Source organism: Apodemus sylvaticus, chromosome 8, assembly GCF_947179515.1.
Source record: "Apodemus sylvaticus chromosome 8, mApoSyl1.1, whole genome shotgun sequence".
In the NCBI taxonomy this organism is placed as follows: Eukaryota; Metazoa; Chordata; class Mammalia; order Rodentia; family Muridae; genus Apodemus; species Apodemus sylvaticus.
In genome coordinates, this window is record NC_067479.1 from 20,645,784 (window position 1) to 20,789,962 (window position 144,179).

The 144,179-nt window shown below is 38.7% G+C and overlaps 1 protein-coding gene across 10 annotated transcripts; it reads left to right on the top strand.

Annotated features, from left to right (window-relative positions):
- Positions 1–3,492: 3,492 nt before the first annotated feature.
- Rbm26 (RNA binding motif protein 26) lies at positions 3,493–72,036 on the top strand. Of its 10 annotated transcripts, none has more exons than XM_052190727.1 (24): positions 3,494–4,021; positions 20,614–20,732; positions 21,363–21,499; positions 26,073–26,161; positions 27,707–27,924; positions 28,784–29,044; positions 29,766–30,005; positions 30,420–30,590; positions 30,918–31,073; positions 34,569–34,680; positions 36,043–36,202; positions 37,215–37,379; positions 37,894–38,025; positions 39,194–39,265; positions 45,895–46,020; positions 46,330–46,404; positions 47,303–47,470; positions 49,222–49,326; positions 53,128–53,328; positions 56,269–56,355; positions 62,977–63,090; positions 64,814–65,981; positions 66,589–66,647; positions 70,050–72,036. In XM_052190727.1, the coding sequence occupies exons 1-22, from the start codon at positions 3,951–3,953 to the stop codon at positions 64,901–64,903; spliced, it is 3,069 nt and encodes a 1,022-aa protein (XP_052046687.1). In that variant the 5' UTR covers positions 3,494–3,950; the 3' UTR covers positions 64,904–65,981; positions 66,589–66,647; positions 70,050–72,036. The 10 variants fall into 10 exon arrangements, with proteins under 10 accessions (XP_052046692.1, XP_052046687.1, XP_052046688.1 ...); XM_052190728.1 differs by having other exon boundaries at positions 66,592–66,647; XM_052190729.1 differs by having other exon boundaries at positions 3,495–4,021; positions 30,933–31,073.
- The last annotated feature ends 72,143 nt before the right edge of the window (positions 72,037–144,179 follow it).

Sequence of the window (144,179 nt, forward strand, 5' to 3'; positions counted from 1 at the left end):
ATAGATTTGAAGAAGGCTGGGTCGGGTATATAAGAGGTGTGGAGGGACGAAAGGGAAGGGAAATGTGTCAATTAAGTTATAATATCAAAAATAAAATGAGAAGAAAGAGAAAAATATATTCTTTATTAATATACCCTTGATACTATAAAAAAAAAATCTGGTATTCTTATGCCAAAGAACAGTTTGCCTGTTTTCTGGTTTTATTTTGAAGTCCTCAAAAGCAAGTGCTGAGCAGGGAGCACAGGTCGTCTCATGACTGTAATTTGCATTTCTGCCGTACTCAAATGCCTTCAAGGGTTTCTCACCATATCCTAGTCCAAGGAAAACTTTGGCCTGTCCCACTTCCAACGCCTTTTTAAAGACCTTGCTTCTGTTTGTATCTGGACCATTCTGCAAGCTGTCCCAGAAGCCTGAACTGCTCTGCTCTGGAGTTTGTTTCACATGGCTAGTTTTTGTAAGGATTCACTTTTCCTAAGCATCTAAAAACTATGTCTTTAAAGAAGCCACTCTCGAGCCTTCCTGCTGCATTGCTGGAGTGGTCTCTGTTCTCCGATGTGCTCCCTGAAGCCTGGGGCTAAAGCTTTGGGGGTCAAAGGTTCTCCTTTAGCCAGGTTTAATTTGAAAAAGCAGCATAGAGAAGAGGTATTAACACAACGGTAAATAAATCAACACGGTGCTGGTGTATCATAGACAAACAGGCCCACTAAAACAGGCCCACATAACCCGATTATGTATAAATGGGAATATAATGTATGGTAAGAATATCTCACACCGTGGAAATGATGGGCTTCTGAGGGACAGGGTGGAGACAAACTCATTCAGCAGCTGGAGATAAAAAGGAGGCTGATTGCTCTAAAACCACAACAGAGAGAGAGAGAGAGAGAGAGAGAGAGAGAGAGAGAGAGAGAGAGAGAGAGAGAGAGAGAGCTGAAAGAACTAGAAGAGGGCCAGGGAGAAGGCTGGGGTGGGGGTGGGGCAGGGCACTGGAAAGACTGCGGAAAGCAAAGACAAGAAAGCACAGAAGGATCCAAGTCCGTAGACAATGCGTCTTTATCGCGGCGGCCCGAACAGATTCTCTTCCTCATGCTTCTTTCCTACCGAGAGTGGAGCAAATGGCCTTTAACATTTTTTTTTTTTTTTTTAGTTTCAGATATTTATGCTAAGTCAAGAATCATAAAAGGGAATGAATTTAAGCCAGCATATTTGGAGATGAGGAAGATTAGAAAACTAAAAGAAAAATTTAACTTCTAGAAACTGAAAGGCTGGTCGAGCCATTGTCTAGGCCGTCAGTGAGGAAATGGAGGGCGAGCAAGCAATGGGGAATGCTATTCTGTGGGAAAGGAGGAGCGCTGACGGTCTAGAAAGACTAATGTTGGAAAATGGCACGTAAAGCACACCAGATACTCAAATGTTCACGCTGGCGTAGACAGCTTCTCTGAGCAGAACCGATGCCTGCAGAAGTCAGATGGCTACCTCTGAAGGATGATTTAAGGAAACCGGAAGTAACGGGTGGTACAGATTGAGGAAGGGAGCTGTTTAGGAGCAGTGACTAACTGTGGACTGCTGACACCAAGCACTGTGCTGTGGAAGGAGGGAGGGAAGTGGGGAGGGAACATTTCCTGGACGGCTTCATTTTGTCTTTCAGAATACAGCTAATCCTTACTACTTATGGATTCTATATATTCATGCGTTTTTCTCACTCTTTAGAATATCTGTAACCCTTGAACCCACTACTTGTGGTGGTTTTACAGCCCGCTGTTGGCCGGATGCCCAACAGTTAAAAAATTCAGGCCCAATGCGGTTTATGTTCTCAGCTGAAGTTGAACAAGGGGATATCTTCATTCTCTCTTTCAGTTCTCCCAAAAGAAACAAATTACCCATTTTGTGGTCCATTTGGTGCCATGTTTTATTTTCTTCATTTATGAGATTTTTTTTCTTGATTTTACTGTTTAAAATGTCTCCATTCTCCATATGCAACAGTGAAGTGCTGTCTATGGTTCCAACATATGAGAAGGCCATGATGTATTTTACAGAGAAAAATACATGAGTATATGGGCTTTGTTCAAACATGTGTTACAGTGCCAATGAACCGGAGTTCACTATTGATTAACAGTGTTGGGTATGGTGCCTTTAAACAGAAACACACGATTCTCAGTAGTATACTATTGATACATTCTATATGTAACCTACAGTTTACCATTTCAATAACTGTATATCAACAACGTTATGGCATTAGATGTATAGTCAAACTGTTCAGCCACCAACATCCTTCTCAAAGCTCCATCACTCCAAACTGAAACTCTGTATCACTGAGACATAATGCCCAAGATCCCCCTCTTTGCCTCCTGGCAACCACTGGATTCTGTCACTGCTGGGACTCTAGCAACTTCTATACATGGAATTCTAAATATTTGTCTTTCCATATCTGCCTTAAATTAAATCACCTTAATCAATTCCCCGATTATTCATTAGCTTGAATCTAATTAACGTCTGACTCATGAAATTGTATTTTAGAGCAAATGTCTAGCTTTGCATTTTATAATCTTTTTAGTTGATGTTTAAAGGACACTCCATTCCAGTATATTGTAAATTCTGTCTCATCAAGGCTTTCTTTATGGTTCACCGACCGTGTCTTTAGACTTTGGTAGTCTCCTAATAATATTATATGATAGAATCAAACTTGTGGGACCACCCATGATATATAGGATGCTGGTTTGAATGCTCTGCTTTGGTACATTGTAGTTTCTTGGAGAACGGTTGACTCTTTTCTAAATAAACAGAATTTAAAATGTAACAAAGCTGGTTTTTTTGTTTCTTTTCTTTCTTTCTTTTTTTCCCAGACAGGGTTTCTCTGTGTAGCCCTGGCTGTCCTGGAACTCACTCTGTAGATCAGGGGCTGGCCTCGAACTCAGAAATCCGCCTGCCTCTGCCTCCCAAGTGCTGGGATTATGCCCGGCTTGTTTCTTTTTTCAAGCTCGCTTGGAACTCGTTAACGTTACTCTGGTTTGGAGGCATCCACAGGTCATTAGACCTTTGCCAAAAAGTCGTGTATTTGGGGTAAGGACACTAATCCTCTGGAGGTCTCAGTGGGTTAGAGTAGATCCGTCTGCGTTTATCCATCGTGCGCACGGGGCAGCACACACACAACATTGTACTGGAGGGCACGGAGACAACTAGGGCAAGTTACACAATGCAGGACACCTGCAAAAACTGCTGGCCGCCGTCTCAGGGAGCTCTTCCATCTTGGCAGGTTCACTCGTGCTGACACGCACAATCCTCTTAGAGGACAAGATCTGGGAGTCAGCGGCCATTCCATGCTTGTGAGATAAGACGGCGCCTGTGCTTATTCACTACAAAAGCCGATGGACAAAACGGGACTAAAGCCTCAACGCTAGCGAGTACAAAACATACCACTGTATCTGCCCCAGCGTACGCTCCGCCGAACTTGCGTTTCTTCCCAGCATGCTCTGGGACGCACCGCGAGACTTCAATTAATTCTCGCGAGATTTATCGGCAGCCATCTTCTTGGGGGTGCTGGAAGCCGGGAAGACCCCCCGAACCGTTCCCATTGAGCTGCCCTTCGTTTTCGCTCTCTTCACTTCTGCTCTGCCGCGTTGCCAACAAGCACCTAATCCCAAAGCTGAGAGAAAAGCCCGTGTCCAAGCGCGTTCGGCTCGCCTTCGGGAGGATTCATTGGGGAGCGGGGCAGGGGGGAGGGCCCGGCAAACGGTTGCCGCCTCAGCCTGGGCCGGGGTCCGCGGACGGGAAGCTCCCGGTACCCGGTGGGCGCGTGGCCTGCGGCGGCCCCCGCCGAGGTGCTCGCCTTCCGCGGCTCGCGGGAGCCCGCCACCGGCACCTCCCACCGCTGCCCACGCGGACGGCGCGCGGAGGAGGGGGCGGCGGCGACCTGGGCGAGCGCAGGAGTGTGACCGGCCTCGGGGCCGCGGTGGATGGTGTCTAAGATGATCATTGAAAACTTCGAGGCACTCAAGTCCTGGCTCAGCAAGACCCTCGAGCCCATGTGAGTCCCCCGGGGAGCTGGGGTGGCGGGGATGGCGGCGGCGGGGGCTCGATGGGCGCACGCACGGATCGGTGGGTGCAGTCTACCCAGAAAGCCTGAGCTGGAGGCCGGAGCGAAGACCCGGGGTCCTAAGGCTCTGTTTTCTCTGTTCTCCCACCTTCCCGTCCAGGTTCAAGACAGCCAAAGCTGGAGCTGTGCTTTATTTTAATCGTTGAACTGATCTTTGAACCGGTGTGTCCTGCTTTTTTTTCCCGTTACGTGTAGACTGCTACTGAACTTCCCCATACACCTGTGTTCTCTGAGGCCCTCCAGATCGCATTCTTGGCTTTTCCCGAGTGCTAGCTTAGCCTCCTGCCCGTAGATTATTTTACAGTGTTTCTTAAACGAAGTGCATGGCTTTTTATTAGGGGTTAGGGAGGTTCGAGTTTATACCTAAGGTTTCACTTACAGTCCCTTAAAGAAAGGCCACGTCTTCCATGTGGTGGCTGGCTCATACGCACCTCTCTTAACTGATTGAAGATGTAACAGGTGCTAGACCCAGTAAACCCCAATCCCCTCTTCACTTACACCCTACTAATTTGAAGAAGGAGGGGGGGGGGAAGCCCAAATCTCTATCCGTATGGAATATTTAGCAGTTTAAGGAGGGATTCATTAGTTTGTGCGACTGTTGAAATGCTGAAATTTTTTAGGAATATTTTATGTATTTAATGCAAAATATACCATAGGTAGTTTTCTGTATCGCCGATTTGCAATAGCAACTTAAAATGCAGTGGCAGACAATTCACTTATTTAATGCATACATTTAAGTTTTTACCGTATACTGTGGGGAGCTTTGGGGCAGGATTTAAACATTCTCCCAGGTTAATAAGCTGCAATAAGATACACGTTCAGTTATGCCCAGTTATGACCTGATAGTCGATGGCCATGTAAACGTGCTTGGATGGCGGCTGCTGCTTCAGTGTTGTTGGTCAGTGAAGCTGTCTGAGCGAGTAATAGTTAATAAAACTTAAAGAGGAGAAAAGGACCCTCTGTGTTTTCAGAATGAAGAGTAGATGAAAGGCCTAGTAGAGGACGTGATGGTGGTTTGTTCAAAAACGAGAAAAATGAGGGAAGAGAAAAGGAAGACATGGAATTAGCCATAGGGTTTTAGGTCGAGGTGAGGAATTAAGAGCTTATTTAACACACACTAGAAAAAGAGGTTATTTAAAGCCAGCCAGGACTGATTTGACGTCAAATAAGGGTGTTGTGTGGAGAGTTAAGGTGTTGAGAGTTAAATGAAGGGACACTCTATTGAAGGCTGAGACTGATTGGGTGATGGTGGAGATGGAGCCACATGCACTTCACAAGTAGGTCTGACAGAACTTCCTGATAGAGTGATGTGGAAGAAAGGAACAGAAAAATCAAGTATGAAGCCTCAAGGTTAGTGTTGACAACTGACAACTGGATGGATGATGTGGAAGGCTGAGGGCAGTCTGGGTAGGGAAGGGATGGCTGTTGACACGCTGTGATGATGATGTGTGAGGTGCTAGTTATTCATCTTAAGTAAAGTTGGATGCTGGAGTCTAGAACTTGGGCCAGGACTAGAGAGATAAAATGTTATGCTAATAGGATTTGAAGCCATGAAATTGTGGGAGGTTTCCTGGGAACAATGTGTAGATAAGGGATGGACAGGATTGAGGTAGGAGGTATGGCAAAAGCAGGGGCTTATTAACCTGGTGAGATTCTACAGACTGATACATGCAATAAGTTCAAAGCTCTTAGATTTGGCAAAGTAGCCAGTCATTGTAGGTCTTAGCAAAGTAGTTGATTAGAGTATTCTCTTTCAGAGATCCGGAGGGTATAGCCTAGTGCTGGTGGCATATGAGACATGCAAGGCCCAGATGAAATCTTCAGTACCTTCCACTTCTAAGTAAACAAAACAAAAAAAAACATTTTTTTTTCTTTCTTTGGATTGGAAAGTCAATGGTAACATGTGTAACAGGTGAGACGGAGAGCCCCAGGGCCTAATGACGACTAGCTTTGAATTGTGCTATAGCAACTCATCTGCAAGTTATATAATACTGGAAAAGTCACTTATGCTTGTGTTTCCATCTGTAAAGTGGGGAAAATAATGAGTGTGTGTGTGTATGTGTGTATGTATTTTTTCCTAGAATACTACCCAGCATGTAATTAGCACATTCAAATCAACTGTACTGCCATTTCATGTTCTTCTCAATAACCTAAAACATATATACTTAGTCTATATGCTTTTAGTTTTTCTTTAATTCAAACAAAGCACATTTATTGTAGCAACTACTCAGATGTCTGATACTTTCCATGATTACAATAAACAGTTATGGCTAGTAGAGTCTACCCAGTGGCCCTTTCTAATGTACATTGTAAAATTTAGCTCCTATTCTTGTTCTTTTAATTTGGATGTGTTCTTTATTATTATTCTAGGTAATGACTTAAAAAAGCTTAGTTATTTACCATCTTTGCTTTTTAATTTTTTTTACATAAAGTTTTTTGCAGTTTTGACATGTAATTAATAAAACACATACCGTCTGATGAAGGAATAAGAAGTAACTTTAGTTAGTTTTTAGCAATTCATGGTAGTGAAGTAGTGCATGATTTTATTTTTATTTTTAGTTTTTTTGACTAATCTGAACTGTGAATGTATTAGCAAACTTTTGAGTACTTCACGTATGCTGTGCTAATCAGTGTGGGAAATACTATTTGGCAAAGGATGAAATAACTTTTCATTTGGTAGGGAAGACAGATGCTGAACAAGTAATTGTAATACTGTATGTGTTAAAGAATTCGAGTATGCTTTGGTAATGCATTATGTGAAGTTAAAGGCTGCTTTGAAATGGCAGCAGTAGACCCAGCTTGGAAGGGTGGAGAAGAGCTTTCTAGCTTAGGAGAACATAGTTCATGAATGTCCTAAAAATGAGATGGGGACACTGGAGAAACTAAAAGAGATTGAAAGAGCAGAGGAAGACTAGCAATGGTTAGGGATGCCAGAGGCGCTGGAGATCACACAGGACTTTGTTGAGGGAAGTTAATCATTTTGTGTGCTGTTGAAGCCATTTGTAGAAGCCAGCAAAGGGTTTAGGGTAGCTGAGTTCTGAGGGGTGCGGAGAGTGAGGTCGGATGGGAAAGACTGGTCGCATTGTCAGCCCCGAGGACACATATGTGCATCTGTTTATTCAATTGTAAGTTCTGTAGTTGTAGCAGAATTCTGTTCATTTTTTTCTACAAATCATTAACCATTTAGGTATTGAAATGTTCTCTCAATGCTTAGAATTGATGTCTTTTGATTTCACCTGTTTGCTTAGTCTTTTACCTATTCATACATTTTTGGTAATGTGAAATTTGGTAATTTTGGTAATGTGAAATCCTAGCCAAAAAACCAGTATTTTGTCATGGTGATTCAACCTTAAATTTTGTTTGTTAGCATATAAAAGTCATGGGTTTTATTATAGTCTTCACATATATTTATGCCATTATACTTTGTTTTTATTCCCCCCTCTCACTGATGGTGGCCTTGACCTCACTCTTCACATATTGCTTTCTCCTCTCCTCTCAATAGTCTTCCTTTCTGTGTTCATGTCTGTTTCATTACTTTCTGCTTTCATCATTTCTCCTCCATAAGATCTCTCACACTATCAGTTTGTCTCTGTCTCATAGGCACAGAACACATTTGCACTTAAGTTCTACCAATGAGAGAAGATGAACAGTTTCTTATTCTGAGTCTGGCCTAGTTCACTAAATACAGTAATCTCCAGTGCCATCTATTTTTGTGTACGTCACGATTTTATACTTTATGACTGATAAGATTCTTCTCTGTAAATGCACCACATTTCTTTATTCATCCAACTGTTGGATATCTAGCTGGTTCTGTTTCTTAGCTGTTTTTAATAGTGAAGCAGTAAGCATACATATACAAATGTTTCTGTATTATGTTGAGTTAAAGTCCTTTTCGGATGTATACTTAAGCTTGGTACCATTAGGCTTTTGAGGAATTTCATACTGACTTTCATAGGGGCTGCACCAATTTATATTTGTACCGCCACTATATAAGACTTATTAATACCTTACATCCAAGCCAGCTTTTGTTTTCTTGATCCTGACCATTCTGCTTGGGGTGAGCCAGAACCTGGAAGCCAATAGTCCATATCAAGCACTTTTCTTACTGCTGTACACGTTATATTTTGAGAGAAAGTCTTTCATTGAACCTGGAGTTCCTTGATTTGGCTAGGTAGCTGGCCAGTGAGCTTTAGGATCTACCTGTCCAGTCCCATCCCTCACGCTCTAACTGCATACTTCTGAGAGAGGCATTTTACTGATCTCTCCAGCCTCCTGAAAGAATTTAACTTGCATTTCTCTGATGGCTAAGGTTATTTATTGGCCATTTGTCTTTCTTTCTTTCTTTCTTTCTTTCTTTCTTTCTTTCTTTCTTTCTTTCTTTCTTTCTTTTTTTGAGAACCATCTATTTATTCATTGGCTTTTTTGTGTGTGTTTGTATGTGTGTGTGTGTGTGTGTGTGTGTGTGTGTGGTGTTGATTTTTGTTGTCCATAGAGATCAGTTATTAATTCCTGTCTGAAGTAAAGTTGGCAAATTATCAAATTATTTTCCTATTCTCTAGGTTTTTTCTTCACTCTGGTTATTGTTTGTTGTTGTTGTTGTGTTTGGGTTTTTTTTGTTGTTTTTTTTTTTCTGTGCCTCTTAATTTCAGGTAAACCCATTTGTCAATTCTTGAGATTATTTCTGGTACTGTTAGAATCCTTTTCAGAAAGTGCATAAATCTTAAGTGTTTGATCTGCTTTCCCAAGGTTTCATTTTTTTTTTTAAATAGATATAGTTTTCTTTACTATTTATTTTTTGTGGGTTTTTTAACCACATGTGGTAATTTAATAAAATCATTTTTTTGATATGAAGGAATTCTTCAAGATACAACCAAATCCTTTAATTTTTTAAGAATTAAAATTGACAGACTAATGTTGAGATTTTGGTGTTTAATTGTAAAGATGGAGATTCTTAGGCTTTGCTTCTGTCGCTGTGCATCACTGTGAAGGTAGGTTACATAGAGGAATGAAAACAAACTTCTTTTTCTCATAAGTCAGTATTCAAATTTCAGTTCTGCCATTCAGTTAGCTTAGTGATCGAGGCAAGCAAACCTTTCTTTAGTAGTATAGTTAGGGATAATTATTTGTTTGCTTGTGTAGCTAGAAGAGAATGAGACATTCAATAGTCTACAGTTGTCCCTCCTTCCTTAACTACCGCTTGATTAGGAGCTTACTTGGCTACTCCTGCAGCCACTAGCGTTTGCATGGGTCGCTGGGCTTCCCACTCCATTTTACTTGATGAGCATTATCTCTGCTGGGGTTGATGACAGTGAGGCACAGACCTCACAGTTATTTAGATTCAAGCCTTATTTATTATACACTAGAGCAGGAGAACTCAACTTGTGGGGTGAGAGAGACCTTTCACAGGGGTTGCTTAAGACCGTTGGACAGCACACATATTTACAATTCGTAATAGTAGGATAATTAGAGTTAGGAAGTACCAATGAAAATAATTTTATGGTGGGGGGTCACAACATGAATAACTGTATTAAAGGGTTGTACCATTAGGAAGGTTGAGAACCACTGTTCCAGAGTCCTGCATGTTCTTAATATGCTTTTACATTGTAGTGTGGATCGTATATTGTTTTCATTATGGTATACATTTCTTTTTAAACTCTTAGACTTTTATTTACAGTAACCCTTTTGAAAAGGAACAAGGTTCTAAAAGCATTCTACTCAGTTTGAAGGATATGCCCTGGAGTTTTTGTAGTACTTTTTTCTTTGCTTATATTTTCTACTAACAAGTATATTTTAAAACTTGATTAAAATTTATTTTTTATTGTGAATTATGGACAGTTTCTGTGTGTGTGCACATGTGCTTGCACAGTGATCTTTTTTACCCCTGAACCTTGATTCAAATTCTCTCCTACTGCTGAGTAGCTGCTTTGGCATAGTAAGTCAGTTTGCCACCCTGAATAGAGACTAAACAGAAATAACAAAAAGCAAAAACTATACCCATACTTTTCTTACATGTGCATTCTTGCTAGTTTCCACTTAACCTATTGCTTTTTATGTGCATTTTAATTTATGCGAAGCTAAACTTTCTTTGTGATTCTCTACCATATTGTTTATATTGGCCCCCTCCCTCTCTCCAATTTTAAGAAGTGAAAGTTAACTGACAGCTTATTCTATGCTGATCATTGACACTTTATTGAATGTGAACTAAGTTCCATTAAAGACAAAATAGACTCTTAGGGCCATTTACATCTTCCTGGCTATGAATATTCTATTAGTTTATAACTTTTGATAAGTGGCTCTCAAGACCTATTCTGTTGCTGCAGTCTTACATGAATATGGCCAGTAAATGATGGTGACGGACTCCTAAGACATGTAATTCTGAAGCCTGTGTGTATGGTGGTGCTTCCTGACTTGTATACATATCTTTTATGTATATGTGTTATGTCAGTACTAAAATACAGACCTGACATGGTCCATTTCTTCCAGAAACTTACTTGTGTTCTGTCTAGTTGGGGTAGTGACTCTTTCCAACATAACTCTTTAATTAGTCTTAACATAACTTATGACATGAATTACACGCAAAATACATGTGTTAGCCGTTACTTGTTTTAGCATCATTGTTGGATTCTCTGGCAGTTGAAAGCAGGCTTTAAGTGTGTTCCTGTTCTCATAGCACCTAGAACAATGTATGTGACAGACTTCAGCATTAAATGTATTAGTTGAAATTTCTACTTTGTTGACTGAAAATCTTAAGTAGAGTGGGAAGCTCATTTGGATAAAACTAAACCCACACTGTTACCTCACTTTTCAGAGTAGCTGTCATGAACAGAACTAAAAATAGATTCTTTGGGTTTCTCTTATTATTTCAATACTTACTGTTTATTTTGTTTTGATTTTGGTTTTTTATTTTGAGGAAGGGTTTTTCTGTGTAGCCTTGGAATTCACTCTGTAGACAAAGCTGACCTTGGGCTCAGAGATCTGCCTGCCTCTGCCACCCAAGTACTGCCATTAAAGGCATGTGCCACGGTTGAGCTTACTTCAATTTTTTAAAACATCTGCTTGTTTGTGTGCGTGTAGGCGCTGGAACATGGTAGTTAGAGGGCCAGTGGTGGTTAGTAGACTCTTTACCGTATGGATTCTGAGCATTGAACTCAAGGTGATCAAACAGTGTGGCAGGCACTCCTAGCGACCTAGCAATCACACTAGAACTCTCTTTGTTTCATAGCACCTTCAGAATTAGAACTTTTTAATCTTTGTTTTGAGACAAAGTTTCACTTTGTATCCTAGCAGGCTGGTAGATTATTTTGTTTTATGTTTTTAACAAAGTTTCACTTTGTAGCCTTGCGGGCTGGCCTCAGTCTTTAAACACATGTATTTTCTTCTGTGCCAGCTTAAGATTAAAAATTTAAATCTTAAATTTAGTTAAAATAGTTTAGTAATCTTTTTGAGGGTAAGCACTGAAGAGTTCATGTTTATTTAGGAAAATGGTGTGTGTTTCTGTGTGCAGGTCAGCTCTGTTCATGGAGCTGGACAAAAGAAATGATTTTAATTGCATTAATTTTAGTAGGTGAACGAATTAATATTATATAATTAATTACTGGCTCAATATGTATGTTAAATACTTTCCTTATGTTCTTTACTTGATAAATGCCTTTCAAGACCATATTTTAGTGTTGCAATCTTATTTGAAGTTTCCATTTGAATTCTGAGTTACTAAATTTAGCAGGTTTTTTTTGTTGTTTTTTTTTTTAAATTTGTTTTACTATTTTGGCTGGATTATGGTGCTTCTCCAGTAAAATTATTTCACCCATATTTCACTATAAGATAGTGTTGAGTGAAATATTTAAAAAAGTAGACCCAGCACTCTACTGTGCTTGTGCCTCTAACTTTCTGCCCTGGTGGTCTGGCCAGCCATACTCTGGAGATTTGTGGAGATTCACTGGCTTGGAGCTCCTGAAATGTCTCTACCCAGCTTGCTAGGTTCCCAGTGGCGGGTTGCTGCCATGCCAACTCCATGCTTCAAATCCTCCACAGCCTTTGTGGTGCACATCTGGCAAACCCACACTTTGGCGCTGAACCTTTCTTTCTGAACTCAGATAACTCAACACAAACTTAGTTCAGAAACAATAGTAACTCAATTTCTGGGAGCAACAACTAAAACCTAATCTTGTAAGCCATATTTAAATCTGATCCCTCCAGTGGTGGATCTGCAAGGATCTGCCGTGATACTAGGAATCTCTATCAGCTAGATCCAGGCCCATTCACAACGAGATAGGAGTAGTATTGGGGGCAAAATAGATATATTATTACCTTGTCTGGTGTATGCATGTTGAAAATGGCTAAGTCAAGCTTTAAAAATCCCCCCCCCCTTTTTTCCTCCTCCTTTTCTTCCAGAGAGAATAAATGAGATGAAGTGGGTATATTCTTACCAGATTTTATTATCCTCTCACTGTCTTCTTTCTGGGAGGAAGAAAAATTCTTTTTAGTGTATACCTTAGTTAGGGTTACTGTTGGCTATGATGAAATATCATGACCAAAACACAAGTTAGGGAGGAAAGGGTCTCTTTAGCTTACATATCCTGAATCCATTGAGGGAGGCCAGGGGGGGAACTCAGAATGGGCGGGAGCCGGAGCCAGAGCTGGAGCCAGAGCCAGGAGCCTGGCCTGGAGGAGTGCTGCTCTCTGGCTTGATCTGCCTGCTTTCTGGTAGAATCCAGTACCACTAGCCCAGGGTAAGTCAAGCTTTAAAAATCCCCATCCCCCCCCCCCTTTTTTTCAGGGGTTGGGGGTTGTGTCCCAGCCTTCAATGGCCTGGGCCCCTCTCATCAATCATTAATTAAGAAGATAACTTACAGGTTTTCTTGCTTGCTTTCACCCAGATCTACTTGTGTCACGTTTACATTAAACAAAACACTGTACAAGTGATCATTTCTAGACCAAGAAAGAGCTTATTTAAAATGTGGTTTCTGTTTGTAAGCAGTGGAATAAGTTTGAGATTTCTTATTCCACTTTTCTGAGATATTTTGCTTACATGCAAGCAATGTTTTTATAGTTTTCTTTGGTGAGGTCTTACAAAGTGTAGATTTTTTCCCCTGTTATAACTAGCACTTAAAAATTTCAGTTTGTAACTGTTATTAGTATTTAAAAATATAATTGATATTTATATATTGATCTGTTTTCTGAAACATTTGGCTTGGTTCACATTGGTGAAAACTGCATCTTAGCGGGAGGTCTTTAGGGTCACTATAGGTGTGAACTCAAAGGAGAGAGTGGGAGGGAACACAGGCCCTTTTCCTCTCTCCTTCACTTGTCAGCCTTGAAGGAAGCCAGCAGCAGCATTTTTGTTTCATCTTGTGGCCTTCACTTGATATGCTACCCTGCAGTAGCACAAAGAGCCTCTTACTCCATTCTGTGGGCCCCACCTTAATGTGCACACCTAATCCTAATTACTTCTCAAAGGCCTCACAGTGAGGATTACATTTCCACCTTCAATCAAGATGCCTAATTCATAGGTATCTAAGGTCAATAATTTTTAAGAAAAATTATATTCTTTTCTTTAATTTATTAAGTTAGTCACTGTGTAGTAAGAATTGGACTTCCTTGTTGAATTCTTTAGAGTGAAAAGCAAAGTGCTTTTCTTCATTTTTTGCATTTTCAGGATCGACATAATTTTTCCACCTTTTAAAATGACCAAAATTGAGTTTGCTGTGTGATCCATACCAGGGTTACATCACCATATTGCTGTTACCATTGGGTTGTTTTTATTTATTGGTTATGTAAATAATTCTGCAATGAACTATTTCTCCAATGTAGTTTCCATGTGGGTACATTTTATTTTTATTAGGAATTGGTTGAGTAATGTTGGTGCTGGAAACTTTACTAAGACATAGATGCTTGAAAGCTGGGCCATGCCCATTCTTGGTTCTTGAAGTACAACAGTTCAGGTAAAGTTGTTTTGTGATGTTACTCATTTTATCATGGCCGGTAAGTTCTATTTTCTCATATTTTTATAAGAAGTGTCAGGTGCTACTGTATCAGTATAAATTATAGCCTGTACTCGGAGTTTTCAAAAATTTCTGCATACTCCTATTTCTGTACTCTCCCTGCTGTTTTCCATTTATTTTCTAAAACAAATTGATATGGAAATTCCTAACTTTTAAGTAGAGTCATTCATTACAAATGGAAAAATGGGTGATTAAAAATCTAACAAGTGTAAAAATGCAGTTCAGCAGATAATTTATTTGTTCTTCTAACTGTAGTAACATACATTCCGAGGCCTGCCATCTTGAGTTTTGAAGGTTGTAAGTGTGCTGCCCTTGGTGACTCACATCTGTGACCTCAGCAGTGTGGGTCGGGGGGAAGGGCATGACAGTGCTGGTGCAGACTGATTCACATAGTGAATCCCACAGTTTGGGGTTCTGGGGAGTAAGGAGGAGAGAGGTGCAGAAAGACACTGCCCGACTCTGCTGGAGTCTGCATCTGGAGCACCTCTGAAGGCTCATGGGTAGCTTTGGTTCCTAGAAAGTGAAATGCCGACCCAGGAGTAGTATGTTAGTTACTTGTGGATAAAGTAGAAATAACCTCAGATAAGGAACCTTAAAAGCCCAGTTGTTTTGGAGTTTATCCTGCTGATGCTGCAGGTGTTTCTCTTCCTCCTCTTCCTTCTTCAACTCTCCCTCCCCCAACTAGACTTCTTCAAGGAAAGGGTTAGTTTAGTACTAAATGGGCCTGAAAGGGATATAATATTTAAAAGACAGCAAGCAGATTTTTCTTTTTAACTAAAGCATTGTCTTAGTGGTGAAGATATTTTTACCATAGCTGTTTGACTCTTTAGTAATTCTTATATATATATATATTACTGTGTTCAACAAGCTTATCAAATTCCTTCTTGTAATTTGGATTGTAATTCCAATTTGGCAGAACATCTGTTTTCTTAGAAAAAATTAAAGATTAATATACTTAGTCTTGAGATTTTTTTGAGCTGAAAAATACCTATAATTTTTAAATTAAATTCAAATAATATTACTTTATGCACACAGCTGTTTTCCTGCATGTATGTCTTTGCACCATGTGTGTGCAGGGACATTGGAACAGAGAAGAGAACTCTAGAGCTATTGACGGTTGTGACTGGTAATGTGGATACTGGCAGTTGAATCCGAGTCTTCTGGGATCTGGGAGAAGAACAAGTGTTTTTAACTGCTGAGCCATTCTCTAGCCCTAAAGGACAAAAACCTTTTTTTTTTTTTAATTACATTTGTGTGTGAGTTAGAGAATATCATGTGGGAGGAAGTTATTTCTATGTGTTTTTCAGGAAATTAATCCATATTGTAGGCTTCATTGAAAGTGTCCTCACCTAGTATACATCTGCCTGGTCCCAATTTAATTGAAAATATATTCAGAATAATTTTGGAGCAGTATTAGAAAACTTGGGTATCAGTGTTCTGGACAGGGTCTTTTCCTTGCTCAGGCTGGTCAAGGGGAAGATGACCTTGAATTTCTCATCCCTCTCTCCTTCCCTCCTTTCCTCTGCTCCTCCCTCCATCTCTGCAGTTCTGTGATACTAGGGCTTATCGTGTGCATGTGCATGCAGAAGCTGTGGGCCTTTCTAACTCCACTATTATTAAAAATAAAAACATTTGTTCTATTAAGGCATATTCAGAATTGATGAAGTTTTATTTTTAGTCTTTTAAGTAATTATATTAATCTGGATAATTTGTCAAAAGTCACTGAAGCTATTAATTTCATGGGAAATTCAGATTTTTTTTTTTTTTTAAAAGATTCATTTATGTGAATACACTGTAGCTGTGTGCCCACCAGAAGAGGGCATCAGATCCCATTACAGATGGTTGTGAGCCACCATGTGGTTGCTGGGAATTGAACTCAGGACCTCTGGAAAAGTAGTCAGTGCTCTTAATCACTGAGCCATCTCTCCAGTCCTGAAATTCAGATGTTTTATGTTTATTTTCTCCATTTCACTGGAATCTTTCTGTGGTATCAGCTGTTTTCCCACCTTGAGCTCTTTCTGTTGGATTTTCCTGGTTTGGGCCACCTTTTCCCCTTATAGTCATGAACTATGCTTGCACACAGTTCTGAGCCTTGGAAGAGGTCAGCCACCCTGTGGGTATTAGGAATCAATCTCTGACACTCTTTCCCCATCTTTCATCTGAATTCATACGTCCATATTAATTGATGGATTACTTCAATATTTTATCACATTTTAGGCTAAATACTTAAAAAAATTCTATGTCTATAAAAAATGGTGATCTTGGATATCATAAAATTGTTGATGAGATGTTGTTGAGCAAGTAGGATCAATATGCAAAAACTATCCCCAAGAATAAAACATTAAATTCAGCAAAAGAAGGAAAGGAACATCTCAGACATTCATAATGTTTTACAGATGGTAGAGGAAGAGTATTTACAAATAATATTTTGAATAGACTGAATGAGTACGCAGGCTGCTACTCAGTGAGTGCTTGGCCTCAGGGACCATGGTTCATGCCTCCTGTCTGAGCAGCCATGCCGCTGTCACACAGCTGCTTATATCCGAAACTGAGAAACTGAGGTTCATAGAGTCTCTCTGAGGATACAGGACTTTGTAGGCTTCCGCATAAGGATCTGATCTTGACCATTTTGAGTGGAAAGCCTGCTTTCCTGGGACCAGGCCACAGCCTCTCCTAAGAAAGGTACAGAAAAATAGGACACCTTGGTAGGCAACAACTGTTATAATGTTGGAGTTATGAAATTTGTAATGTTATTTATCAAGAACTAAGCCATTGGAGCATAATTCTAATAATGTTGGAAGATAGTGTCACAGGAAGAATGACTCACCTCTGGAAGGAAACCTTGAGAACTACCAAAAAAAAAAGTGTTATCGGGAGGGAAGGGAGCTTAAAAGAATAAAGAAAGATACAGAGAGATGCAATGACTTATGAAAGAAAGGGGCTGTGAATTTAGCTCAGTGGTAAGAAACTGACAACATGCTTGAGGTTCTGGGTTTGATACCTAGCATATCTGTCTACCTCCCGCCCCACCCCACCCCCCAATTGGAAAAGGAAAAAAACTTTTACTATAAGTATTTGGGAAACTCTTAGGTAAACTAGGGAATACCATCTCATATGAATAAAATGCTAAATGTCGCTGCTTAGAAACTGGGGATGGGTCAGAGTGAGAGTAATACGTGGTGAGGTGGCTGAGGAGACAGGATGCAGTCATTGAGCAGCATATTGGTGGCAGTTACTGCTGGGACAGAATGCTCAGGCAAAACAGCTTAAGGATTTATCTTAGTTCACATGGCAGAGCAGAGCATTTCACTCCTTGGTGACCAGGAAGCAGCGAGAAGGGTACGCCTGTGCTCGCAGCCTTCTTTTCTGCCTCTCCTGTTATTTAGTTTGGAGCCCTATGCAAATAGATACTGCTGTCCTCATTCAAAGAGGGTCTCAGTTAATCTGCTTTGGAAATGTATGTATAATTTGTCAAAAGTCACTGAAGCCTCATGGGAAATTCAGATGTTTTATGTTTATTTTCTCCATTTCACTGGAATCTTTCTGTGGTATCAGCTGTATTCCCACCTTGGGCTCTTTCTGTTGGATTCCCCTGGTTTGGGCCACCTTTTCCCCTTATAGTCATGAACTATGCTTGCACACAGTTCTGAGCCTTGGAAGAGGTCAGCCACCATGTGGGTATTAGGAATCAATCTGTGACCCTCTGAAGAATGGCCAGTGCTCTTAACCACTGACCCATTTCTCTAGCCCAAAGTAAGTTTCGAAAGGAAGTTTTCGTAGTTTCTCATGTACCATTAAAGTGGTCCCCCCCCCCCATTTAGATTACAACTGACTTAAAGTCCTGGGGCACATGACCACGTTTTATGAGAAATATTGATTTATTGTAATTGAGTAGCAAGTTATACAGGAATTTAGCAACAAAGCAGGCATTTAAGGTCTCAGTTTTATAGGTCAGGTATTTAGGATTAGGTTAGTTAGATATTTCTGTCTTCTTGTTGACTTGTGATCAGACCTTTGTTGGAGAAAAAATATAGATTCTCTTGGGACTTCATGGTTTGCTTGGAGGCTTATTACATGTACTGTTCGCAAGTTTGAAAGAATCAGTAGTTCCTTGCTAGCCACTCCCTTTCACCCTCGTTTAATTGTCCCAGGATATTCTCCATGATACTGCTTGAATGCCCCTTGGCATTGCATTTGACTTCTCTAAAAAAGTGACTGAGAAAATCAAGGGGTGCCACAATGCCCCTTTCATCCCAGAGTTCTGTTTTGTTTTGTTTTTCCTTTCATTGTCTATTATCTGGGTAGTAGATACCTGAAATCAGGTCTTGATGCTTTTGCAACAGGCACTTTGTATTTTTGGTTTGTTTGGAGATAGAGTTCTCTCTAGGTAGTTTTGTCTACCCTGGAACTATATAGCCTAGGCTGACTTTGAATTCAGAGATCCATCTGCCTTTACCTCCTGAGTGTGGGATTAAAGGGGCGCATCACCATGCCTAGCTAATCCCTTGTTACTTTGATCCCTTAATATTACATACATTTAAAAGTTACTGTTAAATTTTTGTATTGTCAGAATCTTTAAAAATGGTCTTTTTATGAATTAAGTAGTTGTTTTTGTACCAAGCCTTCACATTATATTTAAGCTAGGTGGCTTGTCTGTTTCTCAATATTTCATTGAGTGGATGTTAAAAGGGTCTTGGAAGCAAAGGCATGGGTGTGGGAGTCTGAGGAATTTAGGGGCTTTGTGAAATGCTCTTTGAAAATAAACCAGGAAAGGTAGAGTCCAGGACAGGAGCTAAGGGAGCTAACTGCCTTGGGTTGCGACTAAGGCTATCCAGCTACAAAGGGCTCTTACAGAAAATAATCTGGGAGATGGAATTTGTGGTTGTAAAACTAGGCATTTAGGGAAATGAGTTATCTGGTTTCTGGGCGTTTCATTGCAAAGGGCTATCCTTCTGAGTTTCTGCCTCACCTCTGGGGTGTCTGAAAGCCACTGATGTGCCACTTTGGGGGCAAAACACAGTCTAGGATAGGGGGTCCCAGCCCATGTTTCTCTGATGACAAACAGCCTGGAGGAGAGAAGCCGCATGGTTCTCAAACTTCTGTGTGCCCAGAGGACCATGAGAGGTTGGGAAGGGAGGTTGGGGCGGGGTCCAGCTTAGCTCCGAGTAAGTGTTAGGAGTACAGAGGGGCCTTCTATGGGAGACTTAGACAGAGGCCTCTTGCCACCTCTGTCCTTGATGAAGGTGACAGTACTTGCTTGTCCAAACTGTTGTATTCATGGTGAATGAAGATGTATTCATCTTCCTTAGGGTGAACTAGAGATTTTAAATACCTTTTGCAGGAAGTAATGCCCAGGAAGGGAAGCTTATTGGCTAAACACTTGGGGCCTATTTAGATACCTCACTAGCATGGAGAACTCTAGATTTTATGCTACATGACTGGTTGTCATGGTCCTCTTAGTGGGGTGTTGTGGTCATGTGCTCCAGGAGATAGTTCAGACTCCTGTGGGTCTCAATTACTGGGGTTCTGACCTTGCTACTACTTTACCAGTTCTTCTGTCAAGTGGCATGGTCACTGCCCCACAAATGGGGAATTACAATTGACCCAAAGGTGAGCTTTTAGAGTAGAATGTTTTAGTCTTAAATACTGGCTCATTTATTGTTTAACTGCCTTGGGAAACCAACTTAGCTTTTTTTGTTTTGTTTTGTTTTTGTTCAGTTTCTTCAGTAACAATAGTTTTCCAAATAATAGTATATAGAGCTAGCCTCATATGGTACAGAATGAGTTCAGTAAAGTTAGCTATTGCTATTATTTTGTTGTGGAATTTGTAAAGTGATCCTTAAAGAGCATGTTTTATTTAGTTTAAGAATTGTTTGCTGTTTTTGAATTGGAGGAACATGCTGCAGATATCACTTCCTGACCTGCTCTCTCCTTTACTTGACTCCTGTTGTCATTCCCTCACTCAAGTTACCGTAATTATTAGTTAATTTTTCCAGTTCTCTCTAAATGGACATTCCTCCCTAAGCCCCCCTGCCTCAGTTACAGAGTTGATCTTAGTTATAGAAACTTAGTGCTAGGAGTTTTCAACACGTGGGTTGCGACCTCTCTGGGGGTTGAAGGACCCTTTCACAGAGGTCACATATCAGATATTCTGCATATCAGATTTTTACATCAAGATTCATAGCAAAATTACAGTTATGAAGTAGCAATGAAAATAGTTCTATGGTTGGAGGTCACTATAGCATTAGGAACTGTATTAAAGGGGCCCAGCATTAGGAAGGTTGAGGGCCAGTGTTGTAGCTATTGAGCTTTTTAGTCCTAGTTTTCTTGATTCCTTTCATTTTGAAGGTTGTGCTTTTATACAGTGGTATTTCTCTTTCCTGACAAGACTTTGTTGTCTCTCATTTTTCTCTATTGCCAGTGATTTTCTGTAGTAGGTTCATGGTTTTAGTTTCATATTTAATGTGATGTTTATGAATCTGAATGTTCACTCAACATTGTTTTTTTTTTTTTTTTCTTTAGCTGTGATGCCGATCCATCAGCCCTAGCAAAATATGTTTTGGCTCTTGTAAAGAAAGACAAAAGTGAAAAAGAATTAAAGGCGTTATGTATTGATCAGCTCGATGTGTTTCTTCAGAAAGGTAATACCTTTGGTTTTAAAATATTATTTGAGTAAGTTCTGTACAGACTACTAACAAAATTAAAGCTCTAGTTGTAACAGAGCTTTTAGCTATGACTAAGTTGAATACACATATTCTTAATTATATATATATGGCTTGCTTCCTCAATTTGTTTTGTGCATGTTTTGTTACATAGATTAATATACTAAGAAAGTGACCGGCTATTAACAGTGCTAAAGAAACTTCTTTATTTTTATTTATTTATTTATTTATTTATTTATTTATTTATTTATTTATTTATTTATTTTATTTAATTTAATTTTTTTAAAGAAACTTTTACAATGTTGTATAGGACATGTTTCCAACTTGTGTTTGTTGTACTTTCCCACATTTAGATAAGGGCTAGTATTTGTGTCTACACATTGCATGTGCTGTTCACCACAGAGTAGTCTTGGATGGAAGCAGCCTGCTGACAGGCTTCTGTTGTTCTACTCTTGAAGCTTGGATGAATGATTATCCTGGAACTTGTACTGTTATACGCTGCTTGGCAAGCTTTTGGTCAGGGTGCTAAAAAGCTTGATGGGTAGAAATGGGGGATGAAGATCTTACTAAGTATCTTTTGATCTGTGAATCTTTTGGTTTTATTTTTAGAGACACAGATATTTGTTGAAAAACTTTTTGATGCTGTGAATACAAAGAGTTATCTACCTCCTCCAGAGCAGCCATCGTCAGGAAGCCTGAAGGTAGACTTTCTTCAGCACCAAGAAAAAGATATAAAAAAAGAGGAGGTAAGAATTTGTTGTACTGTGTGTTGGTTCCTTAATTTCACAGAAGAAATAATCAGTTGTTCTTTTCTGATTTTTTTTCTATTAGGTGTCCTAAATACCCATTCCTAAGTTCAGGGACTTTTCTAGGAGTACTTATTAAACTCAAAATTTAGTTATCATGGCTATGATTTATTAATGCAAAAGAATTGAAAGTTAACAAAGAAAAATGGTTTAAGAGAGGAAATCTGGGGGAAAACAAGTGCAGATGTAGATGTCTAGATTCGGTGGGGTCACATGGAATGTGCTTAATTCCCCTAGAGTGAGTTGTAGCAGCACTGTGTATTTTAAGGAAGAAGTTAAGAGACATGGGTGCTGGGGGCCGGCCCTGGCAGTTCTCTTTTGTTTGGTTCTTCTTGAGGCAGAGGAGGGGAAGAGCATTGGCAGGAGTATTACAGATATTTAGGGTTGCTGCATAGTAATAAAAAGGTTACCTATGTAAAGTCTGAAGTCACTTTGCTGTCTCTGAGGCAAGAAACTGTTTAGCATCTCATCGTAAAACAGCATGGGATCGAGTAAAAGAGAATCAGGGTCGGCTAAGACAAAAGTGGATCAAGGCTTTCTCCTCTCCTTGTTCTCAGCACCAGTACCTCTTTCAGAAACATGCTCACATGGGGAAAAGTTCACCACAAGTTTAACATAACTTCAAACCATAAATGGAGTAAGAAGTTTAGAACAGAATGTTTACATGTATATCCATTAGGAGTAATCATCTGCTAAGCACTCATTCACCGCCTTACCAGCGTCCACAGGTTCACGGAGAGTCAAAAATCATAACTTTTGTAACTTAGGTATTAGTCAAGTTTTGTGTAGATATACTCAGTCAGTATTTTATCTTCTGTCCTTTACCTCCAGTAAATCATTACCCCACTTTTTATGACCTTTGCATAATGGTTTTACAACCTCTTGGATTGTGCTCTAAGTTGTAGAATGCCTGCATACTATCCTAGACACAGTTAACGCATGTCAGTTGAAGACTGGCAGAGTTCTCATTGCAGTTTTGATTATCAGTGAGAACTTAAAAATAGTCCCACTATAAAAGAGCTTAATAATTACTAATTTAATTCTAGGAATTCTTATAGAATCATTAAGTATTACAAAGTCATCTATTTGTCTATTTAGCATCACTACAAGAAAATACATCCTCAATGTTCTGCAGAGATCTCAAAAAAGTCACTAGGGTAAGACCTAGTGATTGTTATATGTGTTTAATAACAACAGGAAAAGCATATTAATAGCAGGAATCTTTCCTAAAATGAAATTCTCCTGGGCCTTGCCTACAGGAGCAAATCCATCATAGATTTTAATCCAAGGCAGACCCATCTCAGAAAGATCACCTGCTAGTTTTTAGCTTCTCCCTGATGGCACCTGATAGTGGGTGCTCCCTTCTTTTGTATTAAAAAATAAAGATTATTTCATTCTGTTTATGGGTGTTTTGTTTGGGTGTTTATGCACCATTGGTGCCTAGTACTCACAAGCTACAAGACCTGGAACTGCAGCCACAGATGGTTGTGAGCCATCATTTAGGGGCTGGGAACTGAGCCCAAGCCCTCTGGAACAGCAGCAGTGCTCAGTTTTTATTTGGAACAGACATCCTCTACCTAATATAAAACACAATTCTAGACTCCCCCAAATCAAGTGTTTGCATAAACCAAATGTTTTTACAAACAAACAAGTTCAGTGAGCTATTCTTACTGGGAAATGGGAACACTATAGATACCAAGGTTTTCAGAAGGTAGCTGAGGACCAGTCTTGTAAGTAGGCCCCTCTAAGGCTTAGCATTTTTAACTGTTTTGTATGCTGCCTGTGGACAGTAAATTTATTTATATCTCTCTGTTATATGTTTAGTCAGATAATATTTTTAAGGTAGTCCAACACAGGGATGTTCACAGTGTAGTAGAAATGTCCATACTTAAAAATGTTTGGAAGTTTTTAATTGTATTTTATAATCTGTATTTACATTTGCCTAATAACCTTAATAATTTAGATTTTTCTCAGTTGGTTAAAATCAAGGTGACTGAGGACAGTTGTGCCAATGAAGACAATTGCTGGCCTTCACACTATAATATTCTCTTTTCAGATAGTTTTAGTTTAAATGAGTCTTGGTTTTGATTTTCTTTAGACAAGGACTATGTATGCTAGCTTGATTGGAACTTGAAGGGTGACCTCTGGCTTGCTGATAATTCTTTAGGCTCTGCCTCCTCATGCAGGTGTATGTCACCAACACCTGACCCAGCCCATCTTTTTACAAATTGTATTACTTTTAATGCTATTGATGCTTGGGCATCTGTGTGAGAATTTGCATGTGAGTGCCAGTGTTCAGGAACAGATCTCCTGAAGTTACAGGTGGCGCTGAGCTGCCTGACATGGTGCTGGGACCAGGCTCAGGTTCGCTACAAGACTGCTGAACCGCCTCGTAGCCCTCCACGCCAATCTTTACTAGACTTTTTTGCTCTTTGCATAACCTTATACTCCATGACATTGAAAATATTAATTTAAAATTTTATATAGCTGTGAAATGGAAATGTAATACGGTTATAGTGAGGAACAAGTAAAATGTATGTATAACAGTTGGTATACTGCTTGGCACATGGCACGTTAGTAAATGATAGTGCTATTACTTGGGAGATTCTTGTACTATTGGAGAAGTGGATGTGACTCTTGATTTTTCTCCTTCCTAGTGTGCTCTCAGAATATATAAGCAATACAGCTTATTGCATAATATGTAATACATAATGTATAATAATTATTAGAATTATTTTTTTATCTCTATCTGAATGTATGTATTTTTACACACATGCCCACACAGCATCCACTTCAGTTTTATCTGCAGGAGAAGATCATAAATATACTTGTATAACTTTTATAATACCTGAAAAGTATGGAAGCTACAGTGTAAGGAGGACACCATTGTACTGATCATCTCTTTGCCCATATGGAGGAGACAGACAGAAGATGATTAAACTTTTGCCTACGGGTAGAAGTTTGGGTTGCTTGTAGTTAATTTTATGTGTGTGTATTTACTAAATTTAATATACATAAATATTTACATACATACATATGGAAAGAGTGCATATGTGAGGATGTGCTCAACCACCAGCTGAGGTGATGTCCTTTGTCGACTTCTGGAATATCTAAAAGTATTATATTTTAATTTTCAAAAACTCTTGGGTCAACTCTGGACCCTGTCCCAGTGCCTGGTGATGACCACAAAGGCTTAGTATCCTGACTCTTGCTGAAGTAATCCTTTATTATAGTTTTTTGACAAGTTGTGAAAGGTTTTTTTAATGAGCTTTTAGAATTATCAAAATGTCACACATCATGGAAGTACTAACAGTTTCTATTTGGGCATGTACTATAACTGTTGCTCTGTGTGTGTGTCTAATATGTTGCTGTGTATGCTTGTAGGATGGAATGTTAATAACATGTTAGCTTGAAAGAATACATTGTGGCAAATAGAAGGGGGGAAATGCATCAGGAGATACAAGGCTCATGATACCAGCTCTTGAGGCTGTGGTATCATAAGGGTTTAAGTTTCAGGCCAGCCCTGAAACTTAAGTCCAAATCCTAAGTAAAACTGCATCAGATACATTTTGTTAGTACTAGGTTTTTCTATGGATTGACAAGAGAATTTGAAGTGGGTATGAAGAGAAAAACAATTGATGGGGAGAGGGATTGTACAAATTGTTGAAAGAAATATTTCTCCAAGTTAGGCTTTTCATGTTTTTATTTCATTAATTCATATGGTGTTTATTTCATATTCAGGGCTTTTTTTGGGGGGATGGGGTGGGTAGATGCTGGGAAGGAAGGTTGACATAAACTTGGATATAAGTACTTATAGATTGCATCAGAATGTCTTTGTTCTTACTTAAAATACTCAATCTTCAAAGCCCTGGCGTATTTACAGAATCTGACAATATCTTTAATTTGTTTAACTTGTAAATTATTTCTAAAGATATATTAATGTCCTCTGGAATCAATATTGTGGAACATATTTGGATAGTGTAACAATGACTTAAGGCATATTCTTGTAGTTGATTTCTAGTAGCTATAAAACATGAGTAGAGGCCTCGAGGAAATAGTATGTAGCTGACATGATCCTCTAAAAAGACAGAGAACTGTTTGGGTTTGTATATTTTCTTTTGTGTATTTTCTTTTTTTAATCACTTGATTAGTACTAATATGTTTTCTGTGCTATGATGTGAGATCAAATCCAGAAAACAGAAAGCATGAATATATATTAGACTTTCGAAACAAGAAATAAAATTGTTTATTTTTTATGTAAAAACAAAGATATTTACTTAAAATATCTTCCTGTCACTATTATCTAAAGTAAGGATTTATGACTTTATTATTTAGTTTAAGTTCACCAGTTACAGCTACAGGGGTGTATTTGGCAGAGACATTAGTTTTACTCGAACATTTGTGATGATAATTTTGTGTCGGTTATAAATTAAGCTTAATATTAACTGAAATAGTAATGTAATGGAGAATTACTATTGGTAAAGTTGTCTGATTTTTTTTTTTTTTTTATTAGCTCACAAAGGAGGAAGAGCGTGAGAAGAAGTTTTCCAGAAGGTTGAATCATAGTCCTCCCCAGTCAAGCTCCCGATACAGAGACAATAGGTGATTTGTTGAAGCATTCTTTTTTTTTTCAGTTCCCATGGTTTTTTTGATTTTGTTTTTTTAAATGCGATATATTCTTTATTTATATTTCAAATGATTTTCCCTTTCCTGGATTCCCCCTCCCCTTGTTGAAGCATTCTTAAAGATTTTAGTTTTTATTATTTAGACTGACTCTGTTTTCCAAAGGAACACATCATATCTACATTTGCTTTGCCCTTTTGGGTTTTGGGCTTGGGGTGCGGGGAGGCAGACCTTGCCAGTTAGGTAGCATACAACTTCCGGCAAATCCGGCCTTTGCCACATTTGTAGGTACACCGCATCATTACACCCAGCTCTGCTACTCTTTTGTTGGTCTAGGGAAATAGAGCAGGTCCTCGTACCAAGAACCAAGTTCTGATGGATGTGCTGGGGTGATAGTGGTAGAACAGTGCTTTTTACATCAATTGCTATTGTTATTGCTTTTCCTAACTTCAGATACAGTGTGCCTCAAAGTGAGAAATTTTATTCTGGGCTTTTTTTTTTTTTTTTTTATAACTTATCAAGATACATTTATTACATCATAGAGGATGTTGTTTATATACAAAGTATTGGAGATATAAAGTGTTTCCACTTCACCAGGTGGTGGTGGCACACGCCAGCACTCTGGGAGGCAGAGGCAGGTAGATTTCTGAGTTCGAGGCCAGCCTGGTCTACAGAGTGAGTTCCAGGACAGCCAGGGCTACACAGAGAAACCCTGTCTCGAAAAAACCAAAAAAAAAAAAAAAAGTGTTACCACTTTAAATAATGACTCTAGGAGGAATGTTGGAAGGAGGGGAGAGAAGATTGTCCGTATTCAAGTCAGAAGAGGGCAACATAATTCCAGTAAGTTAGAGTATAGTAGATAGATGTGCATGTTTATAAGTAAACACAGTATCTGATAACAAGTAACAAGTAGCTGATGATAATAATAAAAACAGGGCTGGGGATGGTGGCAACTCATAATCCCAGCACTCAGGAGGCAGAGACAGTGGATTCTGAGTTAGAGGCCACCCTTGGTTACAGACCAGTCTGGGCTATATAGTAAGACTGCCTCAAATAATAACAGTAAAATAATAAACATTAACAGCAAGGCAAATATTAGGCCTTTGGGTTTTTTTGAGTTTTTTTTTAATTTATTTATTTTTTTATGTGTGTTGTTGTTGTTGTTTGGGGGAGGGACTTCAAGTTTCCCTTTAGTGTGAGTGAATTATTTTTCCTATTTTCTTTCAAAGTGTTCAGAGTATGATACAGGTGATATATGCAAATGTGATTGGATATATAGATTATTTATAATATAAGATGTGTGTAGATGTCTGTATGTGTAGATATAGTTGTATAGATAATTGTACATAAGAATTAAGAGATAAGTTTGGTTTTCTTTTTAAATGCTTTACAATAAATATAAGTAAACTCAGAGGTTTCAGGTTTTGGAGTTGCCTTTGGCCTTTTGATAGTAACACAATGTAATTTGGGAGTGCTTTTACATTTACTTCAGCATTATTCACATAAATGTTATATATTTTTTAGAAGCCGTGATGAGAGGAAAAAAGACGATCGTTCTCGAAAAAGAGATTACGATCGAAACCCTCCTCGCAGAGATTCATACAGAGACCGGTATAACAGACGGAGAGGGAGAAGCCGCAGCTACAGCAGGAGCCGGAGTCGGAGCTGGAGTAAAGAGAGGCTGCGAGACAGGGATAGAGAGAGGAGCAGGACGCGGAGCAGAAGCAGGACGCGGAGCAGGGGTTGGTGATCACTCGTTTGTGATTTGGCTGCACTTCTTTACTGAGGGCTCCTTTCTGTGCTGCTTAATGTGTTGCCTTTTATGGTTTTTATTATTTTTGAGAATGCCTTTTTTGGAGACAGCTTCTCAATGTGTGGCCTGGCTGTCCTAGAACTAGCTATACACACCAGAGTATCCTCAAATATCCAGAGATTTGCCTCCTGAGTACTGGGATTAAAGACAGGAACCTCTTGACTTCTGTGAATTCTTTCTTTTAAAGATATCTATCTATCTATCTATCTATCTATCTATCTATCTATCTATCTATCTAAAGATTTATTATTCATTCATTCATTCATTCATTCATTCATTCATTCATTTTCCAGACATGGTTTCACTATGTCTTCATGAATCCTGGAATTCACTACATAGATCAAGTTATATGTGCGTGAATCTAGCTCACTATCCACTGTAGCACAGCCAGTATAACATAGGCCATACTATTGCAGCAGTCAGCAGGAGTGGGTCCTCCTGAGTCCTCTGTCTCTGTTAGATGTTGTTGACTGTTTTATGAATGAAATGGACTTACCCTGTCCCGGGGACAGTTTTCATCAGGCTTCTCTTATTTTTGCCTCTTAATAATCTCCTTGACCTTTGACTCCTTCAATCTTTCTGCCTCCTCTTCCAATGTTCTTGAATCTTTTGGAGCAGGGCTGTGATAGAACTGTCCGGGGAGGACTGTGCACTCCACAACCACTTATTTTCTGCACTTTGATTAGTGAGCTATGAAGTAGCTTTTAAAAGGAGAATATTTGTGTAAAGTTTGTACTGTTTTTTTCTTTTAAGAAATAATTTTACAAGTTATTTATATTTTGTTGCAGAAAGGGACCTGGTGAAACCTAAATATGACCTGGATAGAACAGATCCGTTAGAAAATAATTACACACCAGTGTCTTCAGTATCTAATATTTCATCTAGCCACTACCCTGTACCTACTCTGAGCAGCACCATCACTGTAATCGCTCCTACTCATCATGGTAATAACACTACCGAAAGTTGGTCTGAATTCCATGAAGACCAGGTAGATCACAACTCTTATGTAAGGCCACCAATGCCAAAGAAACGGTGTCGAGATTATGATGGTAAGTCACTTAGCTGTTTTATGATATATTTTCTTGTAATTTCACCTAATTTATTTTGTATGTATGTACTTTGTAAATATATACAAGTTTCATACTAAAGTATTGGTTTAGGTTGTATAATTATTTATAAAGAATTTATGATATTGGAAAGAAGAGATTACTTTGTGAATTCCATGATATCTTCCACTGCTATTAACAGTTGAGATTGTGTTTATAATATTTTTGGACTATCTGAGTTACTTTTCAAAGAATCTGCCCAGTTAAATATTTTTGATTAAATCATTCTTTAGAAATCAGTGATTATTGAAATATATTTAGGACCCATGTAAGATTTTTTTCAAAGAGAAAATCAAAGATGTTTAAGGATTTACTATAAAAGATTATGCTTAATACTGAAATCATAGTTGCAGTATGGTTTTAATGTTAAATGAGAAAATTAAGTAATTGGTGTATTATATAATGAGGCGTATTTGCCAAAAGCTTTATATATTTATCTTTACTTACTGAGTATACATATTTCAATTTTCTTTTTTATTGTGTATGTTTAGAATATTAGTTGATAATAGCTTATTTAAGAATGAAGAGAGCTCTTGTAAAAATGTAAATTATAATTTTGCCCAATACTAAAAATAATCTTATTTTTGATATCATTTGTTAGCTCCAGAGATAGTTTATATTCCCAGAGCTTTTTACATTTATTTCTGATGATATTTACTTACAGAAAAGGGGTTTTGTATGAGAGGAGACATGTGTCCTTTTGATCATGGAAGTGACCCAGTAGTTGTAGAAGATGTGAATTTGCCAGGCATGCTGCCTTTCCCAGCACAGCCACCTGTTGTTGAAGGACCACCTCCTCCTGGGCTGCCTCCACCTCCTCCGATTCTTACACCTCCACCTGTGAATCTTAGACCCCCCGTGCCACCTCCAGGGCCGTTACCACCCAGTCTACCACCTGTCACAGGTCAGAAGATAGAGTTGTTTCCTACTATTCATTATTTATTTGTTCATCTATTGTCTTTTTGTGAAATTAATAATTTCATGCTCGTCTTTTTAAACAATTGAGTAGGCCTGTACATGCCTGGTAGAGACCAAGTGTACTCCCATTTGCAGAATCATGCATAACTCAGCCTTTAGTAAACTAATTGCTGTGCTTTGTAAAAGCCTGTGAATTATATACATTATGATAATAATCCCCCTGCCTTTAGTCTTTCATAGTTTACATCAAACCTGTTTTATAATAGATTTAAAGGAATATTTACCGTAAAAAAGCTAACTTACTTGTTAAGAGCTTGCTCTTTGTAGAAAACATTTTAGCTTTTTAAAAAAAATATCAGGTTTGAATGTATAATAATTTATTGTGTTTGTTTGCTTTCAGATGATGTTTCTTATTCTTTGGTTTTGACAGGACCACCTCCTCCACTTCCTCCTTTGCAGCCATCTGGCATGGACGCACCCCCCAACTCTGCGACCAGCTCTGTTCCCACTGTAGTGACAACTGGCATTCTTCACCAGCCTCCTCCTGCTCCACCCTCTCTTTTTACCACAGGTGCAGTTTTGGCGGCCCCTAAAGTTCATAATGCAGTTTTAGAGCAAACTTTAAAAATACATAGTGAGTTAAAAATAAGGGACAAAATTTCTCACTAAAATTACACAGTGAAAGGTGGACTTGATGAATTAATACTAAATCACCCAATTACGAGGATATTTTGGAAGACTTCTATTGGTTTTGTTTTTTGTTTGTTTGTTTTTATAGAACTACTATATATTTTAAACACATTAGTTGTATGTTTATTAATATTATGTTGCTTACTTTTTCTATTATCAGTGTTTAAGAGTCACCAAATGGTTTTTTATAATTGTTGTTTAATTACAGTTTTTGTGTTACCAGATACCTATGATACAGATGGCTACAATCCCGAAGCCCCAAGCATAACAAGCACTTCCAGACCTATGTACAGACACAGAGTCCACGCACAAAGACCTAACTTGATAGGACTGACGTCAGGGGACATGGATTTACCACCCAGAGGTATTAGGATCAATCTTTTCTTATTTTCACAAAAGCAGGAGGGGGTGTAGTTTAGAAGTGCAATGTCTGCTCATCATGCACAGAGCCCTGAGTTGATCTCAATTAAAATAACCAACCAAACAAAGAAACCAATCCAATACAAAAAACAACAACAACAACAACAAAAAAAAAAAACCAAAAAAAACAAACCAACAGAAAAAGGAGGAAAACATTAAGAAAGGATGATGGTCTTGTTCACTTATTTAGGCTGTCATGACTACCATATTTATGAGATTCTCTGATATTATGTGTTTCTTAGATAATGTTTCTAACGTTTTATTTGTGACCTTACTAGTTACTTAAAACTGGTAATCAACCTGTGGACCATGACCATGTGGCAAACCCCTATCTTCAAAAATATTTACAATTTATAACAGTAAAAAAACCCCTATAGTTAGGTGGTAACAACAAAATAATTTTAAATGGTTAGGGATCACCACAACATGGGGAAGTGTATTAAAGGGACACCGAATCAGGAAGATTGAGAACCGCTGATGAGAGCAATGATAACATTCTTTTTTTTTTGGATTTGGTTTTTTCGAGACAGGGTTTCTCTGTATAGCCCTGGCTGTCCTGGAACTCACTCTGTAGACCAGGCTGGCCTTGAACTCAGAAATCCGCTTGCCTCTGCCTCCCAGAGTGCTGGGATTATAGGTGTGCGCCACCACCGCCTGGCTAAAATGCTTACTTTTAATTAAGTATTTCTGTGTGTGGGTAAGTGTGTGTGTGTGAGTGCCGGTGTCCAAGCAGTTAACCAGAGGCTATTAGTTCCTCTGGTGCTAGAGTTAATGGAAGGTTATGAGCTGCCTGATGTGTACTGGGCTCCGAACTGTGGTAACAAGAGTAGTAGCCCCTTTTAATAGCTGAGATACCTGTTCACCCCAATTTTTTTTAAAATGTCTTATCAGCATTCCCTGCTTTTACTGGTAACTTACTTCACTCATGCTTTGCTTTCTTGGATTGGCATAAATGAATTCTGCTACTGTGTAATAATATTTCTAAACCCAGTCCAGTGCCAGGCTGATTTCTAGTAATGATTGACAGAAGGAAGAGAGATCACTTCCTTTGTATGTAAATTTTACCACTTACTCACTTGCATTATGGTAATTTTAGCTCTTTGTAAATGTTGCAAGAAGTGCTTCCTATAGAGAGATAAACATAGACTTAGGAATATGCACTTAGAAATATGAATGCCTTTTTAATACTATTTAGATACATTGTGTATATTTTGTGTGATACTTTAGGCATACATTTCACCTAATAACTTTGCTTTTAATTTATGAGCTGATTTAGGAACCCACTTAAATGGTGAATGCCAGGTCTCTCTTCAGTCTTCTTTTCCTCCCTGCGTGTTCTTATCAGTGCTTTCCTTAGGTTCTAGATTATGACAGACACATAAAAAGCTACAGTGTAGTTTATATGATTATACATTTCTGGTAGCCTGAACTAGACATTAGTTTCTCATGGGATTTTTTTTGTAATTAGACTTTTAATGCTTCATATGTTAAATCTTAGTATGGGGCAGTCATTAAATAAAAGCATTTTAGAGCCTTTCCATTTAGACTATGGAATTCTAATAAATACTTTTTTTGACCTCACAAGTCTTATTTTTTTTTAACTTATAATTTTTTTGTGAATTTCACACCATGCATCTCAATCCCACTCATCTCCCCATCTCTTCATATTTGCTCTTGCCATTGCAACCTTCCCCCCAAAATAAAATAAAAAAATAAAAATAACAAGAAAAAAGCCCATTTTCCTCATGGAAGTAGTAGTGAGTTACATTGTGTCCCACAGTATACCTTTTGTGGGACACACACATCTTTACTTCTAAATGTTCATTGCAGTGAGTTAATTTGAGGCCTCTGGCTCCTGTTATACTATGAATACTGGATCCTCACCAGGACTCCTCTCTGATAGCCTGTTGTTGCTCTATGTCATGGAGATCCTGCTGTTTTGGTTGTGCAGGATTTGCTCTTTATGCATTCTAGTAGTTCATAGATGAGGTCAATGATGGGGTCGGCCAACTCAGAGAAGCCTTGAAGAGTGATCGAGTGAGCCACGCTGCGTCCCGCATGGTTGACTAACACAGGCACGGAGAGCTTTTCTTGTTCATCTCTGTTAAACACCCCCATACCTATACTCTGCAGACTCTTGAGAAGCACTGTGAAAGATGAGAGTAGAGAAAAGAAGGACATGAGGGTTAGGGAGTGAGATGAGGGAGCCACCTGACTGAAGCCAAAGATCTCCAAGGGAAAGGGATTCCTGAAAATCCAGAGCTGGTATTGGATAGAGGATAAGTAATAAATACCACCAAATGTCTCTTGGAGGCCAGTTAGAAACTGAGACATGAGACTGGACAGGTAACTAAGATGTTAAAAGCACATAAAGCTCTTGCAGAAGACAGGTTGACTCCAAACCCAGCAGCCACATGGTAGCTCACATTTGATACCTCCTGCAGGCACCAGACATATATGTGATACATACATATGCAGGCAAAGTATACATGCACTTAAATAGACATCCCTGAATAGTCACAGGTTTAAATATCAAATAAGTTTCCGCAATTACTTATTTTCCCCCCATGACCCAATTAAATGTAATGGGGGCAGCTGCCAGTTTTCAGACAATGAATGGATGAGTGGGGTGTGATAAATCAAAAGTAGGTATCTCGTAGGGACTAGGTGTGTTATATGTAGAGAGAAAATGGAGTAGGGAAAGGAGAAACAAACTTTCTGAGGTTTCCTTTGTAAATACGGGAGTAATGTGAGCTGTAATATTAAGGGTTGCTGGGATGTTCCAGTGTCACAGGAGACCAGGAAAATAGAAGAAGACATAGATCAGAGCCTTTGTCTTTATGTTTAAATAGGTAGCCAGAGAAATCTGGAAATAGAAGCCTAGTTAAGACAACAGGTTACATAAAAAGTAAGAACAAGCTTGTCCTAGGGTTGTTTTAGCAGAGTGCATGTAAAATACCAAGATGTAGATCTTTATAATTCTTTGACACTACATTTCAATCTTGAATATTTCTTTTAAAATGTGTTTCAATTATGTTAATATTTTGCTGTTTAAGCAGTACTTTTACAATTTGCTAATTTGCAGTGTTAGTTTGATAGTCTTAAGTTAACTTATTTATGTACTTTTGTTTGTGGTGAGAGTGATGGCAGACTGTAGGAAATGGCATAGATTTTACCATTAAAGAAGTAGCTACATTAGCACACATTAATTTGGCATAAGAAATTTATTGAGTCTTAGAATTAAGTATGAAATTTAAAAAAATGCATCTGAAAAAGGCTAAAATTCCCCTGGACTACTGTATTTGACTATTTATTTAGTTCTTTTGCCTATAAGATATATTTATTTTGATAGAAAACCTAGATATTTTCATAGGAATTTAAAGAAGAAGCTGAGATAAACACAAAACATTAATGTATACTTTCTTTTCTTTTGATACAGAAAAACCTCCTAATAAAAGCAGTATGAGGATAGTAGTGGACTCAGAGTCAAGGAAAAGAAGTATTGGGCCTGGGGAACCTGGAGTTTCTACAAAGAAGACCTGGTTTGATAAGTAAGTTGACAGGGACTTACTTGTTGAAGAATTTTGTTGTACATTGATTATTGCTATATTATTAGATTAGAGACTATGTAATCTCTTCTCTTAAAAAAAGTTATGCTGATCCATAGACTGTTCTTAGTTACAACTTGGTTTTTTTGTTTTTTGTTTTTGTTTTTTTTTTTTTTTGTTTTTAAATTTATAAGTTTGTTTTGGCACTACTAAGGTGTTTTCTTAAAGTAGTGTGATGGAGCCGGGTGATGGTGGCGCACGCCTGTAATCCCAGCACTCTGGGAGGCAGAGGCAGGCGGATTTCTGAGTTCGAGGCCAGCCTGTTCTACAGAGTGAGTTCCAGGACAACCAGGGCTATACAGAGAAACCCTGTCTCGAAAAAACCAAATCCAAAAAACAACAAAAAAAAAAGTAGTGTGATGGAGGACACAATTTTTCCTCTTTCCACTTCCACCTCTAAAAGAAACAACCCTTTGTACATGTTAGATGTGTTACTGAGTGGGAGTGCATACAGGAGAGTTATGAGCCCTGCATCCTTAGGAGTAAGGATGTAGACGATTTGTGTGGACGCTTTTGTTACTTGTTTTCATGTATGAAGGGAAGCTAGGGTTACACTGAGTAAGTAGTTTAGAAAGAGTAGTTTCTATATCTGGTGTTGTGATTAAATTTGTGATTTCAAGGAAAAGGAAAAGGGTGAATTCATTGGATCACAGGTATTATTTTTTTCATGTAGCAAAAGTATTACTTGTATTTCCAATTTTATTTCTCTGGTGGGTGGTGGTGGCTCACACCTTTAATTCCCAGCCCTGGGGAGGCAGAGGCAGGTAGCTCACTGAGTTCAAGGCCAACCTGATCTTCATAGTAAGTTCTACATAGCTAGGGCTATACAGAGAACTCCTGTCTTGAAAAAACAGAAACAAAAAAAGCAAACAAAAAAGAATCCCAAAACTGATAACAGGTTCAGGTGTTATCTTTATATTAATAAATAAAATTAACGAATCTTAAAATGAAATACCTTTCAGTAAAGTGATTTATAGAATCAGTTTTTAGTAAACTGTTTGAATAGAACAAGATTTATATTTTTGCTAAATGCAGATAGTAGTACCATTTTTTTTTTTTTTTGATGAAAATAAAAAGGGATCTAATGAACCTTCTCAGGTGACTTCCATAAAAGATACTAACACTACTAATTTGGAAACTGTTGTTTGAAGGAAAACTTTACATTTTTCATTGACTAGTACTTTCAGTTTTGGGGAGAAATTGATTAAATTAAGGGCATCCATTTTACAGGTAAAACGTTATTCCTTTGTAGTAGTTGGGATCAGTTTTATAAATATATTGATCAATTTGGTGTTTTGCTTACAGACCAAATTTTAATAGGACAAACAGCCCGGGTTTCCAGAAGAAGGTTCAATTTGGAAATGAAAATACTAAACTTGAACTTAGGAAAGTTCCTCCAGAATTAAATAATATCAGCAAACTCAATGAACATTTTAGTCGATTTGGAACATTGGTTAACTTGCAGGTAAGCTGTGGAATATTTTCAGTAATTATTTGAAGAACATTTATAGAAAATTTGTTCAAATTTTAAGATTGGGAAGTTGGAAATTGTATTGACATCGTATCTGTTACTATAATGAGATACTAACAGAGATACTAACAGTGAAGTGATGCTGTTTGTTTGGCTTCTGATTAAATAGTTCTTGTGGGTCAGATGAATTCAGTGGTCAGACGGCCACCTAAACAGTTTTCTCTCATGAGAGCTCAGGGATCCTTGAGAACTTGTATCTTATTTAGGATTGTTGTTGTTGTGATAAAATACCATGACCAGAGCTACTTCATGAGGAAATGGTTTCATCATCAAAGGAAGTCAGGACAGGAACTTAAGCAGAGCAGGAACCTGGAAGCAGGAGCTGATGCAGAGGCTATAAAGGGGTACTGCTTGTGGGCTTGCTCCTCAAGGCTTGCTCAGCCTGATTTCTTATAGAACTTAGGGCCACCAGCCCAGCCATGGGACCACCCACAGTGGGCGGGGGCCCTTTCCTGTCAACCACTACTTAAGAAAATGCCCCATAGGCTTGTGCACAGCCAGATCTTATGGAGATGTTTTCTTAATTGAGTTTCCTTTCTCTGAGATCATTTCTTAAAAAAGTCACACTACTTAACTAACACTGCAGGCATAGATACCATGCTTTGACCTGTGTTTCTTCTGTAAAAGTAAAAAAAAAAATTGTCAAGAAACTGCTTCTACATTGAAACCTAACTAAGTTTTCAGGCCATGGTTACTCAGATCTGGCTTCAGAATAAACTTCTCCCTTATTTCATTAAACAAGGAAGCAAATAAGCAGTCAAAAAAACGAACTTTCTTAGGCTCTTTGGAAATACTGTGAGAATGACAAGATTAGCATGTTGTACAAATAACAAACCGGTAAGGAGCTTGATGATAAGATCTTACTCGAAGGACTAAAATCTTGAGATCTTAAGAAATCAAATGTAAAAGCTATGCAGTAAAGTGTTCTCAATATGTTAATTCTTAGGTTGCCTATAATGGTGATCCTGAAGGTGCCCTTATCCAATTCGCAACTTATGAAGAAGCAAAGAAAGCAATCTCAAGTACAGAAGCAGTATTAAATAATCGCTTTATTAAGGTTTATTGGCACAGAGAAGGAACTACTCAACAGTTACAAACTACTTCGCCAAAGGTAAGAGAAATTTATGTGAAGTCTGATGTTTCTTAGGGTCCTTTACCAGAATTAAAACAGCCTTTTTGAGTCATGTGACACTTGCTTTACCTATAGTTAATCATAGAGGCTAGAGAAAGTTACTTCTCTTAACTATTCTTTTATTAGCTTGTGAGGTTAATCTTAGTTTAGGGAATTATATGTGTAAAATATCTAGAACAATAGTTACTGAGAAGTAATGACTCATTAAGTGTTGGCTCCGTATTGTATAAGTCCATCACTAATTAGTCCTCAGACATTCTTTTTCCTCCCCTTCCTTCTTTCTACTTTGCTCCCTAGAGCAAACACTAGCTGTTTTTGAAAGGTATTATAGAGTAGTCTGGTTTTTGATTGTTAAACAATGATGCATTTAATTTTTTTTAGGCTTTATAATTCATTTCTTACAAAGAAAATTAATACATTGAAAAACTGAAACACCTGAGTTTGATTATAAATTGCATTTTAAACTTTCTTTAATTTTTAATTTTGTTTTGAGGTAATACAGCCATTAGTCCAGCAGCCCATTTTACCTGTTGTGAAGCAGTCAGTCAAAGAGCGGCTGGGTCCTGTACCTTCAGGTACTGCTGAGCCCGCAGAAGCCCAGAGCGCTACTTCAGAACTTCCCCAGGTAAACGGCAGCTCTTAGCAGCAGCGGTCAGATAGGTTCTCCATCAGTTAATTTTCCTTGGTAACTAGAATTATAGTTACTGTTGAATGTTCTACACAGAAATAATGGTATTTATGTTTTTGACTCTACCTATAAATTTTTTTATAACACTGTCTTTTTTTTATCTTAAATTCATTTTCCTAGTTAATGTTTGTGAGAAAGACCTCCTTTTACTTTGTGGAGATGTATTTAAACAAATTTGCCTGAGAGTGGAGTTCAGTACACTAAATTTTATTTTTTTTCTGTTATCTTTTTACTTAGAGTTCTATCTCCTGATAATTATGCAGTAGAGGGAACAGAGACCTTTTGAGAAGGGAAGACTTAAGCCATCAGGTTATCTGAGCTTGATGGATGATCTATTGATTTAAGTACTCCCTGGCCTGCTTACTCCTCTGTTCCTTCCTGTGGACTGGGCGCTTTCTCTCCATGGGTTTCTTCCCACTTCCATACTTGATTGGGAGTTTCTTGTTTCTATACGCTCAGTCTCAAAAATTTAGCTTTCCTTTTTCTAGACATTTCAAGGTATGCTGTGCAAAATTGGGTTAGAGTGTAGTAACCTACTTAGGTAAAGGATGCCATGTTAGCTTTTTAGGTCATTAATTCCTGACTGCGTGGAATAAGAGGGTGAGATTTTGTATGAAGGCTCAGAATACAAATCGATGGACCGTTTATTTTTAAATTATCTTATCTAAATAATCACTAATTACAATGTATTTACTTATAAACGTATTTTAGGAATGAATAGTACTTATTTTTCACCTTATGAAACAGTCTTATATTTTAAATGTTCAAGTTTATTTTAAAGTGTGCAGTTTTTACTTGTTTTATAAAATTATAGCAAGAGACTTTAAGAACCTACTTGAGGACAGATTTTATATTTTAATTTTTGTAGTTAATATTAAAGACTTTCTGTGTTTCCACATGTATTTCCTCCTTATCCTCTCTGTTCCCCCTTGTCTTCCTTCTCCTTGTTTCTCTCTCCCATTTTTTTTTTAAAGGCCAGGTTTCTATGGCTAGTATTGCTGTGCTCAAACTCAGTATACATTAGTAGAATCAGGATGTTCAAAGTCCCAACAGACTTAATATATGTTTGGGGAAACACTGAATATGTCCATTTTAATTTTTTTAGAATGTAACTAAGTTATCTGTGAAGGACAGGTTGGGTTTTGTATCAAAGCCATCTGTTTCAGCAACTGAAAAGGTAAGAATAGCATGATGTGTTTGTCTTGGCTTTATAAATGTTTTCCAGGTGGCATCTTCATTTTTTTTTTTTTTTAATTTTTCTCATAGCTCCAAACTTCTGCTTCTTAATAATATTGGTAGCTCCTTACTCCTACCTGTTTGCTGAAAAAGAAAAAATCCTAGCCTAGCTCCCGTTTTTTGCATCAACATTTTAATACTTGCTTCTCTATTTCTGTGTGCTTCAGTCTTTTTTTTTTTAAATTACATTTATTTTCTTTATAGACATTGTGCGTTTTCGATCGAAAACTCTGCTAGTCTAATAGGAAGGATTATGCGCTAGGAATGTTATATGAATATGGTCTCTAGCTCTTTGTTACTAACTGCATGATAATTGGGCAGTGCACTTAACCTTTCTGCTTCTTTTTACTTACTGGTAGATGGGTAGATGGTAGTGTTTATTTTGCTTTATTTACTTATATAGTCTGTAAATGGGAAGAATGATCTAAGTTATTTTATTATCGGCAGTTTACATTTTTGCTGAGAGTTCTTCATATGAGGCTTTACAACACTTCCTTCTTTTTTAAATAATGTGAATAAAGATTGTTAAGGCAGTTTGTGATCTTCTGAATAGATGTATGCTGTGTTCATGCTAGGTGCATGGGACTACCCTGGTAACATTTTTTTTTTCATTTTAATTATATGAAACTATAGAATATTAGCAGAACACAAAAGATTTGTGTATCTCCGGTTTCTAGTCCCTGTTCTTTCTAGACTCTAAATGGCAGGGATTCCTGTTAGAAGCGAATCAGGCTGCAAGCTGAGTACTGTTTGTATCATTTACTTTGTTAAACTTTGGCCTTGATGGAAATTCAAAATTCAGTCTGTATCAAACTTTCCTCTTGGGCATATTAGTGTCAAAAATGAGTTATTTTCCATATAGAAGTTAGTTTTAATTTCTAGACCTCACCACTAGGTGTGATTGTCTAAGTAGAGTAGTCTTGAAGCTGTAACAGTGTTGTACACGCATTCACAGTCTACCACTTTTCTTCTACTGCCTTCAGTTCTCTGGCTTTTTGGTGACTTAGCTGGTGTCTTGTCATTCTCCTCTGTAAGTTTTATTTTGTTGCCATTCTGTCGGTGCTATTTTAATGTTTAAAAGTTTGAATTTATTGGTTGCAATTACTTTGCTTAGTTCACAGTCCACATTCCCCCCACTCCAGCAGTGGTTGCTCTTCTGTTGCTTTTACTGTGCAATGCATTTTTTTCTATCCTGAGGAGTCAGTCTGCCTTTTTGCGTATTGTCTTGTGTTTGTCTTGTTCTCCTCTTTCTTTTAGCGCGCTCTTTGTCCCTCTGTCTGTGTTACCCTCTCTGTCTAGCTCTAGCTTCTTTTGGTGCTTTTCTTGGAGTGCGTTTCCCCTACCAATCAAATGTCCAGCTAGCTAGCTAACATACCATCTTTAGATACTAAGTTTATCATAGGATGTTCATCTCTTAAAACATCTGTGTATTTTTAAACCACATATATACATAAACACACAAAACTCTTTTCATAATCATAATATTTGTATTTGAAGTTTTTTTTAAAAGATTTATTTCTTACATGTGAGTACACTGTAGCTGTCCTCAGACACACCAGAAGAGGGCGTCAGATCTCATTAGGGATGATTGTGAGCCACCATGTGGTTGCTGGGATTGGAACGCAGAACCTTCGGATGATCAGTCAGTGCTCTTAACCGCTGAGCCATCTCTCCAGGCTTGAAATTCTTTTAAACAGGAGATTGTGTGGTAAAATTGAGCTACATTTCATTTACAGACTTCAGATTTTCATTTAGCCATTGGAGATGACATTGAACAAGTTCCCTTGACTGTAAAATAGATATGCTAATAGCCTTTTGATTTTAAACTTTGGTTTGATGTATAGTTTTGGCAGTATAGATCCAGAGATTGAGAAAATATGTGAAGCTTTTCTAACCCCCTTTTAATGGTCGGTTATTTATTTATCCGTTTATTTGTTTATTTTAGTACATACTTGTTTCAAGACTTTGAATTTTTTTTTTTTTATTACAAGAAACATTGGCTTATTTAAAATATCAGCTATACTTTCTGGGAACTAGGGTTTGTGGCAAAAATTAATTATAGATTATAAATACTTTTTCTTTGATATTTGTTTAAAATGTTTCTCTGTAAGGTTGTTAATTCCTTATATGTAGAAGATTACCAAGTTGAACTTTTGGAGCAGAGTAAATGATGGTTACCAGGAATCCAGACTGAGAAAGTTAGGAAGATAATGGCTAATGCTTGTAAAATAATTTCAGAACAAAAGTATAACATTGGTTAAGTGATATTTTTAAAAAGTACTTAATATTTTTGGAGTCTTTAAAACACTTTATAAATAAAGCTTTAAATCTTATTCTTCTCTCCAGAGTGCTCCATTTGGCCAGTGTTATAAAATGCATACCTACTGTGCGGTGGTGGCGCACGCCTGTAATCCCAGCACTCTGGGAGGCAGAGGCAGGCAGATTTCTGAGTTCGAGGCCAGCCTGGTCTACACAATGAGTTCCAGGACAGCCAGGGCTATACCGAGAAACCCTGTCTCGAAAAAACCAAATCCAAAAAAAAAAAAAAAAAAAAAAAAAAAGCATACCTATGTGCTCTTAAACAATATTGTAAATAAACATTCTGATTTACTGAATATATACTTCATCAAAAAAAATTGAGCATTTTAATTTTCTTATACATAACTCTTTAGATACTTAAAATGAGTTTCTCTTTTCTGTTTTAAATACCCGTTAGAGGTATTAACTTTTATTATTTAATTATTAGTACTTAGAAAAATATTTAGATTATTAATAGATATATTATTATAATAGAGCTCATAATATTATTAAATTGTATTAACTTTCAGTTTGATCTAGTTATTTTAAAAATGAAACTTTAGATAGCTTCGTAGTAATCCTATATAGAACTTTTTTTTTACAGAATAATCTTTTCTCATTCTTAGTAAGACTTTTTTTTACACTTAGTAAAAGTAGGTATTTATGGATGGTAATTTTTATATAAGAAATAAAGGTGTAGGAACTGGAGAGGTGGCTCAGCAGTAAGAGCATTTGTTGGCTCTGTAGAGGACCCAGGTTTGTTTCCCTGAACCCACATGATAGTTCACAGCCATCCTAAGTGCAGATGGTGTAGGGGAGTCAGTGCTCCTGTTTGACTTCTTTGGCCCTAGGCATGCACATGGTACATATAAATAACATGTAGGCAAAACATGAAATAGAAATATGAAAATATGAAAATAGAAGAAAGTGTATTAATGGAGCATAACCTCTTACCAGTTTAGAGAATTGACTTTTGTCTTTGTCATAGGAGGTAATAATAAAATCATAGCACATACTGGGCCCTTTAACTCATCTTCTGGGTTTATAATTGCTACAAAAACCTGGCTAAGGATACTACAAAAAAGTAAAATTGCTGGCTAACATCTATTATAAATGTAGGCACAAATGCTTCAAAGGAAATATTAGCAGTTTCCAAGGATATGTAAAATGCAGGGAAGACTTAGTCCAGAAATTCAGGATTATTTAACATTAGGAATATGTCTAATTGACTACATACGCATTGTGAGGGAAAGGGAAAACCTTGCATGACTGCCTTGTTAGAAAAATATTTGGTGAAATACTCAGCGCTTTGCAAAGCAGCAACTTCCCTACGTTGTTGAAGAATGCCTCCACCTCTCCTAGCAGAGCTGACATTAAACTCAATGGTGAGGTCTAATGAATATTTCCCTGTCAATATCAGGGATGACAGGATCTTCATTTAGTCTGTTTCTTTCAGTTTTTTTTCCCCATAGGGTCTAACCAATACAATAAAGTGATAAAATGAAACAAACCATTATAAAGATTAGAAAAAAGGAAAGAAATCTGTTTATATGTGGATGACATGATTATTACATTTGTAGAGAATTCAAAATAAACTTCTAAGTAGTTGAGACAATAGGTGAGTGGAGTCAGATCATCAGAAGTTAAGCTAATATGTTGCCACATAAAATTACAGCACATGAAAATAATTGGGAAATAAACGTGCTGTGTTTACTTGTTGTGGCCTCTGTCCATATTTTGTGTTCTTATGATTTGTAACTTAATCTTGACTGTTGGATATATTGGGTTCCTCTGGTGTTTTCACTTTAAATATATTTGTTAATTTATTTGTTTCTTGACAGTGCTAGAGGTCAAATCAAGGGCCTTGGCCATATACTTCAGTTCACTCTGTAGCTAAGCTGGCTTTTAATATACTATCCTATTGCTTCCAGCTCCCAAGTGCTGCAATTACAGGCACACAGCAGCATGTCTGGGTACACTTTACATCTTGAAAAAATGTGGGTATTCTTTACCATTCTAGTATGTAAATCTAGAACCAAGCAGATTCAAATAAAAAGCAATATTTGTAATTCTACAGTCATTATTCCCAAGCACATTTTACCTTTATATCTTGATACCTTTGAAATAGGGTTGCATTTCACCATTATTGGAAGTACAGTTGTAAGTACTTTACTGTTGTTTCACAGTTGTATAATTTTATGTAGGAGTCTACATAAAGACTCCTCAATTGAGATTGAGGCTTCGTGGAATATTTTTGTCATATATCCTATTTTTCAGGAAATCACTGGATAGGGCTTCGGTTATCATTGCGAGGCAGCTTGTAGAAACAGGGAAGTGTTCTGTTCTCATCACATACTCCCTTCAGCCAGTACTCATTATGTCTGATATGAAATGCTAAGATGGTTTGAAAGGGAGTGTGTGTGTGTGTGTGTTATCGACCGAAGTGGGAAAAATGCTAGGTTAAACAAATAATTCTATTATGTGTATTTGTTGCTGGAAAATAGCATTGTGATACTCAAATTTCCAAGTTATTCTGTAAATAGCTTTTAACTTGTTAGGGAATTCTCATGAAGAAACAGTATACTCAGACTAAAAAGTAGGCTGTCTTGTGTTTCTCATATGTTACAACCTCTCTTTAAATATAATTTAGCAATTTGTGACATAGTAAAAGTAGCATTGAAGAAATTCTCCAGAATTAATTCAGAATAATCACTGAAGTCAGACAATAAACTAAATAAATATGAATTTTGATTTCTAATGAAATATTTCTTAGTATCTCATGTTTCTTAGTAATATTTGGCAGGTTTTATTTTGAAAAAATTACCTATGAAGTTTTGGTACATGTAGAATATTATTTTCCTTTACTTTTTAAACATAAGTTGTGCTCTGTGAAGCTAGAATAATGATAGTTTTACGTCGTTTAGACTAGAGTAATAAGTTGCCCATGGTTTTTGTTTTTCCTCTGATTTCATGGTGAAAGATCAGAAAGTAGTCTCCAGATTTCTGCTACATCAGATATTAGGGTAATTTGGCTAATATTTTTTATTTACAGTCTTTCATTTTTCTGTATCATATTTGTAGCTCAGTTACTCTTAAGAAGTTGTAAGTAATATTTTCTCTGGAAAATCATGGTGCATGCAGGATTACTTGCTTAGGTTTTATAGACTCTGTTGATACTGTCTTTTCTAAGAATCAGTCATCTCATGGAACTTGGTGACAGAATAAAAAGTAGCCTGTCAGCGCTGTCTATATTATTATTTTATTATTGTTCTTGTTATTATTAAACCTTACGTTTTAAAGGGTTTTTCATTTTAACCTATAATCTTTTGCTTACTGTAATGTAAAAATATTATCTATCATGTTTTAGATACGAATAGTAAAATGATAAAACAAGTGAGAAGGAGAGAGCTCTTTGGGTTTGTGTTATAGACACTCTCAAGATGAACCGCCCAGTTTTATAGATGTGAAAATTGAGGATACCCCACTTCTCAAGTTTACTTACACAAAAATCTCATAATTCTGTATTAAAAAGACTTAGGTTCAAGAATCTCAAAGAAGAGAAAGACTAGATCTTTGTGTCCAGAGCTTTGCAGGGTAGCTAGGAAGGAAGACATCAGGTTCTTCTTGGTTTTGTTCTATTTGTTATTAAGTAGTTAATATCACCTAACAAATTCAGTGGCATTTTTATGTCATAGCTGAAGGAATAAAAATCTGTAAGAATTGGAAAGGAAAGAAAAATAATTCGTGCTTTAGCTTGTACTACATGTGAGATTAAGATCGCTTCAGAGAGGAAGAAGGGCTTGTAGGGAATGGAGCACAGCTGCTTCATTGACTGTGAACTATGGATCACAGTGCTCATAGGATCACAGTGCTCATACTGAAATGTTTGTAGGACGGTAGTCCACTTCTTCCTGGGCTTTAGTCATAAATATAATAATGACAGCCTTCCCTTTGATTTTCTGTTTTGCATGTTTGTCTTTGCTTTTCTTTGTTGTTTGTTTTTTGTTATAGGTATTAAGTCACCAGGAGTTTGTTTGTTATATGGCTTCTTGCTCATTCATACCATTCATACCATTCAAGACATGAAATGTGATTTAGTTATTATAGCTAGATAATACATTTACTTCAACAGTTAATTTTAGGCAGAAATGCTCTAAAGTTGGAGTTTCTTAAAAAGCAAGACTTAAGAATTATTAATAATTCTTATTAATAATGAAGAAATTGATACGATTGATAACACTCTTTTTTAAGAAATTGAATTTGTGTTGGTAGGTGTTGTCTACATCTACTGGTCTTACAAAAACGGTGTACAATCCAGCTGCTTTGAAGGCTGCACAAAAAACCTTACTAGTTTCTACCCCTGCAGTTGATAATAATGAAGCACAGAAGAAGAAGCAGGTAAGCACAGGTAGTATAACACACATCTGCATATGGGAGGCCCTTTCCATTTGGGTTGCCTGTGCGTCTGTTACGGTGCTTACCACAGGTCAGACTGGAGGCTTTGATCTTCCTCTGTCACAATAATTACTCTTTTACACTCGTTTACACAAAGTTTTCCTCTGGTTCATTTTTGAAACTTGTATGTATGGTCTAAGTTTTACAGACAGAAATGTTTTATATTGTTTTTGTTGCTGTGCTTCAGCTAAAACTGCTTTTCCCTTGTATTGTTTTATCTTTAGTTATATTCAAATGATTTGATTCTTTTAGGAGGCACTGAAACTTCAGCAGGATGTAAGAAAAAGGAAACAAGAAATTTTAGAAAAGCACATTGAAACACAGAAGGTAAATTAGTAAATTTAAATTTGACAGAATTACCAGTGTGGATATTTTTAGTGAATTTAATCTATTTAATTAGCAGTGAGAATTCACAGTACACATTTACTGTAATTAGTAGTGGTAAAAGTGAAAAAGTTAATAAGTGTATTATCACCATTGTGTATTAATTAGCATTGGAGTTGAAGAAACTTACATAAAGTGATGGGTATAGTTAGGTGGAATCATGAAATATGGTTATATAATCATGAAATAAGTTTACTTAGGTCTGGTACTGTACAATAGTTTTTGGTCAGTGCATAATGAAACAAAATCATTTTCTCATCGGTGATATATACTTCAATAATTTGGACCCTCTACTCCTGTGTTACACAATAGTCAAAAGCCACATCTGGACTATGTCTAGTTCAGCTTGAGGTGAAAATGTTAATTGCACAACAGATGTTTTTTTGGTTTACAGTGGTGCCTTAACCATAATCTCATTACATGGGGAGACTGAAGCTGTCAAATTGCTTAGTTTGAGGCTCCAGAGTAAGACTGTCCCAAAATCCTGCTATAAGATTAGAAATATAGTCTTTTCATATTTTGGATATACCTTATTAAGCCACAATGCTTTATGTAAAAAGCTAAAGCTGTTGTAACTAGGAGAACATAATTCTATGCGATTTCCCATTCTACTTTTCTGGTCACTTAGAACTTACATTCTTCATAAAGTAAACTGATGATCATTAAGCTGCTGTTAGCATTACCAGGTCTGTGCTTCTGTCTGTATATTCTAAGGGTCTGTCAGCTTTGTTGAGAACATACGAATTACACAAAATTTTATTTGTTTTAACTATTTTACTCTACTGTTTTCTTATCAATGGTAGGACTAAGTCTCTTTAACTTCTGTTTTAAAATTTGGCAGATGCTAATTTCAAAACTAGAGAAAAACAAAACCATGAAGTCTGAAGATAAAGCAGAAATAATGAAAACATTAGAGATTTTGACAAAAAATATTACCAAGCTGAAAGATGAGGTTAAATCTACATCTCCTGGACGCTGTCTTCCTAAAAGTATAAAAACAAAGACACAGGTATTCTGGTTTGTTAGTCACATGACTTTTTTCTGGTTTCTCTCTGTAGCCCTGGCTGTCCTGGAACTCACTCTGTAGACCAGGCTGGCCTCGAACTCAGAAATCTGTCTGCCTCTGCCTCCAAAGTGCTGGGATCACAGGCATGCGCCACCACCGCCCGGCTATGACTTCTTATTAAAGATATCAAACATGAGTTTGGAGAGATGGCATAGAGGTTAAGTGCGTTTGCTGCTCTTCCAGATGATCTAGGTTCAACTCCCTCTCTTGGTAGCTAACATCTGTCTGTAACTCCAGTTCAAGAGGATCTGATTCCTTCTTTTGGCCCCCAAATGCACTGAACACACATAGTACACAGATGTACATGCAGGCAAAATACCCATACATGATAAATAAATGAATAAATAAATCTTAAAAAAAGAGCTTTAAAATAAAAATATCAAATTTTTTTTTTTTAAGGATACATTGTTTGTTAAGAATCTGATTATTCACAACTGTCCTAGTTCTTACAGGTATAAAGTCAGCTATTAGAAAATTATTATGGATAATTTTGGGAAGGTAGTTTGAGGATAAAGTGGCCAAGACTGTGTGGCCAAGAACTATGTATTGGAACTGGTGATATAAAAGTCGAGTGACATGAGTGTCCTAGCTTCACTGTCCAGAATGGATTCTATTTATTTGCAAAGAGAAAATCTAGGTGTTTTAATCTAGGTGATACAAACAAATGACCACACTCTTTCCAGATGGTAAGAGTGATAGAATATAGGTGTAAAGTATTTATATTTCATCTATATATGTATGAAACCATGCTGATTTTTCTAATTTTAATGTGATTACATGGTTATTCTTTTTTAAACTTATATTCCACTGCCAGTTTCCATAATGACAGCTTGGCCACATAACATAAGTCTGTTTATTCATTCAGGTAGAGTCACAATCCATTCAGAATACAATTGTTGCAGTGTTGTTTCCAATATTTATGCTGGATTCAAACTTTATTTATATCCCTTACTAAGTAATTACATTCCATTAAAGATTAAATCAGATTATGATGTCAGTTAGCTTTTATTTCATTTAGTAATTACTACTAATTAGATAAAGTTAGTCTATTTTATTTAGTTTTCAGCTTTGGATTCTTTTTTCCTGGCCTTATTCTTACTGGCTTAGTTTAACTTTTTAATTTTTTTTTTAATAACTCACATTAACATGGTTTAAAAGTACATAAGAGATATACATAGGATTCTGTCCCACCTCAAACCCCAAGCCCTGATACATTCCATCCCTAACCCCACTTCTTATGTGGAACCACCATCATTCATTTGTGTTTTATCCTCCAATATAGCTAAAATCCATGTGTTTACGTACATAAAGATAGTTGATATTGCTCATTAGCCCCATGGTTTTGTTTTTTCCCCCAAAGTTATTACATTATTCATGAAATCGCATGTTGGCTATGGTTTAGACAATTTTAGGGAAATCAGTGAGAATAAAAGGAATAAGGAAGCTTACAAACTAGACTAATATTATTGGCAATAGTAACAAATGTTGGTTGACATGGTAACACATACTAAAATCCTGGCCTTTTTGAGGCCAACACAGGAGAATCTAGACTGTGGAACTAGCCTCTGCCACAAAACAGAAAATAAGTGAGGTGGGGGAGCTAGTACTAGAATGAACATGAGAAAAATATCTTAGAAAAGTGTTAACATAAGTTCAGAGTATTAATTGTTATTTGAAACATTAATGACTTTCAGATGCAGAAAGAACTGCTTGACACAGAATTGGATTTATATAAGAAGATGCAGGCTGGAGAAGAAGTCACTGAACTTAGGAGAAAATATACAGAATTACAGCTGGAAGTATGTATCAAGCCACAAGTATCACAGCTGCAGAGTTCACTTGAAAGAAGCAGATATAGTTATGGTTAGCATGAAAATGTGCTTCTCGGTTCTAGTTCACAATTACTGTCTACTTTATACATAATCTCTCTCTCTCTCTCTCTCTCTCTCTCTCTCTCTCTCTGTCTCTCGTGTTAGGATAGAGAGGAAAGAGGCTAATTTTACTAAACTACTGGAGAACATAGTTTTCAAAAAAGCAATTTTATATTTGCTTATTAGTTTGATTATGTCAGAGGACAGTCTATGGGAATGGGGGTTCTCTCTTTTACTGTGTTGTCTCAGGGACTGAATTTGGAACTTTGGCCCTCTGAGACTCTGCTGGCCTGAGAAACTGGCGTTCGCTGACACTCTGCCTCCGCTTCAACACCCTGGCGCCTCGTTTCTACTGAATTTTAGTTCTCTTTATGGTTTTGTTCTCTTTATGGTTTTGTTTTTGTTTTTTTCTTGTGGTTAAATATAATTAAGGGCTTTATAGGTGTTTGTTTAGAAAGAGTCTTTGTATATGTAATGTCATACATGCATGTTGTGCTGAATTGCCAAAAAGTCAGCATTATAAATCTGTTGAAAACATGCTTATTTAAGTTTCGCCTATAGATGGTGCTGTGGGTGTTTTAAAAGAGTATAAACTAACTTATAATTTAGTTATATCGCTATTATATGAGAAACTTCTAGTGGAATTGATCTCTTATAAACCATGGATGTTTAATATTTAGCAAAAATATATAATAAAATATGAAAGTATATTAATGTCTATATTCACTATTGCCTGACATAAATAAATGTAGTATTTTTTAATATTGTAGGTTTTTTTTACATAATTTGCGTATATTTTTTTGTTTGTTTGTTTTGAGACAGGGTTTCTCTGTAGCCCTGACTGTCCTGGAACTCTCTCTGTAGATCAGGCTGGCCTCAAACTCTGATCTGTCTGCCTCTGCCTTCCAAGGGCTGGGAACACCATGCCCCAGGAGTATATTTTTTTTTAAAAGTTTTGCTGACACTGATTTTTTTCTCACTTTACAATACAGTAAAATATGTTTAGTGCTGTTCAAGTATTAACAATTTAACTTTGGATATCTGCTGGACATGTCCTAGGCTCCATCTTATCTGAGAGTTAGGAAAAGCTGTGAAATGTTGCCCTAAATCTGCACTTGAGTTCACTTGAAACATGATCTGTTTTGTCTATATGTGTAACCCAAGATATTGGGCTTCTTATATTTTAAAATAAGTTTCTCAATATGAATATTCCATGCCATTGATGTAAAAAATGAAATATCATTATAAAATTTTTGATAAAATTTAGTGAATAAATAACAAAAATTATTGTTCCGTATTTTGCTTGTTGTAATTCAACCAAAGATAGAATAGTATTTTCCAATCTTTTATGATGATTCAGATTTGATTTACAGTCAATACTCATATATGCAGTAATACAATAGACTCCAGAATATGCTCATCATATTAATTTTTCTATTTTTTTAATAGAGATTAGTAAGCAAATATTTTAAGATCAAATACATTTTGAAAGGTCATATTGATTATGCTGTTTGGCTATAGGATTTCTTGGAGGCTTTAGGTTTAAACTTCAAATTATAGGCTGCTGGAGTTTACTCTTCAAGGAGAATCTGTTTTGTCATTAATTCTCTTCAGGGCATACTTGTGGTATATTTAATCTTACCCCCTTATACCTTTCTTTTTCCAAAACAGGGTTGCTCTGTGTAGCCCTGACTGTACTGAAACTTACTCTGTAGACTAGGCTGGCCTGGAAGTCAGAGATCCCTTTGACTCTCTGCCTTTCAAGTACTCGGATTAGAGGGGTACGCTACCACTGCTGGCTAACCTTTTTAAAATTTTTTAAATTTGTTTTATTTTAAAATTTTAATTGTATATGCTATACAACATTTTTCAGTATACGTATGTATATACATCATGGAATGAATTATCAGAGTAATCTATTCATCACCTCACATACTTAAGTTCTTGTGAAAATAGATTGAAAATTTTTCTTCTCTTGCTCTTTCCACATACTTTGATCAAGTCTATTTGCCATGCTGCGCAGCGGTTGGTACAGCTTACTGTTGTCCATTTGACCAAAGTTTCTCTACTTTCCACGTTGCCAGCACAGTTCTTACTAATACCCATTCTTCTGTTTCTATGAGAAATTAAATTTAGCGTGTAAATGTATTCTTAAAGTGCTTGTCTTTCTGTGCTTGGCTTATTTCATTTATCATTATTATTTGATTTTATGTTTATTTTTGGTAAATTAGGATTTGATGTTTTTACTTGGATGCCATAGACCCTCATCTTGCTTCTACAGTTTGTATATATAGTTTCCCGAACTAGAACTGTGCAAGGAGTCTTGTGTGACTCCACCCTTTGTTTACCCTTAACGTCCAGCTAATTGCCAAATTACAGATGAGTTACGTCCACAGTTTATTTTATTTCTGAATGAATGCTTGCCAGTATGCATGTATGTTTGGGTACTGTGTGCACAGATTGCATCCATGTAGGCCAGAAGAGGTTACGGGAGCCCCTGGGACTGTCAGGTACATGTGGGTGCTTAAAACAGAACCCATGTCCTAAGAGTCACTTTCAGTAATTTAATTGTCTAGGAATTGAATTTGTGTGGTTTGCATTCATGTATTTGTATTTAAGTTGCATGTGTGGGCAGGAGCTAATGCATATGTGGAGACTGGAGGACAGACATTAATGTTGGGTGTATCCCTCAAGCTCCAAGTGTTCACTGAGACTGGAGCTCATTGGTTTGGCTCGGCTGGGTGGCTGGCCCAGGGATCTCCCTATGTGTGTCTCCCCAGCTGCTGTGATTACACACGTGCATTAAGACTTTGCTATGTAGGTGCTTGGGATTGACCTTAGGTTCTCATGCTTGCATGGTAAGCACTTCAAGTACTGTGTCAATTGCACAAACTGAGATTGCACCTGAGGTCAAGGACTACTGGCACAGGTATTTATAGAATGTTTGTAGAATGAAGGAATGGTATACTACACAAAAGAAACTATGTGGCAGAGTATTAATATTCTGTATTTGTCTATGGTGTGATAAAATAATGCATTTGGAAACAATATTAGCTGGGTCAAGAGATAATAAGCTAGATATATGCATTTGAAAATTAGAACTTGAAAGTCTAGAATATAGTTCAGTGAGAAAAAATGTTTCTTATCTCTGTAGGTTATGCTGCAATCTGTATTAACTTGACTTTTGAAGTGATGTCCAGCATTCTGTGTTAAGAGATCCAGAGTTACTAGTCTTTTTGTCATGTGTTTTTTGATGTCTTAGAGGATGAACTTAGTTTGAGAGGGAAGAAGGATAAGGTGGCAGGTTGGCTCTGTGTGAAGTGCCTGCTGACAGACCTTATGACTTGAATTGTTTCCTGGAACCTATATGGTGGAAAGAGACAAAAATAATGTAATGAAATTATAAATATTTTTTAAAGTTGTTATATTTTAAATACTTTAAGAGAGTACATTTAGTTATTTTAGAATATTTAATGCTATATGATTATCTAAATACTATCTCAAACAGCATAAAAGTTTGAATCATTTCCCAAGATATAACACTTGGCTTAAGTTTAACACAGGTGTAGTACTCCTAATTTGAAACTTGATGTGCTCAACAAGCGAAATCAATGCAAATATTTCAAAATTTGAAACTCTAAACTCAGAAACATAGAGTCGGACATTTCATATTAGAGGTTTCATTGCCTAGTTACCACATTGTGTAACCTATGCGTTTTTTCCTTCTAGGCTGCTAAAAGAGGAATTCTTTCATCTGGTCGAGGTAGAGGAATTCATACAAGAGGTCGAGGTGCAGCTCATGGACGGGGCAGGGGGAGAGGTCGAGGCCGAGGTGTGCCTGGGCATGCTGTAGTGGATCACCGACCCAGAGCGTTGGAGATTTCTGCATTTACAGAGAGTGATAGAGAAGATCTTCTTCCTCATTTCGCGGTACTTTCTTACCACCTAGCAAAATACTACCAATAATTGCTGCTCAGGTTAATGGATGCAAGCAAAGAGAAAGTTAAGAAAGTGACATGTAATTTAAATCAGCGATACACGGGATTTCCTTCATTTGTAGTATTTTTTCATTTTTTAGTTTAAAATAGAAACAGGGTCTTTTTGTTTGTGAGAAATGTTAGAAATCTTTTTATTTGAATAGACCAGGTTGTCCTCAGATTCACTTACTGGCTGAAATGTTATAATTCTTAAATTAGATATACCTTTAAATATTATAAGGTTCATGATTTAAACTTCACTGTTTTAGTAAGGGACCTCAAGAGTAAGTAAGTTTATGTTGATAATTTAAGGAAAAATTGGCATTTTTATATAAAACATTTAGATTTTTAACGAAACTGAGGTTTTGTTAATAATATAATCTTGATAGAGTTGAATAGGACTGAAGCAAGATCTACTTTTGATGTATGATATAAAAGTTGGTTTATTCAGGCCATTTTTAGAGAGTTTATCTAATGGCAATAGAGTCGCTTGGAAGAGAAGCAGGTTTGAGCTCCTAGTCACCCATTGTTTACTTAGACCTCTGGGCTAATGTGCAGAGTGGAGGTTACACTCACCTTACCCTTCATCCTACCATCTTAGTCTGTAGTGTCATCCTGACCTGAAGTTACTGAGTATCACCATTGCCCTGGGTATTCTGGTAATAAATACTTCAGAGAGAGGAAGAAGCAGACCTTTACTCTTACTTCTTGAAGATACATTGGCTTGACACAAATCGGTTTAAGATAAACTATAGCTTACTAAACATATAGCTTAGGGACTCAGAGGAATATGTTTACCCCTGGCATGTGATACAAAGATTAATGAGGGAGGTTCAACATTTAGTAAACCTGAAATGGAGAACTAGAAGAATAGGTAAACTTGTTAGTGGTATAAGGTGGCTTTTAGTGTTTGACACTCACTCCCAGCTAATAGTTAATGCTCTATCTGAATATAAGGAAGTTATAAAAGAAATGATTGATGTGTAAGAAGTAGCTGAAGTGATTAATATCTACCGAGTGGGTAATCTGGAGAGTTGTGCACTTGTTGGATTCAGAGGGATAGAGAATGAGAACTGGAAAGGTGCTTGGAGATAAAGCTCAGTTCTCCCCCGCTCAGTTCCTACTTCTGCAAAGGAAAGGAGATCTAGACAGTTAAGTGATCTGCGTACAGCATTCGGCTACTTAGGAGTAGCAATCATTTGCAAAAGTAATCCAGACAAGGTGAGTTCATTTTAGTCATGTTTCACTGGGACTAAAAGGCTTAAGAAATAAATATTCAGAAACTTAGGATGGAAGTACTTTGATGATTTTGAATTCTATTCAGTTTGTAGTTGAAATTTATTTATCAAAAATACTAGTGTTAAGCAAGAGTACACGTTTCAGAGTTTTTATCTTTTTTAATCTTTTTATCTCTGAGCACAGGAGGTTAGAACAACTGTGGTTAGCAAAATGCTTTTAAATTTTTGTCTAGGGAGACCAGTAATAGTAATAAAAACAGCTAAAACTTAAAGGGAATATTAGGAATAATTTGAATTAACACTGATTTGGTGGGGCTTCTCTAGAGGAACAGAACTTATGATTTTATGTACACACACACACACACACACACACACACACATGGAGGGAGGGAGGGAGGGAAAGGGAAGGAGGGGAGGGGAGGGGATATTTATTAAAATGGTCCAGCTAGGACCGAGAGAGGGAAGGAGGGAGGAGAGAGAGAAAGGAAAGGAGATTTATTAGAATGTTCCAGCTAGGCCAATAATGGTTGCCCTACCAACAGACAACCCATGATTCTAGTAGTTGTTCACTTCACAATGCTGGATGTCTCAGCTGGTCTTCAGAATGCACTAGAATCCTAAACAAATAGACTATTCGTGCCAGAAAAGGAGAGTGAGAGCCACTAGGCAGAGAGAGCCAGCCTCCTCCTTTCATGTCCTTTATATAGGCTTCCAGCAGAAGACGCGGTATAGATTAAAGGTATATCTTTGTTCAAAATAACATTGGTTAAAGATGTATATTCCTACCTCAAAAATCCAAATCCCAATAAGTGGTTATTCTTACATCAAATAAATTTAATTAATAATTTCATCACAGGTGTGACCAGCCTTTGGATTTTAGTTAATTCCAGATGTAGTCAAATTGACACCAAGAATAATATTTTATTGTGTCTATTTTATAGATGAGGAAACAAAATCTTGAAGATATTAAAAACTTGTTCAAGTTTAAATTTGTTCACAAAAATTTGTTTTAATTAGTGTATGGTTGTTTTATTATGGAATGAGAAGGAAAGATATTAATGTAAAAAGGACTAATTCTTGTGTAGTAAAACTGCTGTTTACAAAAATCTTTATGGGACAAAAGCAATAAACTCTGATCAGCCATAATGCATGCTTAGTATTTAAGGGTTCTGAATTTTGTTTACCATAGTGTAAATGCATACATAGTAAGTGAACCCATTTTAGTCAGAGTGAAATTTCTATGTGTTCTGTATTTGTCGTGTATCTTCATTTTGATAATTTGCTCGACTAATTGGAAAAGGTGCTTAAATTCTCTCAATCTTTTCCTCCTTTTATTGGAAATAATTCTAGAATTTCATAATTTGTTCTGATGGTTGAGTATGCTCTTCAAGAACAAATTTACCTTGTCCTGAGGTTGGAGTAATGAGACTTTAACCAATGTTTCATCCATTAGAATTCAAATAGAGTTAAATGTTGCTAATTCTGGAAAGTATAGGATTAGAGCTGAGATTGGCAGATAGGACTAAGTGTAATGAATTATTTGCCTCGTGATAGGGGTTATTATGAATTCTGGATTATGTTTATTACTCTTCTAGTGCCATTGGGGGTTTTAGATGTTTCAAAACACTTTTAGGAAATAATTTGTTAATTTACAGCAATATGGTGAAATTGAGGACTGTCAGATTGATGACTCTTCACTTCATGCAATAATTACATTCAAGACAAGAGCAGAAGCAGAAGCCGTAAGTATAAAAATAATTTGTTAAAACTTCAGATGTAATTGATTAGTATTTTCTGAAGTTTTAATATAAATTAAACTGTACTTTGACAGAAGGTAGAATATTTTAAGTGCAAGTTTGTGCCCACAAAAATATTCTTATTTTCTTAAGAAATCTGTATATAATATAAATATAATATAAAGTATATAAAATTTGACACCAGATTTTAGGTTGACTTTAAGATATATTAACTGAACATGTTATACGTTCTTTTTATAGAAGTTAAAGAGCTGGTCGTTACTACTTTGTATGTTATTCTTTTCTACCCTTTCTCCCACAGTTTTACCCCCTATCCCATATAGGATAGTAAGAAGGATTTTGGAGAGAGAGACAGAGATAGCTAGATCCCTGAATCTGATTTCTTTCCTTTTGTTTCTTCTTTGAGCACAACTACTAACAGATCACAGCCAGCCCCTGAACACTCAGCAGCCACCAACCCCACTTCTTGGGGTCCTGGCATTTATACGTGCTCTGGAAAGGTCCCAGAATTCCAAATGTCCCACAGTTGCAGAAAACATCTTCAGCTGGCAAAGTCACACCTCTGCTAGAGCATGAGGGAAATTATAATCCGCTGCTTTGGACTGTCCCATATTGCCACACCCAGGATTAAAATTAAAACATATTCTTATTTCTGTGTTTTTTAAAGAGGCCAAAATTTCAAAATTGTCACTACATAGGGTCACATCACTTTCTACTGTTTATTATTTTATCTTGCTCAGAACAAAGTGTGAATTAGTGGAATGAATGGTAAAAGTTATCTAAGGTGGATGTAGAGAAAGTATAGTTCTGTTGCCCACCCTTTTTATTTATCCTTTACCTACTAGTTTCCAGTCCTAGCAGAACAAGTTCTAGAGGAGCATCTTCATCTTAGCAAACTCCTGACTAGACTGCTGTTACTTGGTTAAGCAATAATATGAATCTTAAAGTCTTATAATATCCTTACCTTAATCTGTATGCTTTGAATTGTCATTATTTATTTATCTATCTATCTATCTATCTATCTATCTATTTATTTATTTATTTATTTATTTATTTATTTATAAGCAGGGCCTTCCTATGTAGCTCTGGCTGACCACTGTGGCCCAGGCTGGCATTGACCTCACAGAGATCCACCTGCCTTTGCCTTCCAAGTGCCAGGATTAAAGGCGTATGTACTTGAATTGTCTCATAAAACTGGATTATAAAAGCGCAGAAATATCTTCATGTATATGTATGTATGCATATATGCATGCATGCATCCTTACATTGTGTGGTCACAGGTCTGCTTACATGTATGATCATGTGCTTGTGGAGACCAGATGGTGAGGTCCAATGTCTTTTTGTTGATTGCTCTCATCTTATATTGAGGTAGGGTCTCTCACTGAGCTCAGGCTGATATAAGGATCCCCTTAATGCTGTGACTCTGGGGACGAGAGGTCAGTTCTCTTGTCTTCATGCTTAATGTGAGAAGTGCGTTATCCTGCAAGCTATCTCCAAAGAGTACTAGGGAAAAGGTGTGTGTTGGGGGTTGGGGTGAACTTTTTTGCCCTGTAGATTCTTTAAGACATTATACAGACAATATTAAATATTTGTCCTTGCTTGTATATCAAAATCATATGAATGGAAGATGAAGATGCTTTTCTGAAGCTTTTAAGTGACGGTCAAATGAGTTTTTCGACAAACCTAAGTTGCTATGTCATCATTGTAAGTGAATACTCCTGCTAGCACAATAGAAGATTGAGAGCTTATTTATTCTTACTTCCAGGGCATTTTAACAGGTGAAAGATTAGATCTCATTAGTGTTAAAAACGTGTTCACCTGGAACCCTGAAATAATCTAGTTATGGGGTGAAGATGTTGGCACAGGGAGATTATTTTGAAAAATAGGATTTCCTGATGTTAGAGTTGTCTTTTAAAATCAGGGCTTTTGTTCAGTGATGCTGGAGATTAAGCTCATTTTTTTGCACATTTTAAAAAAGCTCTCCATTCCTTCATTGCAATTCTAGATCTAAGATCTCAGTCTGGATCTCTTACCTTAAGACCTTTTGGTCCAGCTGGTTGTGACACATGCCTTTAATTCCAGCACTCTGGAGGGAGGGGCGGAGGCAGAAGCAGGCAGATATCTTTGAGTGTAAGGCCAGCTTGGTCTATACTCACTCTTGTTTGCCCAAGAAAGAATATAAAATAAAAGTTTGCTACTTATTTTCATCAGCATTTTATAAAATAAAAAAAGATTCTGACATAAAAGTGTAAGACAACATGGATTCAGGATAAAGGGTAGGCATTTTTGAGAAAAGGAAGTTCAGCTTTTGCTAATGGTCTTTTCTGGTATATTTTTCTAGACAATTTAATGAGCATTTTAATTTCTATGCCCAATTATACTTCAAGGTAAAACTACTAAAAGAATATTACTGCACATATATGGATTTTTTAAAGAATCACAGAAGAGCTGTATAAAAGCATAAAATGTTGGTACACGCTTTTAATCCCAGCACAGGTGGATTTCTCCATTTGATGCCAGCCTGGTCTACAAAGGGAGTTCCTGGAAAGCCATGACTGTTAAACTGAGAAGTTCTGTCTCGAGGGTGCAGGGTGGAGGAGCACAAAAAAATTATTAAATTGTTATTTGGGCAGCTGACTGGGGGTAGGAGGCATGCATGAAGATGACAACAAAGATCAAGGCATTACATCTCATTTTAAGTTTTAAAATTTAAGTTCAAACTGAAAAACAAAATACCTGTTAGCTAAAGTCTATGGGAAATCCTGGCTTAACAAAACCCCAGCTCTTCCTCAGAAAAACTCACAGTAAGATGAGAGAGATGTCTCAGCAGCAAGAGCGCCACTGCTCTTCAGATGACTCAGGTTTGACTTACAGCACCCTTAGCTACCTGTCACCGCAGCCTCAGGGGCTCTGACACTCTCCTCTGGCCTTTGTGGCATCTGTACACAGGTAGCATAAGTGCGCACGCGCACGCACACACACACACACACACACACTATAAATGTAAAGCAGAAGTACCCTTGGAGATGCTGAGTCAGAAAAGTGCTTATTGTGGAAGGCATGGATGCCTGTCGCCTGCTCTTGCCTTCTGCAATCTCACCACTGCGAGGTAGACATGGGGAGAAACCCGGCTCTTTCTTGCCAACAAGTCAGCCATTCTAGCCATGCTAACCAACTCTAGTTTTAATGGGTGACCTTGTCTCAAAAAGTGGTGTGTAGAATGACTAAGGGCATCCTATGTCAAGGGCTAGGCTACATACACAGGAATTCAGACACAAAACAAACAGGTACATTAGAAAAAGTTTTAAAATTATCTAGTGTAAGTGAGGACTATTTAAGTCATAGCATGATATTTATGAAGGAAAAGGCTCATAAGCTCTAATATATAAATAATTTAAGCTTTCTGTTAGAATCAAAGAATAACTATTTTCTAAAAATATAATTAAAAAGTTAAAAAGGGGCTGAAGAGGTGACTTGGTGGTTAAAATAAGTATGCTCTTGCAGAGAGTCTGAGTTCAGTTTCCAGCAGTCGTATCTGAGCTTTCTAACACCTGTAACTACAGCTCCAGGGGATTCCCTTGAAATCTACTAGCAATGTACTCTGTCTTAAATTATTTATGTAGTGATGCTTATCTCTTAGTCTTAGGAGAATGACAGTCAGGAATAATAAATGGCTTAAAATTTAATTTTTAAAAACATAAAAAATGAAGCTGGGTGTGGTGGTATACTCCTTTAACCATAGCACTTGGGAGGCAGAGGCAGACAGAGCTGAGTTTGAGACCAGCCTGGTCTACAGAGCAAGGTCCAGGAGAGCCAGGGCTACACAGAGAAACTCTTGAAAATCCAAAACAAATTAAACAAACAGAAACCTTGTCTGGAAGAAATCAAATAGATAAAAATATATAACTATATATGCAAATATATATACATATATATATGTGTATATATATAAACAAATAAATGGATGAGTTATAGAAAGAATTCTGTATATGTAAATTACCGGAAATACGTACTAACTTCTTTAAATGGGCTTTGCTACAATGAAAGTGATCAGAACATTTAAATGTTTCTTATAACATCAGAAAAGCTTAGGTTTCTTGAGTAACTTTTAGCTTTAGGGATCTAAGATTTAAAATTGTATCACCAATTTTTGTAGCCTGGATTGTTAAAATTTTCTAATGAACAAAGTTCATTAAAAATTAAATACACCCGTAAAAAGTATCTAGTAACAAGTTCATTGTTTTATTCTTGAGAATTTTCTACATATATGAAATATCATATCTACTCCCAGTTTTGTCCTCTTAACTCCTAGATCCCTCCTGACAAGTTCCTCATCCAACTTGATATCATCGTTATTTGGTTTTTGTCTTTTTTTTTGTTTGTTTTGTTTTGTTTTTTTGATAGCCTACATATGGCCTACTGCTGTCCATGTCTGTATGGGTGTTAGAGAATGGGAAACCTAGTAGTGGCACTGCCTTCAATAAAGAAGGCTTCTTCCCTAGCAGCTGTCTATTGCAGATAGCTTCTCAGTCAGCATGAGATCTGGAGAATACTTTATCTGCAGGGACTTAGAGCTGTCTTAATCTTGTGCAAATAACCACAGCTTATGTGAGCTCCTGTTGCAGTGGCTATGTCATGTCCAGAAGACAGACAGCGTTTTAGACACTTCTCTCCCTCCAACATTATCATTCTTTGTGCCTTCTCTTACTCAACGTTCCGTCAGCCTGGGAGGTGTGTGGGGATAAGAATGTCCCATTGAAGACTGAGCCCTCGCCTTGGAGTCTCAGCACTTTGACCATGACTAACTGCTGAGTGTTGCCGCAGGAAGCTTCTTTGAGGTTGAGCGGCCCTGGTCTGTGAATATAAGGAAAATATTTAGGGTGCCTTTTGACAGCCTGACCATTGAACACACTTAACAGTGGGCCTCTGACCTCCTAGCTATGGCTTTAGTCCAGTTCACAGTGCCACACATGAGATTCCTTCCCACCTGTAGGAGGCCCGAAATTCAACTAGAAAGTGGGTAGCTACCCTGTAGCAGTCTTCTCACCGTTTTACCAGAATTGGCATGCAGAGTCCCGTGATAGGGAAGACTATCAGTTCCTCAGCAGCCTGATAGTGTCAGCATTCTCCTAGCCATGAGGGAGTGAGCTTTTGGATCAGTCTCTTTGCTACGGCGTTCTCTTCAGCATTCGTCTTCTCATGGATTTACTGTAAGGAGCCCATAGCTGTGGCATTGGTACTGTTGTCACAACCTTTTGATCCTTCCTCCAGTTATAAACTGTACGAATTTGAAATGTGTGGTGTTGTATAAAAGTTCACTGTACAAATTTGAAATGTGTGGTGTTGAATATAGAGATGGATAGAATTAGGTCTTTAGAAATATTCATCAGTACGCTGTTACTGTACAGTGTAGTATTGGGTAGTTATATTGCTATTGAGTAGGAGGCTGAAGCAGGAGGATTGTGAGTTAAAGTCTAGGTAGGATGTACACAGCAAAGACCCAATTTAAGAAGCAAAACCAACTACCCAGATTTACTGTAGATATTGCTGGTTACAGTTTTGTTCTTTTTACATTTCCTGTTTTGAATAAAGAGGAAAACATTTGTCATTTCTTAACAGTAATGACTTCAGCGTCAAAATGCATTTTAAAATTGTGTAGCATTGTGATTAAGCATGAACTGAAAACTCTTAAGCTGAATTTTAATAGGCATGTAATCTTTTAAATTTATCATAAATTTATATGTATAGTTTTAAATTTTGTACATGGGAGCATTAATTCCACACATAACTCATGTTCAGATGTCATTGAATATGTAATTGTTTCTACACTTCATACTATTCTGTACTTTTTTTTATATCTTTGTGACCAAGAGTTACTTTAAAATGTACTTTAACACTGATTTATGTTCATTCATATTACTTTAAATATGCTGTTTTCCAAAGCAGCTACTTATTATTGGAAGACCTTAGGCTTGACCATTCTTTGAGTTCAACTGTTATCAGTTATAAAATGTTTTATAGGAAATATTGTACTTTTCTGTGGAAAAGTTCAGAGTTGTTACTTTTTTCTTTCATTAAGATGTTTATATAGTTTTGCATTAGTTATATATCATTTTGCGGTGATTTTGATCATTAACTTGAAAATAATGTGACATTTTATATGCAGATTTATATTTTTATAGCTTTCTAGTTAATAGGTTACTATATAGCATGTAGAATTCATTTGCTCTGTTTATCTTAAAATAGATATTGGTTCAGAAGCTAGAGCCAAAATCTTGATGTCTATTGGAATTGATATCCAAATAGTAGTTATCAGTAAATTGTAATTTACTGTACATTGATAAATAATTTTTTTCCTATTCAAATTTTGGCCAGGAGTGAAATGATAGTTGTTTATGAGAAATTGTTTACTTTAAAGAACATTGTACATCACTAGTACGATTTTTAAGAAGTAAATAACTATAAAGTAGTAATTATAACAGTAAATTGAGGATAAGTGACTAGCAAATGAAAAAGCAACTGTCTTTGAGTTTAGTTCTTTGAATATTAGACATTAACAATTCAAATTGTTAACGTTCTTTACTCCCGCATTCTTAATTGTTGTAGGCTGCACTTCATGGAGCTCGCTTCAAAGGGCAGGATTTAAAGCTTGCATGGAATAAACCAATAGCTAACATGTCAGCTGTGGAAACTGAAGAAGTTGAACCTGATGAAGAGGAAGTATGTTTTTTTTTTCATTTGTTTTCCCATCATTATTCATAGTTCATTTATAAAAGGTGATTTTTTAAAAAAAAAACAATGGCTGTAATTTTAACATAATACTTTTATTTCTAAATTATATTCCAGACAGGGGAAATCAGATAAATGCAGACTACTTTATATTTTCTGGATTAATGAGAAGAATTGTGAATTGCTAACCCAAAAATAACATGTGATATATCAATTTTCAATTACTGTAGAAGATAATAATTATTCACTAGATTTTTATCCACAGGAAATCTTGTAATAATATGTTAAGTTCTAGGGTATCTATTTTACTTAATTGCTGTATCAACATTTCAGCCTTCTTTTAAAATTTATATTGCTTTAGTTCATTAGAGTGACTACCTGCTATGTGGTAGATTTTGTGATAGGCACGAAAATGAATAAGACACGGTCCCTATCATCAAGGAGCTTATGATCTGGAAAGGAGGGTGGTGGCAGAGACAGAAGAAACAAATTACAGTGATAGGCATACTGATGTGCCGAATGCAGATTTGAACAACATGCTATGGGAACCCCTAGGAAGGAATGATTTTGTCTGTCCATAATAATCCTAAAGGTCTATTACCAATAGAGCCGAGCCCTGAATGATAAAATAGTGTTCTGCTCCTGTGTGCTGGGGCTAAGCAAGTGAAAGGTGTTTCAGAAGAGTCTAGCATCAGGATAAATATGGCAGAGTGCAGTTTCTGTAAGTAACACTAGCTACTCGGATAAAAGGTCTGGCCAGGGTAAGAAGGGAGAGTGAATTTTAAAAGACTTGAGACAAAGACTTAAAGAAACAACGCTATTTTGTTTAATCATGAAAACAGTCATAGAAAAAATTTGAAGAAGTTAAAAAATAAAGGTAAGGTAAAGAAACTAAAAGATTGTTTTACATTTGTTAGATTTCCATAATGCTGCTTCATTTTGTTTGCAGAGCATTTCAAATCTGTTACGCATATCCATAGTCAAATGCAAGAATAAATGTGTATTTGAAACTCATGTACATGATTTGTCATTTTATATTTTAGATTATACCTATGTCCTTCCATGAGTTTGAATTGAATGGGGAGAAAGCAGGCGAGCTCCTGGTATTAGGTATTTTGGAAAGTTTGCGAAAGCAGCCTGAGAGGCTTTGTGAAGGGAGTGGGAAAAAGACAGAGGTTCTTGCTTTTGTTTTTTAATTTCTTTTTTTTAAAAAGGATATATAGCAAAAAAAAAAAAATTGAAATTGTGATAGGATTTTTATAAGTTGGTGAGTGTTGAGTTAGGGTATATCAGTGAAATGTATTCTTTTTTTTAAAAGAAGCATTGAGCAGTGTTTGAAGTACAGCAGGTGGCATGATTCGTTAGAGAAGTGGCATGTGTGGACCTCACTTGGATGTTTACTGCTCACTTTATGTGAGCAGTACACCAGGTACTGTAGAGAGGACGTGGACAAGGCTGCTTTACTTTGTTCTCCTAAGCGCTCTAGCTATAGAAATGACCATTTGTGTTCAACTCTTGAGAGAGAACAGTGTTTAAAAGTGTTACTTTTTTTTCTTTCTGTTTCTTTTGTTTCTTTTCTTTTTTTCCTTTTCATTCTTTTATTTCTTTTATTTCTTTTTCTTGTTTTTTCTTTGTGTTATTTGTTTTTTTTGTTTTTTGTTTTTTGTTTTTTTTTTTTTTTTGGGTAAATTCCTAAATACATCTTAACCTAAAGTTTCAGGAAGAGTCTTTGGTGGATGACTCATTACTTCAAGATGATGACGAAGAAGAAGAGGACAATGAATCTCGTTCTTGGAGAAGATGATTTGACTGATCATTGATCTGCATATGCTAGAACTCTGCCTGTGTTTCATTAGTATTATCTAATGTACTTTTCCATATTTGTAAAAAAAATTTTTGGTAAAATATGATGACGATGGATTTCACAAATAGATAAAAGAGAAGAAAACTACCTTCTGATCTTGTATTTTGAAGATTGATGTTTGCATTTTATTTCAGTAAACAATTGATAAAGACATCACAAATAGGACATATGCAATGTTTTTATTACATACTTCTATTGAACATTACAGAATTCTTTGGGTTATTTGTAAATTAATGAATAGATTTGAATACTTATGACCCAATACTTGTTATAACATAGAGGATTTTGTTTTACTCCAAATAAGGAATGAATTTGCATTTAAAATCTTAATGAATGTTTTCAAAAATGAATAGATGACATAGTGCGCTAACTAAAGCCTCCAAGTTATGTATTCATAATATTGCATAGTAGTATGCTTAGGCTTTACTATGTATTAGCCGTTTGTTGGATTTGTGTATGTATTTTATCACATGGGTGTTAATGATAATGGTGTATGACTGCTTTACATATGAGTCCTTATGCGTCTGGATGCTAAAAATAAAGTGGAATGGTCTCTTAAAAGAAAAAAAGAAAAGAAAAAAAAACAATGACAAAAAAAAAATTCATGACAATGTTCCTTGATTTAAAAAAGAAAAAAGAAAAAGGAAAAAAAAGAAAAAAGAAAAAAAAAAGAGAGAAAATGAAACAGACCATTCCAGATGGTGTTCTGCCTTCCCCCTATCAAAAGGAGCTATAATCACTAAATAATAATGGTTACTGGTACCTTTACAATGATGTGCAATCCAATGTTTAAAACTTATACCACTTCAGTTTGGTTTGATCATATAAATTTTCAACAGATGTCTTAAAATTTAAAAGCAGGCTGATTAGTTTGGAACCAGACTTCAAGTAGCGCTAACATTTGGTGAATAAGACAACTTCATATTACATTTTGGATGTATGAAAGAAAACTTGACCATTTGAAGATGTATGAATAAAGAAATGTACTATAGATACTACTTTAGGAAAACACTGTTTGGTAAGTGTTCCAGTCTGATATTTTAAGTGTGCATTTACTATACTTATATAAAAATCTTTCACATTTGCAACAGTACTGTGATTTTTTTTTCTTAAGTGGATTTCTCTAGCACGTGAATATAATTTTGAAAGTTAACTGTTTTTAGGAAATATATTGTTTGTAGAATGAGGGTAGGAGATAACTAGGTTATTGTATCTTTTCAAATCCTTATATTCAAGTATTTCTGCTTCTCACGATTATAGTGTTTTTTTCTTTTTATCTTTCTTTTAAACTGCATTTTAATAAAAATTACTTTCTTCCATTTGGGGACCAGCCCAGCCAAAACTAATCTCACCAGTACCAGTCTTTGGCCATAATATAACTTGTGTCTTTTCCCCCCTTACACTTGGGGTCATAGTTGTGTGTTTTTTGTGCCAATACTATTTTATAGGAATGTTTGATTTGCAGTTAGTACACATTTATATTTCAAATTTCAAGCTCATATTCCATTTTCTAAATTAACGACTTTAAGTTTACATAGACTGTGGTATATTTTTATGTAGTTTCTTGTATGTTTACTATGTGCTATTCTGATTCATTAGGTAAGCTTGTTTTCTTTTCTTTTTAGTAGTCGTGAAAGATGCCAAATTGGCAGAGGCTCACGTTTCTTCTCTTTACACCAAACAGGTATTATAAAGAAAGTAAATCTTTCCAAGGCCAGTTAAATCTCCATTCTATTTTTGGCTTTATGGTTTGATGATAGTTTCAAAATTTATTATAAATTTCCCTAGAAATGTAACTGAAATGACCAATTCTATTCAGTTAAGCTCATAAATAGCTTATCAATTTCCCTAGCTTGAAATTGCCTAATAACTTAAGAATTTCCTTATTTTAAGTTGGTGCTTTGAATGAATCAGAAGACCAAATAATGACTCTTTGGTCCTCTAATATGAGGATTACATATTCCCAGTATTCGCTAGATACACAGTTGTAATTTTATAAGCACTAATCTGCAATTCATTATTGATGTTAGTGGTGTGTTGCTATTGAGTTTTAATTTATGAGTGTGTTTCTAAATACTAGTATTCTATGTACACATTTTTTCATTTAAAACCTAAGATACCTTTTAAAAGTAGATGGTAGTTCTTTTTTTTCTAATAAGAAAACAGACTGTTAGAAATTGAGTGGTTTACCTAAAGTTAATATAAGCATTTTGATTTCAGTACCAACTTTATAAAAATCATAGTGAGCAAGTGAAAGTACTGTATTCTTAGTATAAGCATTGTGATTTTAGTACCAACTAAAGGGAAAAATTACAGAACTCTGCTGCTGTGTCCTTCCTAATTATTAATCAACCATGAGATTGTGATAACCATGTTAGTCTTTACCTCAAAATACTGCACAGAATTAGTAGACTTCTTGGTCTTTAGGCAGTTCATGTTTACCCTTTTAAAAAGCACTTTGTTCATATCTCTGTTATAATATTTAATGTTGTAATATAATTTATCTGGTTTATATGTCTGTCTTCCCCCACTAGATTGCAAGCTCCTCTAGGAAGGGGACCATGTCTTATTCATCTTTTTATCTCTAGTGCTTATAGTAAACCTGGCTCATGTGAGCATTTAGATGTTTGTTGGATGAAATAATGAATGAATGGATATTTACATTTATAATAATGAGGTTGACAATTACCTCCCTTGTTAATTCTTATCAATTTTCTAAAAATCTAATAGTCTCCTCAGTCACTGGGGCCATTTTATTATTAGATTTGGCTTTTGTCCTCATCTCTGTGTCTAACTCTGTAACCTTACATAAGTCTCTTACCTTGCACAGAGTTTGTTCCTTCCTCATAAACTGAAAAGGGATGGACTGAATGATCTCTAAAGTCTCTTTTATAGCTCATGTCCCTGGAGATACATTAGTATTTGATTCTAAAACAATTTTATATATAAGCCAGTTATTCCCATCTGATGTTTTTTCATCAGCGGTAACAACTTAGATTTGATTACAGTAGTTCATACACTACCGCTTGCTAAAATTTTGTATATATGTCTCCAAATGCTTGCATTTGCCAGCACAAGTTGCATTTAGCCTATAACATACAAATAAACTTCTGTATTTACAAGTTCTTGTTATTCCCATTTATGGCTTTTCTCTTCGCGTTCAAACATGGTTTTAAAAAGAATATTTACCTATTTTCTTTTTTTCCCCAACAAATCCAGATTTATATCTTTTTTCCCCCATCTCCATTCTTCCACAGTATCCCACCTAAAAGTAGAAACTTTTTTAATTCTACAGCTGTTTTGATCAGTTTGCTGCTTTATTGTGCACACATGGTTATCTGGTTGTAGATATGGGAGTAGAGATGGGAGTGGGAGAAAGACTAAGGTAATGTAGGCAACTACAGGGGAAATTATATGTTTCTGGTTAAAAGATTGATTAGGATTACCTCAAGGGATGGTTGTCACATTGCATTTTTTTTTTAAATCTCTAAACAATGTTTTAAATGTTATTGGATAATTGTAACTTTTTTTTTTTAAACAAATAAGTAACTGCTGCCCAGACATTTAATGAAAGCTTGTTGCAGGAAATAAAAGAGTATTCCATAGGTTCTGTTCATTGTAAAATGGTCAAATGTAACAAACCAGTAGTTACTATGAAGATAAAGACTTCACTGTTTTAGCTGGTCACTTGTAGCAAGTATGGCTAAGCCTCATTGAAGAAAGTAATTTGTTACCAGAACTGTTTCTTGGGAAGTGGGACGAAGGAGGAGCTGTATTCCATTGTACTCGCAACACGAACCATAGGATATAATGACACAAAAGAAATCAAATGTTTGCCTATTTGATCTGTTGAAATATTAGTGGCTGTATCACAGTACTATGCAGATTTTATCAAAATATATCTCCCCCCCCCCGCACTGAATATAGGCTAATTATAGAAAAGTAGCTTTAGCTAATTAATTAGTTGAGCATTTATATAACTATCTGTAAGTTCCATACCCTTAAAAAAAGTCAGTTAAGCCTTCAAAACAGGATTGTTCTTAAAAGAAGTTCTGGAATACTCAAGCTCTGTTTTTTCTTCCAGGACTTTTTTTTTTCTTCTAAAATTCATTAACTAAAAATGGACATTTTCTAACAGATTTTAAACCACCAGTATACTGCCCAGTATAAAATCCTGATAAGGCAAAAAGAAGACATGCTTCTCCTAGATAGCAGAAGATACTTTTTGTCTATCCCTTGAACTAAAGAGCAATATGGATCCAGTCTGTAGAAAAGAGTGTTTTTGTCTCTTCCCATATATGCACTTATGTGGAACACAACCTTCTAAATAGATGCCCTGTTCTCTTAGGGAAGGAGAACAATGCTGGGCATAATTGCCACTATCAGCTGTTTCAACTTTTATATAGTTTGTTAGTTTTTTGTGCTTGTTACTTAATAAGTAAATATTTTATTTTACTTTTATATCCACTTTATATTTGATCTAAGTTTCACCTCTATTTCTTTATTTCATCCACTCATCTGACCTATCTAAAGTTAGTCCTCCTCTGTATGCCAGGCACTGTCTCATTATATGTTCCTTTTACAATTTTTATTGTTGCACTTGATGCTTGATGTAGAATTTTACATCAGAGGAAAATTAAAGCATTAAATGATCATTGTTTAGAGCTTAAGGACATGAGGTATCCTTGTAATTATTTTGAAAATCATTGGGATACTTTAAGAAATTTGGTTTTGGTGTATTTATAGTTACTTGAGGCTTGTACATGATTTTTAAAAAAGTCTTTGCCTATACACAGTTCTATGTAAAAAATACCACCTGACCAGTTAGTAAATTTTCTCACCCAAAATTTTAATAATTGATGTTTTATAGTGCTGTGATTTTGACACAATGTTTTCAGAAGGCATGATACAGAGGTTTTGTTAAAATCACTTTAGTCTAATGGTAATTTTATCATTTTGATTCTTTCAAAAAGAATTTTAAAAAATGTTTTATTAAGCTAGAGATAGTTCAGTACTGTGATTTGAATTTTGGATTCTTTTTATTTAAAAAAAATTTTTTTTAATAAGTGTTTTCTTTTTCCACCAGAGAGAGAACATCACTGCCTGAATTTAGCTTTGTGACTACATGAGCAAGCTCTGTTTTGTCCTGTCTGGAGACGACTGTTAATAATATCATCTTGTCATTTGGTTTGCTCTCTATCAATCTGAATAGATGTTTACATGTACTGTGATGACCATTTTATCTTTACAGTTCTGTATAAGTACATCTGAGTCCAGACGTGTATCAAATGTGTGAGGTTTATGACCTTATTTAGAAATGTTTTCTTCCCTTGATAGCAATTTAATTTGTAAAACACCTTCCGAAGAAACAAGGCCTTTTAGTTTCCTTATGAGATGTATTATGTCTCTGGCAAACTGAGATATATGTTTGGGAAATCTATAAAGCCATGAGAGCATTAATTGAACAGTTTAGAATGAAGAAAATGAATTAAAAAGTTAAACATAAGTTTGGCTTTAATTTTTTTTTTTTATTTTTAGGATATATTTATTGAATTAGGATAGCCAGTAAAAATTTTGAGCAGACTGTGAAGGGCTCTTCATGTCCTGTGATGAGTTTGTCTCTTCCTCGCGAGTGTGTTGATGCCCTGGGACGGCCAGGGCCATTTACTCCGTGCACTTTTCGCTGTTAACTCCTCAAAAACAAGGAAAATAATTTTCTTTCCAAATAATAAATGATAACTTATGGGTTCTAAAATTGAAAATCATCTATTAAATTTGTCTAATTTATACAGTTTTCATCACGTGTAATCAAGACATCAAAGACAATCCTATAAGCAAGGGGAAATAGTGTTCCATGTTTGTTTTTATGGAATAATTTTCAGCTGCTTTATAACTGTGTGTGCTAATTATTTATAAGCAATATAGCTTAAACTTTAAAAAGCATAAAATTAAAATTCTCATTCTAAATACTAACTAAATTCTTTTTATGTCATACCTAAATAGTTTTTCAATAAGTTATTTTGAGTATTCCTTTATAGATTATTAGGGGTATTTGAGAAATTTAATGTGACAGCCACTCTTACTTGGAAAAGTCCAAATTATATTGATTCTGATTTTTTTTCTTTTAAGTTCTACACAGTCACACTTTCTTCTGCACAGCTGATACCTGCAAACACTTTTTCCCTCTTGAGTATGCATTGTGATTGTCTTCATGAATAATAAAATGTAACAAACTCATAGTCATATTATAAATGATCTGTCTTGATCCACATTGATTATACATGCATAGTTAAAGGAAAAGCATGTATTTTAGGTAATTATTATTTAAATAATAATTTGAATCACCAACCAGGCGTTTTGTTTGGTTGTGCCCTACCACATGCCCACTTTTTTGTGGTTCTTTTTCCTTTTCTGTTTTCTTTTTCCTTTTCTTTTTCTTTTTCTTTTCTTTTCTTTTCTTTTCCTTTTCTTTTTTTTTTTTTTTTTTTTACAAATTGGCAGATAGCCATGAAGTAGTCATAAATGTTTAAACAGGCTAGTTGATATTTTTTATTTTCAAAAAAAACTTCACAGTAGTAGTGTTGTAGCTGCTTAATTTAGAGCCAAAGAACATTGTCTGAAAAGACCATACCTGCCAGTAACTCTTTTGATTTGCTAATAGGTGAATGCTACACACTGTCACCTAATTTTGCTATTGCTTTTTACGTTTGCTATTGAATTAAAAACAAAGCAAAACAAAGTGGAATATATGCCCTTGGGGTTAGAGCACAACCCCATTAGAGAACACCTAATCAGAGGTTATGTTGATTTCTCCTTATGATCATCGCTTTATTGCTTTTTTAAAAAATTGTTGGTAGATTCATTTGATCAGTTACATTTAAGTCCCTATACAGCGGTTAATTAGAGAGTCTCTTACAATTTTTTCTTGAATAGACTTGTCATGGAGCTACGTGTACATAACTGTAGAAAATCATTTCTGTGTAATTGAATGGAGCAGTTTACCTGTGCATGATTGCATTATGGAAGCCTTTTATATATCTTTATATTTTTCAATATACTTAGATTTTACAATATTGGTCGCTCTAGTCATGCTATATTTGTTTTTTTTAATAGAATTTATAAATATTTATGCTCAAAATACAGATCAACTAAATATTTTTGGTCTTGTTTACAAGATAATACTTTAAAGTGATACAGGCCCCTCAAGTGTCTTAGGAAACAGTCATTGGTGCTATAAAACCTTTCCATGTCATTGAGTCTGTTGTTTAGTCTTTGCTAGGCTTTAATCTATTATTGCTTAACACTTTAGCTAGCAGCAGAACTATAAAGAGGTATTTGTTGGGTTGGGGTCAGAGCACAACCCCATTAGAGAACACCTAATCATTTAAGAAAATGATGCAGAGTGACTGTGTCCTTATTTGTGCCCAGATTCTCCCAAAAGAAAGCAGTTTATTTTAAGAAGAGGGAGGCTATTAATTTGACTAGCATTTAAAAATGATATACTCAAGCATGTTTTTCCCTCATATTTGAAATGGAAAACTTTTCTAGTCCTAAAATAATTATGAAATTTTACTCTGCTTTAAACTCTAATCTGTCCTTTCCTCAACTAAAGGCAGAGTATTTCGTATAGATATTTACAGAATATTTGTTGAGTTATAAAGAAATGATTTATTACATTGTACTAGTTTTCCATTGATGTGTATTTGTTGTTCTGCCCCAAGATTTTATTTCAGCACCTTAGTGGATGTTTGTAAGATACAGTGAAGCATCAGCAAAGCATTCTCATATGTGCTTACTTTTGATTCTCAGAATTCAAAACCTGTTTTGAGTGTGATAATACTTCAGAACATACTGTCTGGCACAAGATTTCCTTTAATAAGTGATTTATTTTAACTCAGTTTCTATGGACTGTTGTTGAATCTGAAAACACCAAAGGAGTCTTCTTGTCTGAAGACTGGGTTGTTCCAGTGGTTAGCACCTGTGCCCGTACTTATCCCATTTCATGAATGCGTGTTGGCATGGGGGAATTCCCTGCTCTTTGAGTGGAGCGAAAGTAACTGGTTAAGCTGTAGCAGCTTCCTTGTTTATTTTTAAAAGTGATGATAAAACTTGAACTGAAAAAAGGTAAAACTTGAACTAGAAAACTACTCTTGTATGCACAGAATGTTTATAGTGACTGTGTTTATGTGGGTTGTCAACACTTCTATTATTTATAGTTGAATTATGTTGTTTATTAAATATCCATGTTTATTATTTTTATATTTTGAAATTTTAAAAATAAAATAGTCTTAATAAAAACAGTTGTTAATGTTTTAAAATCATGGTATATCTTATAACAGTTATATCCTTATATACATCCTTATATACATAAGGCTTATATTCACCATGCACACACAGTGGAGACTTCAACACTGTTAGTGAAGAAATAGCCAATGCTTCCTCTTTCCCTCTCTATGCTCTGCTCCCACTCGAAGGGTCTACTGTAGTGTTCAGCCCAGTGCCTTTTCCCATGCATGTGCAGACCTTAGTTACCATTTTCCCATAGTTCCTTTCTCCTGCTTCTGTACTGCTGAATTCTCTGTCTTTTTCCATCTGGTGGCCAAAAAGTTCTTCTGTGTTGAGTGATGCTGCAATGATGACTAAGAATGACTGTCATGGAGGTCACATTATATATAAAATGTGTTCAGTGGTCCCCTGGTGGTGATACAGACCCTTCCACACCTTGTCTGAAGTAGCCTCTTCCCCCACAGTCAGCGTGTTGAATTATGTTGTTTATTAACATAACACAGTCAGCGTGTTGCTTCATAGTTAATTGTATTACAAGGATTACATAGTTTTTATGTTTCATTATTAGCTATGCTTCTGCCACCTATAAAACTTTGATGCTAACCTGTTTATTAGTGACAAATTCTGGGGATTAAAAGTACAACGTTATCTTAAAGAGCATAAACTTTGTTCTATATAGAGGTTAGTTTTTAAATAGTAAAATTTCTTAATAAAAATGGTGTAAATTTTAGTAAAATTGTTAAAATTTGTAGCTGTGTACACGTGAGCACCCACACATACATGCACACAAATTTATCCAGTCCTGCATTTTTAGATTACGTTATCAGTTTCCATTTTACTCAGAAGTATTTCTTTACAAGAATGCACTTTTTTCCTCTTTAGTTTTTTTTCAAAATTACATGTAATTGTGTATTGTAGAGAAGCTAGTTTAAAATTTGGATTATATAACTTAATACCATTTTTTTGGCTTGTTTAGCAATTTAATCCCTCAACTATGAATTAGAATAAGTAATTTTTATTTGGGGTTCATAGGCAGGCAGAACACCCTTCTGATTCTTTCTTTGTCACATATTCTCAGCTGCTTAAACATACCAGTTTCTGAACCTAGAGATATATTTTACATTTGATTTTTTTTAAATAAATTTTTTTACATATGTATTTTTTAATTATTATTAATCATTTTGTTTTCATTTCAGATGTTAGTCCTCTTCCCAGTCTCTCCTCCAAAAACCACTCTCCCCCTCCCCTTTAGGAGTCAAAACATAGTTTGGTTGTATTTCATTGGAACTCATTAAAGTCTTTTGTTCATTTTACAATATCTTAATACAATTAATCCAATAAGGTACAGAAAATGAATTTTGTTCATTTTCTGTACCTTAGAGCTGATGCAGTGACACTATTAGTGTTATTTTCTACAACATATAGTTTCCAGGATTTTTCCTTTTCTTGGAATTGCAGTTCCTAATAATTTTATGACATTATTAAACATTTACTGAAAGATATGGTAATTACTCATTTTTATTCAAATAAGTGATAAAACCCAGCTTGGAATTTTGAATTCTATATTGTTTTCAAGACTACACAAATATCTGCCAAATAAAAGTTTGTTACTAAATTTTTAAATATTTTAGATCTTCCAACTTACTTTTCTTTAGAAAAATGTTCTATTTTTACTGAAGTCCATGCTGGCAGAGCATGAAGTAGAGAAGGAAGTTAGCTAATAGGCTTGTAAGTCAGTCTGGTTTTCTTTTCTGTCATCAAAAGGCTGATTTGGTCTTTCTAGAGATGAAACCCAGGGCCTTGGGCAATTCAAAATAACTTTATAATGTATTTTATTTGGAGGAAATTTTCTTGAAAAATTCTATTTTCTTCAGTAACTACATGATGGTAATGTTTTTAACTAGAAATGGGAAACCTTGGATGTAATATTGTATAACTGTGGTTTGGGTAACTGAGGTCTTGCATTGTTGTAGAGTTTTACATTCTCTTTCTCATGGTATGTTTAAAATGTGCATTTTGGGGTGTAATTTAATACATCTTGTATTTATTATTCTGATAATTGTGATTCCTAGCAGTTTTGAGTAGGATGGGGGCATAGTTGTATAATACCCTGGCTGATCTTGAACTTGGTTAGCAGTGGGAGACAAGATGCAGCACACCAAGCTTACTGCTTATACCTGCTATGAAAGGGCACCAGCAATTGAGCTGCTTCCCAGCCTTTCTAAAAGTGAAAGATTTAGTCTTAATGTTGTTAAAGAACTTGAATTTGATGTCTGTCTGTCTATATCTGTCCATCCATCCATCCACTGTCTTCTATTGTTCATATCTGTTCCCATTAGTTCCTCTGGACCCTTTTCTCATCATGGCCCCCTCCCAGCTTTATTTCCTCCTCAAAGTAGTTTTGATAAGAGTCTGTGTGTGAGAGGGGCAGAGGAGATACGAATATGCCATGTGTGCCCACAGAGTCATTGGATCTCCCTACTTACGGCATTGTGAGCCACTTGATGAGGCTACTGGGAATAGAACTTGGGTCCTCTGGAAGAGCGGCAAATGCCACAGAATCTTCTCTAGCCTTTTTTTCCCTCCTATTGTCTATGTCTTTGTTTTGAGGGAGTGGGGATTTATCTTTAGTGTTTATAAAAACTCATCAGCATTTTCCTATTCTTGCTTCCCTCTTTAAAATTTATATTTTTTTGATAATTTCATACCATATTTACATCATTTTCATCTTTGCCCTCTGCAATTCCAAGTCTCTCCCTCAAGTTCATGACATTCCTTTTAATTATTGTTATGTACATGCAAACACAGAGACAGAGATGGGAAGAACACTTGGGATTGGATAATTTATCAGAGGACTCATCCTTGACGAATGTATTGTGTTTAAGGATTGAAGATTCAAAGTACTGCTGGATGATCTAAATTCATAAGATTTATATAGTACCTATCACAATCCTCACAGAATTACTCTTTGTAGGCAAAAGATGATCCTTAAGTGAAAAGACAAAGGAACTGGAATCACTCAGAACAATTTTTGAGAAACATTGAAATTAAAACAACACTCAATTTGAAAACTTAAATTTTCCAGCGTTGTGGTCTTGGGAATGATCATGATGGAGGACTGGACACAGTTTGATTGGAGAGAGTACGGAACCTGCACAGATGTCCAGTTGACTTGTGAGGGGCAAAAGCAGTTGAATGGAGAAAGTGATCTTGTCCTACAGAAATGGTACTGGAGAAGTTGGAAAATACGAACACAAATGTGTAAAACACCCTACACCCTGTTCAACTAAAACAGCTGTAAAGCTTAGATATGAAGTTTTTACTATTAAAAGAACAATAACAGAAGCTTGGGATTTAGAGGCATACAACTTCTTAAATTTGAGCCTTAAAAAGCACCGTAAATTCATCTGTTTTACAAACATTTGCTGAAGAACATGTTAAATGTTTGAAAAATTACTAAATAGAATATATTTACAAGTAATGTATATGTCAAAGCACTAGTAGAATGTGCACCTGCACCCTGTAAGGTAAAAAGACAAACCTTTTACTAAAGAATATAAAGAACATGTTCAGCACCAATTAGTATTGGGATAGCAACTCAAACAAGATTACTACATACCAGAATTACTAGAAGAAAAGGGAAACACTAGGACTGCCACAGAGCAGACTGCTTGTGGGTGTGTATTGCACAATACTGGAAAATCTGAGAATGCTTTTAAATAGCTAAATGTGTAACTACCTTATCAATGAGAAGAGTTCTGGACATTAGTACAAATGCCTGTATGCAAGATTCACCAGACCTTATTCAGGACAGTTAAAACTTGGGAGTAAGGCGTGTTTTCAACGAGTACTTGAACTATTCACTCCATGAGCTAATACTCCGCAATAAAAATCCAAACCATTGACACAGGCACAACCTAAACAAATCTACAGAGGCAACACTTAGTAAGACAATTTTGAAAGATTATTTGTATATAATTCTTTAAATGTGCAAGTGGTGACCAGGCTGATCTTTGCTGTAGGTTTCTGCATGCTAAAAGTGGGAGGGTATTAAGTGTGACTGACTGCCACAGGGTCCACCCTTGAAGGGTAGAACTCATCTTGACTCATTGTCAGCATCCTGCCTGTGGCCTGTATTATAGTTCTTATACAGTTGGAGCAAATTTAGTTTTTTGTTTTGTTTTTAAGCATTGTGAAATCTCTGCTTTTTTTTTTTTTTTAATGTGGTTTGGTTTGGTTTGTAACAGGGTGTCTCTAGCCTACATACACCAGGCTAGCCTTGCACTCAGATACCTACCTACCTCTACCTCATGAGTGTTAGGAGTCAAGTTGTGCACTGTCCTGCCATGTGTGTGTGTGCACACCTGGGTGTATGTTTGTATATCATGTCCTTCATTGTTCATTTCTGGAGGCCAGAAAAGGACACTGGATTGATCCCCTGGAGCTGGAGTTAAAAGGTTCTGAGATTATGTGGCTGCTAGTAATTGAACCTAGGTCACCTAGAAGAGCATTAAGTGCTCTTAAGCCTTAAACCATCATCTCTCTTGTCCTGGATTCCTGTTCCTTTATGTCTTCTTGTAATTTAAACTAGGTTTGATTTAGAGAAAGTACTTAAGGTCAGAGGAACAGCTTCACTACATCTTGAAAATTAAGAATTTGGAGAACTATCTTGGAATGAAATGTGCCACACCCATAAAGGATGAGTACTTGCAATAGGAATTTGAGGTATGCCCTCCTGGCAAGATCAGGTTCTTCCTAGAAAAAGAATGGGAAGATAGTAAGAGTCACAATAGTACATATCATCAAGGGACTGCTTTCCAGGGACTGTGGAACAGTTTGATGACTGAGCTCAGAGTGGTTGTGACAGCCTGCAGAAGACCTGCAGAAGCTCCAGCCATAAAAATTCCACCTCTAACTGAGGATCCTGCAGCTGAGCTATTGACATTTGATAACTGCTGGGAGCAGACAAGGTTTTGTTTTGATTTAATGATGTGACTCCTGGTAGTTTAGCCACAGCCAGTGTAGGTCCTACTTCTAAGATTACCTGGGCAACATAAGCTGTAATCAATAGGAAAAGGGGGAAAGATTGGCTAGGAGGGTGGAGAGGATGGTTATGAGAGGAATTGGGTAGTGTATAAATATATTCAGAATGCATTGTCTCAAATTCTCAAGAAATAAAATACTCCTTTAAAAATTTTTTTAATAAAATACGCTTTAAAAAGATCTTTTTAAAAACAGGACCACCAAATGGAGTTTATATATCTGGATACAGAACCTACTTGTGCTTATAATGTCTAAATGTTACCGTGTATGCTGTTCTTACTTACAGCTTGTTAGACTGAGGAAAGGCGGACTGTGATCATTAAACTAGTGAACCCTTGCTTGGCCTTAACAGTCCTTACTTTAGCTCTGGAGAGGTGGTGAAGCCATCCAAAATTGGGAGAGACAAGCAAAAATACACTTGCAACTTAAAAGCTGGAAAGAATGAAACAGGGCTCTGTTGAGGTATAAGGCACCAGGGAGCTAAGCTGGGACGGTGTAAAAAGGCTTCCCATAGGAAGTTCAGTCGGGAAAACCATTGTTTTAAAAAGTATTAGTCTATGGTGAACCTAGCGGGTCTCATTGGTTTATACATGAACTTGTGCCCATGCTCATTGCCTGCTTTGTTTCCTCCCACTGACTCTTGCCTGCCCCACCTTCCTGTCGGAAGGAACGGGATTCCCACTGTAAAAGAAACGGCTCTGAAGCTGACAGTAGAACTAACCTATTAGCATGAAATACTTAGGAGGCAATTTGATGTGCACAATATTGCCTGTTTAACAAATAACAGTCACTTCTGCATTATATATCACTCCACCCTCCAGCCATGGGCCTTTTAATCGAACTTACAGCACCAGGCATAAATTCCCTCAGGTGGAGCAATCCTCAAATCCAGTGAGGCCTGGTTACCTCCACAACTTAGGCCATGTTGAACCGATGTGTGCACATCATGCCTAGCTGTAAGCAGTGCAGCATCCGTAGCCCAGTAGGACCTGATGGTACTGCTCACATTATCAATAGCACCTTCCCCCCCCACACACACACAGTTCTAACTTGATCAAAGTCGTAACAACAAAATTTATTTTCAGCAATAAGCCATTACCATTTAGTTCTGGTGGGTAGGTAACCAACAGCAATTTAGAGGCACTTGGTAGCTTCTCTGACCAATAGCCCATCCCCTGACAGTAGGGGACTTCATTTAATAACCAATGGTTTCTGGGAGAAGCTTTAGCCACTCACAGAACATATATTCTTGTTTTTTTTTTTTTTTTTTTTTTTTTTTAATATATAAGGGGAACAAATACAGGATGTTTGAAACACTGAAAGAAAACCTCTGTGACTACAGTGTGAAGATGTAAACCAAGTTTCAGGTGAGTCTTAATTTACCCAGTAAGGAAGGATGAGAGTCTGGAGGCTATGGATATAAGGAGCTCTCCACTTACTTTAGGTAGGATAGTATATATATCAAGAATTAGCAGACAGAAAATAGATATATTAAGATTTTTTTCATATACATCACAGAAGATACTTTTAAAGTTAAATTTGTTCCCTTTACCACCCAATATCAGCCCTTGCCCCAGGTGCCCCTCACAGCTCCTCCATTCCCCCCTCCCCTTCTCTGGTTGTGAATACCCCCCCTCCCACACACATCAAGTCGCTATAGGACTAGGCACATCCTTTCCCACTGAGGCCAGACAAAACTGTCCATTTAGGGGTGCAGGAACTACAGGCAGGAAACAGGCTCAGGGACAGCTGCTGCTCCATTTGTTTGGGGGACCTGCATATGTGCAGGGGAACTGGGCCTGGCCCATGCTCACTCTTTGGTTGGTGGTTCTCTGGGAGCCCCCAAGGGTCCGGGTTAGTTAACTCTGTTGGTCTTCCTGTGGAGTCCCTGTCCTATTTGGGTCCCTCAATCTTTCTCCCAACTCATAAGTCTCCCTGAGCTCCATCTCATGTTTGGGTGAGTCTCTGCATCTCTTTTCATTGGCTGCTGGGTGGAGCTTCTCAGAGGACTGTTATGTGAGGGTCCTGTCTGCAAGCATAATGTAGTAGCATTAATAACAGTGTCAAGGTAGGTCTCAATTTGGGGCGGTCATTAGCAATTCCCTCTGTCTCTGCTCTTTGTCCCTGCACATCTTGTAGGCAGGACACGTTTTGGGTCGAAGACTTTGTGATTGGGTGCTGTCCTCATGCTTCCGCTGGGATCCCTTCCTACAGGAAGCACCTACTTCAAGATGTCCCTCACTGCTAGGAACCTCAGCTGGAGTCACTCCCTTGCGCCTCTGGGTCCTCTCCCCATCTCAGATCTAGAGCATTCTAGATATTGCCAGCACTCGTCTTCTCTCCCTTCTCTCCTGCTTCCCTACATAGGATCTTCCCGTCCCACTCTTCTCACCATCCTCTCTTCACCAGTTCCCTGCTTCCATCAAACAAAACATCTATTTTGTTTCCCCTTCTGAGAAAGATGCAAACATCCTCCCTTCTGCCTTACACTTGTTATTTGGCTTCTTTGGGTTTTTGATTATAGCATGGTTATCCTGTACTTCATCCACTAATATCCACTTATAAGTGAGTATATACCACACATGTCCTTTTGGGTCTGGGTTACCTCAGTCAGGATGATATTGTCTAGTTCCATCCATTTGCCTGCGAAATTCATGAGGTTCTTTGTTTAATGTTTGAGTAGTATTCCATTGGGTAGATATACCACATTTTCTATAACCATTCTTCAGTTAAGAGACATCTAGGTTGTTTCCAGTTTCCGGCTATTACAAATAAACCTGCTAAGAACATAGCTAAGTAAGTGTTCTTGTGTGTGGTGGAGCATCTTTTAGGTATATGGTCAGGAGTGGTATAGCTGAGCCTTGAGGTAGAACTATTCTCACCTGAGAAACTGCCAAATTGATTTCCAGAGTGGTTGTGTAAGTTTGCAATCCTGCTAGCAGTGGAGGAGTGTTCCCCTTGCTTCACAAGCTCTCTAGCATGTGCTGGCCTTTGAGCTTTTGACCTTAGCTATTCTGATGGGTGTGAGGTGGACTCTCAGTCACTTTGATTTGTATTTTCCGGATGACAAAAGACTTTGAATATTTCTTTTGATGCTTCTCTGCCATTTGAGACTCCTCTGTTTAGAATTCTCTTTAACTCTATATCCCATTTAAAAAATATTTACTTATGAGTATACTGTACTAGAAGAGAGCATCAGCATCAAATCCCTTTACAGATGGTTGTGGGCCACTGTGTAGTTGTTGGGAATTGAACTCAGGACCCCTGGAAGAGTAGTCAGTGCTCTTAACCACTGAGCAATCTCTTCAGCCCCTTTACCCCATTTTTTTTGATATTAGTCCTCTGTTAGATGTAGAGCTAGTGAAGATCTTCTGCCAATCTGTAGGCTATCATTTTGTTCTTGTAATGGTGTCCTTAATTAATTTCCGACCTTAGTGCCTGAACCATTGGTCTTCTGCTCAGGAAGTTGTCTTCTGTGTAGACAAGCTCAAGGCTGTCTCCCACTTACTGTTCTGTTAGATTTAGTGTGTCTGGTTGTATGTTGAGGTCTTTGATCCTTTTGGACTTGAGTTTTGTGTAGGTGATAATATGGATCTATTTGTATTCTACTTGTAGACATCTGGTCCAACCAGCACCATTTGTTGAAAATGCTCTCCATTTTCCATTGTACTGTGTTTGCTTAGTCAAAAGTCAAGTGTTCTTTCATGAAGTCTTGTGTTGCCTAGGCTGCCGTTGAACTCTCAGACTCAAGTAGTCCTTGTACATGGATCTTCACCATAAGAAAGACCACAGGTGTGTACCATTGAAGATGGATTTCTTTGGGGTTTTTAAGCATAGCAGAAAGATAAAGTAATTTGCAAAGCAGGGGAAACAGGGAAAACAGAGACTTTATCAGTAGCACAAACACTGAAAGAGTAAAAAACCACTCTCTAATTCGATTTAAGGTGCACTCTATGAGATGGAATCCATTTCTGACACTACTCGGGTGACTGAAAAACCAAGACTGGATGGAAACACCGTGGATTTAGGGGAAAATCAAGTAATATTCTAAAGCAGTGTTTCTCAGCCTTCCTAATGTTATACGGACCTTTTAACAGTTCCTCATGTTGTGGTGGCCCCGATCATAGAATTATTTTCATTGCTACTGTTGTAAATTGTAACATGGATATCTGATATGTGACCCCTGTGAAAGGCTGGTTCAACCCTAAAGGGGTTGCAAACCACAGGTCGGTAACTCCCATGCTAAAGAAACACAGCACTGAAATGACTCCTGCTGACCTTTAGCTCTGCCCTTAGATGCAGCACTCGTCATCAGAGAGACACCTTTGTGTAGTAGTTAGGAATTAACACAGAGAACCACAACTGAATACTGTACAGGGTGAGAAACTTTGCAACACTCAATCATAAATAGGAATTCTTCATCAAATCCCTCCTCCCAGGGCTTCGGGAGCTATGTGGAAGAGGAAACTGGAAGATGATAGGAGGTGGAGGGGATGGCTGACTCCCGGGAACAGTGTCCTCCACACACAGCAGGACTGACGCACACATGAAAGAGACTGGCAGCAAACGGTGCCTGCACGGCTGCCAGTGATGACAGGGGACATGTAGGGGGTGCCGCCCCTGACCAAGAAGCTCGATACAGTTGACACCCACTTTGTTGGATAGTTTTATGTCACCTTGACACAAGCTGTAGTCATCTGAGATCAGGAAACCTCAAGAATATTCCTCAGTAAGTTTGTAGTGTAGACAAGCCTCTAGGGCATTTTCTTAAATCGATGGGGGAGGGCCTAGTTAATTGTGGATGAGGCCACCTTTGAGCTGGTGGTGCTGGGTTTTATAAGAAAGCAGACTGAGCAAGCCATGTGGCATGAGCTAGTAAGCAGTACCCTCCATGGCGCCTACCTCCTAATTCCAGGTTCCTGCCCTATTTGAGTTCCTGTCCTGAGTTACTTCCATGATGAACAGGAATATGGAAGTATAAGCCAAAGTTTGCAAGTGACTGCTTAGTCAAGTAAGAGGCCAAATCTTGTAAAGACAGCCAGTGCCTATAGATGTGGAAATGTGTAAGTTCCATAGAAGACAGAGTGACGTAGAATGAAGAATAATCAGGCAAGGGTGAGACTAAAAGTAGGAAATGATATGCACAATGACGGGAAAGCAACATTTAGTCTGGTGGCTCACTGATTGAGGTGTAACAAAAGTAGTTTTGAGGATTATACAGGTGAATAAATATTTGTGAGCATATCTTGCAGACTGAAGGGAAAGAGATGGACAGAAGAATGCTACTGAATGGTTTTGTTTATAATTGATAAATGGTTCATGTTGCACTGTATAAAGGGATGTCAGACAAGGAGCATAAAAACAGCTATAAAAGAAAGGTCGATAAAGCCACTATCTTTTTTTTTTTGTACTGAATTTATAGTATTTTTTTAAAGTTTTTTTTTATTCGATATAATTTTTTATTTACATTTCAAATGATTTCCCCTTTTCTAGCTCCCCACTCCCCGAAAGTCCTGTAAGCCCCCTTCTCTCCCCCTGTCCTCCCACCCACCCCTTCCCACTTTCCCGTTCTGGTTTTGCTGAATACTGCTTCACTGAGTCTTTCCAGAACAAGGGGCCACTCCTCCGTTCTTCTTGTACCTCATTTGATGTGTGGATTATGTTTTGGGTATCCAGTTTTCTAGGTTAATATCCACTTATTAGTGAGTGCATACCATGATTCACCTTTTGAGTCTGGGTTACCTCACTTAGTATGATGTTCTCTAGCTCCATCCATTTGCCTAAGAATTTCATGAATTCATTGTTTCTAATGGCTGAATAGTACTCCATTGTGTACATATACCACATTTTTTGCATCCACTCTTCTGTTGAGGGATACCTGGGTTCTTTCCAGCATCTGGCAATTATAAATAGGGCTGCTATGAACATAGTAGAGCATGTATCCTTATTACATGGTGGAGAATCCTCTGGGTATATGCCCAGGAGTGGTATAGCAAGATCTTCTGGAAGTGAGGTGCCCAGTTTTCGGAGGAACCGCCAGACTGATTTCCAGAGTGGTTGTACCAATTTGCAACCCCACCAGCAGTGGAGGAGTGTTCCTCTTTCTCCATACCCTCTCCAACACCTGCTGTCTCCTGAATTTTTAATCTTAGCCATTCTGACTGATGTAAGATGAAATCTCAGGGTTTTGATTTGCATTTCCCTAATGACTAATGAAGTTGAACATTTTTTAAGATGCTTCTCCGCCATCCAAAGTTCTTCAGGTGAGAATTCTTTGTTTAACTCTGTACCCCATTTTTTAATAGGGTTGTTTGGTTTTCTGGAGTCTAACTTCTTGAGTTCTTTATATATATTGGATATTAGCCCTCTATCTGATGTAGGATTGGTGAAGATCTTTTCCCAATTTGTTGGTTGCCGATTTGTCCTCTTGATGGTGTGCTTTGCCTTACAGAAACTTTGTAATTTTATGAGGTCTCATTTGTCAATTCTTGATCTTAGAGCATACGCTATTGGTGTTCTGTTCAGAAACTTTCTCCCTGTACCGATGTCCTCAAGGGTCTTCTCCAGTTTCTTTTCTATTAGCTTCAGAGTATCTGGCTTTATGTGGAGGTCCTTGATCCATTTGGATTTGAGCTTAGTACAAGGAGACAAGGATGGATCAATTCGCATTCTTCTGCATGCTGACGTCCAGTTGAACCAGCACCATTTGTTGAAAAGGCTATCTTTTTTCCATTGGATGTTTTCAGCCTCTTTGTCGAGGATCAAGTGGCCATAGGTGTGTGGGTTCATTTCTGGATCTTCAATCCTGTTCCATTGATCAGAAAACCCACATACACATGGAAACTGAACAATATTCTACTCAATGATACCTTGGTCAAGGAAGAAATAAAGAAAGAAATCAAAGACTTTTTAGAACACAATGAAAATGAAGACACAACATACCCAAATCTATGGGACACAATGAAAGCAGTGCTAAGAGGAAAACTCATAGCCCTGAGTGCCTCCAAAAAGAAAATGGAGAGAGCATTACCAGCTTAATGACACACCTGAAAGCCCTGGAACAAAAAGAAGCTATTTCACCCAGGAGGAGTAGAAGGTAGGAAATCATCAAACTCAGGGCCGAAATCAATCAAGTAGAAACAAAGAGAACCATACAAAGAATCAACAAAACCAGGAGCTGGTTCTTCGAGAAAATCAACAAGATAGATAAACCCTTAGCCAGACTGACCAAAGGGCACAGAGAAAGTATCCAAATTAACAAACTTAGAAATGAAAAGGGAGATATAACAACGGAAACTGAGGAAATCCAAAAAAATCATCAGATCCTACTACAAGAGCCTGTACTCAACACAACTGGAGAATCTGGAGGAAATGGACAATTTCCTTGACAGATACCAAATACCAAAATTAAATCAGGACCAACTAGACCATCTAAACAGTCCCATAATGCATAAAGAAATAGAAGGAGTCATAGAAAGTCTTCCAACCAAAAAAAGCACAGGACCAGATGGTTTCAGTGCCGAATTCTATCAGACCTTCAAAGAAGAGTTAACACCAACACTCTTCAAACTATTCCACAAAATTGAAACAGAAGGAACAGTACCCAATTCCTTCTACGAAGCCACAATTACGCTGATACCAAAGCCACACAAAGATCCAACAAAGAAAGAGAACTTCAGACCAATTTCCCTTATGAACATCGATGCAAAAATACTCAATAAAATTCTTGCCAACCGAATCCAAGAACACATAAAAACGATCATCCACCATGATCAAGTAGGCTTTATCCCGGGAATGCAGGGTTGGTTCAATATACGGAAATCCATCAATGCAATCCACTACATAAACAAACTCAAAGAAAAAAACCACATGGTCATTTCATTGGATGCTGAAAAAGCATTTGACAAAATTCAGCATCCCTTCATGCTTAAAGTCTTGGAGAGAACAGGAATTCAAGACCCATACCTAAACATAGTAAAAGCAATATATAGCAAACCGGTAGCCAGCATCAAACTAAATGGAGAGAAACTTGAAGCAATCCCACTGAAATCAGGGACCAGACAAGGCTGCCCCCTTTCTCCTTATCTTTTCAATATTGTACTTGAGGTACTAGCTCGGGCAATTCGACAACATAAGGAGGTCAAAGGGATACAAATTGGAAAGGAAGAAGTCAAACTATCATTATTTGCAGAAGACATGATAGTCTACCTAAGTGACCCAAAAAACTCCACTAGAGAGCTCCTACAGCTGATAAACAACTTCAGCAAAGTGGCAGGTTATAAAATCAACTCAAGCAAATCAGTGGCCTTCCTATACTCAAAGGATAAGCAGGCTGAGAAAGAAATTAGGGAAATGACCCCCTTCACAATAGCCACAAACAGTATAAAGTATCTTGGGGTGACTCTTACCAAACATGTGAAAGATCTATATGACAAGAACTTCAAGACTCTGAAGAAGGAAATGGAAGAAGACCTCAAAAAATGGGAAAACCTCCCATGCTCATGGATTGGTAGAATCAATATAGTTAAAATGGCCATTTTGCCAAAAGCAATATACAGATTCAATGCAATCCCCATCAAAATCCCAACTCAATTCTTCACAGAGTTAGAAAGAGCAATTATCAAATTCATCTGGAATAACAAAAAACCCAGGATAGCTAAAACTATTCTCAGCAACAAAAGAAAGCCTGGGGGAATCAGTATCCCTGACCTCAAGCAATACTACAGAGCAATAGTGTTAAAAACTGCATGTTAAAGCCACCATCTTTTAAGGCATGTCCAGACATGATTGGATGGTTTCCTACTGCTTGAGCAATGAAAATTTCCAGGTGAACAATTCAGTTATGCCAATGGGTTTTAACAGAACAAGTTGGCAGACCTTGCAATATGCTGATGCATTTAACTATCAGTTACCACGGTTCCTGTAAGTAGTACCAGCCCCTCCCCCATCATGTTAGTTTTTGTTTTAAAGTCTGTCAGTTACTGATCACAAGCCCCCTTATTTAATTTATACACACTTTACACACACACACACACACACACACGGCAAAACATGTACTCATATTGCTCGCTCTCTTGTCTCCCAAAGATCAACTCCTGAAACATTTTATCACACTAGATAATTACAATTGAGTGCTATGACAGCTTAGAAATGTTTCATTGGAGTTGCTGCTTTTGCGGGGCTATAGCTGTTGATCCCAGAAGAGGAACAACTAAAACAGTTGCTACTTGTGCTTTCAAGGGTACAACACATGGCTGGTTCAGGAAGTGACAAAGCTGCCAAGGTAGGTAGGTGCCTAAGGGCGTTGTTGGAGAACTTTCTCTTTTCCTTTTTGGCCTCCACTTTAGAGTCTACCATAGGCTCTTCATCTGGAAACAAGTTCTCAAGCCAGTCTGACAGCCAGGTTTCAGAAACCCAGTGCTGTTGGTTACAGAAGAAAAGTTGGAAAGGTTGGCCTGAGACTGAGAGGCAGTAGGTGAATATCTCCCATAATTGCTGCCAGCATTCTTCCCTGTGATTGGTGGCAATCTAGGACTACTAATATCTTAATTTGGAACCTACCCTCAACCCCATGTCTAAAAAGGCTCATCTCTAGGGCCACTGTCATAAGACAACTACACATGGAAAACTCAGTAATACAGGTAAACACATGGACCCCAAGTGTTTGGGTTCTATCGCTGTGAAGAGTCACCATGACTGTGACAACTCTTATGAAGGAAAACATTTAACCAGGGCTGGCTTGCAGGTTCAGAGGCTTGATCCAGTATTGTCATGGTGGAAACCTTGGCATGCAGTCAGATGTGCTAGAGAAGCAGCTGGGTTCTACATCTGGATTCACAGACAGCAGGAGACTGTGTGCCACACTAGGTGTAGCTTGATCATAGGAGACCTCAAAGTCCACCCCCACAGTGACATACTTCCTCCAAAGGCCACACCTCCTAATAGTGCCACTCCCATGGCCAAACATTCAATCACATGAGTCTGTGGGGGCCATACCTATTCGAATTACCATACCAAGTAGTCCAAAAATCAGTGACTACTCTTTACTTCACAAAAATCAGCCATTTTCTTTCCAAAGCTATCATGACTATTTTCTAATAGTGCATTTCATTCCTTTTCCTCAGGTGACTAACCTCTCTGTAGCTCCATGTCCACAATCTTTCTCTTGTTCTCTTTTGTCTATTTGCAGGCAGTGGGACTTCTTTCCTTTGTCTTTGGTCTCATTTGTCTTTTTATTTCTGGTAATGAGGTATCCTGGGTGTTACTTCTTGGAGAGTGTTTTTCTACATCTCTTCTCAAAGAAAAGGAGGTTAAGGAATATGCTATTTTATTTCAACTCTTTTTCCCCCCCTCAATCCCTGCTGACTGACTTGGAAAAGCGAGTCTATTCCTCTGGAGAGTTTGTGCTGAAGCTGAACACAGTAGTTTATTACTTTTTTGGTAATCCGCGTTTCATTTGGCATGCATTCTTTTACATGTGCACATTCGTGCATTGCACAGTTAGGCATCTACAGGATTGGAATGCATTGAAATATCACTAAAGCTGTTCTCAGCCTCCAGCTTCCCTTTATACAAAGGATCAGTGCTTGCTCTCTGAAAACTGAAATTAAATGACTGCCTCAATAGCAATGGACAGAAACACTATAAGATTACTTATGTTAATATTCAGACCTATTTTCTTATCTGTGTCTTAAAGATGGTAAGATAAATAAAGATTATGTGAATCAGTTTATTTTTACTTGATTTTTTACTATTTTCTAGTAAATTATTTTTGTTTTATGTATATGAGTGTTTTGCCTGAATTTATTCATGTGAACCACATATATGTTTGCTGCCTATGGAAGCTGAAAGGGCTTTGGATCTTCTGGAGTTACAGGCTGCTGTGAATCTCTATGTAGAATAAACCTGGGTCCTTTGGAAGAGAAGCAAGTACTCTTAACTACTAAACCATCTCTTCAGCTAATATTTTACCAGTTTTAAAAGTACTTTACTTTTGATTAAAATTATCAAAGTAGATTATATAAAATAATATACTATATAATATAGTAGCATATAACATATCTGTTAATCTGGTTAAAAAAGGCAGATCATCATTGAAGATGTTAGTTTTGTGTAGTATATGCACATTTATATGTCTGTATACATAGATGCACATTATGAATGAGCTACAGACTTAAAGTATATTCTGGTAGTTATAGTGTAAAGGAGACTGAATTTACTTGGGTTCTAGTCAGCTCTATGACTGAAAGAGTAATTTTCCCAGAGGCTTACTTAGTTTATCTTCAGCAAGAGCAAAGGAAATAGATCAATGGTGTCATGTAGGATTCATCTTGAGAACCAGCTCCTGAAAGTAGCCTGCTGAGTGCTAACCTGTAAATTCTGTGGCAAGTCAAGCCTTCGTGCGAGAGCCCCACCATCAATTAGTGCTGTGTGCTTTGGGTTCAGGAGGTGAAGAGCAGGCCGCCTGTGCCATGTTGGCTTTCCCTAGGCCACATTGCCTTCAAGGCTGCTTGCACTCTGCTGTAGCATTCAGTTTACTTGCCTTCTACATTTAAATTTATAAACAGAAAACAAAGTGGAAGAACAAATTTTGAAGTTTCTTGATCTGAGTATGGATTTTGGAAAAACACACATTTTCTTAGAGGTAAGAAATTTAAAAAGTAGTTCCTGACAAAACTTTTTGGGGAAGTATTTTAAGATAATGTAAATTTATCTACTTCACCCTTTCATTCTCTCATGAAATATGTATTAACTGCTAACTTTGAAATTGACATAGTGCTGGGTATTGAATATTTGCTGAGTTGAATTGAAATGGGGATAGAAAGGTGAATAAGATGCAGTCCTTGCTCTCTTGGAGTCATGGCCCGGTGGGGAAGGCGTCCGTCCTAGAAGGCAATTATAATACAACGCGCTAAGTGCTGTGATATTCCTGTGAAGCTCAGACAATGGAGTGACTAGCTTGTCTTGAGGAATCTCTGGCAGATTCCTCAGAGGCAGTGACACCCAGGCTCAAAATGCATAACCATGTCCCCTTCAGAGGGTAGCTCATGTGTTTTCACACTAATGATAATAGACTCGCTCCCTACAAATGTTTGCTTTAGGGGGGTATTTTGATAAAGATTGGGTCTAGAAAATTGAAGCATCATTGTTAGTAATTGTTTTGGTAATTGTTGAGGAATCTATGGCTAGATGATGTGATCCCGGAAATGTGATTTTTCAAATCACATCCGTTACCTTCAGAGGTTTCAGATATGCTTATATTACATATCCAAGAATGATGACTTTGGGAGACCCGTTCAGAAGAGAAGTCACAGAGGCGTGAACCCAAACCAGAAGCCCAGAGAGAACAGAGGAACATGGACTGGCTGAGAAGGGAAACGGAGACCAAAACAAAGGGCCTCTCAGAACACTGCGCTTCTTTGAGGATACGAAGATAGAAATAGAATCATATTCTGGCGCAGGACAGGAAAGCTCAATGTGGGCAACATCACCAGGAATCAGAGAAGTGGCCATGGGGACACGACGGAGTGACCAGCCCATCACATACCAGCAACTGAAAACATCAACATTAACACTCGTGAAAAAGATGACAAAGAGGAAAGAGCAGAACACCGTCTACCATGCAGATTGTGTTGTGACCTCCAGAGACGTGTGGGAAGTCTCGGGGCAAGGGCCTTCTAAGGGAGAGAGCCACACGTGTGTCCTCCCTTGAGCTAATGGAAACAAAAGGGACCAGAAGAAGCCACTGTCCTCCTCATCCTCAGGTGCCAGATTTGTCTGTTTGAGGCTATGATATGATTGGACTTAGAAGACTAAAAAATGATATCCAGTATGAATGGCTATATCAGGTAGACCATCGCAAATATGAAGATGTTTGCTCGACTTGATTCTTCTTCTTCTTTTTTTTAATTAAGAAGTTGCAGTTCATCCAGAAAGTAATATTCTAATTAATACACACATTGTTTCTCACCAAAGCTCTGAGTTTTGAGCATGTGTCTGCATGCCTGTAGATGACACTTAGCAGCTGGATTTGCTTTATACACGGTTTATATTCATTTGGGCAACAGATGACCTGCACAGGGCCATGGTGACTTATGGAGCTGCCTGGTTTCTCTCTCATCTGAACAACCAGTCCATTTAGCCTACTTGTGAAATCACCAAAAGCATAGCAGGATTTTTGCTTTGTGAAAAGAGAAAAACAGATGTGTTAAAGGGATGACATGTAGTTCATATTCCATGTGTCACCAGCATGGGTGAATGTTGGCCTCCTGAGGCTTATAGGTACGGAGTCTGCTTTTAAGTTTTGGAAGCTTAAAACATGCTTTGGAAGCTGCCCAATAAGTGATTGTTTTCTGATACAATTCATGAATTCCTTCTGTAGGTTACATCAGAGGTGATAGCCAAGACAGTGCCTTTTTTTTTTTGAGTTAATTGTGACCAATTATGCAGGACTAGATGAAGTCAATTTAAGCTTTTGATTTAGAAACATTCATCTCACTTGAGAGTTTTTGTGTGTGAGAGATGTATGCTTCATTTTGGCCATTTTCTTGCCTTTTTTGGTTTATAATCTAAACTAAAACTCTACAGGGCATAATGAGTTTCCTTTATAACATAAGGAATGCTTTATCTCACTGAAGAAAAAGGTTAGAGAGAAACTACTGAAGCTATAACTCAAATTAGAAAATAAGTATAAATTCAAAGACCTGGCAATTCAACTCCAAGGTATATAATACTCCACAGAAATAAATTATATACTTACCCAAGTAATGTACAAGCAGAGTATAACACAGAGCAACCTATAAGTAAGTAGCTCAGACCAGAAAATAATTCCTATGCTAATAAATGGCAGAATGTTCTAGATATATAACAGACTAGTACATAACAAAAAGAATAAGCTACCATTTATACAACATTATGAATACATTCAGCAAATAAATGTCGATTTAAAAAAGTTATGTCTTACCACAAAAAAGAAGACACCAGGCCACAATGTGGAGATTTCATGATTCAGGCTCAGCGGGCGGAGGTGTGTGCAGTGAAAACTGCTTCTGTTCTGAGGGGCTGGGCGGGCAGGACTGCTCAGGAGTTCCATGTTCATATTTCCTTTCTTGATGTGGATGGTGGAAATGCAGCTGTGTTTGTTTTGTATGCTTCACTTATGAAGCAATGATGACTGTGCACTGAAAATATTTGTACCTTTTTCTCATCTCTTTATGGTCATGGCGATTGAGTCTGAGGCTTCACACATGCTAGGAAACCACTCTACTACAGAGCTACATCCCAGGCCATACACACATGCAGACACACACACACACACACACACACACACTCACACACACATACACACTCACATACACACATACACACATACTCACATACATACATACATACATACATACATACACATTAAAATTGGTAAGTAGCAAATATTCTAGCCCCATAAAAATGAGTTTCATAATTCTTTATCATAAGCACAGATATGAAGAACTTTTGCACAAGGGGTTAAAATTTGCACCCTCTCCCCCTTTTCTGCTTATTTTGAGATGGGACCTCACAACATAGCCAAGGGTATCTTCTGTCTCATTGTATAGTCAATTCCAGCCTCAAACTCAATATTCTGCTGCCTCAACTTCTGGAGTGCTGAACTGCAGGTGTCTGCTAACACACTCAGCAGTGATGATATGTTTTACGAAGTAGACTGTGTTAATAAATTATGTGCTGACAAAGGCATGAGTTCAAGGCAGAGGGATGGCTCAGTGGGTGAGAGCACTTGCTGTATAGGCGTGAAGACCTGAGTTCAGATGCTGGACCAACACAGAAATCCGAGTAAGGAGGAGGCAGGAGGATTGCTGGGGGCTTGTTACCTAGAAGAGTCTGTGTCAAGGGTAAAAGGCAGCGAGAGATAGAGCAGGGCACTGGATATCCTCACTTAGCTTCTACATGCTAGAAATGGATACACACACATGTGCACATGCACGCAAACACACACACACACACACACACACACAGAAAGAGAGAGAGACAGAGAGAGACAGAGAGAGACAGAGAGAGACAGAGACAGAGACTGAAATTATAGAGTTATGTTAGAACTGAGACCAGTGGCTCGGTTTGAGATTAGAGCTTGACCCCTTAAGAAAAAGCACTACAGACTATTCTACTAAGACCTTACAAGCACAATGGCACCACACTCTGTAAGGGAAGCACACTAGAACAGTCTCGGATGGGCTTCCGTCATTTTATTTGACAATCACTGAATGTTAGAGCTAGGCGACAGTGAAGACGAACGCCACAGATTCAGGAAAACGGTCCTTCAAGTTTCCAAGGTGCTGGCCTGGTGTGCCCAGGCTGTGTGAGCAAAGGAACTGTCCCCTCTTCATACAATGGGGCAAGGATGCACTTAAAGACACCTGTCTGTGCCTGTTCACAGCGGGACCCCGTCCTGCCTGCCGGAGATTTAAGATGCCCTGAACGCCTTCCTGTGGTACTTCACCTGCACAGCTCCAGTTCTCCTCCTCCGAGGCCTGGCCGGCCTCGGGGCTCAGCTCTACACTGCAGGCCTCGGGGCTCAGCTCTACACTGCAGGCCTCGGGGCTCAGCTCTACACTGTTCGGTACTTTCCAGGGCGGGATACACATATTGGGGTTTGGCTAAATTATGAATTCTGATAATATTCATTTGGTACAATTTATATTTTTCTTTTATCTTTTTATTTTTTGACAGTTTAGGCTGGGACATAAAGCATAATTATATTCTTAGCATCCTCCCTTAGAAGTTTTAAATCAGTTCACGAGGCTCTCGGAGAGGCTGCCGCCACTTATCCATCAGCCTCCAGTCCATTTAATCCGGACTCTCAGCCCAGCAGTCCTAGCCCCTGTTGTGAGTGATTGGCCTGCTCCAGTGCTCCCAGCTTCTCCTGTCACATCGCATTTGCATAAAAGAGGACAGATAACCAAATTTGAGCACACAAATGAAAATGCTAAGCGCTAAACCTGTCACAGTTGTTGTTCAACTAATTGTGAAAAATTTGATTTCCTCGCCATTCACTGTTTGTCATGTGGACCCCCTTCTCAAACGCACCTTGGCTCCAGCCTCTGCCTGCGTAGCTTTGAAACTCTGAGTGCAAGCAGCCCGCCCTGGGGGTTTCTTACCTCTCCTACTGGCTTTTAATGTTGGCTCATATTCTGGACTAAATTAGGCCACCATGGCAAACAAACACATAATTAAGAGGGGAAGAAAGACAAGTGCACTTACACTTCTTAAATCGATTTCCATAATGCCAGTGAATGCCTCCATGTGCCTCCATGTGCCTCCACTTCACAACGCTATTTCTTTATATAACCTTTCAGTAGGAGGAATTTAAGGATGGGTGTTGTCGCAAGCTTTATATGATTTTAAAACTTATGTGCCATTTTGTTTCTTATTTTGTGTTCCTTAAATAACAACAACAACAAAAAAAGAGTGTATAATGGGTCCTAAAGAGCATATTCCGATTCCTTAATACCTGAGGTGACATAATGGTATACATTTTTAATCAAGGTTTAAAATGATTCCATTTGAAATAGTATTAGAAACAATGGATACAATTCCTTCACTGCCAACACTCAATCACAGCAGCTGGGTTTAAATGGTACTGCAATATGAGTGTTTTGGAAATTTGTACTTGTAATACACACACTTTGCTTCAGTATTTGTTATAAAGATGCCTTAGCTAATTTCTTTTATACAGGCATTAGCTTGGTAATTTCTTGATGCCCATTAGACCAATACATGTGGTGTGTCTGTAGCCAGTACTTGCTTTTCCAGAGTCACACGAGACAATGTCCTTCCTCTTTCAAACGGCACACCTCCTCCTTTGGCTGCACTACCTCATCCCCATTGTTTTAAACATGCAAGTTCGGGCATCAAGATAGCATTAAGTACAGTCGAAATGCTCTAAGGTTGAATGTGTCTTAAATTGCCTTTGAGAATTGGAGGATGATGAACTTGAGATTGGGCTAAAATGAGATGTGACATCATGGTGACAGTTGGCCTGCAAAACTTGAGTGTGTCCCCGTTTATAGCACTGATCCTTTGGGAATTTATTTTTCAGTAGGCCATGAGAAGTGGGTTAATGGAAAAATACACACACACACACACACACACACACACACACACACACACACACACACACGTATGTATGAAGAGCATTGAATTACAAAACTGTCTCAGAGACTCAAAACAACACACTGAACTTCTTGCCAGAACTCTGAGTGCTGAAAATTTTGGTATCCACGATTATTTTAAAGTGTCACCTCAGTTTAGATCAAAGAAGCTAGACAACCGTCTGAAGCTTCCTACTTTCAAATATAAATGGCACGCACACACACACACACACACACACACACACACACACACACACACATGTTATATATATGAGTTTATATTCTCTTTGACAGAGATGATTCTGCTTCTTACAACTGTTTTTGTCATTATGGTTTCTGTGAGACTCTCACCGAGTCTCCACATACAATTCAAGGGGCTATGTAGGAATAGCAGCAGTAAATGCTAAATTGGGGGTTGTCTTTCTGTTTTCTTTACCCAAGTATGTGGGGAAACTTTAAAAAATAATGTGCTGTGCTAAGGAAGATTGGACAAAGCATTTTGTTGTAGAAGTTACACATCAAAACACAACCCAGCCTTAGACAAAGGAGTAAGTTTCAGTTCTCCCCTGACTTGTGTTACTTCTCTGCTACGCAACTTGGTGATCCTTATCCATGGTCAGATTTTGCATTGGTTTAATTATGAATTATCTAACCACGGAGGCAGCAATGACACTGTGGGCAACAGTTCGACTCTTGTGTCATGCTTACAGCAGCTATGTGACCTTCTTCATCTCCATGATCTTCCTTTTCTACATGGGAAGGGATGACCCCACCCTCATAGAATGGCCATTACTTTTATTTTTTCAAAAACTTTGCTTTAAGTGTGTACTGTGTGCATATGGGTAAGAGTATGTGCACAGGAGCGCCAGCGTCCTTAGAGCCAGAGGTACTGGATGCCCTGCAGCTGGCGTTGCAGGCAGCTCCTCTGGAAAGGGTGCTTTGAACCAAACTCTCTGGAAGAGCACTACTGGCTCATAACCAGTGAGCCGTCTCTCTAACGTAGTGTTTTATATTAACATTTGCTCAAGAGATAGCAGTTAGAGTGTATTTTGGATCTGTACAATACTTTGAAATGCTATTTCGAAATATGATGTCTGAAGTTTCTATTTTCGATGGCTACATCAAATGACCTATATTTGTGTGCTATGTGACGTTTCAATATATCATGCTCTGATGGCTATTCTTCATTGGATCATCAAATGTTAATTCATTGAGATTAGGGTAGTAAAACATATCTCTGGGCATATCAGTGAATACGTTTCCAAAGCAGATTAACTGAGACCCGCTTTGAATGCGGATAGCAGTATCTATTTGCATAGGGCTCCAAACTGAATAACAGGAGGCAGGAAGAAGGCTGTGAGCACAGGCGTACCCTCTCGCTGCTTCCTGGTCACCAAGGAGTGAAATGCTCTCCTCTGCCATGTCCTGCTTGCTATGATGGATTGAGATTTCAAATTGTGAACTAAAATAAATCCTTAAGCTGTTTCGCTTGAGCATTCGGGTCCAGCAGTGGCTGCCACCAATGCAACTGCTCAATAGGCTTGTCCCACAGGCATATCTGTCTCCTCGGTCACCTCACCACACATTACTCTCACTTTGACCCATCTCCAGTTTCTAAGCAGCGACATTTAGCATTTTATTCATATGAGATGGTATTCCCTAGTTTGCCTAATAGTTTCCCAAATACTTATATTAATAGATTTTCTTTTTCAGTTCCTCCCTCCCTCCCTCCCCCTTCCTCTCTCTCTCCCTCTCTCTCTCTCTCTCTGTATGTGTGTCTGTCTGTCTGTCTGTGTGTGTGTGTGCACACGTGTGCGCACATGCATATGTGTGATATGCTGGGTATCAAACCTAGAGCCTCAAATATGTAACCAGTTTTCTACCATTGAAATTCTAGATTCCCAGCCCCTTTCTTTCGTTAAGTCATTGCGTCTGTCTGTATCTTTATTCTGTAAGGCTCCCTTCCCTCCCACCCGCACTGTGTTTTTTTTTAGCTTTCAACATTTCCAGAGGTGAGCTTCATGACACATACAACGAACACAGCCTGTAATACACTCTAATGAATCCCCTTTCTCTCTTTCTATAGACTCATTCTACAAGTTCTGTTCTTCTAGAGAATCCTGATTAATGCAATCATTAAAATACATCTGATTGACTTCAAGAAGATAATATATGTTTTTTAGATTTGTGGAACCTAGATAGATCGTCTGTGTGTATGACAACAAGAGAAGTGAAACTTTTTTTTTTTTTTTGGTATAGAATAGAGTTTATTGGGAGTTAGTGGTAGAGAGAGGTAGAGGAGAGAGAGAGAGAGAGAGAGAGAGAGAGAGAGAGAGAGAGAGAGAGAGAGAGAGAGAGAATAGAGAGAGTGGAGGCCGGCCATGACCACGTGGAGGGGGGAAGAGCCCCAGGGGCAGAGAGGTGAGAGAGTGTGGGAGAGCAGAGAGCAAAGAGGAGAAGTGAAACTTATTACAACAAATGGAATTAATTGGGGAGAAGTGGGGAAAGGGACAGCTGTAGGGGAGGAGACAGGGGTATTTGGTCAATATACAATGTAGATTATTATGAAAGTGTCCTTATGTAACATACTACCATGTAAATGCATATATACAACAAAATTTTGTGTGTGTATGCATGAGTGTGCGAGCAAGTGTGCACATACATATGTATGCACTGTGGAGTATATGTGGAGGTCAGAGGAAAATGTGCGAGAGTTGGCTCTCTCCTTCCACCGCGTGTATCTTAGGAATTGAACTTAGGTCATCAGGCTTTGTGGGAGGGACCTTGATTGACTGAGCTGTCATACCAGACCAATGAAAATATTTTAAGAAGAAAAAAAAATCATTCCTGATTAGCATGTGGGATCTGCTCTGGGAGTACTTATATTCAGCTATATTATATCCTCAAAGAGTTATCCTGATAAATTCTTCTGGAACAAGTCTAAATGACAAATAGAGTTTGCCTAAGTGAACTTGAGAAGCCAACCATGTAGAGACATAGGTGAAGGATAGAGAAAGAGAACGTAAGCAATCTTCATGTGGTGGGTTGATGTGAAATATGCCCCCACAGCCTCATGCTGTATGCTTGGTCCCTGGTGCTTCACTTTCTGTAGATCCCACCAGTGGTTTAATAAAACATGGAGACTTCTATATAGTTTTAAGCCTAGGCTTTTTGCTGGGGCAGTCTCCAACTTTACTTAACCCAACTGTTCTAGCCTACAGCCCACCACAATGCTAGTTCTTTATCTCCATGCTCTGGTCTGGTCTGTGTCTGTTCCTTTCTATGTCCACTTTTGATTCTCCCACTTTCTCCTCTCTGCATTCTTCTTTGCCTGGAAGTTCCTCCCTCATACTTCCTGCCCCAGCTATTGGCTGTCAGGTCTTTACTCCAACCAGTCAGCAGTGAGACAACACTTGAACATCTCTTAGGTTGCTGAAGGCATTCAGGGTGGTTTCCAATAGGAAGCTGGTGATGGGTCATAGAAAAGACAATACTAAGACCCTGCCAGCACTGCTGGTACTGAATTAAAAATAGAAAATACAGACACACCTTTTATACAAAGAAAGGAAAGTCAGCCCATCAGGTCTTTTGGGACCTATTTTGGGAAGTTGTGAATCCTTTGGGAATGTGAAGCCTCACTGGCACAAGTAGGTCACAAGGTGTCAGGCTTGAGGGTTGTACTTATTTCTGATGTCCATCTGTTTTCTGCTTAGTCCTGGTCCTTGAGCTATATGAACATGCTCAACACATGACCCTATCACCATGAATTCTTCCTTACTATGATAACCTGAAACTGCCCTGAAACCTTAAGCTGAAATAAACCCCCTCTTTCTTAAGTTGCTTCTCTCATTGTCATAGCAATGAGAAAAGTCACATCTTCCTAATATGGATGAATAATTTGATTTTATTTAGGAGGAAATCTATGCATAAAACAAGAGTTCAACTCTATAGGAAGAACAACAATATCAATCAACCAGACTCTCCAGAGCTCCCCAGGGACTAAACTACCAACCAAAGAGTACACATGGAGGAACCCATGACTCCAGCCGCATATGTAGCAGAGAATGGTCTTGGTGGGCATCAATGGGAGGAAAAACCCTTGGTCCTGTGAAGGCTTGATTCTCCAGTGTAGGGGAATGCCAGGGCAGGGAGGCAGGAGTGGGTGGGTGAGTGGGAGAGCACCCTTATAGAGGCAGGGGGAGGGAGGATGGGATAGGTGGTTTCTGGAGGGGAAACCAGGAAACGGGATAACATTTGAAATGTAAATAAATAAAACATCCAATAAAAAAAAGGAAAAAACCTGAGTTCCCATGTAAAGTAGTTGTTGGTATTGTGTGTGCAGTGGTAAGCTATGAATGGCCAACAAAATAAATGATATTTTAGAAAGATTATGTATGTGACATGTTGAAATTAAAGATGCAGAAATACCTCGGGAAATGGAGACCAAGTAGAATATAATTTTTTGCACCAAGTAAAATGGTGTTGAAAAATTGAAAAGGACAAATAAAAGAAAGGTTCTGTTAAAAGAATTAATAGACCCCTAGGACAGACACAAACTAGAGCTGAGATAGCTGAAAGCTCCAACGCTTATTTCTAACTTGAGCAAAATGTTAATGAAAATAAGAGGCATGACTAGTTTGGGAGAGAATTATGAGCATGCTTTTCTGCACGAGGATTAAGACAGCCAATGCGAATTAAGGCGTGTCTTGCTGAGTGGGTGATGGAAGGTGTGGATTTGGAGACTGAATGTGAGTGCTGTAGAGGGAGGGAATTAGAAAATGATGACCGAGAGTCAGAGGATAGACCTTTGCTTTCGTTCTCTGACAATGGAAAATAGAACAGGCTAGCACAGGAGATGGGAGGGTTAACTAGGACGTAGTCTTTGGACAAGAGATTTGAAGAATCCAGTGGAATAGGGATGTGATTTTCCTGTGAGGAAGATGGCTTTGGTGGTTGTCCTCCTGCCTAAAGCAAATTATATCAGGCAGCTTCATATATTGAGTTGGATTTGAGAATTAGGTAAAATTTCTAGTTTTCCCTAGGGTTGGAATTCCATTTCTTGAATCTGGTGCATGGGGAGAAGCCATTAGAGATATTTTGTAGCATCTTCTCTTAAGTTATTGATCCTCTCCATGGAACATTGTTAAGCGCACTATTAGCTTTGTAAGACAAGGACAGCATCTTGGGAACTCATAACTGTCAATACCCAGTGACTTGAGAGTGTTGACAATGATCACTCATTTGCAGGAGGTATTCCCATGCTCCCACCATAGCTGGATCCCTCTTTTATGGGAGATGAGTGAGCTGCTACCCCCACCCCTCTGATACCCCTAAGTGGTAAGTACCGGCTAAGGTGAGTGAGTGGAGGTACTGGGTGTGAGGAATTCCTCAATGGCCTGGCCTGTTCTTCCTACCTGTGGCACTCAGTCATGATAATTCACTCTGCTGTTGGTTGCTGTACAGGAACCTTTTATTTTCACATAGTCTCATCTTTTGATATGGAGTTTCTTTCTATAGCATTGCTGTTCTATTGCCTACCCCGATATGAATGGTATCTCCTAGGTCTTCTCCTAGAAACATGCTGTCGGTCATGAGAACGGAGTCCAACTCCGATGTTCTGCATACCTGCTAACATTCCAACTAGCTAACAACAGCTACTAACATTACGCTCTTGCTGGCTGACAGATCCATCCTCGAGCAGAACGAAGCTTTGAACAACCACACATTCAAGCTCTGTTCATTCTCTTATTTAATCCCAGGAAAGATGTTAAAGGAGACTGCTTATTATTGAGGTCATATTATAGATGAGGAAACTAAAGATGAAGATTTAGGAATTTGACAATGATGGATCCATGTTCAAAACTGCACTATTTGATCACAGATTATGCATGCTTAAACATACCCAAGTGACCTTCTAATGTGTCCATGAAAGGTGAGTGGTAAGGAATATTCTTTATTATGGATCCTGAGATACTTTTCTAAATCTGTATTTATTTATTTATTTATTTATTTGTTTATTTATTTATTTCTCTCTCTCTCTCTCTCTCTCTCTCTCTCTCTCTCTCTCTGTGTGTGTGTGTGTGTGTGTGTGCCTATACATGTATGATCTATGTATGGAGGTCAAAGGACTAACTTGCGGAGCCATCTGTCTATGGGTTCTGGGGATTAAACTGAGGTTGCCTGGCTTGTGCAGCAAGCAGCTCTGTTCACCGAGCCTTCTTGTTGGACCAGAGCCTTTTATTTCTGAAAGTATAGACTGACTTTTTCTTCTGTTACATTTTTTTTTTCAATTACAGTGGCACTCACCAAACCTTCCTACTTGAGCTATTTTCTTCTGGTAGAATTAGTGAATCTTCTTTTTCTTTTTTCTTTCCCTCTTTCTGACAAAAGGTTTTTAAAATTTATTTTATTTATTTGTATCCCAAATGTTGCCCCCTTCCCGCCCTCCCCTCTACAAGTTCTTCACCCACCCCTCCTCTTTGCTTCTGAGAGGGTACTCCCCCCCAACCCCATGCACTCCTACCTCACCCTTCTCACATCTCCCTTTCCCGGGGCATTGAATTTCTACAGGATTGAGCACATCCTTTCCTACTGAGGCCAGACAAGGCAGTCCTTTGCTACATATGTAATGGGGGTCATGGAGCAGCTAAGTATGCTCCTTGGTCGGTGGCTTAGTCTCTAGGAGCTCTGAGGGGTCCGGGTCAATTGACTGTTGTTCTTCCCATGGGGTTGCCATCCCCTTCAGCTCCTTCAGTCTTTCCCTTACCCCTTTCATACGGGTCCCTGACTTCAGTCCACAGGCTGGCTGTAAGTGTCTGCATCTGTCTCAGTCGGCTGCTGGTAGAGCCTCTCAGAGACAGCTCCTGTCTGCAAGCACAACATGGCATCAGTAATAGTGTCAGGGTTTGGTGCCTGCTCAATGGACGGATCCCAAATTAGGCCCATCTCTGGCGAGCCTTTCCTTCAGTCTCTGCTTGATTTTCATCCCTGCATTTCCTTTAGACAGGAACAATTACAGGTCAAGAATGTTGAAGATGAAAGCGTGGCCCCATGTCTTAAATGCGGCCATGTCTGTCTGTCTATCTACTGGACGAGGTCTCTTTAGGATCCATCTCCCCACTGCTGGGCATTTTGGTTAATGAGAAGACAAGATACAGGTTGTTTTTTATTTTTTCTTGTTGAGGAAGGAACACACCACAGTAAAGTGAGCAACCCAGTTGTGCCTGCTACTGCTCATATGTCTCTGGGTAGACTTGTGCTGCAGAGAAGGCTTCCTGGATCACTTAGCATGAAGCAAAGGGAGGATTTACTAAGACAGGGCTACTAGTACACATTCAAAGACAGATGTAGAGCATGGGCATTAGAGAAGAACTATGCTTATGTCTTTTAGCCATAACTAATTTTTATGGCTGTCGAAGTGACATTGTTTAAAAGATGTAACTCAAAACCGGGCTTGAAGATTAAGCAACATTTACAAATCAGATTTAAAAAAAATGTCAAAGATGGCTTCCATGTTTCTCATGTGTCGAATGGCCTTTTGTAGACGTCTGCTGGATGGTGAGCTTTACACATTCGTTAGCTACTTCCATGCTCTTGTTTGAAGTATATCTCAGCAAAGGTGGCATTGTCTCCCCACAGAGAGTCTTGATAGTGGCTTTGTCAGTTGTGTCAAAATTCTTGACTCTGGCTGGAGCAATGGCTCAGTCAGTGAAGTGGAAGGAAGCTACACAAGCTTGAGACCCAAGTTCGACTCTTAGAATCTACAGGAAACGTTCCTCACCTCTGGGGAGGCCGAGGCAGAGGGTCGCTGCCTGTGGCTTGCTGGCTAGCAGACTTGCCAAATTTCTGATCTCCAGGGTCAGTGGGAGAACTGGTCTCAAAAAGGATGTGGGGGAGCCGGGGCGGTGGAGGATAAAAGGGATGAATAAGGCAATAATGCGGAGGAGGGTACTGGAGAATCGGAGAATATGCTCAACAGACTGCATTTACTTGTGCAACACCACAGCCTGCACAAGCAATATCTGGGGTGGACATAGAGAGGAGGGATCAGGGTGACGTCTGACTGACAAAGAAGGACTCCTGCTTCAATGGCGGAGGAGGACATTTGATGTCCACCTGTGGCCTACATCCAACACACACACAGCATGCCTCAGCCCTTCCTCTGCAGCATGTGCGTGTACACAACACTTCCCCATCCCCCACATCACATACATGTACACACACATACATTCCTTCTGCCCCCAGCACATACATGTACACACCCAATGTACCCCTGCCCCCCACAGAACATACACGCACACACACACTCTACCCCGCCCCCATATATGCTCGTATGTATACATAATCACTCCGCCCTTGTACATGAGATGCTTGACTTTCAGTCAGTCAGAAATATACACCAGACTCCGTGTTGGGCTAAGAAATCTCTTCCTTCCTTGTGTTCCTTGATTTCCTGTCTTTTTATCCCACCTCAATGGCAGCTTGTGAAGATGAGAATCCTCTTTAAGTCTCTGAACAGAATGCAGAAAAAGCCTGACCGTAGTGTGGTTCCGCTGGGACGTTGAGAGAACAGATCCTGTACTGCTCACCTGTGGGGATGGACACCACAGAATGTGAGCAAGCCTTGATCATGAAAGTTTCAGTGAACATTGACCTAGCACCTCTGAAGCACCAGGGGCAGCAGTGGGCGGTGTGAGGACTCCTGGATGAATGCATAAGATGCTTCAGTCCACAGCTAGTAATGCCATCAGGGATAAGATCCGGTATTTCTGAGCATTAAGATGTTCCAGCACACCAAAACTACTTAACAATGCGCTAAGTGCCAGGGTGTTTCACTTCCATTTCTCATCTTAAAGCTCATCTTACGTAACAGTTTTCCACTGTGCACGCAGATAAACTTTCTGAGGAACAGAGAAGTCAGGTAACTTAGCTGAGGTCTCGGAGTGATGTGTAGAGTTAAGCTGAACTCTGCTGGGCAGTAAGGCCTGTGCCTTTCTTTCCTACAGCACCAGTATTCCTAAAAATGCTTTAAGTCCATGCATGTGGTGTTTGGTGACAATAATGGTGGTGGTGTGCAACAATCGGCTAACATTGAGTCATCAGAGTTACTTTCTTTCTACGGGAAATGACGGAGGCTTTCCACCTGCAGCAGTGATATGTGGTTTTATTAAAAACATATGCATTCAATTGGGTAAACGTTAATGGATGAAGTGGGACGTTGGGAGGAACATGTGGACGCTCCAGCGTAGCTGCAATGCTCCACTGCCTGCCGTGGCCCACACCCCACTACGACAGAAGGGAGCCTGGGCTATACCGCTGCAAACCAGCCCCAGAATCTAGCAGCCCAGCAGAGTGATTGACCTCTGGCTTACGTTCTATAGGCAACATGATCAGAGTGGCCACGAGGGAGGCTGTCTGCTCTACGTTAGCCACTCAGGAGCCAGACAGGCTCTTAACCTGAGCCTGGCGGTTGAGAGAGACCAGGTTCTTGAGAGGTTCAGGATCTGGCACCTACCCTGCTGGCAAATCATTCCTGGGAGCACGGGCAGCCAGGGCCCAAGGAAGCAGTGCATGCCTGGGCACTGTTCACTATGGTCTGTGCTATTCAAATCTAAAGTGGGAAAGCCCAGGCTTATGCAGTGACCTCATTCCAGTAACAAAAGGGTCTTTTGCTAAATAAAAGACTCACTGCAAGGTGTTCTTAAGAGTAAACATTGTTACTGTGGGGCGGTGGAAACTCATTCGCATCTTCGTGGAAACTCTTCGGTGCTGAAAACTTTTGCCTGTTTTACAATTAAGAGAACAATGTGACTATTTTAAGATGTCCACACTGACCAATAATATTAAATGTATATGGATTTATTTTTCTCCCAGAGAATACAATGAAGGTACATGCAGCTTTGATTCTACATTTAACAGGTATAACCCAGGAGTCAAGAACATTTCCACAGCAGTTATTTAAGTTCTTCGTCTCTTGGTTGGCTCCTGTATCGTTCCCTAACCTACCATGTTTATTTATCATCTGCTTGAAGGGATGTCTTCTGTAGTAATTCTTAAAGAACAAAACCCATTATCTTTGTCTTCCTATTATCTGTCACAGGACCTGGCTCCTAGTAAGAACTGGGATCAATGTTTGCTGACAAACTAAACACCTTGAATTTTTCAAAGCAAATTTCCAATGCAAAAGGTCTTCCTAGTGAGTTTTCCTCTGCCACTCACGACTTTCTCTTCAATTGATCACTTCTTCTGTTCAGCTGTACCTTCGCTAGGCTGAACACTTAATCCTAGGTAAATAAGAAACTTCCAGAGAGCCAAGGCATCCTTAAACTGTGGATTCTGCGACTGAGTGAGAAAAATGAGCGTACTCACACAGTTAATAAATAAATTCCAGGCAACCTTCACAGAGATGTCTAGCTTTAAAGTACTAAGGGCAATTCATCAGCCGTTACACGTTGGCTAAGTACTAATCAAGTTTATTTTTCTCCTCCATGCCAAGCGAGGGAGAAGAGCTGTAATGGCAGAGGGATGGCAAAGCTCTCACCAGACCGCGTTGAAGTGCTTGCTTGTGACTCTAATGTCTGAGGAGAGCATGCTCACCATGTAACTAAATGTCAGTCTCATAAAAGCCGTGTGTCGCAAGCCGGAGCGTCAAGTCGTGGGATGCAGATTTACAACGCGTGGATCTCTAGCTTCATGCTTCATGCTTCCACTTTCCAGGCATTTGTTTCTTGAAGTAAATTTCTATTCCATCTCGTTTCATCCTGGCGGGATGGGGCATACTGATACGCATGGCAAATTCTGTACCACTTGTGCCGCTGGGAACGCTGACTCCCCAGTGACCCTTGCCCCCTTGATGTAAGCTTGTGCATCATTCCGCATCCTTGAAATTCATGTGACAAGACACAAGTGTGGCCACGTTTGCATTTGCCTGGGAGAGTCCAACACTCGCAAAGCGGTAGGAAGCAGACGCATCCGGCTCTCTTGGATTAGCTCTTGAGCTCAGTGATGAAGGACCTGCCAGTAATTAACTACCTCAGAATAATGAAATGGTTGCACAGAGCACCGAGAGGCCCAGCATAGCCGAGGAAGGCGGGAGCGGGGCTTTGAAGTACCTTTTTTTTTTTTTCTTTATCTTTTTATTTTATTTTTTTTATTCGATATAATTTATTTACATTTCAAATGATTTCCCCTTTTCTAGCCCCCCCCCACTCCCCGAAAGTCCCGTAAGCCCCCTTCTCTTTCCCTGTCCTCCCTCCCACCCCTTCCCAGTTACCTTCCAGATGTTTGCTTTGGGTACTTATGAACAATGACAGTCTTCAAAAACACCTGGGTAGGGCATTTTTGTTTAGATAAAATACAAGACTGGGGTTATAGTTATACTTCTGCTGTGTTTTGGAACATTTAGGTCCAGGAGTCTTCTTTTTTTTTTCTTTTTTTTTAATTTTCTTTTTTGCATTCCTTGTTAAGCAGAGAGGATCTGCACAACCTAAATTTCCTGTGAGTAAAGATACTCGAAGGGACCAGGCATTGTCTAGCAAGCAGGCCTGCAGAACTTCCCTACAGCTCCTGTTATTGTAGTCTGTTTCAAACAACACTTAAAGCCATTCTGACGGAGGGGAGTGAACAGGGATGAAGAGACCAATTAGCCAATTTTTCTTGGCATTTCCTCACACACAGACACGTTCGGTACAACACCCCAGTTTTGATGTATTATTTTAATTAATCCTAGTCTTTTGATTCCTGCAAAAAAGAAGGCTAGCAAATGTAACAGTGCTCCGGAGTTTCTTTATCGTAAAAGACACATAATTCCAAGCATTTAATAAGGTAGATTTATTCTGGGTAGTTTAGCTTGCACATTCACTCAAACAGCCCTCCCCAAAGACAACATTAAAAATGTGATTAGTTAGCTGCCATCAATAACACAAAATAGGAAAACGCTCTCTGAAGGGACAGCTTTGTGGAGGGCACTGCACAGTGTGTAGTAAAAATATATGGCCTAATAAGTTTACATTTGCAGGCTCATTTGTTAAAACTCTTGAATTTCTAATTTGTGTCGGAAAGATAAATGGATGGAGCCTGGGTAAAGTGTGAGATTAATACTGATGGATGGGGCTCAGGTTTTGCTAGCCTCTTAGTTCCACACAACCCAGTAGGCAGTTTATAGGAGAACCAAATGTAAATACCAGGACGGGCATTATTTACTCTGGTTGAGACCAATTATTAGTTATTTTGTTCTGTTCGGGCCCCATAGTTAAGGAAATTTCTACATAATTTAATTACTGTATGCCGGCAATCAAAGCGTACAATTTATAATTTGATGTTTCTGGTGTTGGGCCCTAGAAGGTTCCTTCTGTAAGGAACAGTTGACACCATCTAACTGCTCATTGGATCTCACAGAGCATTTCCTTATATATTTTTGGGATGCAGCATGATAAAGAAGGTGGAGGTCCTAAGGGATTATGGAAGGAGAGTGAATTTCTCCATCACCAAGGAGGCAGGACAGCAAAGTGAGAGCTTTGCAGGAAATTGGTCCTGAAAGGGAAAATTAAGGCTTCTTGCTGCTCTACCCCATGTACTTACCTCCAGCCAGAGAACAGCGCTCAGAACCTCACGCAGTCCCCCTGACGTGGACATTCTTAAAGGTCTCATGAATGTCCTGAAGCCATGTCATCATCCTGTGGTCATGGCCATCAGCACAGGAATGGCCACAGGACTTAAAGATGGAGAAGGAGGCAGTCATCAGATAAAACAGTACAAGCCGGATGTGCTGGTGCTTGCCTTTGATCCCAGCACTCAATGAGGCAACGGCTGTGGATCTCAGTGGGTTCAAGGCTAGCCTCGTCTACATAGTGAGTTCTAGGAAATCTAGGATTACATAGAAAGACCCTGTCTCAAACACACACACACACACACACACACACACACACACACACAAAACAATAATGACAACAACAGCAAAACACAGAACCATAAACACACTGAGTACACATGTAAACACGGAACCCTAAAGACACTTTGTACACGTGTAAATTCTAGCTTCTTATCTAAAGCCAGGCATATTTTTTAATTAGAAAACATGGTGAAATTTTTGTGCAAATAGTTTGCTTAGCAAATTATCCTTTCTTTTGAGTTTTTTCTTTTTCCCTCCTCCTCTCTTTCTTCTTCTGCCTTCCTTCTCTCTATATACATATACATACATGTGGTGTGTGTGTGTGTGTGTGTGTGTGTGTGTGTGATGTGTGTGGTGTATATCTGTGTGTGATGTGTATGTGTGTGGTATGTGTGTGTGTATACATCACACACCACTACCCCTTTTGGTGCATGTTTATATACAAAATCCTGAAAAGAGTCTCCAAGAAGAAATTTCCAATTATTCCTGAATTCTCAGGAATTGTTTCAGCATATCCCACGAGGTAGTCTAGTATAGTGGAATTAACTAAACGAATAGAAAAAAAATCTAGGAGTTGGCTCTGGCTGCATGGTTTAAAGGCTGTGTCTCATTTTCCTCATCTATAGAATGGGAGAAATGTCTGTGAAGAGGAAAAACCATAAAACAGTGGCTTAGAAAGCACTCAACCCCCTATCCAGTAGTAGTAGTAACTAAATTGAACAGCAAGCTTAAAAAATAAAAAGCAAACAAACAAAATCAAAACAAACAAAATCAAAACAAACAAAAAATTCCCACAAAGGGGATTACAAGGCTGGTGGGATGGCTCAGTGGGTAAAGATGTTTGTGGCCAAGCCTGAAAAATTTTGATAGGCAGAACCCTCATAAAAGAAGGAGAACTGGCTTCCACAGGTCATCCTTTAACCTCCTTGTACACATACGACACAAAATGAAAGGAAACAGAAAAAAAAAAAACCAAAAACCTCAAATACCAAAACCAATGGTGATGACTCTAACAAAATTTGAAAGCAATCACTGTAAAATGCTGGTGTGGTCTTGTGAGTGGGTCCCGATGTTAGCCATAGAATCTCCATGGACACGTCATATAGCTGGTCTCTGTTAATTTGTGGGTCTTCTATCCTCTGCCCCCTGATTTCACCCCTAACACTAGATAGGAGGGAAACAAGGATAGAGGGGAGAGAAGAATTAGGAAAATCCCTAATTCTAATTTCTTTCCTTTTGTTTTTTTCTTTGACCACAGCTAAGAAACTGAAACCAACCTTTCTAAATCACCAACTACCTCCCCACCCCTGCCTCTCGGGGGGGGGGGGGGGCTAGCATTTATATAACCTCTGAAAAGTTCCCAGAATTCCAAACATCACACAATCTCAGAAAAGATCTGTAGCCAGCAAAACCATGTTTCTCCTAGAAGATGAGGCAAATCTCAGTCCACCACTGTGAACTGTCCAAAGCAGCCCTGAACATGACCTGGGATTAAAATGAAAGCACATTCTTTAATATTTCTATGCTTTTAAAAGACTAAAAAAAAAAAACATTTTTAGATTTTTTTTTTTAAGTTGTTAGAGGACAACTTCAGAAGTCTGTTTTCTTTTTCCACTTGTAGGTTCAAGGATGGAACTCAAGTCATTGGCCTTGGTGGCAAGCGTCTTTATTACTTTCAGCTTCTCTGAGATTCTTCTTTGCAGCTGGGTTCTGCTTGCTCTGGCATGGAGGGCCTCAGTGAATCTGCTCAGTTTCGGGGAGTTATTGGAGTTATTTTGTTGCCCTTTATCTCCCTGTTTAAGGAGCTCCCCTGCGGGATGGGATATTTTAATACTGAAGGAGGCTAGGAATATGGCTCGGTGGTATAATGTATGCATAGCAGGCACAATACCCTAGATTCAACTCCGAGCTGATCCCAGTCCACTCCCAGATCTAACAAACCAAACCAAACCCCTGCAAGCTCTTAGCTCAGTATAGGGACCTTTTATAATTTATTCCTAGATTTGTCTTTGTATCCTTAATTCCCTAACAAGGCATCGCAGCCTCAGTGACCTAAAACTCACCCACAGGACACTATTCCCAGACTAGAGTGTTGGGGAATTACCGACTGCTCCCCTGCCCCACAGTTCCAAGCAAAGCCTTATTCCCATGATGCTTTGAGTGAATCATGCACGAGGGGCCTCTCCATGTCGCTCCCTCTCTGGTCCTTGACTTCCACCTCTGTCTGGCAATCCCGATTGGTTGTTTCCATAGCATTAAGCCCCTCCAAAATAGAAACCCTGGCTATTGTTTCCACACACACTGTAAGGAAAAAGGAACTTGCGGTGTTGAGGGAAGGAAAGATGTTTTGTTATTAGTAGTAGGGGTTGGTGAATGGAGGAGATGACCAGGAGGTCACTTGCTATGTATGGTGGATCAATATACTCGGTGGACATGGTGGAAGCAGGCTGCAGGAAGGGCAGTGCTGGCTAAGTCGGGAAACGGAGACAAGCCCAAGTCCCCGAGATGTGTGACTCACATTAAATCTGGAATGACATTTCTCCATTATCATTCTAAAGCATTTCCTTCTTTCCTTCTTTCCTTCATCCCTTCTTCCCTCTCTCCTTCCTTCCTCCTGCTTTTCTTCTTCCTCCTTCTTCCCCCTTTCATTTTTAATATTTATTTATTTATTGATTGATTGATTGGTTTTTTTTGAGACAGGGTTTCTCTGTGTAACCCTGGCTGTCCTGGAACTCACTCTGTAGACCAGGCTGGCCTTACTCAGAAATCTGCCTGCCTCTGCCTCCGGAGTGCTAGGATTAAAGGCGTCAGCCACCACTGCCTGGCCATCTTAATTTTTTAAATCATAACTTAACTTTTCTTTTACTAGGCTGGCCACGAACCTACCATATAGCATAAGCAATCTTTGAACTCACAATTGTCATCCCTTCTTAGCCTCTTGGTACCACCTGTGCCCCGAAGCCTGGCTCATATCTGTATTTTCTATTCCTTTTTGAGGCTTACCTCAACTCTGTAGCGACCTTTCTACTTCTCCCTCTTACGTTCTGGGATTATAGGCATGCATCACCATGCTTGTGTTTTAGATCCTTTAACAGTCATGTTTGACACAGGATCTTCTGTTGCCGAGGCTTGCTTAGAACGCTTCTTCCTCCTGTCGTCTCTTCCTTGGTCCTGAAATTGCAAGTGTGTGCTACTGGCCACAGGTATCCTTTGGTGCTTTAGTGAAGCACCAGGAACACACACTTAGGTGACAGTTCTCATATCTCATCAGATGCGAGTGCACACTGTTAACCTGAATAGACCATACCTCAGTGAATGGACTGTATCTGGTAGCCACACTGCGCAGTCTGGAATTCCTTTGGTCAGGTCTTCAGGAGCTCAAGATCTTGTGTCAGTAATCAATAACCCCAATCCGCCAGAACCAAGCAGCCCGCCAGCCCCTTGCTTAATCAGAATGTTGCGAAGGCTGAAGTCTGTAATGAATCCTTATAAATTTGCCTTCAATCCTCTCCTGGCTGATGACAGCTTTGCATATGTAGATCCGCATTTGCTGCTCGGTGGGAGAGCGCAGTTGACATTTCAAAGACTACAAAATATGATCTGGAAAATAAACACTGCTGTAGTAATTTTGATGGTTGATCATCTGTTTAATGTAATGTCAGTTAACTCGGAGACTGTAAACTAGGCTGACTTGATTTGTTATCAATTTTCAGTGCTGTTTAGCATCCTGAACACAAAAGCAAAACAAAACAACCCCCTCCTCCCCATAAGATCCGAGGAGGAAGCATCAGGATAGAGTTTTATCTTTATGAGATGAACTGTCAGGTGGTTTCCAGACTCTAAATGTAGGTTGCTTTGATTAATTCTAAGACACAAAAAGGCACTTTATGCTTTCAAATGTAAGGAGATGATATTCCAGACAAAGGGCCTATTGATTTCTTCTTCATCTTTGTTCTCATGTTAGTGAGCTCCAACCCAAGGACACTTGTTTAGACTGAATTGACTCATGCAAATACTTGGTGGAGTTCTGTTTGATAACTTCTGTGATTGTTATTGCCTTTGTTAAAATGCTGACATTTTTCATTAACCGATAACGTTAATGACATAATAAGCTTGACTTGGGACTGAAGTTGTTATCTGTCAGTTATTGAAGATGTGGGCAGGTTACTTAGAATATAGAAACTTTCATGTTCTAAATTCCATATTTTCAAAGTAAAGGTATATATTGCAGACTGTTCTGTGTGACCCAAATTTAAGAAGTATAGATATACACTAATCAAAGTAAATAGTTACTGAGCATGTACTATAGAAGAGAAGCCAGTCACTACCTTGCTCTTCCTCATCAACCCTGTTCCCTACTAATGCGTCTTTGACATTTGCATCATTAGCTTGTAGTATCTATCCATGTAGCTCTAGATAATATGCTTCCATGACTATTTACATTAATACAATCAAGTTTTAACCGGTCAATTTCAGAGTCCCCCCACTAGCTCACCATTCTGGTAGGCCATAGCTCTCAACAACCGTCTTGCCTGAATCAGCGCAGTTGCGTCATTGTTCCTGAAGACATCAAGATTTTCCACAGTCACCCTGGGCTTCTGTAAAGGCTAAAGATAGAGTTCATAAGATTAAAAGAAACAGAATGAGGGTCATGGTTGGAAGTTTGGGGGCTATGGACACTGCCACATGGCTTGGTTAGCCACCAACATCTGCGCAATGATGGGGAACACACAGGAGAATGTCTCACACAGCTGTTTACACATCATTTCAAAAATTAAAATTATTCTTGTTATTTTTCCTTATAAAAGTGCTCTTTAGTTTTGATACAGGTTCTTACTGACATCTTACTAAATTGTTGAACTTAGCTTGGACCTCACCGTGAAGCTCAGGCTAACTTGAATTTGGAATATCATCTTCTTGGTGGCTGGGGTTACAGTCACAAAGCTTAGCCATGTATGAAATTTCAAGTCTTGTCTTTTTTTCCTGGGCTCGTAATATGCCTATCATGTTATATTAATTTCTCACGTATAAATATATCATCACATTGTATATTATTATATAATATAATGACACATGCTTATAATTTATAGTTTTAATATTATATTAATATATCCTTCCTTTTGTGACCTCTTTCATTAGCTACTTTTGTGTCCCCAGCAAGATCAAAGCTTGGAGGACAACTTTGTGGCTGTCATCTCTCTTCTTCCCCATGTGGCATCCAGGGGCTGGGCCCACCTTGTCATGCTGGGGGGCAGTTACCTCTTTCCAGTGTGTTTCCTAATGAATCATCTATTTGGCCTTCAGTTCTGCAAATCAATATTAATATACAAATGTATCGGTATATTATAATATACCATTTATTCAGTATGACATATCGAAACAATACATTTATATATTATAAATATATCACATTTTATACATGAATGCTATAGTCCTTCCTTTATGCAATGGTTTATTTTTTTTTTTATCACATATATATTTAGCATGCTGGGGATTGGATCCAGGGCCTTGTGCATGCTGGCAACTGGTCTACCACTGAGCTATACCTCTAAACATTTCTCTCTCTTACACACACACACACACACACACACACACATTTTTGAAAGACTCTCATTGTGTAGCTCAGACTGTCTTCTCATTTGAGATTTTTCTGCTTCTCTCTCCAGAGTGCTGGGATTATAGGTGTGTGCGACCATGCTTAGCTCTCTCACACTTTCCCAAGCTTCAAATCATTCTTTATGTTTTTATTTGATACTTCATTAGCAATTTTTTCTTTCTTCTCAGTCTCTCTGTATCTGTGTCTGTCTGTCTGTCTGTCTGTCTGTCTGTCTGTCTGTCTGTCTGTCTGTCTCTCTCTCTCTCTCTCTGTCTCTGGTTCTGTGCAGCTCTGGCTGTCCTGGGTACTTGCTCTGCATACTGGCCTTGAACTCAGAGATCTACCTGCTTCTGCCTCCCAAGTGCTGGGATTAAAGGTGTGCACCACGACCACCTGGCCATCTTTGTTTTCCTTATTTTCACAGAGCTTCAACTTCAAATCCCTCCTCAGCACTTTGATGAACACTGTAGCTCAAGCTGTCCTGACTTCTTGTTTTATGTCAGACAACAGAACCCTGACTGCACTGCTTCTGTAGGTCACTCTCTGGGGCACAGCGGCCAGATGGTATGTGAAGAGGACCAAGCAGCTCCCATTGTCCTGCCTCCTTTATTTTTCATAGTAGTTAAATCCAGTGGGCGTCACTGAACTGCTCGCTTCTTTCACTCTTTAACTTTTGCAATGTAAGTTCCACAAGAGCCAGGGCATCACTGCTTTTGTTCATTTCCATATCTCCAGGGCCAAGAAGGCTCGGCAAGGATCAAGAAGTGAGTGAGCGATTGCTCTCTGACAGGACCTCCTCCTGGAGTCACGTACTTGTTTCTTCATGTAGAACCACACCCTTTTCCTCCTCTTTTATCCTAAATAGTCACTATTTTCAAAATCTCTTAAGTGCAATTTAATTTTGGCACAATTTAATGTTGCCCAATTTTTTTTCTATTGCCTCACTCAATTTATTTAAAAAAGTCCAGAATGTTTAGTAGCAGAACAGAGTATCCAATAAATAGATAATGAAATGATGAATTGCTTTTATGAGTTTTCTATACAACAATCTTTCTTCCTTCCTTCTTCCTTCCTTCCTCCCTCCCTTCCTTCTTTCCTTCCTTCCTTCCTTCCTTCCTTCCTTCCTTCCTTCCTTCCTTCCTTCCTTCCTTCCTTCCTTTCTTCCTTTCTTTTTTCTTTTTTGTACAATAATTTAAGAAAAAAACCCCTTTATCGTGATAGCTTCAGAGAGAAACAAATTGGAATTTAATTTGATTTTACAGAAAATTCTCTTGGAACATAATTGTGGTAAATATCTAAGTACTTATTTAATGCTGTGCACTGTGTGTCCAGGTACATGATGTTGTGTATGTATGTATACACAAGTGTCTTTTAAGATTGAGACAGTAACATAGTAGTAAAACACATGGTCTTTACTTTTGTAACTTGCCATAGTTTGAATATATATCCCCAAAGTCTTTTGTGTTAATGTCTTCCTACAGGGAATGGTAGAACTTTTTAGATGCTATGCCTCTATTCATTGAGGATGTGCAATTGAAGGGAAAGTAAAAAACTCCCAGCCTTTTCTGCTTACACTTTGCTTTCCTTCTTTCTTTCCTTCTTTCTTTCTTTTGTTCTTTCCTTCTTTCTTTCTTTTGTTCTTTCTCTCTCTCTCTCTCTCTGCCTCTCTCTCTCTCTCTCTCTCTCTCTCTCTCTCTCTGCCTCTGTCTCTCTGTCTCTCTCTCTTTCTCTCAGTCATGAGGTCAATGTTTTTGTCATGTGCTACTGTGATGTGTTGTGTCACAAGCCCTAAGCAGTGGGATCAATGTATGACATACTGAACCTGTAAAGTTATCAACCCCAGGTTTTTGTTATGGCAATGGAAAGTACATTAGCACACAGTCTGTTTTCACTCTCTTAAATTAAAAATAAAAGAAAAATCTTTCATTACTGTACTGGCTATTTTATGTCAACTTGACCCAGGCTAGAGTCATTTGAAATATGGGAACCTCAACTGAGAAAATGCCTTCCTAATATTGGGCTGTAGGCAAGTTTGTAGGGTAGTTTTTAAGTTAGTGATTGATGGGGAGGGCCATCCTGTTGTAGAGAGTGCCATCTTTGGGCTGGTGGGTCTGTGTCATATAAGAAAGCAGGCTGAGCGACCCATGGGGAGCATGGTCATCAGCAGTGCCCCTCCATGGCCTGGCCTCCGCACCAGCTTCTGCCTTCAGGCTCCCGCTCTATTTGAGTCTCTGTTCTGAGTGCCTTCAATAATATGGAAGTGTAAGTCAAATGAGCCCCTTTCCCCAAGTTGCTTTGGGCATTGTGTTTCCTCATAGAAATAGAGGCCCTAACTGGGACAATCACCTAATGTTGTTTATCTTAAATAGCACAACTCCAAACAAGCAAAAAACAGAATTCATGACCCAGTTGAGTCACACACGAAGTTTTCTTGTAATGTCTATGTGTCACTTTTCTACAATTTTCTAGGACTATTTGTGCAGTGGGTTGTTATACACATTTACAACAAAACAATGAGTTCTTTTTTTTTCCCAGACAGTATTGTATTGGTTTAACTTAAGAGCATATGGCAATTTACATATAAACTGTTTTATGTTTGGAATAATAAAAATGTCAGGACAAATAGGAAATGTTAAACATGGTGATATTTTTATACCATGTAAATTTATTGCTCCATTTAAAAATTAAAATTATGAAGGCATATGATTGATCTTGCTCAGTACAGTTACCACAGAGACCAGGCAACTCTGCCAGAGCTGTTCCTTCATTTCTGGCTGAGCACTGTTTTATTTGGTAAATAATTTGACAGCTGCAATGCACTCTTTCATCTTGTAACCCCATATGAAGCCTACCTAGAAAGCTGAGGAATGTTCTGGACGTATTGACTTAGGTGTAAACACGTTTCTTTCGCCGCCTTCCTCTAAGGAACACAGTGAAGTACTCTCGGCTTCTTCCTTCTACTTTGCCTTCCTTCCTGGAGTTTTCTCCGGTGCTTCTCAAGTCCCCATGGACGCGCGTTTTTATATTCTTCTCCCAGGTTAAACAACAAGAGTACAAGGTCCTTGGAGTGCAGGCCAAAGGGACTTGTTCTCCCCTCTTCAAATGGAATAAAATAGACAAGACAATGAACGGGATGGGGAAGAGAGACACGTCTGAACAAGAGACGAGCCGGGCAGACAGTAGATCTTGTGTGATTTACTCAGGGCTCGTGTTTTCATTCCTTCTAAATTTTGAAAGAGGTGAAAGATATGTGTGAACACCTATGAGTATATATAAAAACAAATGTGTGCATAAAATCCTGTCTCTAAACTATCTCGAATAACTCAGGCCTGTCAGCTGGATTCCCTAGGAAAAAGAATTGGTGGAGAGAAATTCTTTAAAGTAGTTATTGCCTCTTTTGGGATCAGAGAATGAATTTTGACTTGTGTTTAGAGACTGCATTAATATGGGCAGTACAAAGATCTAGATAACATATCCCAACCATAAAAAAGAGATAAAACCAGGAAAATGGAAATTTTTGCATCAACTTCAGACTCAGACAGGGGTCAACAGGGAGTTGTTGAGCTGTAGTCTCAGGCAGTGATACCTCCTGCTTCCCCCCATAAAGTGCTGGGCGGAGGGAAGTGTTCAGTGCATGCTTTTGGTGCAGGCAGAAGACAAGTGTTTACTCATGGTAATGTCGCTGTCAAGTGAGTCATTCCTTAAGTCTGGTGATCATTCCCTCTCAGGGGGTGCGTGCTGACCCCCTCAGCCCAGCCCCAGAGGGTTAAGATTCTGCACCTCAGGGTACCAGTTTCTTTTGATGAACTGTTTTCCCCACAGTTTCTCTGACAAGACAAAGTGAAACAAGAAACAGGCCGTTCTGAGAGAAACAGGCTGTTCTGAGAGAAACAGGCCGACTCAAGCATAAAGCCTTCTTGGTTATAATTCACTCACTTTCTAGAACCTTCTTGTGTGCATCACAAGAAGGTTCTAGAAAGAAATATCCCTGGATTCAATCTCGGCAGCACATTGTGTGGGCATGTGGTAAAAGCAGGCAGGCTTCACTATATGTGTGCAAGGTCCTAGTGTTGGTGATGATGTTATCCTAGTATTGGTGATGATGTTATCCTACTGGAGGGGGGTGATGATGTTATCCTAGTATTGGTGATGATGTTATCCTACTGGGGGGTGATGATGTTATCCTAGTGTTGCTGACGATGTTACATTATCAGCTAGTGTTGGTGATGATGTTATCCCAGTGTTGGTTATGATGTTATCCTAGTGTTGGTGATGATGTTATCCTAGTATTGGTGATGATGTTATCCTACTGGGGGGGGGGTTGATGATGTTATCCTAGTGTTGCTGATGATGTTATCCTAGTGTTGGTGATGATGTTATCCTAGTATTGGTGATGATGTTATCCTACTGGGGGGGGGGGTGATGATGTTATCCTAGTGTTGCTGATGATGTTACATTATCAGCTAGTGTTGGTGATGATGTTACATTATCAGCTAGTGTTGGTTATGATGTTATCCTAGTGTTGGTTATGATGTTATCCTAGTGTTGGTGATGATGTTATCCTAGTGTTGGTTATGATGTTATCCTAGTGTTGGTTATGATGTTATCCTAGTGTTGGTTATGATGTTATCCTAGTGTTGGTGATGATGTTATCCTACTGGGGGTGATGGTGTTATCCATATTATTTTCTTTGACAAGGGAAAGGAGGCCAAGGGATATTAAATAATTGGGCCACATTACATACTTTAAGGCAGATCTGGAAATGAACTAGCTTCAAAGAAGAAGCACCACAGAACAAAATATGACTCAGTAAATGTTTTTGAAATGAATTGATAGGTAAGTGGGATGCTTTTAAGACAAAACCACTGTTGTCAGCATATAAATAATTTTGCTTTTATCCATATTAAATCATTTTAAGATTAAAGAAATTATTTATTATCACCAATATATTAGCAATGATAAATACGTCTTCATAGTAAAATAATACTTTCAGATGAAATAAAAACTTAGAAAGTACTGATTTGTCTACATTATCTATTGAATTGTGTAAGAATTGGTGAGGTAATAAAGTATTATTTTTCATCATTTTATAGGACTATGTCAAAATCTGCCCACTGAAAGTGCCTCTTAAAAAGTGAGGATTTAGGATCTTTTACTTTAAACTTCTCTATTACGTTTTTCTGTTCTCACTGTTGCAGGTAACTGGTTGCTTAATTCAATATTAATGATATAGCTGACAAGCTATGGAAAATAACTTTTCTGCTTGTCTTCCATGAAAGACAGACAGAAAGCAAACAAGTATTTATTCATTGGAGCTTTTTACATGCTATGTTTCTACATGTGGTGTGCTGAGCCATGGCTTGACCAAGAAGCTATCTCTAGGAAAGGAAATGAGGCACAGGTGTCACAGGGTGAGACTAGGTCCACCAGGCTACACATGCATGAGGTTGCATGGGACCAACATGGGTATTGCCATAGCAACAGCAGAAATAAAGGACAGGTAGGGCGAGGGACTTTGAGGCTCAAGATAGGTCCGTATAGACTAAGCAACAGATAAACGCAAGCAAGCATGGGGCAAATACAAATCAGAAGATGCGAAAACCAGTTCAGTTCTCAATCGCTACCTTCTCGCTCTTTAAAGGATGCTAAAAGAGTTGATTGGAGAGAAGCAGAGTAGACAGAAGTCACAAGAGTATAGGGATAGCATGGGGAACGGGCACCAGCACATAGAGGGAAAGGCAGATCTGGCATTCTATAGCACAGAGTGTTAGCTACTAGCTGCAATATCAATCACTCATTTCAAAATAACTAGAGAAGAGGTTGGAAGTTCCTATCACACATAGATGATACTATTTGAGGAGATAAGAGTGTTAGTTAATGTAATCTGATCACTAGACACTACAGGTATATGTAAAGCCATAGTATTAAACCCATAAATAAACAGAAATACCTTACCTTTCACCAGAGAATTCTTGGAACTTTGGAGTCTCAACTGACTCTACCATCAAAGATAACTAATGACCCTGTATATTGGAAATAAAGAAAAATAGTTGTCAGTCGTCAATGAAGAAAATAAGGAAAGAAAACTCAAATAATAGAAGGTTTTGAATCAAATAACCATGGCAGTCTGCACCACGACCCTGGCAAATGCAGGACCATGAATAAGTACCTGGAAAATAAAAAAAAATAAGTTTTAAGTTCCAACTATGTCAATAAAACAACACTGAGAAGCAGACTGTTCTTGCCTATTTTCTGCTGCTCTGACACACAACCATTAGACAAACCAACGTCCAGAAGAAGAGGGCCTGCTCCAGATTACAGCTCCCAGGTCAGGACATGAACTCGAGGCAGGAACTGAAACAGAGACCATGGAGGAGTGCTGTTTACTGGCTAGCTTCCTCAGGGTGGTTCAGCTTGCTTTCTTATTCATCCCAGACCTACCAGCTGAGGGACTGTAAGCTCCACAGTGGGCTGGACCCTCCCACATTAGTCAGCAATCAAGAAAATGCCACACAGATGTGCCAGTAGTCCAGTCTGATGGAGTCATGTCTGTAACTGAGATTCCCTCTTCCCCAGTGTGTCTAGGTATGCCTATTGACACAAACTACAACATAGATGAGTATACCAGCTAATGACAGGGATGGTCATAATGAATTTAAGAGATTCTAGGTCAGACATAAAATATAAAGAAAGGCAGAGGGTGGCTTAATGGATGTAATTGTATGTTCCGAGGAAATAAACACCAAAACAAAAGCCATAGACTTAGAGCATGCCGGAACTTATATGTCTCAAATAAAATATGTTGAGTATGTAATGCAAAATTAGATAGAACTTTTCACCTCTTTAGACAGTGTGGAGTAAGGACTGTGTGAAATTCTAGGGGTGCCTGAGTGAGTATTTTAGATTTGGGTTGGTAGTGTTGAGAAAGAATAAATAGGCTCTGGGGCAAACTGACTTTTGAGCTGAAAAACGACTCCCAGTCATGCCCAAGCATAAAACTACCTTCTTCTTTTGTAGAAAATGCAAAATGAGAATCAGAACTGAAACAAGAAGGCAAGAACTGGAAAGAATTCAGCTCATCAGCAGCTTTGGGTAGCCGGCTTCTAGTCTAGGAGGAGTTATTGGAAACGCAGCTGTACCGAGGTGAAGAGATGTTTAGTTTATTAGAGAGGAATGAAAAATGTTTAGATGTTGAACTATGCCAGAGAAGGTCAGATAATATGAGGTAATGTGAAACTAAGCAGCTCAGCAATGCCTGCTTCATGCTGTGTCTACAATTTAGGGCCATTTCTTCCAGGTAGGTATATGCTGCAGGAACAGCCACATACAATTTTAATTTTCTGGATAACATCCTCATTCCGTTTTTTTTTTTTTTTTAAGATTTTTCTGTATAGTTGTTGTAATACTTTAATCCCAACTCCTTTAAATGTTAGTTTCTACCTTGGTGATGTGAGCATGAATCGCACACTTGTCTTTACACTCTTTTGATTATTCTTCATTTAAGGAAGCTTTATCAGTCTGGGGGAAAGGAATATTAAGAGCTGGTTGGGCACTAAACTTTACTACTGACATTACCTATTAAGTATCTCTAAAGGAAATAATAAAATGGCAGCTTTTTAGAGCCCGTTTGTGACTAATAAAATATGGGTTAAAATCTCCCACTCTATTATACTTTTACTTGTTTAATTATTACTGTAATAGGACAGTGCAGGGCTATCAAGAATCAACTCTCTCAACTCCTCCAAAGAGCCAGACCCTACACTGGAAGACTCTCAAAGTCTAGAGCTTGTTGAAATAAAAGATAATCAGAGCAAATAAAGATAGCCAACAGGCAAAAGATCATCTCTTAATAAGGAAATGTAATAAACAGAATATTTAAGTCTGAGATTATAAATTCACATAACCCACTACTTTCCTGTTCCACTTACCTGTGACTCCATATTTGCTCAATGTTTTACCTTAATTTACTCATCCAGAAAATGGGCAATAGTCATAGTAGATTAAAGAAGTTGGTATTAGAACTAAGGGACCTGCTGTATGTAAATATAATGGTACCAGGACTGATGAATTCTATGTAGCCAGTGCATGTTAAATCATAAAAGTTTTGTTGGAGGAACTATGACTTCTTTTTCTAATACATGCTCATCCAATGGCCTAGTAGTATGTCTAATGTGTTTATGAAGCTATTTAAGTGGCAGTCCAGCTATTTATAAATGTCTCCTCCTATTTTGATATCTGTCTAAAAGCTGTTACAACTGACTTTCCACAGGCGGGGAGGAATCTGTAGCTGGGGGAGGCTAGGGAGAGAGCAAATCTATTAGATTACAGAAATACCTTGCGGATGCCCACTAACTTCACAGCATTGTTTTTAGTTGTGAGAATAAGCTACAGTCCCTGCTTCTCAGTATTTATAGTGTAATAAAGTACACAGATACAGATGCAAACACTGCCATACAATAGAGAAAGCTTAAAAGGGGCTGCCTGAGGGGGGGGTTATGCCTGGATTAAGATTCAGATTTAAATTAAACCAATATTTAACCAATAAGCGACTGGATTTCAGACACGTTTCTTAGCATTCACTGCCGTTCCATATCGAACCAATCACCCACAGCTCTAAATTGGAACATTACTTATTGTGATATGCAGTAATCACTTTAAATTCCCATCGCAACAGCGTTAGTTAAGATAGTTCTGTCTATGTTTCAAGTCAGGAGAAAAGATAAAATGATCCTTGAAGAAACCGTATGTTGTTGAGTAGAGTTACCTTTCTCAGTCTTTCTAGGGCTTGTGGCCACATTCATTCATTCACTGCATTGATTCAGTCAGTGAAAGTTCATTAAGCTTTTCTTTCATTCATTCTTTCGCTCTTCCTTTTTCTTTCTCTCTTTCTTTTACTCCTTTCTTTCTTTCTTTCTTTCTTTCTTTCTTTCTTTCTTTCTTTAATTTATTTTTTTATTGAATATCGTCTTCATTTACATTGCCAATGGTAAAACTTTTCCCGATATCCCCCTCCCCTAAGACCCCCAACCCCTCTCCCTCCTCCTTCCCCCTGCCTCCACATATATGCCTCTCCACCCAACACACTCCCTCCTCCCCCCACCTCAGTTTCCCTTTGGGGCCTCTGTTGAGCCTTTACCTGATCATTCCTCTCACTGATGCCCAACAAGGCCTTCTTCTGCCACATTTTTGGCTGGAACCATGTGTGCCCCTCGGTTGATGGTTCAGTCCCTGGGAGTCTTGGGGTGTCTGGGTGGCCGAAATCATTGTTCTTCCCATGGGCCGTAAACCCCTTCAGCTCCTCTGGACCATCCCCCAACTCCTCTATTGGGGACCCCATGCCCAGTCCAATAGTTGGTTGTTAGCATCTGCCTCTGTATTTGTAAGGCTCTTGCAGGGCCCCTCCGGAGACAACCACATGCTCTAGAGCATGGCATGCTCCTTTTGGTATACACTTCTTGTCGTCCATAGTAGTGTCAAGGTTTGTTGGCTGTTTATAGGATGAATCCCCAGATGGGCAGTCTCTGGGTAGCCTTTACTTCAGTCTCTGCTCCACACATTGTCTCCCTTATTGCTCCCGTGACTATTTTGTTCCCTTTCTTAGAGGAACTGAAGCACCCTCACTTAAGTCCTCCTTGTTCTTGAGCTTGGTGAACTGTAACTTGTTTATTTTGAGCTTTTGGGCTAACATCTGCTTATTAGTGAGTGCATACCATGTGTGTTCTTTTGTGGTTGGGTTACCTCGCTCAGGATGACACTTTCTAGTTCCATCCATTTGCCTAAGAATTTCATGAATTCATTGTTTTTAATAGCTGAATACTTTCTTTCTTTCTTTCTTTCTTTCTTTCTTTCTTTCTTTCTTTCTGTGCTGGGCATTGCGGATTTACAGATAAATATTCTGCACTCTCCAGATTCAAGTTTACAGAAAAATAAAACAAAACAATAGTCCATCCACAGTAATTCCATTGTCAGTTGGCAATCTATAATTGAGAAAGGAAGTAGTGAGTCACTTGTTTCCTTGCAATTATTTGTGTCTCTGGGGAAGTTGATAAAACATGGCTCTGAATTCTTGGTTCTATAATCCTGAGTTTGTTGCTGCCTTGACTATCAGCCCCTGCGCCGAGCGCCAGGCCACCAGCCCCTGTGCTGAGCGCCAAGCCACCAGCCCCTGTGCTGAGCGCCAGGCCACCAGCCCCTGTGCTGAGCGCCAGTCTCACAGTATGAACTCCCTTTTACTTGTCATCTAATCCACCCCCAAAAGATAAAACATCTCTAACATGAGATTTCTCCATTTTTCAAGGTTACAGCATCTGCTGATGCACCTCGAAGAAGTGAACACTTGAATTCAACAAAGGGATGAGAGTGCTAGTGGTCTGCAGTTAGGATGTCTGCCTTCAGGGTCTGTCTGTCCTGCCATAGAATGTCCTAAGTCACAGTAGAAAATAATGGATCAGGGTGATTAACAGAGGTGAGATTTTTTTAAAAAACTGAATTTGTTCTTCACTAATTTCATACATATATTAAGTACACCTGATAACTCCCTATCCTCTCCAATGTTCTTCCCACCCCTATTAACTTCTCTCCTCCCTATAACTGTTAAACATTCATGTCTTCTTTATTTTGAAACTCATTGAGTTTAACCAGGATCGTATGTGTGACTCTGGCTTTGGATCGTGCTGTTGGGCCTGGTGGGCTCCTCAGTGTTTGGACCGATAGAGACAAGGGCTACCTATTTCCCAGAATCCTCCTTGATCCACAGCTCACTGTTGAGGGGCATATCACCCTGAATGTACCTTCTTTTGTCAGAACTGGACTTTAATGCTTCTTCTGCAGACCCTGACAGTCCAGGGTGAGTGTCTTAGTCTCCTTTAGTTTGTTTCCTTATTATTACAAGACAAAGAATCACCATGCCAGAGCCATTGCACAAATCAAACAAGGTCAACATATATAAATTGCCTAACATAATGCTCTGTGGACTGTGGACAGTAGCAAATTACAGTGTGGGGAGACCAGCAGCTGATAAAGCAAATGACTGAATACAGAAAGCCTCCGGTACTGGGGCTACAGGGGAAGCAGTGAGAAGGGATTCCTGATTTTAAATGGGATGCTCGCGGAAAGGAATGTCTGCACAAAGCTACGGGAGGAGTGAATGTCAAAAAAATCTGTACCATCTGCATGGGTGAAAAGGCAGGAAGAAACGCCAGTGCCCGTGGGCGTGCTTGTGTGTGTGTGTCTGCATGTGTTCATGCCTCTATGAGTGTTTATGTGTGTGTGCATGTGCATGTGTTCTTCCTCTGTGTGTGTGTGTGTGCTTGCATGTGTTCATGCCACACCTTCTCTGTGTGTGTGTGTGTTTGTGTGTGTGTGTGTGTGTGTGTTAGGGGACCATCAGGAAGCAGGGCAGATGAAGAGAGAAGAACTGTGGAGGTAGAGTGGATAGGACGGTGTAGATGGCTGGAGCCCTTGTTGGCCTTTCTAAGAGATGAGCTTCCACGCTAAGGCAGAAGGAAGTCTTGGGATGTTCGCGTGGAGAGCAATGTGATCTGCCTTCCTTATGTATTCTAAGTGACTCCCTCCAGAGGAACAGGCAGTGTGACCAGACTAGTACAGGATGAGTATCTTCATCTGACATACTTGGAACCAAAGCTATTTAGGACTTCAGGCTTTTTTGGATATTAAAATATTTGCACACACACAGCAACACATTAGGATGGGACCCATGCCCACGTTTGAAATTCCTTTATGTTTCACATATATGTTATACACATAACTTGAAGATAGATTTCTGCAAAATTTTTTACTACAAACCTAATGAGAAGCCAGATTTATTTCCTTGTGATAGTGTGCTAACACTGAAAATCTCTTGAATTTGGAGAATATTAGATTTTAGTTATTTTAGATTAGGGATTCTCAACTGTGTTATTAATATTAATGGTAGAATCTAGGATGTAATTTTTTTTCTGTTAGAGATTGGCTATTATGTTCTTACCATAGAAATCCTGCTTAATCTTTTAAAACAACTTCATCCATGACTTTCAATTATGCAGGGAATATGCTTGCTTTGCACACACACACACACACACACACACACACACACACACACACACACACCCCAAATACATACCACAAACACATACACACACCCACATACACACTATGTACATATACACACCACATATACACACACACACAAGCATATACACTGAGTATGTACATTTAGTGCTGTACATATATACATGTGTTTAAGGCTACTAATAATGACAAGGGAGACTGGATAGCAACTTATTTTTTCTTTTCTTTTTTCTAAATTCTTTGTTTAGATTCCAAAGGCTTTCCCCTTTCCCTATTCCCCCCTCTCCATATGTCCCATAGGCCCTCTTCTCTCCACCCATTCTCCAATCACCCCCTCCCTTTTCTCTGTCCTAACTTATTTTTTCATATAAAGGACATTAATTGGTGCTGGATTACAGGTTCAGAGGTTCAGTCCATTATCATCAAGGTGAAAACAGGGCAGCATCCAGGCAGGCATGATGCAGGCAGAGCTGAGAGTTCTACATCTTCATCTGAGGGCGGCTAGTGAAAGACTGACTTTCAGGCAGCTAGGGTGAGGTTCTTAGAGCCCACGCCCACAGTGACACACCTACTCTAACAGGGTCACACTCTCTAATCGTGCCACTCTCTGGGCCAAACACAAACCATCACGTTCCACTCAGTGGCCCCCATAGGCTTATTAAAACACATGAGTCTAGGGGGGCCATACCTACCCATAGAATAATAAAAATCCTTAGCCAGACAATTTGTTGAGATTTGGGGGCGGCAGCTTCCCTGTCAGGCCTAAAAGACACTATCTTGCATCAGGCATCCTGGTTGTCTGGCCCTTACAATCTTTCTGCTTTCTCTTCCTTGATGTTTCTTGAGCCTTAGGTGCAGAAACTTCTCTGAGAGTCCCATGTAACCATAGATAGAAGGCTTAGTATTTAAAACACTGTTAGGAGCTAAATTTATTTAGGGATATATCAGCAATAGATACTCTTTTAGGGTCAATTTCATCTCCAGTCATGTGTAATTGACTAGATTTACAGTACCACACATGAGTCTGCCCCTTATTGATCAGACGTTAAGTCCAATTGGACAACTATTGGCTGCCCCCATGATACTAATGCCACTGTTACACCATTGAGGATATCTTGCTGGGCCAGTCACGGCTGTATTTTGCTGGATTTTCAGCCAAATAAGAAGATTTATTGCTTTTCTCCCTTGGCAGCTTGTAAAGCACCTTCCAATACTATGAGAACCAGTTCTCAGGAAGGAGACCTCCAGGTGAGTATCAGTTTAATTCCTGCAGGTCCTGTGTCTACATATGTGGGTTTTCAGCAGCAGGATCTTAACCCTCACGTTCTATGGGGCTATGAAGGAAACTGATGATAGTTTGTTTTGCTTTGGGGGGGGGGTCTCCTGGAACCCTCTAACTAACCACTTGAAGGGTAGTATCAAGGACCAGCCTCACCTTAGAGAGGGGCTCCTGAGAGAACAGGTGTTTGAGAATGACAGAAAAAGAGACTCAAAGTCAAACCACAGGGCGCAAGCTAATGGCTTGTGTTCTGCTCAAGAGAGCTTTTCCTCCTTATTTCTGTTCTGTCTACTCATTTTTTCATTCAGCAGAGAGTCATTCAATGTCCATGAGCTTGTAAGTGTTCTATTGTTTCTGATGTTGATATCCAGCTTTAATCTATGGTGATTCATAGAATGTAGGACATTATTTCAATTTTCTTGTATCTGTTGAGGCTTGCTTTGTGTCCGAGTTTGTCGTCAGTTTTGGAGAACATTCCACGAGTGTCAGTATATTCTTTTTGTTTGGGTGAAATGTTCTATAAATATCTTTAAGATTCATTTGCTTTATAGCACCTCTCAGGTCCAGTATTTTTTTGTGTAGTTTTTGCCTGGATGCTCTGTACATTGGTGTACAGATGGGTGTTGAAGTCTCCCACTATCAACGTGTGAACATCAATGTTTGATTTAAGCTGTAATACCATTTCATATACACACTTGTGTGCCCTTATGTTTAGGGCATAGATATTGAGAATTGAAATGTCATCTTGGTGGATTTTTCTCTGATGGCTATGTAGTGTTCTTCTTTGTTTCTTTTCTTTTTCTTTCTTTTTCTTTCTTTCTTTCTTTCTTTCTTTCTTTCTTTCTTTCTTTTATCTTCTTCTTCTTCTTTTTTTTTTTTTTACTAGTTTTGGTTTGAACTCTATTTTGTTAGATATTAAAATTGCAACACCAGCTGCCTTCTTAGGAACATTTGCTTGGTATATCTTTTTCCAGTCCATTACCCCGAGGTAATATTTATCCTTGATATTGAGGTATATTTCTTGGACGCAGCAGCATTCATTCTGTTACTCTGTGTTTTTTACTGGGGAACTGAGATCACTGATATTGAGAAATATTAAGGATTAATGATTGTTGGTTCATGTTATTTTGTTGGTGGTGGAGGTGCTGGTGTGTGTGTGTCCCTTCTTTTGGATTTTTGGTCGAGATTATTTATTTCCTGTGTTTTCATGGGTGTAGTTAACCTCCTTACATTGGAGTTTTCCTTCTAGCACCACATGTAGGGCTGGATTTGTATATTGATATTGTTTACATTTGACTTTATCATGGCATATCTATGGTGATTGGAAGTTTTGCTGGGTATAATAGTCTGAGCTAGAATGTGTGATCTCTTAGAGTCTACAGAGCATCTGTCCAGGTCTTCCTGGCTTTTGGAGTCTCCATTGAGAAGTCAAGTGTAATTTTCATAGGTCTGCCTTTATATGTTCATTTTATATGGTCTTTTCTCTTTGCAGCTTATATCTTCTTTGTCCTGCATGCTTAGTCTTTCAATTATTATGTGATGAGGGAACTTCTTTTCTAATCCAGTCTATTTGGTGTTCTGTATATTTCTTGTATCTTTATAGGCATCTCCTTTAGGTTAGGAAAAGTTTCTTCTGTGATTTTGTTGAAAATACTTTCTGGGTCTTTGGGTTGCCCTTCTTTTTTTCCCCCTTTATTCCTGTCATGTTAGGTTTGGTCTTTTCATAGTGTCCTAGATTTCCTTGAGGTTTTGTATCAGGAATTTTTTAGATTTAACATTTTCTTTGACCAGTGTATCAATTTCTTCTATTGTCTCTTCAATGCCTGAGACTGAATAACCTATGATGGTGATTGTCATGGAGAAAACTGATTAGCTCTTTCTGTTTCCTGTACTCTTCATCTAGAGCACTGTGTGGAGACTTATTTTTTTTAATTTTCTATATTCTTCGTTTACATTCCAAATGATTTCTCCTTTCCTGGTTCCCTCCTCCTCATAAGTCCCATAAGCTCTCTTTCCTCCACCTCTTCTGCAATCAACTCCCTCCCATTTCTCTGTCCTGGTGCTCCCCTACAATGCTGCATCAAGCCTTTCCAGGACCAGGGCCCTCTCCTTCCTTCTTCTTGGGAATCTTTTGATATGTCAGTTGTGTCCACTTATCAGTGACTGAATTCCATGTGTGTTCTTTTGTGATTAGGTTACCTCACTTAGGATGATATTTTCCAGTTCCAACTATTTGCCTAAGAATTTCATGAATTCATTGTTTTTAATTGCTAAGTAGTATTCCATTGTGTAAATATAGTGTGGAGACTTATTAAGATGTCCCCATCCCTGCTGGCATGTCAGCTGGCATTGTCATTACACAAGCCTTATTTAGGCTGTGATATTGCTGAGCTATCCTGGGTGAAACTTTCCTGTCATGTGTAGGAGACACTAGCTAGATAGCAGCAGGTGTTTGGGGTTTCTGGCTCTCAAAATATTTCTTTCCCCACTTCAGTGGTTTTGATGAAGTCTCACTTATTATGTCATCTCATAGTTTGTGGGTTTTTTGGGTAAGATTTAGGAAATATTTACAACTAACAGTTACAGAGTATCTTTTTTCTACTTTCAGAATGATTATAATTTTATTCCTTATATTTAGGTCTGTGGATTAATATTGAGTTAAGTTTTAGTCTACAATGATTGCTTTATTAAAAAATTTGAAAACCTAAATAAATGTAAAGATACATCATATTCATACAAAAAACTCAGTATTATTAGTCAGTTTGTTCCTTGTATTAGTTAAAGTTCTCCAGAGTCACCAAACTTATGGAATGGCTGTATATATTAAGGGAATTGATTGGAATTACTTACAGTCTGCAGCCCGACTAACCCAACAATGAACATTTGTAAAAGGTAAGTCCTAGAATCTAGCAGCTGCTCAGTCCCACGAGACTCTGTGTTTCAACTGTTCTTCTGTATAAGCTGGAATCCTGAAGAAGAAGGTTCCAGCAGATGCACTGGCAAGAAAGTGCAAGCAGGCGAAGAGGACAGAAACCTTTCTTCTTCAATTGTCCTTATGTAGGCCTCTGGCAGGAGGTGTGGCCCAGATTAAGTGTGTGCACCACCACACCTGGACCTAAGCTGTTTTGTGCTTGGGACTTTCTCCATTCTGGGCTGGCTTTGAACTCAGAGATCTGCTTGCCTCTGTCTCCTGGGATTAAAGGTGTGTATCACCTTACCTGGCCCTGAGTTTTTACGGCTACTATGCTGCAAGATCTGTATCAAAAGCCTGTGTCTTCCAGCCCCAAGATCTAAATTACAGGTGTGGCCTCCATTTCTGGATTGTAGTTCATTCCAGATATAGTCAAGTTGACAACTGGGAATAGCCACCACACTCCCAGTTAACTTAGAAATGGAACATAATCTCAGCTGGTTAACATAGCCCATAATTTTTGTAGAAATTTACAAGCTTATTTTGAAGTTTATATAGGACTAGGAAGTGAGTGCCTGAGGTAGATTTTTAAAAAAACATTTGGAAAAAATATCAAATAGATGATTTGTAATAACTAATTCAAGACAGTATAAATATATAGCTATTAACAGTGAAAAGCTGGTGTATAGATAAACAGATAATGGAAGAGAATAGAAAACCCAGGACTCTGCCTCATATTTCATCGATTAGTATTTGGCAAAAGTGCCAAAGTCAGATAAGTTCTGGGAAAGGATAATTTTATCTTTTGAGTAATTGTGCTGAAACAATGAGATATATACTCTCAATCAAGTAAACCTTGGGGTGTGTGGACATTTTAATGAACATTATCTAACGAAATATCATGATTTGAAAAGGATATTGAAACAAGTGATTAGCCATAATATTTCAATTTAAAATGGTGGAAAATGCATTTGCAGCTACGTGAGGAGAACTATGGGAATGATCACATGCACAGAGCACTCGGCACACCAGTGCCTAAAGTGTCTTCTGCAAACGCATGCAATACATCCAGCACCACTGCAATGTCTAGGAGAAAAGCAGGACAATGACAGGACTTTTGAACTGTCTGCCTGGGCAAACCAATTTGCAAACACTGTAAAGTATAAAGTTCAAGATTAGGTTTCTTCCAAACATCCTGAAGAGTTAGTAAAGCAAATACGTGGTGTTGTTCTATTAACCTATTCCGGGTCATAACAGAGCCTACAGTCAGGAAAACTACAACACTTTGATATCGTGGTGAAAGATTTCCTCGCCCGTGCCCTTTGTTATCACTGTTACTCGGTACTCCGTTCTCTAGCTGTTAATCTCCACAGTGAAACAACAGGGGCATCCTCCGTCTCTTGCTCACGGTGGATTTATTAAGAGTCTCTCTACCTTCCACACCAGTAGATGGCATTCTTATTCTTGTTTTTACTTTAATGGTCTCAGGTTCAGGATGAATGTAAAGCCCATATAGTTCCTTTAGTTCAAGATGATCAGTTTCTGATGGCCACAAAAGACTAAAGGCAAATGTAAAACTTGGTGAACTGAAATGTGCCTAAAAAAAAAGTTGATAAACAAACAAACAAACAAACAAACAAAAAAAACCCTCCTGATTTTTTATTTTGTTGGTTGCTATGCAGCTGAGCAGGGCAGGCAAAGCCTTTGCCTTTGAACAAGGCGATGCAAAACAACCACATCGCTCCAGAGCCTGATAGGCTAGCCGCCACGTGTGGGCGTGGCTCAGGCTTTCCTGCAGCTCTCTTTCCCTTCTCGGTTCAGGGGTGCCTTCTGGGTGTGGAAAGAGACCTTGTGACACCACAGTGGATGTGTGAGCTGCCCACTTTGGAGATGTTCCTGATTCAAGCTGCTTCTGTATCAGTGACTCTGCTGTTGGGATCTTACAGCACTAACAGGGATTCCGGCCCTGAGGCCGAGGGACTGAATGCCCAGATCTCAGCTACAGCATGAGATCCTTTCACCTCTACCTGGCTTTGACTCTCCCTCCCATAGGGCCTGACTCCGGCTTGTTACACTGGACTGGGCAAGCTCCAGATAACCTCCTGGCTTGGGTACTCTTGGTGCCGTCCAGTTCCTCTACTAAGAGAACCTGTAGATGTGTTGCTTCTGTCACGTGATTTATGAGCAGTGTAAATAATCTTGGGTCTGCCATTTTTGCTTACTGCTTGTATGTGCCACACGGCCACGCCTATCCTAATGGTTTATTTTATTTTTTATAGTATTCTGCATGGTACATGAGGCAAAGCAACATCTTCCTAGGGTTACACATGAGAAATGTGCTCTAAGGTCCCGTCTTTGCCTCAACTCTCCGTCTATTGGGGGACATGACCATATAAATTCAGGGGGTTCAGAAGCTGTCTGCCTCCCCGTCTCCCTTGATCTTTCCATCACTTTGAGATGTACTTAGAAAGGCCAGTTCTTCCTATTAGGTCTGTTGAGAGCTTCTCTTGTTTTCTTCATCTGTCCTACAGACTCCCTTTGCCCTAGCTCAGAGATCTTAACAGTGATATGTCCAAAATTCATTTTTACATTAGAAACACTAACTTCATTACAAGGAGAGAAGAGACAGTGATTTTCTCTAAAAATATATATATTCTCTAAAAAGAATCACTATAAACCCTATAGCTATAGATACAGAGCATTGCAATACTGCATTGTTTACTCAAATATCCCAACAGATATGCTTTTTCCAAAACTGTGATGCTTCTTGATAAAAATATGAATACAGACACAACATACCCTTGATTGGGTTTTTACTGTCCACTCTAGAATTTCACACATGCTAAACTGGGACAAATGAGGCTGCATGTGCATTTGTAAAAGAAAACTAAAGATTAATGAACCCATGGTCATCAATGTGATTGTGTATACAAATTCTGTACGAGATAGAATAAATCCTCCTTGTTCATTGCAAGACATGGAGAGCCATGACCCTTGTCTAGAAAAACCCAGCAATGCCCTAGCCATTGTGTTAATACATAGACAACTCCATTTCCAAAACCTCTTTCAAGGACCAGTACCATTCCCATTGAGACCCATGTCTTCAGGCCCCTTCCTGTAAAACGTGTTTGTGCTCTCTGTCAGATTGGCACATCACAGATTTGAGAACACTCCACACAATCAGCCTTTTACTCACATCCCAGAGAGTCTTAAGACTATGCTAGCCAATTTTTTGGTACAAGCCACCCTGTTACTGATAGGGCTAACCTTGTCTGAAGACCACAGTACAGCCCTTCTTTGTTCATTTTTATATAGAACTGCTTTTACATAGATATAAATCAACTCCTACTACCTTACCCATTAGGAAATATAAGAAACTATGAACCAGAGGCCAAGTGGCTCCATCTGCTTACTGAGTAGGCCAATTTTTTTTTAATAATTTCTTTTTTAAGATTTATTTATCTTTATACATAAATACACTGAAGCTGTCTTCAGATCTCATTACAGATGGTTGTGAGCCACCATGTGGTTGTTGGGATTTGAACTCAGGACCTCTGGAAGAATAGTCAGTGCTCTTAGCTGCTGAGCCATCTCTCCAGCCCTGAGTAGGCCAAATTGAGAGCCTTTATCATCCATCTATCGAGGAATTTTCTACTATGTTATGTTATTACTGAGGTAAGGATTAATCAGGTGCTCTTTTTATTTGAAATCAGGGTCTGAATAGGGTTTTTTTTTTAATTGTTGATGCCAATCATCTCATTAGGGCTTGTGTGCTTGAAGGAAGGGATGCATGCACTTCTTGATCAGGAGACTTAGAGGGTAGGCTCCCATTAAAACAACAGCCATCTCGAGATTCCTATCCAGAGAAGCCATTCAGTTATCCCTTAAGAATCCAAGGAGTTGAGAGTAGAGATGGCTCAGGGGTTAAGAGCACTGGATGCTCTTCCAGAGGACCCAGGGTTCAATTCCCAGTACCCACATGGCAGTTCACAGCACTCAGTAAGTCCAGTTGTAGGGGATCTGACACCCTCACACAGACATATGTGTAGGTAAAACACCAATGCACATAAAAAAAACTCATTAAAAATTTCAAATGTCTATGGCAGTGGCTCTCAACCTGTAGGTCACAACCCCTTTGAGGAGGGGTTGCATATCAGATACTCTGCATTTCAGAGATTTACATTATAATTCATAAGAGTAGCAAAGTTACAGTTATGGAGTATCAATGAGATACTTTTTGGTTAAGGGTCGCCCAAGAGGAGCTTTATTAAAGGTTTGCAGAATCAGAAAGGCTGAGAACCTCTGGGCTATGGTTTCCTCAACTTCCTAGTTCATTTTTGTTCAGCTTTGTTTTTTTTTTTTTTTTTGCATTTTCTTCTTCTTTTTTTAAAAACATCAATATTTTCATTGCAACATCTCCAAATGCTAACTTGGAACAATCCATCTTGCCTGAAACCAGATAATCAGATAAATCAAACATGTAAAACAGAACTGGAAACAACTTAACCTTCTTCTATTGATGTAGCAAATCCCATTGAAGGGAAAGGAAATTTGTTTCTTCTATGCAAAATTAGAAAAAAAAAAGATACTATGTCAAGAGAAAAATGTATGCTCTAATCCTGTCTGTTTGAGCACTTCTGATCTACATAAATGTTATCCTTTCTAAATCAAGAAAAGAACGGTTGGAGTAATGGTTGGATTGTGGATGATAAAATCTATATGTGTACTAGGAAGAGCATGCATATGTAGCAATTGACTTAACAAGGTGTGTAGCCCCATGCCCATTTATGTCTGAGATTCAAATCAAGCCCTTAACCAGCAAGGTTCTTTAATATAAATGAGAAATAGGCTTTATCCTGCCATAATGACCCACAGCCTCTCAGACACGACTCTCCACAGACCGATCACTCCGCAGAAAGGTTGGCCAGCTCACTGAAGCCATTATCTTTTATTTATGCAGATCGGATTGTGACAATCCTTGGAAGTCTTTGTTTTATCTCTCTCTTTTAAAAACCCTCCCGATATGATTCTTTCTTTCTTGTTCTGCACGGCAACTCCCTAAACAAGCATTTTCAAGACTTTCCAAGTCATTGAATGAAAATATTAGAGTATAATTTGATTAGCATGTATTACTCCACAAAGAAAACTGTTTTAATTTTGGAGGCTTCTAGATAAAGGAAGAAGAGACATTTCAGTTTCTTTTTTCCCCACACAGGGATCTATGTACTGTGCCAATATACCAACCAGCACCAGATCCCAGTAGTTTACACTTTTATTATTTAACATGCCCTCTGGAGTTTTGGATGTGGCTCAGAAAAAATTTTAAACAAATTTCTTGCAGATGACCTTAATTTCAATGGATTTGCCTTAAAAAAGCCATAGCTCCCTTTCTTTTAGGGTTCCCATTAGTTAATATTAGCTACATATTCATGAGTGTGAATTTAAATAGCACACTTTTTATATAAAAAAATAGTGGTAATTTTTTTTTCTTATGCGTGTATTTCCAGTGATCTTTTCCTCTGGGGAGGGGTGGAATTCCACAGTAGGAGTTGAAAGAAACAGAGAAGAATATTGTTTTTGAATGTGGCAGTTTAGTTTCTGTATCACATTATTACTTTTGTTTTCTCTTCTATTTTTTTTTTTTCTAGCTTTTATCTGAGCCAAGTCGTGAGCAAGAAGCCCACTGAGAGATCAGGCAGGAACCCCGGTAGGAAGACTTTTCCCAGCTGACTCAGGCTACTGCTGGATTCAGCTGTCCTCCTTAGGGCTCTTATTCCTGTATTTATCCACAAGCATTTTACTGACTGCTAATTAGGGCTCGGCTACCACAGGAGATGATGCAGCAGCTATACTGTAATAGCATTTGAAGAATCAAATAGTGTTCTTACCTTTATTCTTCCATGTGATAAACATCTGCATATATGATACATATATTATAGATATATATGTATATACACATATATAGCATACATATATAATATAATACAATATAATATATTAACGTATTAAATCAAAAGTCCCAGTGCTTTTGAAGTCTGCTGAGGGAGTCAGTTTGAGTAAGTGGTGGTGAATGACACAGAGCAGCTAAGTGTACTGCAGTCATTATCATAGAAGAACTGAGATAAGCACCCAGCACAAATACTATGTGTTCTTTCTGAGCAATAACGTTTCTGTCCAGACTGAAAGCCAGAGACCAGGTTAGACCTTGGGATGGTCGTGGATGGACAATGTCCCAGGAAGAGGGCCATCAGCCTGTATGAAGTCTGAGTTGACCGAGGAATGCAGTGTTGCAGAAGAAGTCAGCGGAGGCTCGAAGGCATGTGAAATTCCATTCCTTTCTCTTCTTAGATGGTGAGCATCAAGGGCTGATCCTTTGTGCTCCGAGGTGGGTTGTAGTGAGAAGAGGCTGACCCCATGCAGCCCACATTCCCCTAGGAGTCGAGGAAGTGTGTCTCCCCAAGAGGAACATGGGCAGATGTGGTTGAGATTTAGAACAAGGTGTGATAGAGGTGTCCCAGAAGAATATCACCTAAGCATGTCAGGAAAGGAAGGATTTTTCTTTTCATTTAAATTTACAGCTATCATGGAATATTGCACTAAGTTGTACTGTGCTCTCTTTTTAAAAGTGTTCCCTATTTATGTACTTAGTGTATGAGTACTCTGCTGCATGTATACCTTCCTGCCAGAAGGGGAACAGATGCCCTTATAGATAGATGGTTGTGAGCCTTCATGTGGTTGTTGGGAATTGAACTCAAGATCTCTGGAAGAGCAGCCAGTGCTCTTAACTGCTGAGCCATCTCTCCAGCCAAAGGCTGTGTTCTATGAAGGAGATTGTATCTCCAGACCGACCCTACCCTTGCACATAGCTTTGACAAACCAATGGCAGCTCAAGACAAATGAGTCTTATATTCACATATCCCGGTTAGCTTTTTAAAAACAATGCTTTCTATTTTTGAGGTTATAATTATAGCTTCTCTCCCTTCTTCTTTTCTCTAAACTCTCCCGTGCACTTCAACTGTCGGCTTGCTAGAACCTGAAATTGAGACTTTCTGTTGAGGAACCGCCTTGCCCAGATTGGTATGTGCGCATGCCTGTGGGATAATCTTTGTTGTCCACGTGGATTGGCTCAGCCCACTGTGAGTGGCGCCATTCCCTAGGTGGGTAATCACGAGATATGTAAAAACAACCTAGCTGTCCATAAGCAGACCTAGCTAACACTAAGCAGCGTATCCCACAATGCCTGCCTGCTACACTGGCTGTGAAGTCGTTTCCTTGGCCAGAGGTAATGCTGTGTAGACGAGCAAGCAGGCTCCCTTCCGGGTCTCTGCTCTGACTTCCTACCTTGACGCCCCTTCACGATGGACTGTGGCCTGGAATTGTAAATCTAATAAACCGTTTCTCCTCAAAACTTTTTTTTTTTTTTTTTTTTTTTTTTTTTTTTTTTTTTTGGTAAGAGTGTTTTAATCACAGAAACAGAAACAAAACTAGAGCAATCTGAATCACTGGAAAGACCATGGAGGGGGGTTCCCATCACATGGCCTATCTATGAAAATAGTTCATATTGATCACATTCTGCCTAAGACAGACTACCAGGCTCACGTGCTAGAAACCATGATGCATCTTTTACATTTAAAGTGCCCTCTCATGCTTTCTGCTCCACAACCTCTCTCCTTTCCCTGCTCCCTCTAAATTTTTTATATCGTCTCGAACATCTCTCAAAGAATTGCAAATTCTGGTTGGAACATGATTAATTTAGCACGAGGCCTCCTCCGACGAAGCGCTCCGCCGTCTATCCTCCTTCCGAGAGGCTACCTCTCCTCTTGGCTTTTAGCAGAGAAAGTGAATTAAGGCAAAGCACAGGCTGTTCAGGTGCGCTGCTTGGAAAATGAATTTTTACGGGTGGTGCCGCAAAGTCAAGCGTGCGGTGCTGCAAAAGTCGAATTACAATGTATAGTTGATGGTGTAGCTGGGAAGCTCCGCCACTTCCCATTTACCTCTCTCGGTGTGCAAAGAGTATCTATTATTCTTTATTTGGAGGTGATAGGCAAAGTCTAGGTGTCTTCCCTCCATAAGATTTCTCATTTTTCTTTTGCTTATGTACTTAACACTTTCTTATATATTTCATCAGCGGATACTTTCCATGAAATCACTTCTCTCTAATATTGAAAGGAGTAGCTCATTCGTTTCTAACATCGGAATTACTTTAACAGAATTCCGCGGCACGGAGCCATGGAAGCCAATATCACTGTGGTGACAGATGGCCTCCCCTGGTAAACACCAAGGAAATCTGCCACAGAGCAACTTTGTGAGGTGGATCTATTTGGCTCGTGGAGTCTTCACGAAGAAGGAAAAAACGTTAACCTCATTTTCGGAAAGCATTTTGAAGGGGTCTCATATAGTTTAATGACTTGTTTGAAAACACTATTCATCTAAAAATGTGTTTCTCAGGTCTCCCCAAGCATTTAGCAAGTACTTGAAGCGCCCTGAGAATATCATCTGTAATAATGATGGGGATGGTGACATCATGATGATGATGATGACAGTATGACGGTGAAGTTGATCATGAAAATTATGTGGTAATGATAAAGTGATGCTGGGAATCTGAGAGTATTACGGAACCAGTTGTTGACAAAGTTAAATTTATCTTTGCACAGTAAGGGAACTCGGTGCCCTAGAATTCCATTTGGGAAGATGATGTGCTAGCCAGTTTTGTGTGTAAGCTTGACAAAAGCTAGAGTCATCAGATAGGGAGGAGCCTCAGTTGAGGAAACACCTCCTTGAGATCCAGCTGTAAGGCATTTCTCAATTAATGATCAATGGGAGGGGGCCCAGCCCGTGGTGGTAGTGCCATCCCTGGGCTGGTGGACCTGGGTTTTATAAGGCTGAGCAAACCCTGGAAGCAAGCCAGTAAGAAACACCTCTCTGTGGCCTCTGCATCCGTTCCCGACTCCAGCATCCTGCCCTGTTTGAGTTCCTGTCTTCACTTTCTCTGGTTATGAAATGTGTGCTGAAAAAATCCTTTCCTCCCCAACTTAAGTTTTTGGTCATAGTGTTTCATCACAGCAATAGGAAGCCTAACTTGTAGTGGGTTGGCCTGATGCTACATTTATGTATGTATGTATGTATGTATGTATGTATGTATGTATGTATGTATGTATGTTCTTTTGAGACAGGGTTGCTCTGTATAGCCCTGGCTGTCCTGGAACTCACTCTGTAAACCAGGCTGGACTTGAACTCAGAAATCTGCCTGCCTCTGCCTCCCAAGTTCTGGGGTCAAAGGCGTGCGCCACCACTGCCTGGCTGCTACTTTTATTTTAATGCTAATATTTATTCCTCAAGACTGGTTGTCCCAGAGTTGAGAGACAGAGTCTGCATGCAAATGGTAAGGAGCCAGCTCCCAAGTTACTTCTGGTTGATAAAGATGCTAACGGCTAACAGTTGAGCAGAAGAGAGACACAGGTGGGGCTTAGGATTCTTGGACTTGGGGATTGGAGGAGAAACACGAGAAGCAGGAAGAGGAGGAGGAGGAGAACATGAAGAAGAGAAGCCACCATGAGCTAGGTGAGTCCTGAAACCATGGTCCTGAAAGCCACATTAAGAGCAACCCAGATGGAGCACAGTGAGTGTAACTCGGTGATCGGCAGGAACGTAGATTCTAATAGCAGAGAGCAGAGGTATCTGCCAAGCTCTTGTTTTGTTTAAGGCTTATTCTAAATATAAAGGTTGGGTGTGCCTTTTATCCAGGAACTAAATGTTCAAAGGCAGGAAAGAAACCCCAGGTCGGTTTCTACAACACTAACTAGGACAACAGACACAAGATGATTAACATATTTTAATCTTATGCTCATAGGCTCATGTAAACAATGTTCTGGGTTTGAACTACAGTTGAATCAAGTGATTTAGGAAGAGAGGGAAATGTCACAAGGAACCTCCCCCTCTCCCCCACCCCATTACAGTGCTGCTCCAATGTCTTGCAGTCTTGAGTCTACCTGTTTGTGAGGAAACAGAAAGGTGTAGAACAAGTCCATGACAATGGCAATGTACATGGGGCTGAACCCAAGCACGGTTACTGGGGAACACATCTTTGTAGGCATTTACCAAAACAGTATATATATCGTTTTGGAGTGGAGATTGAAGAATAAGAAACACAGAATCTGGAATGCTACTGTAAAAATATTTAAAAAGTAAGGCTTCTGGGTCTAGGACACTCATTCTCAACCTGTGGGTCTTGACACCTTTAGAGAGTCAAATGGCCCTTTCACAGGGATTTCCTAAGACCACCAGAAAATACAGATATTTCCATTACGATTCAGTAACAGTAGAAAAATTACAATTATGAAGAAGCAAAGAAAACAACTTTATGGTTTGGGGTTCTCTACAACATGAGGAACTGTATAAAGGGTCACAGCATTGCGAAGTGTTAGAACCAAGGCCCTTGAGTCTCACTGACTTGGTGCTTCCTGGAAGAGAGTGGTTGCAATTAATAGTTGACCAGTTTCTGTGTGTGCCTAGGTAGACCTATAGGCAAATGCTACTGTCAGTTAATCAGAGCCATTTCCCTTCCCAAGGAGTGGAAACAATCACAAAGATACGTGTCTGCTCACGATGCTGAGAACAAGGATGGTCAAGTGCTAGCCGGGCGGTGGTGGTGCACACCTGTAATCCCAGCACTCTGGGAGGCAGAGGTAGGTGGATTTCTGAGTTCGGGGCCAGCCTGGTCTTCAGAGTGAGTTCCAGGACATCCAGGGCTGTACAGAGAAACCCTGTCTTGAAAAAACCAAAATCCAACAAAACAAAACAAAACAAAACAAAACAAAACAAAACAAAACAACAACAAAAAAGGATGGTCAAGTGCTCATTTCCCAACAGGACATTTGTCCCACCTTTTCAAAGGCCCAGAAGGAGCTTGAAAAGGATGACGAGACAGCATAAACAAGCAAACAAAACCAAACCAGGGAAGGGCGTGGCTTGTCTTGTCTTTGGGGCAGGAAACAGCCATGGTGGTCATTATCTCAAAGTCACGGTGGCTGCCTCAGTGCTCTCACCAACAGTAAGTCATAGACTGGGACCTACCATCCCTGCTGCACTTCCGGCTGTGGCTGGATTCTTGAGCAGGGACAAATAGTTTATTTGTGTACTTATTTATGAAGCCACCATGCTCTGAGGGGTAATCCCAAACCAATGATCATGCATATGATCCTGGTTAAATTTAGTGGGTCACAAAATAATACCAAAGACCTGGATGTGAGAAAGGTGTGTGTGTGTGTGTGTGTGTGTGTGTGTGTGTGTAGTGTATGTGTGTGTGTAGAAATAGGAATGGGAAGGAGATAACAGAGGGTAAAGGTGACAGTAATCAGAATGTACTATATAGAAGTATGAAATCATGACAGAACAAATTTAGTACAAGAAGAATGTGAGCATGGTGGTCCACACATAATATTAGCACTTGAGAGATAGATGTAGGAGGGTCATAAGTTCTAGGCCATCCTTGGCTCTAAAATGAGATCAAGGTTAGTTTGAGCTATTAAGACCCATCCCCCTACACACACACACACACACACACACACACACACACACACACACACACACACAGACACACACACACACACACACACACACACACTGATTATATAGTGTGTTGACAGGAGAGAAGAAAAATAAAATGAAATACATTATAGAAGTATATCCATTCTGCAAACTCACTATCAAAGCAATGAACTGGAGTTCTCAGAGATGTCCTTATACCAAATAATTAATTTTTTTGAGTGATAAGGCACTGCATTACTATAATAAAAATTTCTGAACATTCATTATGCATATGCAATTTACTCATCTTTGTTACCCGTGTCCCTCTAGATGATCCTTCCCCTTCAGGCCTTCTTTCCAGGAAATCTGAATTTTATTACTTTATTGTTGTAAACAGAAAAAAAGGTGACATTTCAAGGTAAGTGATAAAAATAATAATAATAATAGGAAAACTACCTGCCTCACAGGGGCTGTGTTTGTGACTGTTTCTGAGTATGTCAGAGATGACTCACAGAACACTCAGGTGAGTAAGACGAACTGACCCACGGAGAAGGTGAGCAGTATAACTCCAGATAGCAGGGTGGACAGCATGTGCAGAAGCTGGAGCCTTCGGGAAATAATTGGGAAAACTGTTTAAAGAAACCATTGAAAAATAACTGATATATCTGGCATCCTCAAAGCAATCAATTATTTAGAAGTCTGTTAGCATATGATAGTGCTTCACCACCAGTACTGCTCCAAAACCAAAGTGCCTGTTCTAATCTCTTCCTTTCACTCTGATGACGTGACAGCTGTAGTATCTGAAGAAGGCACAAGGGAAGGAAAAAGCCATGGAATCGAATCATACTTAATACCGGGGAGAAAATGGTTGGTGTTGGGTGAGAGAAATAGGAAATCATAGTCTGTGAGGAAGGGAGACAGTTTCAACCACAGATATCAGAAATAGGTTCTGGAGGAGGGTTGTTGAACTGAGCTTGCCTTGTGTGGAGAGCATTTCCATCAGCTTCGTCCTGGTGAAGTGGGGAGAAGAGCAAACGCTGTGGTCAGCCAAGCAGGAAGCAAAGGAGGGGTCATCTAGAGGGATAGCGGTTGGTGGAATGAATGACCTTACCACCGCAGGAGATGCTCTTGGTCTTGGGGGAAGAAGCAGGTAGCCTAGAGAGAATCAACAGAGAGCAACAGAAAGACTTCAGGCAGCAGGGCTTGAAGAGGAGCCAGACATAATGCTGTGGTCTTTCAGCTCAGATGGTAGGGAAGACGATGAATTGGGTGAGATATTGGGGAGAGGAATTGAAGTTGCAGTAAAGTATTTGTTACTGTCTTACTTTTCTCTTCTAAATTTTCGTACCATTTTAGTTTTGTGCATGAAGCATGATGGTACCTTTCCTTTTGAAAAAGCAAAAACACAAACAAAAACAAAATCAATCAAGCCAACCAAATAAACAACCCTCTACCACCCAACCACCAGCAAACAGGAGCTGTGTTTTCTGATCTGTGATTTGTAGTGGGTAGTTGTTGGAGAGGTTTGCTCTCTGTTTGACCTAAGCTCTCAAAAGACAGCTCTTGCTGGGACAGACATTCCACTGTGGCATTTCTGTATTTTACAAGGGATCTGAAATATAACACTTCAGAGTGAATTAGGAGGAAGTCTGTACAGTTTTCTGTTTAGCAAACTCGAATGGCTTCTCAGGGAATATGTTCTGCTCTCCCAACATCTTTCCCTGAGTCCCCAAACAGATTAGCACACGTTTCCCACATTGTCATCAGAGAGAGCACAAGGGAGAGATTGGGCATAGGGCATGGTAATTTTACACTTGAGACAGGGATATACAAGATCTGAAGTTTCTAAACTCCTGGAAGACTCTCTGATACAAGGTATCTTTTGTGTTCCAGCAAAAACTAACACAATATACAGAGTAATCCCTGTAGATGGCTAGGCCTGCAGACTCTGTATCTAGAGGCTCTTATGTTCAGAGCTGGGAAACATTTTCATATTGTTTTCTCAGTGCCCAGCCTCACACATGACAGATAATAATTACAAAGAAGCTTTTGTTAATATTCAATAAGCCCAAAACAGGGAAATGTAGACACAATTTCTCTTACCTCTTAACAATTCCCTCCCATGTTTAGTCTCACGGGGGTCCCTTCCTCCTCTTTTCCACTGTCGCCGCTACTGCCCACCCCTCCCTCTGGAGCGCTTACACATTTGAGCTTTACTGAGTGACAGCTTGGGGGAATTCTCTGATGCACACGTGGTGCCATTCAGATGCACGACCTGACACATCTCATGCGTTGGAGGATGATTCTCAAGTGTTGTTAATGCTTTTAAAGTTCATTTAAATAGGGAAATTTTTAACTTATATATGCTGTACAGAGATAAGCCAAGAAAAACAAGTTATCCAATTTGAAGTTTTTGGTAAAAAAAAAAAAAACTAGAAAAAAAAATCTAATAGTGTACTATAATTTGAACGTTACG

Excerpts from the sequence above, each read along its gene's own strand:
- Rbm26 (XM_052190727.1), top strand. The coding sequence starts at position 3,951 with ATGGTGTCTAAGATGATCATTGAAAACTTCGAGGCACTCAAGTCCTGG. Across the intron at positions 26,162-27,706 it reads TCCCGATACAGAGACAATAG|AAGCCGTGATGAGAGGAAAA; the intron begins GTGATTTGTTGA and ends TATATTTTTTAG. Across the intron at positions 30,006-30,419 it reads CAGTCTACCACCTGTCACAG|ATGATGTTTCTTATTCTTTG; the intron begins GTCAGAAGATAG and ends GTTTGCTTTCAG.